Source organism: Lemur catta, chromosome 23, assembly GCF_020740605.2.
Source record: "Lemur catta isolate mLemCat1 chromosome 23, mLemCat1.pri, whole genome shotgun sequence".
NCBI classification, from domain to species: domain Eukaryota; kingdom Metazoa; phylum Chordata; class Mammalia; order Primates; family Lemuridae; genus Lemur; species Lemur catta.
The window spans coordinates 18460121-18603774 of NC_059150.1; the positions used below are offsets into that span (position 1 = coordinate 18460121).

General features: G+C 44.9%; 4 protein-coding genes across 7 annotated transcripts; 2 read left to right on the forward strand and 2 right to left on the reverse strand.

The window, feature by feature from the left end:
• Positions 1-12732: 12732 nt before the first annotated feature.
• Positions 12733-14416, forward strand: LOC123626911 (transmembrane epididymal protein 1-like). Its single transcript, XM_045536153.1, has one exon. The coding sequence runs from the start codon at positions 12783-12785 to the stop codon at positions 13563-13565; it is 783 nt and encodes a 260-aa protein (XP_045392109.1). The 5' UTR covers positions 12733-12782; the 3' UTR covers positions 13566-14416.
• Positions 14417-18766: 4350 nt separating this feature from the next.
• Positions 18767-71015, forward strand: RGSL1 (regulator of G protein signaling like 1). The gene is made up of 23 exons (XM_045536154.1): positions 18767-18779; positions 21055-21137; positions 23437-23511; positions 24909-25038; positions 29160-29264; positions 30277-30438; positions 31504-32471; positions 36797-36859; positions 37256-37478; positions 40295-40402; positions 44987-45092; positions 49163-49356; positions 50736-50853; positions 51246-51360; positions 52451-52577; positions 55728-55905; positions 59265-59403; positions 59647-59771; positions 61914-62023; positions 64272-64364; positions 65411-65477; positions 66406-66508; positions 70885-71015. Exons 1-22 carry the CDS (start codon positions 18767-18769, stop codon positions 66437-66439), a joined length of 3336 nt encoding a protein of 1111 aa, XP_045392110.1. The 3' UTR covers positions 66440-66508; positions 70885-71015.
• Positions 71016-80226: 9211 nt separating this feature from the next.
• RNASEL (ribonuclease L) lies at positions 80227-92844 on the reverse strand. Of its 3 annotated transcripts, XM_045536156.1 has the most exons (8): positions 92711-92844; positions 91219-91353; positions 88055-89692; positions 86218-86303; positions 84757-84962; positions 84295-84427; positions 81665-81798; positions 80227-80984 (listed from the first exon to the last, which is right to left on the reverse strand). In XM_045536156.1, the coding sequence occupies exons 3-8, from the start codon at positions 89532-89534 to the stop codon at positions 80795-80797; spliced, it is 2229 nt and encodes a 742-aa protein (XP_045392112.1). In that variant the 5' UTR covers positions 89535-89692; positions 91219-91353; positions 92711-92844; the 3' UTR covers positions 80227-80794. The 3 variants fall into 3 exon arrangements, with proteins under 3 accessions (XP_045392112.1, XP_045392113.1, XP_045392111.1); XM_045536157.1 differs by lacking the exon at positions 91219-91353 and having other exon boundaries at positions 88055-89671; XM_045536155.1 differs by lacking the exon at positions 91219-91353.
• A 7821-nt stretch (positions 92845-100665) lies between these two features.
• RGS16 (regulator of G protein signaling 16) lies at positions 100666-106516 on the reverse strand. 2 transcript variants are annotated; one of them, XM_045536158.1, is made up of 5 exons: positions 106320-106516; positions 105379-105489; positions 104393-104457; positions 103943-104109; positions 100666-102219 (listed from the first exon to the last, which is right to left on the reverse strand). In XM_045536158.1, exons 1-5 carry the CDS (start codon positions 106361-106363, stop codon positions 101998-102000), a joined length of 609 nt encoding a protein of 202 aa, XP_045392114.1. In that variant the 5' UTR covers positions 106364-106516; the 3' UTR covers positions 100666-101997. The 2 variants fall into 2 exon arrangements, with proteins under 2 accessions (XP_045392114.1, XP_045392115.1); XM_045536159.1 differs by having other exon boundaries at positions 104393-104454; positions 106320-106497.
• Between the last annotated feature and the right edge of the window lie 37138 nt (positions 106517-143654).

Below are 143654 nucleotides of genomic sequence, written 5' to 3' on the forward strand. Positions count from 1 at the left end.
CACGACTTTGGGCTAATTACATAGCCTTTGTGAGCTTTGGTTTCCGCATTCTCAAAATGAGGATAATAATTAGCATTATTACGAGCATAAGGTAGGATTTTTGTGAGATTAAAGGAAAAAATATATAAAGCCCAATTCCATGTCTGCCACAGAGTAACTTCCAACAAATGTTAGCCATTTAGTATTAAAAGCTTCTTTGAGGAAGAATAAAATAGATGCAACATGGACAAATACTGATAACATTTTTAGAAGATGCTTTTACAAGCATTATCATTTTCAATTTTCACAACACCCTAGTGACTAAGAAGAATTATCACTCTTTTTAAATAGATGATGATTTTGAGGTTCAGCTATGTGACATTCCAAGTTGATACAGTAAGAAAAATTAGGAATTCAACAGGGTGGTCTAACTTTGAAAGCCGATTTTCTTTCAGTACACTATGCGGACAGCAGGAATGCTTAGAGAGGAGCTAGGCAGGGCAATATTAGACCAGAGACGAGGACACACAGAGAAAACATGAAAGTTCACCCAAATTCACACTTCTGTGCATGGAATTAGGTGTTACACAGAGGAATCTTTGAGAATACATACACAGTTGTGCTCCAAAATCCTTTGAAAGATCATATATAGAAAACTTGAAGTATTCAGAATATACAGAAGGTTCAGGAAAAAACAAAAGATCAACTTTAGCTAAAGTCAATGTTTTACAGTTTTAAGCAGAGACCCACCTCATTCAGAGCCAATTTACTTTTTTTAGACGCAACATTAACCAGTTTGTACAGCTGATTCATTTCCTACGTAATGGGAGATTAGAAGAAACATGAATTGAAGACTTCCATTGAAAACAGGAAGAATTAGATGGTAGTCTGACAAGAGCATAAACTCCGACAAGCAGAACAAAAACTAAAAGATCTTAACAGTTTGAGACTAAGTGCAGATAATCAGAGTAGTGACCCTACATCCTTTGCCACCACTCGTGGTATTCCTGTACGATACCAAACAGGACAAGTTAGTGAGCTGTAAAAAATAAAAAATTAAATTAAATTCAAAATACTTTACTAAAAATGGCAGAAATGTTTCAAGATATTTTAATGCTATTCACATCTAAAGTGGTTTAAAAAAATGAAAAAAAAAACCTATTTTAATTGCAGTTTCCTAAAACAATTTAATGGCAGATAAACTGAGGTTTTAATGTCACTAAAGAGCAATTCGTGTGTGTAAATATTATTAGGCTCACAGGACTAACAGAAAGGTATCTCAAAGTCATCTTACCTAATTTTCGGTATGATAGAGTGAGTCACCCAAAACTTAACTTATGTTTTGCTTTTTAGTGTATCAAGAAGACCCTGGAACTTTTAACTTTTGTGTGTCCCTCTTGTAGTAAAAGTCTCCCTTTCTCTAATATTTAGAAAAGAGATTACAACTAGATAGGAGGAATGAGTTCTGGCATTCTGCAGTGCTGTACGGTGAATATGGTTAACTAATAATATAATTTATTATATATTCTCAAAAAACTAGAAGAGAGAATTTTGAATGTTCTTAAAACAAAGAAATGATAAATGTTTGAGGTTATGGATATGCCAATTACTCTAATTTGATTATTATACATTGTATACATATATTGAAACAATACTCTGTATCCCATAAATACGTACACCTGTTACATGTGAAATAAAATTAAAAGGAAAAGTAAATGAATAAGGTATTTCAATAAATAAATAAAAATTGGGCAGAAATGGCTATTATACCATCAAATAACACTAAATGGCAAGGTATTATATATGATAGTTGAAAAAAATTAATAAAAAATCAATATAAAACTAAAAAAAAATGAAGGAAGGAAGGATGAAAGGTATTGTCCTGGCTACACTTCAAGGGTGGCAAATAGATAGGCCTTTGTGCTCTTGAAGTCTGGATCCTTCTGGTCTCCCAGGAAGGTGGGCAGCTCTGTTTTTATTCCTAAAATGCTAACCCTTTCTGGCAGTATGGTACTCAAATTATTGAAGGATAAGGGGTCAGGATGAACATTTTGGGCTTTAAGAGCTTAAAAAGTAAGCATCAGTCCAGCCCTGGAAGACATCCCGGGGGTTGGGAATGGCAGGAGGAGACCGAGGGTTTTGGTGGAAATAGATGAAATCACTCCTTCTGAGCAGGACCTCAGAGGGGACAGCAGGAGCTGATAGGATGGAGTGGGAGGGACAAGGCCCTGGGGCCCATGCAAGGAGCACTGTGTCTGAGGTCACTCAGAGAGCTGTCCTCCTTCCAGAGCCCCTGCTGGCTTGAGCAGGGACTAGGCTGTGGCAGCCTCTATCTCACTGGGCCGCAGCACCAGGGAAATACAGAGTCTGTCCCCCTGGAGGATGAGGGCGAGGGGTGGAGGGGAATGGGGCGGGGCTGGGGAGCTTTTGTTACCACAGCAACAGCATGAGCACTATTCCAGCCTCTCCCCTTTCTGAGAATGGCTGTTCAACAGATTTTATGATACCTCATTTGCCCTGCAGTTCTTGGAGGAGGGGGAGATGAGTCACAGTGGGTGACAAAGGGTCCATTTCCTGACAGTCTTAGGGGTTGAAGCCAGTTCTATTTTCATTTCAGAAGTGAGTGACATTACTGCTGTCCAGAGAGTGTGAAACTGTTTATGTTTAATTTTTACATCTGCATAGGCAGGAAACCAGGAAAAAGGGTTATGTCCTCTCTTGCTGATAGCCAAGCTCTTCACATAGCCAAGCTGTTGATTCTTATGGCTGCTTAAATGACGTAAGTTATTTTGATACCCCTGGGTCAGCTTTCAAAATGACCCTAATAACTGTGAGTTATTTTGATGCCCCTGGGTCAGCTTTCAAACTGACCCTAATAACTACAAGTTGTTGCTCTGAGTAATGTGGAAGCTCTCACTTTTCTTGATGGAAAAGTCAAGTTTCCTCTCTCAGAGGGACATTCAGTAACACAGGCTATTCTGGAGCATCTTGGACAGGCTAACCGGTTGGCTGAAACATCACAGTACTGAATCTTGTTGATGCGGGTGGGATTATTGCTGAGACCGATTAGGGGGAACTGCAGGATCTCAGAGGGCTGTAAAGTAGCAGACCCTCCACTGCTTCCTTCATCTGATAAACTGGGCTGCCTCTTAACGGATGTGGGTACCTTTAACTCATGATGGAAATAATGCTAAAGAGAGTGGGCAGGACCTCTTAATTGTGATCATTAATACGGATTATGGATTTAGTGGGATATTTCTGATGCTCTGACCCTGACTTAAGTAGTTCGGATTTTCCGTACTTGGCTCCTTTCTGTCTGTCCTCCCAAGGAGAAGAGCAATGGAAATTCTTTTCAGTTCCCAGCGCAGCAGTGTTCTCTGATTTTTCCTGAGTGTTGAAGGTCCCTGACAGGAAGGGATGAGGGAGGGAAGAGGGTCACACTAAGGACCTTCCTGTGGAGGAACTGCAGTCCCCGGAAGTAGCTCTTTCCGGAAGGTGGAGCACGCCTCCCCATTCACATGTGTGCCCTGTGGGTTGGCTGGACCATGCTCTGAGAAGGAAGAAAGCAGGGCACTCACCCAGATGTGGACAGCCCCAGCACAAATGCCTTTCCTTGTTCTAGAAAATGGGCTTCTTTGTAACACCAACTCCATTTTCAGCAACATGGCGGACGGATCTAATCCCCACCTTCCACCCCCGCAGGGAAAGACACTGAATAACATAAAAGACCTAAAAAAAATTTTTTTAAAGCCAAAATCTAAAGAAGAAAACCCAAATCCCCAGGTGATAAAATATAAAATGTGACTCATAGCTAGAAGATGCGCTCATGGCAGGCAGGGTGAACTGGGCTTATATCCATCTGTTCTAATAGCTGAGGTTTTCTTGCCAGTAGAGGGGCAGGAGATACAGTCCTAGGGAACTAAAAGACAGATTCCTGTGTGAAGGCTGAGTGTGGAAGTTTGGAAGTGTGGCCCCTCCAGTGGAAGGAAGACTGAACAAACCCCTCCTGCCAGATTAAGAGAGAGCAAGGAAACTGCTCTCTGCTAGAAGTTCAGGGTAGAAAATAAAACAAGGCTCCTGTGGGAATCTGAAACCTCTCCAAATTCACACTACTCTAGGTTAGGGATGTGCAAGGCTGGTGGTGGGCACCCCCGCCTCCAATGAAAAAAAGAAGAAGCCCTCCAGACCTGCCGAAAACTGCCTGCAGGGCCCAGCTAAGTTAAAGAATAGCCACACCTGGGTGGTTACCCTGATAAGGGTCTCGGTTCCTGAAATCCACACATACCACCAGCCCCTCCTAGTTCTCAATATCCACCCTGAAAGAAAAACGGAACTGAAAAGCCCCACCCCTCACCTCTAAAACATATATAAGCCCACACAAAACCTCTGGGTGGCGAGACTTCTCGGGTCCCTCTCTCGGGACCCGTGAACCTTGCCTGGGCCCCTCTCTTCGGACCTGTTACCCTCGCCCAGGAGCGCTCAAATAAAGCCTTGTTGCTTACCGCTTTCCACTCTGCTCGTCTTTCTTTCTCTGGCACCGGCCATCCAAAAACCTTACAGGGTGCAGGAATTCCAAACGAAGATATTAACCGTAAAATCTGGTACTGGATTAACAAAATCCAGCGGTACCCAGCAGAAGCAAACAAGGCTGCCAAAGGAAAAAGCAGCTGCAGCTGAAGTGGTTCCTAATTAGATTTAGAGACCCCCTGGCTGAGGAACCCGTGTAAGTGTCCCGGGGCTGCCAGTAATGGAGTACCACAGACTGAGCTTAGTCAACAGAAATGCGTTGTCTCGCCATTCTGGAGGCCAGGCGTCTAGGTCAAGGAGTCAGCAGGATGATTCCTGTCTGAAGGCTTGAGGGGGAATCAATTCCACGCCTCTCCCCTGGCTTCTGGTGGTTTCCTGGCAATCTTTGACATTCCTTGGCTTATAGAAACACCACCCAGACCTCTGCCTTCACTTTTACATGGCGTTCTACCTGTGCTGTGTCTGCATCCAAATTCTCTCTTTAGATAAGGATACCCGCCATATTGGATTAGGGGCCCACCCTGCTCCAGTATGACCTCATCTCAACTTAGATAATTATATCTGCAATGGCCCTCTTTCCAAATAAGCTTATATTCTGAGGTTCTGGAGGCTTCAACATATGAATACTGGGGGACACAATTTAAACCATAATAGTCCATACCAGGGAGGGTCAGCTGACATGCACGTGTGATGGGAGAGTAGCACCCCAAGAATGTAATAGAACAGTCTGAAAGAGACAAGGCTCCTAAACTCTCTCTGACTCAGTTTCCTCAGCTGTCACAGGGAGGGAGCATGCTTCATCTAACATGGTCATTATGGGGCTCAGACTAGATAATGTATGTGTAAGCACCTTACAAACTGTGACATACTGTGCTAACATTTGTTTTCATTTTTATTATTTTAGTTAATTGGAAATACTGTTAACAATGCCCATTTATTCAGGGCTATGCTAAACTCATTATCTCATTCAATTCTTACCACAAGCCTGTGTGGCAAATATCTTCATTTTGTAGATAAGGAGATTACAGCTTAGATAAAAGAAAAGTCATTTGCCTGAAGCCACACGGCTAGTAAGTGGCAGAGCTAGAATTAAAACTTTGGCCTGTCAAGGTCCAAAGTCTGAGGGGAGCCTTTACTGATTCTGAGTATTTCCCAGGTGTTAGGGCTAAGTTCTAGGCAGAGGTGAGGCTGAGGAGGCGGCAAAAGAAAGGTGTACTCTGTCCTGAGGAGGAAAAGCCAGGCCAGTGGGAAGGGTAGATAGAGACTCACTTCAAAAGCGAATAAGCATGGTGTTGGGGGCAGGGAGGAGGAGAGAAGAAGAATGATGAATGAGACCCAGTCCCTGCCATGCAGGAGGCAGGGAGAGCAAAAAACTGATGTGCATTTCAGTGTTTGTGGGCACAGAGGAGCCTTGTGGTCCCAGAGGGAGGACGGCCCGGACACGGGGTCAGGAAGGCAGGGAAGGCTGCAGGGGGAGGCGGTGTCGGACCTGGTCTGGAATGTGCCAGAGTGTGGGCTCTGTCTGGAATCCCAGCTCTACTGCTTACAAGTTGTGTGACTTTGAGCAAGTTACTTAAATTCTTGAAACCTCGGCTTCTTAAAGCATAAAATGGAAATAATTATTTGTTTGTCTTCATAGCTATGTGCCTCTTCTTTCTCCCTATAGAATTGAGGGGTTGATACCCACCCTCCTTCCTGTCCTGTGTCCTGCAGGGACTGAGGCACGTGGAGCCCAGCCAAGCATGGTGACTCCTTTCTGTGACAGGTTGAGGCGCAGGCAGGGAGATGTGAGGGGCAACCTGCTGAAGGGTCTCTGGGGGGGTCCTCCGAGAGTTGGCCACCTCGGGTGCTGCGCTACCTTTAGCGTTCTCGTAAGTGAGAGAATAGATTTTTTACTGCTTAAACCAGTGAAGTCAGGGTTTTTCTATTATTTATAGCCAAAAACATTCAAAATGATTTCTTACCTCATGGATTTATAAGGAAAAAATGAAGTCATTTTAAAAAAGTATTTAGCACTGTGAAATGAGAACAATTATCATTAATACAACATTTTTTTATGGAATTATATACTGCTTTCTTCTCTACTAATGTATGTCACATTTATCCAAATATATATGAGAACATTTTTGGCCAGAACTCAAGCTTCTACTTCTTTGGTCCTCCGCTCAGCTAACAAACAAAATGCATAGTGGATATTTAAAATCTATTTCATCATTAATCACATTTCTCCCCCTAACTGTAACCCTGATGACAATCCAACCCAGATACTGCCCTTGTGATTTGAGTGGAGATTGTGTCCCCAAGAAGAATGTTTTATTTCGCCACTGGGAAGTAAATTCCAAGAGGATCAAAGTAGTTTGAGAAAGGGGAAAACGGCAACATTTCTAAAATTGTCTGGAAGGTGCCAGAATCAAAGGCAATCTAGGCTAGAAAGGACTTGGGAATCATCTGGTCCATCCTCCTCGTTTTATAACTGAGGCCCAAAGACTCCCTTATGGTCACGCAGCTAGGTCCCTGCCCCAATCCCTTCCCGTTATTTTTCATCACTTCTCTGCTTTCTCTGGAGTCAACGTCCCTCACAAGCTGAAGGGGGGAAGCCCTCTGCCCGGAGGCCGTTTGGGCTGCCGGGAATCCATGTGAATCTGTGCATCTACTTCCTACCAAGGTCGCTCTGCAGAGTTGCTGCCAGGGGCCAGGTGTCCTGGCACGAGATCTGAGACTAGGCATCCTTTGCTGACTGCAAACATCAGCCCCTCGTCCCTGAAGGGTCACCGAGGGGCAGGGGCTGGGAAGAGCCCTCTCCCTGTCCATGCACCAATCTGCTCCATGTGCGGAGGTCTGGTGACAAGGGTCATGAGAGACTCCCTGTCCTCACCCAGGTCAGTGGCAAGGAGAGTGCAGCACCTACAGGCTGGGTGGGGCCATCTACCCCAGGATGAGATTGCCGAGTTCTGGAAAGACCTTTGTTCTGGGTTGTCATAGTCCAGACTCTCTAGGAAGCCTACCTCCCGCCCCCACCAGAAGCCCCTACGCTCACCTGCTCCCCGCCCCCAAATTGTCAGCCTGTTCCACTTAAATTTCAACGCAAATGTCTACTGCTCTGCAAGGATTTTCCTGCCCTCCTCCCCATCAGCATTACATCCTCCTCTATGTTTCTGCCTTACTTTGTTTATACCACCATCATAAAATGTAATCCAAGATGGCTTTAGTTGAATCTTTTCTACTAGACCAATACTTTTAAACTTTATATGCATACAAATCAACTGTGGATCTTGGTAAAATGCAGATTCGGATTCTATAGGTCTAGGATGGGGCCTGGGAGTCTACATTTCTACTAAACTCCCAGGGGATGCTGAGACATGTGGCCTGTGGACCATGCTCTGAGTGGCAAGGTACTACTTTTGAGTTCCTTAAGGGCAGGTGACATGTTTTAGTTATCTTTGTAAAACCAGCTTTTAGCACAGTCTGGCTGATTATAAGTGGTCAATACATGCTTGTTGAATTGCAATGGAGTGGGTAAAGGTTTCTGGGGTGTTCCTTTTATATGCAAATATGTGATTTTTTTCTTTCAAATCATTTTATCTTTAATAACCTGGAAGTAATTTAAAATATGAAAAGAAAGAGTCAAACTTGTTCCCTTTCTGGGGGCAACTACCATGATTGCCTTACACAAGTATGATCAAAGGTCACAGGAGACTGGATTCCACAGGGCAGAGCTGGTAAGAAGGCTTCCTGGCTCCCAGATTGGACAGTTTGGTTATAAAGTCTCTGAGAGATAGCAGGTGGCAGAAGAGACATGAAATTTAAGGGACCCTCAGTGGTTGTAGGGCGTAGTTGCTGGGTCATGAGCACCTTGAAGCCGTTTCTTAATGGTGACTTTGTACCATGAATATTTGTCATCCAGGGAGAACCAAGCAGGATGTGCTGAGCAGATCTGCTGTCCCATAGGGTCCGATTTCTTCAGCATGTAGACCTGACCTCCCTGCTCATTGAGGTGAGACTGGAGAAACACAACCACACTTAATCCAGAGGTTCCACTTCCGTCTGCAGCTCTGTCTGCTGGGCTGCCTAGCATGTTTTGCAAATACGTGCTTTGAGCAGTATGGGAATACTGTCACAGCTGAGATGGCTGGAAGTGGGGTGGGGGGCAAGGGGCTCACAGGGGGCAGGATAAGTTCTGAGCAGGAGCAAGACCACAGCTTTACAAATCCAGAAACTCAACTGTATCATTCCATTAAGGCGCTGAAGGACCGACTGACGCTAATATATAAACCAGAAGGCCAATTTATCCATTAACATCAAAGGATATGTCTTTCCAGTGCCTGAAATCTTCACTCCTGCTTAGGAGAACCCACCCACACCTACCCGTCCACACTTTCCTCTCCCTCGTGCCCTAGGTCAGGGTCACCAGTGACAACGTCATTGGTACCTCCTGGCAAACGCTGAGTGCACTCGTGGGGAAAATACAGAAGGTAAAGCAAGAGCCAAAGTGTCCCTTCTCCAAAACATTTCACTTCTGTAATAATTATTTTCTCCCAAATAAAGTCTTTCCCTTGGGCAGCACTGGGTAAAGTCAGATAAATTCTTGCTTCTAATATCTGTGTTTCCAGACTCAGTATCGACCAGCCTCTCCCCTTCTGGCTTCAAAATAACTGATTTGCTTATAGATTTGCTTATAACTGAGTTGTGTCCTAGGCTTCAGGGTACCCGCCCCCCTCCCAGTGGGCATTTTAATGGTTAGGCGTGTGCGGCATGGGCAACTCTTAGCGTGAGACCCTTCTGCAGAGATCATTGTTCTCCTCTGATGCTGACTCTCTTGTCCCACAGTTCTGATCTCTGTTCCTGACAAGACCCCTGAGGGGTTGGGCAGTGTGGGACAGAAGATCGAGATCCAACCTTTTGAACCTGTTTCATTAAAAAAAAAAAAGAAAGAAAGAAAACAAAAAATTTTAAAAAAGGAAAGATCCAGCCTGAGGGCCCACTTGAGTGCTTGCACCCCCTGGGAGCTTGGGGCTCCACAGGCTACAGGGACAACTTTGGCCCTTTGCCTGGTGCTGAGCTGGAACATCCTTGTACTTCCTGTTGACAGTTGGCTTATGACTGAGCATCTCAGCATATACTCTGTTACCAACTAACCTACTAACCATGTGACATCCTGGGTCATTTTTCTCTGGGCTTCAGTTTCTTCATCTGTAAGAAAAATAATGAGAGATTTGGAAGAAATGAGGTCCCTAGTCTATCTCATCCAGCCCTAAGATTAACAGCTGATTTATTTATTTAACATATTTATTTTAGATATATTTATCATATATGTTTATTTAATACTTATTAACTATATTTAGTATATAATTTATTTAATGATATAATTTAATATAAGAGTATTTCCATTTAAAACCTGGTTTAGAATACAATATTTCATGGAATCCCTACAATTCCACATTTATAGATGAAGAGATTGAGTCTTGAAGAAGATAAATAACTTCTTTTAAAACACCCACCTGCTTGGTTCTCCCTGGACGACAAATATTCATGATACAAAGTCACCATCAAGAAATGCTTCAAGGTGCTCATGACCCAGCAACTACGCCCTATCCTCTGAGGGTCCCTTAAGTGTCATGTCTCTTCTGCCACCTGCTACCTCTCAGAGACTTTATAACCAAACTCCAATCTGGGAGCCGGGAAGCCTTCTTACCAGCCATCAAATTGTCATTTCCTTAATCACTAACTCATAATGTCCTCTGGGGCCTCGACCAGGAGGACTTCTAACCTAATCCCCACCCTTGAGAGAGAAAGTATAGCCTTTGGCTCCCTCTCCTCCCCCTTCCGCCCTTCCTCCTCTCAGAGTCTGAGCTGTTTCCATCCTCTTTGTGTTCTTTCTGAGTTCTCCGTGTTCTCTCTCAGCCTTCTCTGTCTCTCTTTTTCTTCCTCCCCTATTGGTCCCTCTCTCAGCCTCCTCCCTCCCCTGCCCTTCCTCTCCAGATGACTGTCAGCCTCTCTTGGTAAATGTTGCTGGACTCTTAAAAATATCTGTCCCATGCTCCTGGGTGAATCTACGCATCAGTGAGGGCTGGAAGGTGGTGTCCAGGTGTGGCCTAATGACCAGGGTGGTGGTTTCTAGTCTAGTGCAGTGGTTTCCAAGCACAGGTGAAGGACGGCCTGTATTGGAATCACCATGGTGGAAGAGGGTTATGATTCAAAATGCAGATTACTGGGCTCCAACTCAGAAACTTCATTCATTAGGGTCAGGGTGGAACTTGGGCATGGATTTTATCTGCAAGGCAACGGGATGCCACTGGAAAATTTAGATTAGTCAATGTCATGATTAGCTCTCTATTCTCAAAACTCACCTGTCTTCAATGTGGCTAGAAATGGATGAGGATTAGAACCTAGTTGAGAGATGTTTCAGTAATGCAGAGTTTATGATACCTGAACAAGGGCAGTGGGTAGGGATAAAGTGGAAGGAACTGACCAGAAAGTTTACTTAGTGTCTTACTTAGTCTGTTTTCTGCTGCTATAAATAGAATATCACAGACGGGGTAATTTATAAAGAACAGATGCTTATTTGGCTCACTGTTCTAGTGGCTGGGAAGTCCAAGAGCATGTCACTACCATCTGGTGAGGTTCACCCCACAGTGGAAGTCATTACATGGTCAGCGAGCACATGGGACAGAGAGAAAGTTGGGCTGAACTCATCTTTTTTATGAGGAACTCATTCCCACAATAAGTAACTACCCCCATAATATGATTACATAAAATAATTTGGAAAATAGTAAGAACAGTATGACAATCCAACAAGATGATAATATGAAGGTCAACACAAAATTTTAGTTTCTTATATCAATAATAATTATAAAATAAAATGGTAGATCCATTCATAAGCAGCAACAAAAGACAATTTACTAACAAATACTACAAAATGGAAATCTGTAGAATCTATATGAAGAAATTAGAGACATTTCCTGTACTCAGTTGGCTGGCATGACCATAACCTTCTAATGCTTATTTTCTGAGCGAAAATATTAGGTGGCAAATTCACACTAAGTTACTAGCTTAATGGGCTCTCTTTCTCACCAGTACTTACATTTTACTCAGTGCTTCCAAAAATTTAGGTGCTCCTGGTGGTGTCTTACATGCAGGACACATTACCTGCCTAAGAATTACCTGGAAGTGTTAATTGAAATGTTTATTGCAAGCCACTATTTCAAGAGATTTTGAATTGGTATTTCTGGGTAAAACCTATTCACCTTCATTTTAACTTGGAAGAACACTGCTGTAACCCACCGGAAGCAGTCTCAGAAGATGGCATCTCGGTTATCTCTGGAGATCAGCAGAAGAGAGGTCCTTAGGAGTGAAAATTTTTCTGGCAATCCTCAAATTATGTCAGAATAATTGAGCACTTGGTTTGTTTACTTGTGCTTCTTAAGACTATTTATACCTAGGGGAATACATTTGTACCTAGTGTTTGTACAAGATCCTGTATGAGGAATCTTAAAGGATAAACCCTACATTGTATGTTCTCCATGCTTTCTTTGGGTTCTTCCTTATGTTCTGTGAATTTGGGAGGTGCTATGATCAGAATGTTTATGTCTCCCAAAAATCATGTTGAAATCTTCACCCCCAAGATTATGGGATTAGGAGAAGGGACCTTTTGAGAGGTGATTAGGTCATGAGGGGAGTGTCCCCCTAAATGGGATTAGTGCCCTTATAAAAGAGGCCCCAGAGGGCTGCCTTGCCCCTTCCACCACATGAGGACACAGCAGAAGGCACCATTTCTGAGAAAATGAACCCTCACCAGACACTGATTCTGCTGAAATCCTGATCTCGGACTTCTCAGCCTCCAGAACTATGAGAAATACATTTATATTATTTGTAAGCCACAAGTTTATGGTATTTTGTTGTAGCATCCGACAGACTAAGACAGGAGGGAAGAAAGGAAGGTAGCAATAGGGTCAAGGACAGTGACAGTAGAGGCAGGAGGGCCTCTAGCACAGTCTCTGAATGGCAGATGCCCAGGCATTGTGCTGGAGAATATGCTTATTTCATCATTTGTCAAAGGTTAGCTGGTTATCAATGAACCAGAGCAGAAGACCAGAACGGAAACCATGACACCCACCCTACCATAAGTTTGGGCTTCCTCCAAAACCATTTCCCTTCTGTATGCGGATCAGTGGGCTGAACAGAGAATATAAGTAGGCTCCATTTCCACGCTCTAGAGCCTGAAGTGGCTCTAAGTTAGCTTTTTGCTTCTGCCTTTGGTCAGACCTACCTTCACTTCCATGGGAGGTTTAGAGGGCCATCTGTACCCAGGGCTGTCTCTCTTCTTCTATGGACTTTACCAAGCACGACTGGTCTCCAGGGCCTTGATATGCAATGCCCCTGTCCAGTACCCACCACGCCATCCCTGGAACAAAGGAAGATGGACATGGCTACGGCAAATATACTATATGGGGTTCCTGAAGATACTGAGCGCCTGCATTTTAGTAGCCCAAGAGTTGCGTAGCATTCCTACACAGTTTGTGCTTATCAGCAAGATATATCATCAGAGAAACTTTGTGTACCGCAAACAGTGGCAGCATCTCACTTTCTACATGACCATCTTCCTGAGTGGATGTGTAGACGTGCTGAGCCAGAACCTGCTGCCCCAGAGGTGTGCTGCCCTGGAGCAAAGTGTCCAAGTCCTGGGCGTGTTTATCTTTCTGCCACTGATGGTGTCTCACATGCAGGACACAGAAGGAGTGGAGCTGCGGTCTCACATGCTGCTCACCCAGGCTATGTTCCTGCTGATGCTGGTGGTGATCGCAGAGCTGTGGGCTCCCAACATCCCATTGGTCTGGATGATGAAGGCCTTTTTGTATCTGACCACAGGCTCTTGGCTGATACAGACGGGCTTTATGCTGTACAAACCCATCTCTGGCTATAAATGGATGGATGATGATGAAAATGACATTGCGTTTGTCACCACCTTCTTCTGCTGGCATGTGGTCTTCAATGCTATTTTGATGGTCTGGATCTACGGCTTCTCCTTGTTGTGGTATTGTTACATTTTTGTTAATGCCTGAACGAGGATGTGCCCCCAAATGGTTCCCTATTGCCTGCACACTCCGGGACATCTGGATGAGAAGTTGTGGGAAGTGGAGCTGTCAGAGAAGATGACAGGGTGTCTTTCCTTCAGAGGTGTCTCCCCAAGAGGCACCAGGCTCTGCTGGGATGGGCACACCCCTATCCCTTTCTGGCTTCTCTCAGTCTCACCTGCTGAGCAGTGTGCATAGGAAAGGCGAGTGAAACAAGAGAGGAATGTACCTATGACCTTCAGTTGCAGCTCCCCACCTATTGCCCTCCCTCTCCCCACCTCAACTCCAACAACTGAGATCTGCTCGCCCTGGACCTCTCTGCCCCCCTCCCTCCCCTCCCATGAGAACGTTAAAATAAATTCAGTATATCCTGCCTTTGGGCTGTTTATAAATATCCCTCACCCACCACATACAGTGAGGACCACCAGCCATATTTAGTACATAAGAATTTACCCATCATAATAACCAGCTCCTTATCCTTTCTTGTTCTGGATCTCATCAATGCTCATACTGAATCCAGACTGTCATTTTGAATGTGCAGAACTCATAGAACTGTTCTTGATTTTTTTTCCTTTGATTGCTTTGTGATTTATTAAACAGAAAGTCAGATCTTTAAAGGCAACTTCCTCTGCAGGGTTTATGGAACACGGCGACGCCCTGCACGTAGTGAGGGTTCAGAGGGCTTGTCTGCTTCCAGAGTTTCTTTGGCCATGTCTCCCTGAATGTAGCGGCTGTCAGATGCTGCTTCTGACACATCTGAATTGATTTCCAAGTAGCAGACTCACCCGGACCCACTCCTTTCTGGTTTTCACGTGTAATAAAATCCAATGGCTTATTTATTCCGTGTACTTTTCTTTTTGAATCCTCACAACTCTTCTATCAGTGAGGTTCTAAAACTCAAAAGGGTTCAGAAAGTAGCTTAAGGTAGCCAGACATTCAGCATTGTCACATAATGTTATAGCAGGGTGTGACAAGGGGCTTAGGGACTTGCAGCGAGTGTGGCGTCCCTTTTGCTTCTTCCCCACCTTCCCCAGGATGCGAAGAATCTGGCAAGCTTGCCTCACTCCTGATTGAGACTAAAACATCAAGTTAGGACAGAGTGGGGTGGGGGCAGGGATTCTAGAGGGTCATCGTCCTTCTGTTTTCCATTTTTCTTCTAGTTCCTAGGAGAACTAAAGGTAGCCTTTGGTTTTGGCTCTACTCTCTCTTGTTAATTTTCTTATGCAAAAGTTAAAGTACAGCAGCAGTGGGTTGTCGTCTGGTTACCAAAGACCATCACCCTCAGCTTTTAGGGGCTGGTGAGCATTCTGAGTTATCCTGTGGGGCGGGAGGGTGGTGCTTCCCAGTGTCGTTTAGCAGGGGCTCAGCCACGTCTCAGAGTGGGGGATGGCGTGGAGTGCGGGATGTTCAGCGTGTGAGCAGAAGGCAGATTCCATGGAAGGCTTCCACCCTGCGTCAGTGGGATGGTCGGGCAACACTGCTTTCTACTGGAGATGAACGGGTGTCCCCAGTGTGAAAATAAAATATGCCTCAGGCAGAGTTCAGCTTCCATGCTTCTCCTTGGTCCTGGGGACGAGTGGAGCCGTGCAGTGTCCTGTTTGCCACCTCTGGGTTCCATCCCCTTGTTTCTCACCCACAACCTTGGATATCTTTTCAGCCCTTGGCCCAGCCTTGCAGCTCCTCCAGCTCGGGGGAACCCCCGTAGGGCCCTGGAGGGTTGGAGTGGGAGGCAATCTGCTCTTCTGCTACACCCTTTCCTGTTGATATGGTAACACTCTGTTTTCTATTTCACTGAGACCTCCTCTTTTTGATAGTAAGAGCATATTTTGGATTTTTAACCCAAAAATTGACTTTTTGTTTTGCTATTATAATCTGACCTCATCTTGATGCAATACCTTTGACAAAATAGAGGAAAAGTCCTCTGTGAGGGTTGAAAAGCAAAACCCAGATATTAGTATTTCAAGATATTATCTCTACAAAGATGAAGGTTGAAGAGATAATAAAACTACTTGTTAGCCCTTAGACCCGTCCTGTTTTGATGTTTTGAGTACTTTTGAAACCCTGTTAAATCCTGTTAAACTCATCTCTTATAGCAAATTAATGCCTCCAAATATTACATCTCACAACACCTGTCTTCTAGGTAAAAGAATACATGTCAGCAGGGGCCTACAACACCACAAAGAATTGCAGCCAAGCCTGGCACAATGGTGGAAAGGCATGCCTACTGCGTGGATGATGAGGGCCTTTCTGTACTCCTCCCGTCACAGTAGGCATGGGCACTCTGACAGTAATCCTAATCTCTTTGGAAAGTAAAGCTAACTGAAGATAGGTTTGGGGGAAAAACAAAATGTCCAAATGACAGAATAGAGTTTTGGGGAGAAAAGTGTAATCTTCACCAACATCCACCAGAGGGCACCATCTCACAGGAGCCTGGAAAGGGTTCTTACTCCCAGTTTGGTATTGAAGGACCAATCTAGGAGGGATGGAGAGGACAGCAGGAAAGATACACAAGCAAGTATTGTCCAGGCATCCAGTAAACATCATGTAGATCTCTTTCCTGTTAAACTTAGATGCGTGGACATGAATAAGCACAGAATTCAATCGATATAGAAATATGTGTGTATGGATTGCTTTTGTTACTGTTTGAGTCAAAGTTATAATATTCTGAAATAATAATAAAAAAGTAAATATTTGCTCTTTAAAAAAAATGTGTATCTCCAAAAACTCTTGGTCACTCTGTCTCTGACCACTCTTCCTAAGTGGCGTGAAAAATCATTGTGTGAGTCCCGAAGGGACTGTTTCCCACTATGGACACCAGAGGGGGCCAGACAGTCCCTCTCCTGGCCCTGGCAGGAAAGATATTGGACACCTGTCCTAGACTCAGCAATCAGAACTTTCATCTTGGAGAAGTGACTCGAAAGCTCAGGAGCAACGGAGATTATGCACGGTGGTTCTCGTGACAACAAATAAGAGTGGTGGTGCTAGCAGTCGTGGCACCGTGGAGACAACCACAATTGCTGAGAAAATATGTCGTAGTTGAAAAGTGGCTTTGATCTCAATGGGAAATGGTGCTAACCAATAAAAACAAAGTAGGAGTGGTTATCATAATAGGCACCTATGCCAGTGTGGATATCAGAGTGATTCAACCCACAGATTCTTTGTGATGGTCACTGACTGTGGGATCTCTTGGAAAAAAATATTTTGGGCAATCTGATAAGACTCTACTGGAGAAGGTAAGCTCCGTGATGGCAGGGATTTTTGACCATTTTATTCAGTGATGCATCCCAAACATCTAGAACAGTTTGTGTCACATAGAAGTGCTCAATAAATATTTATTGAGTAAATGACTTAATAGGAGCCTAAAATGAGCCATCATTGTAAAGAATAAGGCCCCTCCTCCAATTTCCAGCCCTGAGTCAGACCTACAATCTCTTAAATAAAAAAGAAAGCATTTAGCCTTTTAGGAAGAATCTTGCAATATTTTTGCAAGTATTTACAGTGAATGTTCTTCCTAATCTTTGCCAAAGACGTGCCATCATTTCCAGGGTAACTCTGCACTGGGGTAAAGGAGATGCCCAGGGCTTTGGCAAATCAATTGCATGCTGGATCCTATCTAACATGAACCCAGTAAATATCAGGGCTGAGATGCGAGGTCAGGTCTAATTTAAAAACTGATATTTTCTATATTTGCCTGATGATAATAATTATCTGAGGCCCTTGTAAAATATAGAGACATCTGAGCTTCAACACAGCCTTTCTAAATTAGATTTGCCAGGGGAAGGTACTGGTAATCTATTTTTTAACAAAAAGTCCAGGTGATTCTTATTATCACACAAGTTTGGGAGACATCTGGTAGCTTTTCTTTTTGGAAACTAGAAGGTCATGAAAGGGTTAGGGAACCAACCATTATGCACTTCCACCCTCTAGCCAGTGACACTGGCTTTTCATCCTTACCATTCTTAGAGTGACTCCCTTTTGGCTGTTAATGGCTCCAAAAGGCAGCCCTTTCAAGCTGTGGGGAAGATAGCAGGGAAATAATTAGGACTAGAGAGTAGCTGCACATAGCTTGATTGAAGCCAGTCTGAAAGCAGACTGTCTTAAGGAAGGTGGGTATATGTCACTACCGTATATGCCATTATTTTAAGAAGAAACCACAACTCTTATTTCTTTTGCTGAGGTTGTGATAGCCCTTTTCCAAAGAGAGGTGATAATCCAAGGAATAATATGACATTCTTGAACCACCCAGAGCTTCCCCTTGAACTCTGTTAAGATGTGTATGTTACACTAACTAGTGAATGTGATATTTGATAATAGATTGAAGAAACAGGGTAAGCTACACATTCATCTTGGGGTCCATAAAACGTCAAGAAGTAAAGGATTCCCCCTCACTAAAATCACTCTAAAATACAGTATTTAGTTTTTACATATTCTAGAAAAACCATAACACTTTTTCAAATGTGATCTTTTATTGGCAGTTCCAAGTTTCTTTTTCTTTCCGTGGGACAACAAGGTTTTTTTATACATTATATAAGCTTCCCAACAATCCCAGGACTTTCAAATTCTTTAAACCCTCTCTTGGGTGTGACACTAAAGAACTGTTTTCTTAGTAATTCTTGGCTAAATTATTAAGGTTTAGAGGGCGGTTGGTCTTTCATCTTAATATTCACTTCCTACCAGAAGAGGACAAAAGAAACGAAGAATTGTTTAATGAGAAAACTAAGTGCCTGATAATCCTTCAGAGAAAGGGAATCCAGGCCTTTTGGAGGTTGATGTTTTATGTGGACAGAATATCCAGGAGATATTGCTTATTAAAATTATATCAAATGTAATAGTTTGCAAGACCTTCGGGACTTGAGTTTAGAAATGCAAAAGTTACCCTAGGGTGGGAGAGGATGGAGCCATGAAGAGATCCTGGGCACAGTTATAAAGAGCCAGTCAATGCACATGAAATATTATGGACTAAAGGCTTAGTTATAGGAAGAATCTAGTACATTCAAGGGGATCCAGTAGATCAGATAAATACTTAGCTTCAGATTAAGATTTACACTAAAGATAAGTAGGCCATTGCCCAAAAGAATCTAGAACCCCTTAGAGGCAGTGTCATTATGTGTCCACAGGGGGCAGGGTTCTGTTGACTGGGGGCTAACTCTGTTCCTAATCAATCCGTGTGTCAGGAAGAGCATGGCAACATGAGCAACGCTGGTGAGTCTCTGGGAGCAATGTCTTCAAGGCTTTGAGTCCCTCAAATAAGGCAAACCACTCACCTTCCCAATCGGGAATAGGTCTGAGTCATTCAGAGACACCATATGGGACTTCCCTATTATTTGTGCCCTTTGTTTTCCATTGTCTCTCCTTCTTCCCCTTCCTCCTACCTTCTGCTATCAGATCTTTAAGGATAGGACAGGACTTTATTCATAAGACAATTAAGGCAAGAGGAAGGAAGTACAATGTAGGTCGGGCAATCATGTGCCTTACCTCTTCCAGGGAAAAGGCTGGTGTGGGATTTGGGATTATCCAGTGACTTCTCTTGTTGCCAAGTCAATGTTATTGTGGTGTGAAGTGAATGCTGAAAGTCTTCCCGAATTATTAGGAAGTTTGACAGTAGAACAGGTAAGAGTGGAAAAATAGAAACAGAGAAGTAGGGTGGGGAAGGGGAGGATGTGTAGAGCCTTGTTCCTACACCTCCTTATGACTGTCTTGTCAATCAATGGCAAGCCCTATCACCCTCAAGCCCCTTGTCACCAGCGGTGTGTGCAGCTATAGAAAACACTCACTTGGGAAATTCCTCCCAAATCCCACTTTTTTGTACTCAGATGGTCTCAGTGATGTACTTATTCAACAAATCCATGTTAGACTCTATGAATGACAACCAAGCAAACAAAAGCCCAAAAGATTGAAGATCATCTCTTGAAAGAATAATTCATTCAACATTTATAGAACTTAGATATTGTGCAAACACTTTTAGAACCTAGGGGAAGAAAGATGAAAAAACAAAGTCCCTCCTCTCACAAATCTCAGTCTGGTGAGGAAGACAGGTATATCAATGGATGAAAGCAGTCTGACTTTTTTTATTTCAAAGTATTATTGGTTATAAATAACTTTGGTTACATGAATATCTTTTATAATGCCTGAGTCATGGTTATAAGAGTGCCTGTCACTCAGATATTGTTCATTGTACCTGTTAGGTAGGTTTTTATCCATCCTCTCCTCCCCCACCCCACTGGTGGATTTACACCAAGTTTGACTTCCCTCTATGCATGTGTGCTCACCGGTTAGTTCCAATTTAGTAGGGAGTACATGTGGTGTTTGTTTTTCCATTCTTTAGATACTTCACTTAGGATACTGGTCTCCAGTTCCACCCAAATTGCCACAAAAGGCATTAATTTTTATGGCTGAGTAGTAGTCCATGGTATACATGTACCACATTTTATTAATCCACTCATGTATTGATGAGCACTTGGGTTGATTCCACATCTTTGTAATTGTGAATTGTGCTGCTATAAACATTCATGTGCAGGTGTCTTTTTTTTTCAGCAATTTGACTTGTTAATTGTAATAATGGAAGAGGTACCTGATAGTGCAGGGGGACAGTGATAAACTCTACCATTGTGGTAGATTCTACCATTACAGCCTGACAAGAACTTTCTCTTGCTATCCAGTGTCACAGAGGGCAGGCACTGACACCAGCTCTGTTACTCACAATAGTGTTTATTGTCTGTGTTTCTATTTCTATTTCTAGTATATGAAGCCAATAATCACCCGGTGTCATGAGGAAAAGTGATGGAGGCAATTGCTTAGTTTTTTTTATGTTATCATAACTGTACTTTAGTGACAGTGAGTGGCATTTACTGTCAATATCAGATGCTTAACTAGACAGAGAGGCCTAGTGTACAGTATTTAGACCAATTTTACAGTCTTTCAATATGAACTTCGGATATGATGGAGAAATGTTGGGCCATTGATAAAACAATTCACTTATTATTCACCAGTTGAATATTGTGCTCTAAAGAGCACAATAAATTAGAGTCAACTTAAAGGAGTGCCCTAGTTCACCTGGGGTCTCTATGCTTGCCTTTATGACATTCAATATCTATTTCCTTGGATTAACTCAGGCAGCACAATGATCAAACCTGAGAGAAGAAATAAATACATTGCATGACTACATCAACATTTAAGAAAGCTCTTGTCAGGGTGTAATGTTGGGCACAAACTAACAAGTTGAAGTTTAACTGGAATAAATGTAAATTCCTGCCTTTGCTTTCTGAAAAAACACATCCCGAAATCATCCTTCCATTCCCCAGTCTGAAGAAAAATTGTCTCCCATGAAAATGATCCCTGGTGACAAAAGGTTGGGGACCGGTGTCCTGAAGGGTGTCATAATGCTGAGCTTAGGCAACGTGAAATGATCTGTTCAATGGCTTCGTTTTCTCAACCCGAATGCAATCCTGGTTCATGTTTCTTTCTTCTCTCCACATAGAGATAATTGGTTCTACTAATCTTATAATTCTGCTAGAGGATGAAATCTTTGCCGATTTTTTCAACACATTTCTTTCTCTTCCGGTAAGCATTCTCAAACTTAAATCCAAATATTTTATTAACAGCTGAAAAGAGACTGTCACTGAGCTAAGTGCCTTTTTTTTCTTTTTTGTTATTTTGTTTTTTACTAAATTTCTACTCAAGTCAAAAACGTTCAATTTGAGCAAATAAATGTGAACCAGGACCACCTATAAATCTCCAGGAGCTTCCTGTTGTTGATGTAATCAAGCCCTAAATCCCAGCCTCCTTAGTTGTCTCTGCCCATCCTAAGTTATTTCCCATCACACCTTCTGCTGACGCCCAGTGCTCTAGTGACAGTAGCTCTATCCTCGCTGAGTACACCTGGTGCTCCCCCACCTCTGAACCTCTCCTTGGGCTATTTTTTTTTTTCTGCCTGGAATGCCTATCGTTCCACCTACCAAAGTCTTAACCATTCTTCAAATCTCTGCTTAAATTCTATTCTCCATAAGGAATTCTTAGGTCCTCACAACTGGAACCTCCTGATTGGATTTCTCCCTGCCTCTGTGCCCCTTGGCACTTTGCAACTGTCTTGTGTTATGTGCGTGTGTGCGTGTGTGTGTGTGTGTGTGTGTGTGTGTGTGTGTGTGTGTGTCTCCTCCAGTGGATTTTGAGATTATAAATTCCTGCAGGACAAGGACTGAGGATTATTTATTCTAGTCTACTCCCTTTACCAGGTAGTTTAGCACTTAGTAATCGTTGAGTTGTTGACTGGAACAAAAACTATGTATTCCCTCAATCTATGCAACTAAAAAAACTCTCAAACATCAAAATATTGACTAGATATTTGTCTAGTCTTAGACAAATATATAAACCTAGACTTGCATCATTTTTTGTTTAAATCCTTGGTAACATTTTAGTGCTAGAGCCTTATAAATTGTGGCTCATCTCAATGCACACTCCCATGGGATATCACCTATTAAAAGGTGAAATTTCAGATAAGTGGGAAAAAGGCACTCTACATTATCCCACAAATAGTTATTGGGTGGTTATTATGTGCCAGCCTCTGGGCTTACTACTGGAGACACACATTGTAATGATACCATCTTTGTCCTCAAGGAATTCCCAGCTTAATGTGAGAGAATGATGTTTAAGGTATGAGTGACATGATAGAACTTTCTAGGAGGCAGCGAAGATAGAGTACACAGGAGGGAGAGGCCACCCCTACCTGGAAGAGCCAGGAAAGGCTTACACAAGCCAAGTCTTGAAAGGGAAGTAGGTATTTGACAATTAGCTGGGGGAAGAAGGTGAGGAGAAAAGGGTGAATAAAGAAGTAGGAGGAAAAGACTAGGGAGTGAGTAGCAAGAGACACAAAAGCCTGACAGACAGACAGGACAAAGAAAGAAAATGCACCAAGGAATACAATCCTATGACACTTTGGGAGAATCTGTAGGTAACCAGTAAAGCTGAAGAAAAAGTTGTAAGAATAAGACCAAGTAAGAGATAAGCTGCACAGGTGAGCTGAGCCAAGGCCCAGAGATCAGGAAGGCCATGCTCAGGAGTTTAGATGTCACCCTGAAGGTGACAGAGAGCCATTAAAGGATTCGGAGTAAAGGAGGGGGGACACAGAATGACTGAAGTTTGGGGCTGTTAGTCTTGAGGTTCCGAGAGGTTCAGCCTGACATGATGTGCTGAGAGCTCAGCTAGGAATTGGAGCTTCAGACCCTCTAGTTTTCCACCAACATTTCTGGGACACTTTGAAGACATTTTGGTGCCTAGGGTGAGACTGCTTAAGCTTAGACACCTATAAACAGAGAAGACCTTTCCCATCAGCTTCAAAGCTGGTTGCCTTGCTGACAGTCCTTCTTCATGACAAAGAGTACAGTAGCCTAGAGTTACCTATTAATTTTAGACTCTTTTAATGCCTCCGTATGTAATTTGTACCCCTAATCCTCCCATCTTCAGTCCTATTTTCTCCAGTTCAAGAGGTCAGATACATCCAATGCTATTTCTCATTAGGAAAAGGTTTTATACCTTTGCTTCCACTCTCTAAGTCCACAGAGAAAGTGAATCATGGAATACACAAAGTGTGTTCCATTGTCATGGTCCTTGGACTTTGCACACAAGTGAGATAGCTCCCAGATCAGGGCAGGCAGGAGCCAAAAGATAAACAAATTTTGCAATTCAGTCTGTTTAGAGTGTTTTTGTGCAGGGAAAGTTGATACAGTAGAATAAATTTAGGAATTAATGTCCCTTGAAATAGGAAAGCAGTGGAACCTCACTTTTCCTGTGGCTGCAATGGACTGTGCCATATACATGAAGAGAAGCTCTACCCCCTTGGCTGTTTCCTAGCTTTCTTTTGCAGGTTTTTGGTCAAACACCATTTTACACTGTTGAAAATTCACAATGGAGCTTGTGGCCAGAAATACCTTATGACTTGGTGAGTAAAATTCTTGAGTGGTAAGGGTTTGGGGTGGAGGAAGAGGAGCTGTATTTGAAACGTGAATTGGGAGGAGAAGGAGAGGAAGTCCAGAGAGTGACTATGGAAGAAACTCTAAAGCAGATGAATAGAACAACGGGCATCAAGCCAATTAGCCATTTCTTTCCTTCTTTCTCTCTCTCTCTTTCTTTCTTTCTTTCTTTCTTTCTTTCTTTCTTTCTTTCTTTCTTTCTTTCTTTCTTTCTTTCTTTCTTTCTTTCTTCTTTCTTTCTTCTTCTTCTTCTTCTTTTTTTTTTTTTGTATGCTTTTGCCTCTTGGGCAAGCAATTGTTGGGGAATTCTTTCCTTTACATTCTGGTCCATCTAGTTAGCAAATGGGATTCATCTCTCACGTCCGCCATGATTGTTGGCTAGTAGCTGCTTGGAGTGCTGTCCTGAGAAGAACCTTGAGGGTACATCTAAGCAAGAAAGAGTCTGGGAATTGATTGGCAATGTCTGCCATGGGCGTGGGATAGGAAGTGGTAGCCCAGGGGCCACATAGTTATTATCATATATGCATTATCAGGTATGGATCCAGGTAAGATTCCCTCCTGCAGTTTCTAATGACTGCTACACCGTTCTCCTCCAGAGGCATGTTTTTCTCCCAATATTTTTTTTTCCTTTATGCCTTTTTCCCCTTTTTCTTATCTATTGTCATTATCCTCTCCTTTCCCCCCTTCCTGTTCTCCTTTTCCACTGTGTAGACCTTAGATCTACCAATGGCTGCCCCATGTCCTACTAGTGTCATATGGGATTGGAAAGGTCACTCTATGTCCACCACAGCAAGGTTTGTGTTCTGGAGAGCTGAGAAGACACACCTTACTCTGACTCTTGTATTTGGTCTCCCTAGGATAACCCTGAAACTTAAAAATTTTTAATTTTTTCTCCCTTCTCTGGTGGCTTGATCCCTCAGGGATCCCTCTAGTATTCTAAATCACATGAATCTTTGTGTGTTTTTGTACATGTCATGCAATTGATATGGGGTAGGGGCTTGTCGGAAATTATGAGAGGGTGTACAAAGAAGCAACTTGAAGAATGTTATGACCTGACACCACAGACCCTAATCTCTTCTGCTTCTCTTCTCTCATACAAGACTGACATTTTTTCTTTAACAACTTCACCCAGGAATAAAGAAGAATTTTTTGACAGAAGATCAAGCTTTCTGTTTCCTAATAATCAATTCATTTCTTTGGGAGCCTCAGACAGAGTCTCTGCTCCTCTTAGATATTTTTACCCCACACACCTCTCCTTCTGGCCAGATACTGCAATGTGAAATGATTTATTGCCTCTTACTAAGCTGTATTTCTTAGCAGTTCAGTTCCATTTATCTTTTCTGTTTTTATTTTGTTTTGACTATAGGTTGCCAAGTACAAAGGATTATTGACGTGGTTGGAAAAATACAGGTTACCTTTCTTCTGTAAAACAAACTTGTGTTTCCATTATATTCTCTGTCAGGAGCTTATCAGTTTCATTAAGTCCCCAGAAGGAGGTAAGCACTGGGTGGTGCACATGTGTGCGTGTGTGTGCATGTGTGTGTGTCAGTCCTATAGTAAGGCGAAAATTCTGGCTACATTTGTAGATATGCGGGTGGCCTAACCTGTGTTGTGGCAATAGGTGAAATGAGAAAGGAATTTAAATGTTTTACTACAAAAAAATTAACTAAGCACAAAAGAAGACAGTAATGCTGGTAATGAAGAACTAAAAACCTATAAGGTGTATAGAAAAAAATAGCAAAATGACATAAATCTCTTCTTATTAGTAATTACTTTTAATGTAAATGGATTAAACTGTTTAATCAAAAGACAGAATTTGGCAGAATCAATTTAAAAACAAGATCCAATTATATCTTGTCAACCAGAGGCTCACTTTAGATCCAAACACACAAATTAATTGAAAGTGGGTGGATGGAAAAAGATAGTCCATGCAATAATAACCAAAAGAGAACAGGGATGCTTATAATAATACCAGACAAAATAGACTTTAAATTTTAAAGTTTATAAGAGACAAAAAGAAACATTATATATTAGTGCAAGATTCGACACAGCAAGAAGATATAACAATTATAAACATTTGCACAACTGATGACAGGCCATCAAAATATATGAAGCGAAAACCTACAGAACTGAGGGAAAAAATAGACAATTCTACAATAATACTTGGAGGCTTCAATACTCCACTCTTAATAATGAATAGAATGATAAGAAAGAAGATAAGTAAGGAAATAGAGGGCTTAATACAATAAACCAACTGTATCTAAAAGATACATACAGAACACTCTACCTACCAACAGCAGCATACACATTCTTCTCAAGTACACATGGGACATTTTCCAGCATACACTATGTTAGGCCATAAATGAAATCTCAATAGATTTTAAGATATATCATACAGAGTATCTTTTCTGAGCATAATAGGATGAAATTATAAATAACAGAAGGAAAACAGAAAATTTCAAAAAATTGTGGAAACTAAAGAACACAATCTTTTGCAACAAATAGATCAAAGAAGAAATCAAAAGGGAAATTAAAAAATATTTAGAGATGAATGAAAATGAAAACACAGCATACCAAAACTTTTGGGATACAGTGAAAGTAGTTCTAAAGGGAAAATTTATAGCCATAAATGCTTACATTAAAAAAAGAAATATCTCAAATAAACAACATAACTGTATAACATTAGGAATTAGAAAAAAGAGAACAAACAAAACTCAAAGCTAGCAGCAGGAAAGAAATGAAAACAAATATCAATGAAATAAAGAATAGGGAAGCAATAGAGAAAAATCAATGAAACCAAAAGTTGATTCTTTGAAAAGATCAACATAAGAAACAAAACTTTAGCTAGATGGACTAAGAAAAAAAGAGAGAAAACAATATTACTAAAAAGACTACAAATTATTAAAATAAAAATGAAAGGGGGGACTGGGTGCAGTGGCTCATGCCTGTAATCCTAGCACTCTGGGAGGCTGAGGCAGGAGGATCACTTGAAGTCAGGAGTTTGAGACCAGCCTGAGCAAGAGTGAGACACTGTCTCTACTGAAAATAAAAAAAATTGGGCATGGTGGTGCATGCCTGTAGTTACAGCTACTCGGGACTGAGGCAGGAGGATCGCCTGAGCCCAGGAGTTTGAGGTTGCTGTGAGCTGTGATGATGCCACTGCACTCTAGCTGGGGTGACAGTGAGACTCTGTCTCAAAAAAAAAAAAAAAAAAATCACATCCACATGCAAAAGAATGAAATTGTACCTTTAGATAGCACCATATACAAAAATTTACTCAAAATAGATCAAAGACCTAAGTATAAGACCTAAAACTATAAAACACATAAGATAACATAGGGCAAAATCTTCACTACATTGGATTTGGCAGTGATATCTTGGCTATGACACCAAAGGCAGAGGTAACAAAAAAAATGGACTTCATAAAAATTTTTAAAATTTGTGCATCAAAAGATAGTATCAACAGTAAGAAGACAACCCACAGAATGGAAGAAATATTTTAAAATCATATATATGATAAAAGATTGACATTCAGAATATATGGAGAACTCCTAAAATTCACCACATAAAACAAACAACATGATTCAAAAACTGGGGAAAGGGCTTGAATAGATATTTCTCCAAAGAAGATATACAAATGGCCAGTAGCATATGAAGAGATGCTCAACATTGCTAATCATTAGGGAAATGCAAATCAAAACAAAAATGAGATATCAACACACACCCATTAAGATGTGTACTATAAAAAAATAAAATAACAAGCGTTGGTGAGGATGTTGAGCACTTGGAACCCTTTTTCACTCTTGGTGGAACTGTGAATAGTACAGCCACTGTGGAAAACACCATAGCATTTTCTTAAAAATTAAAAATAGAATTACCATATGATCTGGCAATTCAACTTTTGGGTATATACTCAAAAGAGTCGAAAGCAGAGTCTTGAAGAGGTATCTGAGCACCCATGATTATAGCAGCAATATTTACAATAGCTAAAATGTGGACGCAGCCCAGGTATCCATCAACATATGAATGGATAAGCAAAATGTGGTGCAGACATAGAATGGAACATTATTCAGCCTTAAAAAGGAAATTATGACAAATGCTACAACATGAATTAAACTTGAGGACATTAGCTAAGTGAAATAAGCCAGTCACAAAAAGACAAGCGCTGGGTGGTTCCACTTATATGAAGTACTTAGAATCGTGGTAGAGAAAGGAAGTGGAATGTTGGTTGCCTGAGGCTGGGAAGAGAGGAGAGTGGGGAGTTATTGTTTAATGGGTATAGAGTTTCAGTTTTGCCAGATGAAAAGAATTTTGGACATGGATGGTCATGATGGTTGTACAACACTATTAATGTACTTAATGCCACTGAACTGTACACATAAAAATAACTAAGATGGTAAATTTTATGTTATGTGCATTTTACCACAACTAAAAATATTGGAAAAAAATGTAATTCGGGTCATGCCACTCCTCTGCTCACTGTCTGCCCCGCTCCTCCTCACCCCTGCACCGCCAGTGGCTCCCATCTCAGTGAGAAATCCAGCACTCTTACAGTGACCTTCAAGTTCCTAGAGACCTGGGCTCATTTCCCTGACCTCATCTCTGCCACCCCACCCCACTCACTCTGTTTCAGCCACACTGGCCTCCCTGCAATTCCCCAAACATGCTGGACAGATTTCCACTTCAAGGCTTTGGATGGCTTTTTCCTCTACCTGGAATGCCCTTCCTCTACACGTGCATGTGGCTCCCTCTCTCACATCCCCAAATCTTTGTACAAATCTCACCTCGTCCATGAAGGCTGCTCTGATGACCCTATTTAATACTATATCCTACCCACTCATCCAATCCTTGCCCCCAGCATTCCCAATTTCCTTCACCCAGCTCTACTTTGTCTTTTTGCTGTAGTGCTTATAACCTTCAACCTTACTAGACAGTGTAACTATTTATTATGCTTATTGTTTATTGTCTGTCTCCTTCACAAGAACATAAGCTCCTTGAGGGCAAGGATTTTTTGTTGTTTGCTGATGTATCCCAAGCACCTAGAATGGTACATGGAACTTAGTAGGCATGTACTTAATATTTATTGAAAGAATGAATGAACAAAAAAATTCCATCTAGGCTTGAATTAGTAATTTTAGCTCACTAGCCAAAGGAAATTAACATGTCCCACCTCAAACAAAGTTAAAATTCAGGAGCGTTTGTGGAATAAAATGTTGTAACAAATCACCTGCTATACTCAACTACCCTCCTTTAAAATATGTGTGTATATATGTGTATATATACACGTGTGTATACATATGTATGTAAAGTTGGATTAAAATGCACACTAAAGACAAAATCACTGTCATGTGGGGACGATAGAATAGATGGGGCTTTGGCTGGACGGAGTTTTGAGCTGCTGATTGTGTGCGTGCCCCTCTCATGTCACAGGACACGTCAGGAGACGGTCTGGTGTCTAGCTTCGAAAGCGCCACATGATGGGGACCTTCCTCAGGGAGGTGGCCACCATTTATCCCCACCCACACTGAGTGCATGGGGGTCTGGCTGCACGCGAGGCTGCGAGAGTGGTCGGGGGAAGAGATCGTTCTCTCTGTCTTACTGTGCACTTTCCCTGCAGCCAAGATGATGCGATGGAAAAAGGCAGACCAGTGGCTACTCCAGAAGTGCGTTGGCGGGGTCAGGGGGATGTGGCGCTTCTGCTCCTACCTCAAGGGCAGTGCAGGTGGGTCGTTGGGGTTGTTCCTGGGGCCTTTGCAAGTTCTTAACAGTTTCCAGGTGGCCCTGGAGCCCCAGTTGGCAGTTATGTGTGTCTGTGGTGAATATTTTAAAGTTTAATTATGTTTGGATAAAAATCTTTGAAAACTGAGGTCCATAGCATAGGTTAAGGTAAAAGCAATCAGAGCCCCTTTCATTCATTCATTCGTCTAACAATGACTGTTGAGCACCACTAGGTGGCAGCCACTGTGCGGGTAGGTTGGGATGCAAAGGTGAACAGCAGCCATAAAAGTCCCCGCTTCCTATAGCTGTGACTATGGTGGGGAGATGGATGAGGAACAAGTAAATAAATCCCTGTAGCAGAAGTGTTGGGAACCTGGGCAACCACTGCTTCCTGTTCTATTGGGTCCAGTAGTTGCTGGGTGCCGGGAGGCTAGCAACTGGCACTGGCTGACACTCCAGCCCAGCAATGTTAAGTTTCGTCTAGGGACAAGCCCTAGTTTTAAGGGTGAAATCCTGGGTCTCCAGGAAGCAGGGAGGGGAGAACCGGACAAACTGTATCTTTCACTTTGCCACTCAAGAGTTTGGCCCTGGCAAAATTGTAAAACAGGGAATTGTAGTCTTTGGCATCTTTTGTCTCAAGTGTCCTTCTGCAGGCTGCTCTGGGTCTATGATCTAGGAAGTGTTCTTTTTCCTCAGATACTTTTCTGGACAAAATTCAAATGTCTCATGATCCATCCTCAGTTTTGCAGTTTTCCCGAAAGTGAAAGTTTATATAACAACAGTAACAAAAAGTCACAAAGGATCCCTATGCATTACATTCCTTCTCCCCGTGCCTCCCAGCCTCCCCCACATTAGAACTTTTCTGGAGATGATGCCTTAACCCAAAGAAGCGACTAACGGTGATATCTGACATAGTAAAACAGCTTGGTGGAGAATATAGGCTAATTCACCCAGCTGCAACCACTAAAGGGGCAAGATTAGGGTGCTGCTCTGTGCCTACCCTGTCTGATCTGTAGGTGAAGAGTTGGTGGATTTCTGGATCCTTGCCGAGAAGATCCTGAGCATAGACGAGATGAACCTGGAAGTGAGAGACTACTACCTGTCCCTCCTTCTCGTGCTGAAGGCCACCCATCTGCAGGAGGGTTCCAGGGTGGTCACTCTCTGCAACATGAACATCAGTAAGAATTATAAAGCATATTTGAAGTGAAATCCTTGGGGATAAAACAAAAAAATCAATCCAGCATCTAATAACCCGCAGTCTCTTGCTTTGCAGACTGCCACTCTCTCCATCTTCTGTGTATCAGGGATGCCAGTGGGAACCTCAGCCCTTAGCCAGGGGAGGGTTGAAAGAGATCAGTTGTTGTTAGGTTGTTACTTGCCTCTTCCTGAGATATTACCTGCCAGTGAAGTTTGGCCGGAAGGAGGGAAAAGGAAATGAGACGGAGTGATTGAAAAGCAACTGTACCTTCTGAACCTGCATAGCTCTGTCATTTATTTTTTTAAATGGGATTCTCTAGAATAAACTGTAGCCCACAGGCCAAATGCAGTACATGTGGCCTTTGAGCTAAGAATGTTTTTACGTTTTTAAATGGCTAAAAAAAATAGAGGAAGAAGATTATACAACAGAAATTGGATATGATTTACAAAGCCAAAATATTTACCATTTGGCCAGTTACATAAAAAGTTTGCTAACTCCTTCTCTAGAGAATAAGACTGATGCATATCTGTTTGTTCATTAAATGAGGAGGTGCTCCTAATCTGCTGTTTGGGACTAGTCACACTCTTCTCTACTCATGTAGGTACTTGAGAATTGATGACATTAAAATCAGAGGTAGCAAGGACTCCTTCAAATTATCCAGTCCAAATCCCTTCCTCCAGTCATATTTGACCCTGGGGAATCCTATTCGGATTGATGTCTCTTGTTCTTAAATCATTTTGTTTGTGCTTGTTGCTCTTCTTTACAATAACATTCAATAGTCTAAGAAGTAATTCAAAGAATAACATAAAATGGCTTATTTCTATGGGGAAGGAAGAAGGTAATCAGGGAAGGGGGTCACTGTGTACTGGGAAAACCCTTACAATGTGTCCACCATATATTTCACCTGGCCACACTCCAGGATTGTGTGAGGAACTAATGAAATGCTATACACAAAGACATTTGGAACAGTTTACAAACCTCTCCAACATCATGATCATTGTCATCATCATGTCATTTTCACCCTTCATCTCTCTATTTTTTCCAGAGTCCCTCCTGAACCTCTCTATCTGGCATCCTAACCAGTCAACCACCAGGAGGGAGACCCTGAGCCACATGCAGAAAGTAGCTCTGTTCAAACTCCAGAGCTATTGGCTTCCCAACTTTTACACCCACGCCAAGATGGCCATGGCCAAGGAGGAAGCGTGCCAAGGTCTGATGCAGGAATATGAGACTCGCCTGTGCAGTATTTGCTACACCCACGCAGGGGGGCTCCCTCTGAACATGACCATCGATAAGCACCACCACTTTCAGAAGAAGTACTCGAGCAAGAAAGCCAAGAGAAAGATGTGGCAACTCTCAGATTCTGTCTCTTGGTCTCTGGACATGGACTTTGAGCCAGATACCCACACTATGGCCCCGCAGAAGATGTGTCCTCAAGAGAAGGTGGTTGTACAAGTGCCTTCCCTGAAAGTGGCTTCTTCAAAGGAGAGAACAATCAGTCCCCTGGGAAAGGATAGTCATCGTGCCAGGAAGTCCAGCATGAAGAAGAAGGCCAAGAGTCACCTCCACATGGAGGGCCTCTTTGAGAGGAAGTTCGCTACCCACCTGAGGACTGCCACCCCCATCATCAATTACTCCTCCCATCTAAGTATGAAGAAGATCATCAGGCAAAACCTCTCCATTGGGTATACCCACTGGGCCTTGTGTGCTGATGCCTATGCAGGAAATCCTTTCCGGAACCACCTGAAGCAGCTGGATTTGAAAGTGGAGATCCAACTTCTGGACCTCTGGCAGGACCTGCACCATTACCTCAGGGTCCTGATGAATAACCGGAAGAATGGGGATGCCATATTTCGTCACATGCTGGGTAACAGAATCTGTGAGCTCTACCTGAATGAGCAGGTTGGTCCATGCTTACCACTCAAATCCGAAATCATTCAGGGCCTGAAGGAACTGCTGCCTTCTGGGAATGTGAACCCCTGGATTCCCAAAGCCCAGAAGGAGATCTGCCAGGTAGGCCATGTCTCACAGAAGTGGGTTAGTATCTGGAAGATTAGGTCAAGACTGACCAAAAATGCTATCTGATCATCTATACTGGCTAAGTTAAAGACATAATTACCCACATAAACCTTCACATATTGAAGAGTTGGTTGATATTTTAAGGCACAAAATTTGCAACTTCCCCTAAACTAGCCAAAACTCTGAAGTAAAGTAGGTGAGGACTTATCAATATCTATTCCTTATTCACGTCCTCCTTACACATAGTCTCCCAAAATCATGAACTTCAGGTGTTCTAAGAGGGAACTTTTAAGATTTCTGTTATAAATACTAGATATTGAAAAGCAGGGTCTCCCTTTGCTAGACTAGCCATCAAAGAAATGGCCAATTGGGAGGGGTTTATTCTTTCCCAAAACATTAGATAAAAGCAAGAGAATGTCCTGAAGATTCACAGGAAGTGAAGCCTCATAGCATGACTATTGTACCAACAAGTGCTTGGCAGGAAACAAATGGCAGAGTCAAGCGGGGCAACAGACGAGAGCCAAATAAGGACTACTCACAAAGGATTGGGTGAGGCAATAGGAAAACCACAGGGACAGTGCAATACCACAAGACCAGTAAGGGTAGGGCACATTTATCACTCCTAGGCATGAAGAATTGAGGAGAGGGAACAGTTACTAGAACCAGGAGAGAAAGAGCTGTATTGAGTGGGACACTTGGCACAAGCCGTCATCATTAGTTGAGGGATGTAACCAGTTCACAGTGATCTAGCTTGGATGGATTGGGGGAATAGATAGCCCCAGCTCACTCTCCTGCTTTCCATCTCCTGCCAGAACACCTCGTCTGATTAACCCAATCAGAGGACAAGGAAGCCTGTTGATGTGGTTTATACAGGTCAATCTTCCAAGGTACAAGCAGGGTGAAACAGAGTACAGAGTAGATCTGAAGGAGCAAATGGATTATTTAGTGCATTATAATGTGTTTGCACATTAACATACATTTTCTCCTCTATATTTCATAACACTTCCAAGAGGCAGACAGAGTAGTATTGTTCCCTCTGTTGGACAGATGAGAAAAAATGAGTCAGAGATCTGAGTAAGTGAATTAGTCTAAAGGCAGGCAGCTGGCTAGTGGATGATCCAGGATCAGATCCTAGCAGTTCTTAGCTCTAAGTTCAGCATGATTTCCAATATATCATAATTATCCAAGTTTGTACATCCCTGTAGTGTCAGACCTTATCAGTCCAGTTGATCCACAGCCAAAGCTCTCCTTTGCTCAATTCTTGATTAATGAATACCCAGACGCATCCCTGCCTGCTGTGGAGGCATTTGGGGCTAGAGGCTCAGACTGGGATTGTGCTTTCCGGGTCATCAAATTTTCACAGCAAATCTCCCTGACTGGACCTTGGTCTTCTGTAAAGATACTGAAGATATTTGTATATAGATAAGGCTGGTGTATCACAGTTTCTCAGAGTAAAAATCTTGATATCATTCTTAACTGACCTCTTTGTCTTATGCCCATGTCGAGTCTATTGGTGACTCCTGTTGGCTCAACCTTAAAAATCTATCCAAAAGTGAGCACTCCTCCCCTCCCTTGTTACAAGCACTCGCACTTAAGCCCCTTCCTCCTTCAAGGGTGCTACTGTAAGGGCCTCCCACCTCCTAACTGATGCCTCTGTGTCTGCCTTTGCCCCTCAGCAGGCTCATTTACATACCAACCCCAGTGATTCTGCCCAAACAGCAAGAGTGTAATTTGACTGAAACAAGTAAAAGGAAGTGAAGACCTTGAAAACAGATGACTTTCTGTCTTAGTAGAGTCATTTTACTTTCAGTAAAATCCAAAGTCCCTGATAAAACTGACAAAGCCCCACATGACCTTCACTCCACCTCCCCTCTCTGGATTCACCTACTGTTTCTCCCACCACGCTCAGCACCAGCTATGCCAGGCACACCACCAGCGTGGCTGTGCGATGCTGTGTGATGTAGGATGCCTGCGTGGCTTGGTCTCCCCCTCTCTCAGGTCTCTACCCAAGAGTTGTCTTCTCATTGAGAACTTCCTTGGCCAATTTATTACATGAGAAATTTCAACCATACCCCAATTTTTCCTTTCTCCGTAGCAGTCATCACTATCTCAACACATACATACTCAGAGTGTCACCAGCAATATGGTAGACTAGGAGGTCCCCAGCCCTTGTTCAGACACATTAAGTTCTATACATTAAATTTCTTCACCTTTGTGTCAGTCATACCTCAATAAAGGGGTTGAAATAATTTAAAAATAAATATATACTTATTAATACACATACTGTGTGCATATATATAATGCATGTATAATCCTCATAAAGTACATGTATGCATATTTGCATATTATATACACATAAAATATACTTGTATTACCTTTCAAATAGAGACATAATATGTATATATGATATATATAGGTATACATTTAACTTATTTCCTTATCCTTTCTTTCTCCCTGTGAGGGCAGTTGTCACTACTGCATCCCCAGCCTCTAGAACACTACCTGTCAGTGTGGTGTTCGGTGTTCAGCAGTGCTGGTAAACATTCATGCTCAATAGATGTTTGTTGCATCGATCACTTTCAATTGGCAATGACTCCTCTTTCGGCCTTTCCTAGGACTATCTTTGTTTGTTTGAAACAAGTGACTCTGTAAGAACTCTGATTTTCATCTATCTGTGTTCAATCATTTCTCCAATTAGACAGTCAACCTCTGAGTGCTTATAGCATGCCAGCTAATATGTCTATTTCCTGGCTTTGGACTCATGGATGAGAGAACAGAGCCCCCATGGAGTAGAGGAAAAACTAATGGTTTAAGTCCTGGCTCTGACATCCTTTGGCTATATGGTCTTGGACAAACTCAAAGTTTTCAGATACTGTTTTATTATTTTTATTTTTGATTACTATCATTTTGATAAAAATATGATTATTTCTTTTAATAGAAAATGTTCAATGAAACATTGTTTCTTAAGAAATCAATTTGATTTTTTATTCACTGATTATTAGAGTCATAAATCTCTTAAACCGAAAAAGGTGTTAATAGGGTACTGATTTCACAGATGCTTTCATTATTCATGTTTAATATATGTATTTAGAGCTTATCCCTTAGTGAATAACATTATATTACGTTACACATTGCTAGGATTCAATCGTTGAAGTGAATTCTCTCAGGAATATATTTCACTCCAGTTTCCCAGGAGCCCAGGAGATTTGATAAAGCTGCTAACATTCATACCATTAAACTCACTTTCTGGCAGCTCGACTGGGGCAGTTTGTGTAGATAATCTTACATTCCTTAAAGATTACTATTGGCAGCTCATTGCTTGCAAAATAATGCCCAGATTACTTAACAAGGCATTCACGCGCTCCATGTAGAGTCTCAGCCAACCTTCCCTGCCTCATCTCTGGCCACTCCCCCCATTCTCACAATCTTCACATGAATGCTACATTTCATTCACACTGCAGTACTCATCGTTCTCAAACACGTGCTATCCCATCTCTGTGCCTTTGCTTAAACTTTTCTCACTGCATGGAATGCCCTTTACTCAGCTTCCTTATGGTGAGCTCCTATTTATGCAAGATGCATACTCTAGATTAAATCTCCTTGCCTTTATAAATTTTCCTGGATTTACATCACTCTATCAGAAATAATTGTTTCCTTCTCTCTGCTCCCAGAGAACCTTGTTAATACCTCTATCACAGCATGTGTCATATGCTATTCATCATGCTGGAAGCTGAGCTCCTTGGAATGATGCTTGTGGCATACTGATCTCTGTATTGCCAGCAGTTCACCTGGTGCCTAGCATGTAGGAGGCACTCAGAAATATTTGTCAAATAAATAAATAAATGACAGTGAGAGTCTGGATAAATAAATCTAGCTAAGAACTAACTCACAGGTTTTGTTGTTGATTTTTAGTTTCAGTGTAATGTAATGAAATGTTCTTCACAAATGCATAAGGTCTTCGAGGGGAGATATAAGATGTACCAAAAAGAGATTCATGGTTTTCAGGGCCATTTTGTGGACCAAATGAGACACTCTGTGGAAAGGAATAAAGTAATATGCAGATGTCAACTACTTGTCCTGTAAATTACTTGTTATCTCTCTTCTTAAATAAATATTTATTCCTATTCCCTGAAACTTGGAGAGAGGCTGTGTGAGCTGCTATATTGGTTGGTCATAGCTAGTGTTTGCTCTTCCATTGGATCTCCAGGCTAAAGAATCCAGAATCTGCAGCCCACTCTGCTCCCAGGTGAACACAAGCAGAGAAGATGCAGCAACCTGAGCATCCAACTAATGATGCTTGTGCTGTGTTTGTATTTCAGATGCTCAGCCCCTGGTATGATGAATTCCTGAATGAAGAGGACTACTTGTTTCTCATTTTTACAGTAGGAGGGACTTTGGGTTGGGAGGAAATCATGAGGTTGAGGACAGAAGAGAGAGTAATTGCTATTTTAGAAGCCTTATTCATTAAAGCAAATGAAATTTTTATTTTCCTGGAGGCAACTGGAGATTGACATGGTCCCTGATGTTCAAAAAAGAAAAGGACTCAGTGCACAAGATGACTTTGAAGAAGTCACAATCATATAAAATTTCTCCCTTATAGAAAATAGGTTTGATTAGAAGAGGAAGGGGATGTAAAGGAGCAATGGTTCTTAACAATTAAAACAATCAGCATGAGTCCATGTGACAGGGAGGCATGAAGGGCTGAATTATCACAAAACTCTTGCTTCTGGTCTAGTTCCTGAAACAAATTCTGTCTTTCCCCAAATCCCTTCTCTTAGACTCAGCACAGGCTCATCACTGCCAAGTGGCATAAAAAAGACTCTATAAGCAACGAAGAGAATACCCTTCTTTATAAGAGGGTTCAGAAATCTCTGGAATTAAGCCAGGCTTTGGCTAGCATGGAGGAAATGGATTCTATGCAGTGGCAAAAGATAGCTACCGAAGACCTGAGACAAGGAGGGTCTCTCCAGGTAGAGCTGTCGCCCCCAGTGTTTCTAGTAGGTAAGAGCAGTCACTGGAATTTTTTTGACCCTTATATATATAAGCAACTGGGAAATATTAATATTTACTGATTATTTACTGTGCATCATCATAGTGCCATGCAAGGATTACTTTATTTGATCTTCAAAATAATCTATGAGGTAAGTACTAAGTAACTGAGGCACAGAGAGGACGTGACCTTCTGGAGGTCACACAGGATGTAGCAGAGTCGGACTGGAATGCAGACAGACTAACTGCAGAGCCCCCTGCTGGATCTGAGGGAGCCAGAAGACTTGAGTTTGGCCAGACTCTTGCCCACCAAAGCATCACCATGGTTAATGCTGAATACTTCATTTCGTGCGTCTGATAAGCATGGTCGACCACACCTCCCCCAGAATCCGGTCCAAGGGCATTTCTGTGAATACATTTTTAACAGCCATCCTCTTCCCTAACGTAACACACCAGCCCACCCAGGCAGTGAAGAGAAGTAATTAGCACAAAGCACAAGGCTCTGCTGTCCCAGAAGTCTGGGGTTATGTCCTTGCTCTACTATTGACTGGGTATACTTGAGAAATGCATTTAACCTCTCTTTAAACCCCAGTTTTCTCATCTGTGAAATAGTAATAATAACAGGCTTGTTCTGAAGGTGAACTGAGATCATTTACGAAAGCTATTAGCACAATGTTTGGCAATAGTAAATGTTCGGTAGTATAAATGTCAGCCATTATTATTCAAATAGATCATACTGCTTTAATTATGTTGAGGCATTTGGAGCACTGCATATTTCTCAAACTTCAATCCACAATAAATACAATTGGCCTTATGATTCTTTAAACATATGCCTGTGTATATGTGTGCACATACCTATGGAAAAAAATTTCACGAAGCAATACTTGCCCTTGTTACATAAGGTGATATACTCTAACACTCTGTTCTATCCTATTTCATGTTATAAAAGCTAACAATGACTCAGTTTATTTTCTGGAATCCTAATGAGTCATGACCTACACTTTGAAAAACACTAAGAGAAGAAGTAAGCAAATGCTTTGAAAACTCAGTTGTACCACTCACTTGCTCTGTGAGCTTGGGCAAGTTATTCCATCTCTCTGAACCTCATTGCTTCATCTATAGAATGGGGATAATTGCCCCTGCTTTGCAATAATGTTGAGAGGATTAGAGGAAACATATTTACACAATAAGCACATGCTCAATAAATGGTACTTGTTAGATTACCATAAAATGTAACACTCAGCTAAAGAAAACTTTAACATGTACCCTAATATGCAAAACAAGATGCCCTGGGTGCTTACCCCTCAGGGCTGTGCTTGGGCATGAGTTATTTAAATATTGCATGAACAGGCCCCCTTTTTCACCTTAGAGGTTTCACCTTCTCTCTAAAACCTGAGCATTCTAGAACCTTTCCAAGCAAATCAAGGCAAAAGTAGAAGACAGGATGGCTGTTAAATTTCACCACACACATACTGGGTGACAGGCATGACTTTGGTGGTCATGTAGTGGCAGGGGGAGCCAGGAAGAATGTGAATCATGCTTCATGGAGATTCCCTGTCCCTCCCCTCGACACACAGGATTACTTTCTCTGTCACGGCTTTTTTGGAGCACAGGTCTGGCCTGATAAAGGGCCTTTTTCGCATTTGTCCAAGCCAGGGCCCTGACTCCCAGGTGGGTTGGTGCTTCCACTCAGGCCTGAGTGTTGAGGGGAGGGACAGGGAATCTCCATGGTGGATGGTCCTGGATCCATTGCAGAAACAATCCAGTGCTCTCATCACTGATGGCCAGAGTCCCCTGCGTGACACACGATGATGGTGATGACGATCATGATGATGATGGTGATGATGACAGTGATGCCAATGGCATTGATGACAATGATGCTTACATAAGGATAACTGACATTCCCGGGTTCACATCCTAGTATTTCCCCTTGACTCCAACAGTACACCTTCAGAAGGTGCTGCACTGCCTGGAGAGTTCCCGGAGAACTCTGTGCAATTGGTTATGCTCTAACCCCCAGAACTCACAACACAAATGAATATTTTCACCATGGTAGGAGGCAAGGTGCTGCTACTCTGTTTCTATTGCCCAGAACATAGTTAAAATTTCTCTTACTATCTCAGCCTTATTGGTCCCACCACATTTTGGATACAAAAAGGTATTCCCTCTCAATTCATCACACATAACTAAAAATGACAGATGGCTGTTTCTAGAAAAAAATAATTCATCCCCAAATGCCAATGATTTCCAAGTATTGATGATATTCAGATATATAAGCAGTTGATTCTGAAATTAATCCCCAAAGCAGAGCTAAGAAAGAGAAAACAACATAGCATATTACTTGCGATGTATTATTCTTAGGTACGTCAACATTTTTGAAGCAATAGCAGAATCTTTGAAATACATTTACAACTCTCCCCATAACAGATGGTTGCTTTGAAGGGGTCAGCATTCATTTGTGTGAGTTACTTCTTATATATGAATTAACTATTAGGAGCTCTTTCAAGTCATATCTCTGTTACCCTAACATTCCTCATGCAGAAAAACTCCATGGGTCAGTTTTTCCTAAGAAGGGCATAGTCCTGCCATTCTGGAGAGGAGAGGAGGCCATATTGCCTTGCTTATAATTTGGCTTAGGGAACTTGTATTCTTTATGGAAATATTCTATTAAAACACTACTGTCCTACTTAAGTAACTTTTAAAGGCAATACCTTCAACAAAAGTATATTAATCTTTGAACCCAGAGTAGACAACTAGACTTGAGCAGCTGGGATTACAGGTGTGAGCCCAATAACTAGACTCTCTCTCTGTTGCTCCTTACTTCACAGATCTGAGCAAAATGCCCTTTGAGGAGCTCTGCTATAAGAATCCAAAGATGGCCATAGAGAAAATAAGTGATGACTACAAAACGTATTGTGAGAAAGCACCCAAAATGGGCAAGTATTTAAACACAGGGATAGATCTGAGGCAACTAGGTTTTTCCAAATCTAAGAGAGAATCTCTAAACTCAAGAAGCATAAGTCAAAAGAGGAATTTTGCTTTGTGTGAAATGGAGAGATGGTTAAAGGGTAATGATTATGTCTTTTGGGGTTTTTTTTTTTTTTTTTGGTCTTTTTGTAAATAACCATTTTTACAGGGACTTTGTCTTTTTTTCTCCTACAAAGCCACAGAAAGGCATCATGAAAATAAAATGCAATCATCAGTGAATTAAGATGATGATGGTTAAAGATTATTCATTTCTACTTTCTTATCTAATTATCACTATTGGGTTTCTTTCATTTCAAAATATTAAGGAGGTACAAATGTTTTTGTTTCATGGATGCATTGTATAGTGCTGGGTTTTAAGTAACTTGGATTCATCTTCTGCCAAGTTTCCTGGAGACCGAGACTTGGGAAAGGAGGTTTGTTAGGGAGTGTTCTTGGGAATGACATCTATAAGGTAGTGAGGGAGGAAGGATTGGGCAGGCGTGGATGCTCAACTGTGAGGCTGTCACAACAGGCCTCAGCAGACACCATGGGAAACTCTGGAGCTAGGATGGCCCTTCCAAATTGTCTCTTAGTGAGCCAAGGGATGACCCTGGGGCAGATATAATCTTGGGTCTGGCAGTTTCCTTTGGCTGAGGCAACTCCCAGAGAGGGCCTCAGCTTTGAGCTACCAGCAGCTGACACTCCTAGAAAAATGAGTGCTTTGGTCCTGAAGGAAGGATCTGAGTAGCACCCAGTAGCACCCATTCCTGTCTGTAGAAGTTTTACCCCGCCTTGGAGCAGCTCCTCCAGGAATCTGGTTGGTTTCTTTTCCTGGGGAACTTATTTGAGAAAGGCTGACCCACATTACTACACCTTATCTGGAGACCCTAATATTCCACTTCTCCCTCCTCTGCTCCCCATCCTAGATTCCCCTTATGCTCAGCTAGTACCTCTGCTGGTCTTGGGGGCTTACCAGGCAGGATGACCTATGCTCTCATCCCTGAGATATCTGAGACCCTGGTCATCATGATTTTCAGGGTGTGGCTGCTTCACATGTCAATTCATCATCAAAATTGGGCCAAGGATTTTGGCAAGTGAGTGGCAAGTAAATTTTCCACTACCCCTGCTACGTAACTCATGATCTGATGATTAAGGTCAATTACCCCACCGGTATAGTGACTCCTTTGCTAAGACCATCGGATATGTTGTATGGTATGGCTAAAATGGCTGGCTATTTACACTAGAGCCTAGAACTGCTGTAAGAATGTTTTCCTACTCTGGGTCCTCCTAAAAGCTAGCTGCCTTATATGGTTCAGAGAAGTATTTTAAAATGTGGAATGTGCTGTCTCTAGAACACAGAGTTCTACCAGGTGTTTTGCTTCCTTCTTAATCATGGGAGATGCAAGATGCAATCATTTGTCTTTTATTTTGGACCGGATGTCCACGTATGCACCAGATTACTACATTCTAAAATCTATACTGATTTGGTAGATTCCTCAATCTTGGTAGAATTTATTTACCTTTGGAGCACACGTATCTTACCAAGGCCTCCAAAATACTTAGCATTCCTGTTCTTCTTGTACAATTTATATGATATTGTTGATAGTGTGGGACAATGTATTAATAATATTCGGGGAGAATATCTAGATGGTTCAGGTGCCATTGGATTACATTATGACAGAGGGCAGGAGAGAAAATGTAGTAACGGGCAACACAGTAACTATATATGTTGTCCATCCTACATCAGTGTGAACTGCTTCTGGTCCTAACTTATGATAGCAATGGAAAATAGAGTATATATATCCTGAAAATAACAACTAACTTATAGAGAACATTGAGAAATCTCCATACTGTTTTTTAAAAAACTTCAGAATATTACAGAGGTACAAACGCTTTGGTTATATAAATTGCCTTTGCACTACCCAAGTCAGAGCTACAGGCATGCCCATCCCCCAGACAGAGAACACTGCACCCATTAGGTGTGAGTTCACCCATTCCCTCCTCCCCCCTCCCACCTGCCCAACACCCGATGAATGTTACTTCCACACGTGCACGTTAGTAACAACTTGATGGTGAGTATATATGGTGTTTGTTTTTCCATTCTTGTGATACTTCACTTAGAAGCATGGGCTCCAGCTCCATCCAGGATAATACAAGAGGTAGTTCACCATTTTTTATGGCTGAGTAGTACCCCATGGTATACATATATCACATTTTATTAATCCACTCATGCATTGATGGGCACCTGGGTTGTTTCCACATCTTTGCAATTGTGAATTGTGCCCCTATAAACATTCGAGTGCAGATGTCTTTATTATAGAATGTCTTTTTTTCCTTCGGGTAGATGTCTAGTACTGGGATTTCTGCATCAAACGGTATTTCTATTTTTAGCTCCTTGAGATACTCCCAATTACTTTCCACAGGGGCTTTACTAATTTTCAGTCCCACCAGCAGTGTAAGAGTGTTCCAATCTCTCCACACCCATGGCAGCATTTGTTGTTTTGGGGCTTTTTGATAAAGGCCATTCTCACTGGAGTTAGGTGATATCTCATAGTGTTTTTTATTTGCATCTCCCTAATGATTAGAGATGTTGAGCACTTTTTTATATGTTTGCTGGCCATTGGTCTGTCTTCTTTTGAAAAGTTTCTGTTCATGTCCTTTGCCCATTTATTGATGGGGTTGTTTGATTTTTTTCTTGTTAATTTTCTTAAGTTCCATATAGATTCTTGTCATCAGCCCTTTATTGGATATGTAGAATGCAAATATTTTCTCCCATTGTGTAGGTTGTCTATTCACTCTAATGATAGTTTCCTTGGCTGTGCAGAAGCTTTTTAATTTGATCAGGTCCCATTTATTTATTTTTGTTGCTCCTGGGATTGCTTTGGGGGCCTTCCTCATAAATTCTTTCCCTAGGCGGATGTCTATAAGAGTTTTCCCAACATTTTCTTCTAGAATTCTTACAGTTTCACGCCTTAGGTTTAAGTCTATTATCCATCATGAGTTGATTTTTGTGAGAGGTGAGAGGTGGGAATCCAGTTTCAATCTTCTGCATGTGGATATCCAGTTTTCCTAGCACCATTTATTGAATAGAGATTCTTTTCCCTAATGCATCATTTTTTTTTTTTTTTTTTGAGACAAAGTCTCACTCTGTTGCCTGGGCTAGAGTGCCATGGAATCAGCCTAGCTCACAGCAACCTCAAACTCCTGGGCTCAAGCGATCCTCCTGCCTCAGCCTTCCAAGTAGCTGGGACTACAGGCATGTACCACCATGCCTGGCTAATTTTTTCTATATATATTTTTAGTTGTCCAGATAATTTCTTTCTAGTTTTAGTAGAGATGGGGTCTTGCTCTTGCTCAGGCTGGTCTTGAACTCCTGATCTTGAGCAATCCTCCTGCCTCAGCCTCCCAGAGTGCTAGGATTACAGGTGTGAGCCACTGTGCCTGGCCTCCCCAATGTATCTTTTTGTCTCCTTTATTGAAGATTAGATGACAATATGAGGATGGTTTTATATCTGGATTCTCAGTCCTGTTCCAAAGGCCTATATTTCTGTTCTTATGCCAGTACCATGCTGTTTTGATTACTATACCCTTGTAGTAAAGCTTGAAGTCTGGTAGACTGATGCCTCCCAATTTGTTCTTTTTGCTTAAGATTGCTTTGGCTATATGAGATCTTCTCTGGTTTCATACGAAGCATAGAATTATTTTTTCTAGATCTTTAACGAATGATGATAGTATTTTGATAGGGATTGCATTAATTCTGTAGATCACTTTAGGTAGTATGGACATTTTAACAATATTGATTCTGCCAATCCATGAGCATGGTAGGGTTTTCCATCTGTTTACATCATCTGCAATTTCTTTTCTCAGTGTTTTGTAGTTCTCCCCATATAGGTCTCTCACCTCCTTTGTTAAATATATTCCTAAATATCTAATTTTCTTTGATGTTATTGTGAAAGGTGTTGCATGTTTGATTTGATTTTTGGCTTGACTGTTACTGGCATATATGAATGCCACTGGTTTGTCTGCATTAATTTTGTATCCTGAGACTTTACTGAATTCATTTATCACTTCCAGGGGTCTCTTGGTTGAATCCTTGAGATTTTCTAGATATAATATCATATTGTCAGCAAATAGTGAGAGTTTGACCTTTTCTGTCCCCATTTGGACACCCTTAATTCCCCTCTCTTATCTGATTGCTCTGCAAGGAGTTCCAGCATTATGTTGAATAAAGGTGGAAATAGTGGGCAACCTTGTCTGGTTCCAGTTCTAAATGGGAATGCTTTCAATTTTTCCCCATTCAGTATGATATTGGCTGTGAGTTTATCGTATATGACCTTAATAATTTTAAGATATGTCCCATCTATGCCAATTTTGTTAAGAGTTTTTATCATAAATTTGTGTTGGATTTTGTCAAATGCTTTTTCTGCACCTATGGAGAGGGACAGTAGTTTCTCCACATGAACTTAATCTCTGATAAATGTCCTTGCCACTTTGTACCTTTATATTCCTTCTAACATGGTGTTTCCCCATATTTATGATTTTTTTTTTTTTAGATTTTACAGTAAAATTTATCAAGGAACCAAAGATACATGTACCACCAACACAAAGGAAATTGTGCTTCAAAAGAACTGGTTTAACAAAGCCCTCAATTAGACCCAGGTAAGATACAAAATCTGGCTACAGCAACATCTCCAGGCATAAGCTTTTCTAAAATCTCAACATGTCCAATTCTGAACTTACCTTTCTGTGTGTAGGTTTTCAGACCATTTTCTGTCATACATATATTCACAGGACACTTGGTATTTTAAATCATTATTTACTTTCTAAAATTGGCACCATGCAATCTATATTATATAATAACTTTTCTAACTTAAACTATCATGGACATTTTTTCATGTCAGTATGTATGGATCTACCACCTTCTATATTATGGATGTAGCATAACTGATTTAACCATACCCTTTTTACAGACATTCAATTGTCTTTAGTTTTTTATTGCTATAAATAGTACCACAATAAATATCTTTGTACACGTATCCTTGCCTGTTTATGTTTTCTGCATTATGCACTAATGTGGTACTCTCCTAACTGGTTCCTTACTTCATGTCCTTCTCCCCTTATAACGAATCTGAGCATCAGTCTCCCATAGCTAGGCAAAGACCATGCAGCCTTTCTTCCAGGGTTGCCCACCCACCTTTCTTTCTACGTACTTCACAGCATAAGTGCCACCTATATATAACAAGTTCTCCAAATGTTATGTTTGCTCTGACTTCCTTCTCCTCTAAAACCCTAAATATCTAAAGTACAATACCAAGCACTTACTATGTACTACTTTTTACTGCTCTTTACTTTTTAGGTATGTTTTCTGCCTTTTTGACTTGACTGTAATGTTCTTATAAGCCATGCCATTCATTCAATCATTTATTCATTTCTATTCAGTTATTATCTGTTAATAGCTAGCTATATGAAAAGTCCTCTTTTAAATGATAAGAATGTAGTAGTACATACAAATTTGGTAGTCAAAGTCTCTGGCAGAATATTTTTCATAGAAAAAAACTCTCACAAAAATGTTTTCAGTTACTGATAACATTCATTGAGGGTGACAAGTCTTCTGTCTCTTCTAAACACTCTAGATAGATCTTCCTCCACTTCAAGTAACTGAAATTATTCCCTGAGGTTCAATCATTTATTCCTTTTGCTGTTCCCATTGGTACTACTCACTGTTCTCCACCATGTCTATAGAAATACCTAGTTTCCAATTTAGTCGAGCATGAATATCATAGAAGTCTTTTCTAAATCACATATTCATAAGATCATTAAATTCCAGAGGAAATATGCAGGGTTATAGAGTCCAGTTTCATGACTTCAGTTAAGACCACAACAGAATGGCCTAGGGATACTACAGTTGCAATTTTCTTAAACCTTGTCTATAGCTTTCATTCAATGTAATAAACAGTTATTGATTATATACTGTGTCCCAGACATTCTGTGAGTGCTAATGATAGAAAAATAAGACATAGTCCTTGCCCTTAATCTAATACATACCTAAATAAAACACAAGGCTAACCTTAAAATGTTATGATAAAATATTGGCTAATTATTATACTATGAGAGTATTGTAGAAGGAGAAAGAAATTTTAAGTGAGGATTATGAAAAGTTAAAATATCAGAAAGGGCCCTGAACTACATGTAGGAATTCAATTGCAAAAAAATGGGAACATTTTGTGGATAGGGCTAAATTCTACCCACAAGTTGAAGAAATGACACAAAGATAATAACTCATTAATATAAAGGCAGCATTCAAATACTTGGAAATATACTACCCAAAGCAATCTACAGATTCAATGCAATCCCATCAAAATACCAATGACATTCTTCACAGAAATACAATAAAAAATAATCCTAAACTCTGTATGGAACCACAAAAGACCCCAAATAGCCAAAGAAATCCTCAACAAAAAGAACAAAGCCAGAGGTATTATACTACCAGACTTCAGAATATACTATAAGCTATAGAAACAAAAACAGCATGGTAGTGGCATAAAAACAGACACATAGACTGATGAAACAGAATAGAGAGCCCAGAAATTAATACATTTATCAATAGCCAACTGTTTTTTTTGACAAAGGTGCCAAGAACACTCACTGGGGAAAGGATAGTCTTTTCAGTAAATAGTGCTGGGAAAACTCGTTATCCATAGGCAGAAGACTGAAACTAGAACTCCACATCTCAACTATACAAAACTCAACTCAAAATAGATCAAAGATTTGAAACTAGAACCCCACGCAGTGGCTCATGCCTGTAATCCTAGCACTCTGGGAGGCCGAGGCAGGAGGATTGCTTGAGCTCGGGAGTTCGAGACCAGCCTGAGCAAGAGCGAGACTCCATCTCTACTAAAAATAGAAAGAAATTAGCCAAACAACTAAAAATAGAAAAAAATTAGCCAGGGAATGGTGGTGTGTGCCTGTAGTCCCAGCTACCCGGGAGGCTGAGGCAAAAGGATCACTTGAGCCCAGGAGTTTGAGGTTGCTGTGAGCTGGGCTGATGCCATGGCACTTTAGCCTCGGCAACAGAGTGAGACTCTGTCTCAAAAAAAAAACAAAACTAGAACCCCATGTCTCAACCTATACAATAATCAACTTAAAATGGATCAAAGACCTAAATGTAAGACCACAAACAATAAAACTACTGGGAGAAAACATGGGGGAATGCTTCAGGATGTTGGTCTGAGAAAAGATTTTATGAATAAGACCTCAAAAGCATAGGCAGCAAAAGTAAAAAATAAACAAATGGGATTATATAAAATTAAAGAGTTTCTGCACAGCAAAGGATACAATCAGAGTAAAAAGACAACCTACAGAGTAGGAAAAAATATTTACAAACTCCCCACCTGACAGGTGATTAATATCCAGAGTATACAAGGAACTGAAACATCTCAACAGCAGAAAAATAAAAGTTAGTGAGTAAATTATTAAGGAATTTGCATTGATTAAATGGCATTGAGGATTATTTGGGATTTGTTGGAGCAATGCATGACAGAAATAGTTGTGTGAATTTTAAAACTACAACGAATTATCATCTCACTCTGGTTAGGATGGCTATTATCAAAAAGACAAAAAATAACAAATGCTGAAAAGGATATGGATAAAAGGGAACTCATATATACTGTCCATAGGACTGCAAACTAGTACAGCCACTATGGAGAACAGTAGGGAGGTCTCCAAAAAACTAAAAATAGAACAACCATATGATCCAGCAGTCCCACTACTGGGAATTTTTCCCAAGGAAAGAAAATCATTAAACCAGAGAGACATCTGTGTCACCATGTTTATTGCAACACTATACACAATAGTCAAGATAATGGAATCAACCTGTGTGTCCACCAGCAGAATGGATAAAGAAAATATGTGACATATATATCATGGAATACTATTCAGCCTTTTACAATATCCATCACACATTTTTGATAAAAACTCTCAATAAAATTAGAATAGAAGGGAACTGTCTCATCCTGATAAAGGACATCTATTAAAAACCTATATCTAACACAGTTAATGAAATACGTATATAAAGGAAGAACAAGTTGGTCAAGTGGGTATGTGCAGAAAAGTTTAAATAATAACTATGACATAAAGATGAGGTTCAGTGGTCAGTTGGAATTTAGAGGTAAAGCTCATCAGAACTGGAGATATAGTTTTACCATATCAATGACATTTGAAACCACTTTCTTGTATCAATGAAAATTAAAAACATAGAGGAGGCATGGATTACCCATAAAAAATCCTAAGGCAAAAGGACAGAGGATTGAGGAGGAAATCTTAGGGGCACTAATATTCAAGGAGCAGTGAAAGAAGAAATCAGCAAAGGAAATTTAGAAATATTAGTCAATAACTGCTGACTGGTCATGCTCTACCTCAAAGAAATAACTGCCAATTAGGAGTTGTTTTGAATCCATAATGTAAAAGAGAGTTCCTTTGAAAAACATTATCCGCTTTAAAATACAATATCCCCTCCTCCATTGGGGTTATCAAGTGATTGGACCAAGCTTAAGGAGGACACATAAAAATTCAAGTTCATCTCCAAAGATATACACCGATTTAACCAATTTATCTCACACATGGGTAAAGGCCCTATAGCCTGGGAGATGCCCTCCCCTATTCCCTAACTGGAACAGAAGCCAGAGTCATTATCCCTGTCTCTCTACCAAAGACACTTTCTTGTTTTCCAGAAACTTGACAGAAGTCCTCCTAAATACACAGCACTTGGAGTACTTCAAGGAGTTCCTCAAAGAACGGAAGGCTGAAAGCCCATTGCAATTCCTGATAGCCGCACACAAGATCAGCATGGAAACCAATGAGAAGACTTATAAGTCTCTTATGGAAAATGTAATGAAGACTTTCTTCCACAGCAAACTCTCTCCTGGTATGCATCCCTTCTCCTGGTCCTGTTTCCTTCTCCCTTTAGTGTCTTGGGAGAATAGTCTGGGAAATAGCTTGACTCACGTGAGACCCGGGAGAGAGCAGGACAGAGCAGTGGTGACATGAGGCGGTATTGAGACAAAGATTAAGAGGGATGGTGAAAGCAGAGAACAACAATAATAAATCCAAAATCTTAATACTAATAAAAGAAGCCAAGTGCAAGATACTTTCACATACAACCTCTCATTAATTTTATTTAATTATCAAAACAGACTTTTATTTAATCTCTGTAATATATGGATAAAAGCTCCATTTTACCAATAAAGAAATTGAAACACAGAGAAGTTAACTTATTCAGTTGGTGGAACTTGAATCCCACTCAAGCCATTTGACCATCAAATTAACTAGGCTGGAGTAAGATACAAAAGCGAGGGTTAGCTGTATGCAAAGGTGGAGTGTCCACCTCCCATGGATTATGAAGAGAGTTGTAGGAGGAAGGAGACCGTAGGCTTGAAAATCTTTGTTTCATAAGTTGTGTCTTATTTTCTTGCCTAAGGCAGGAGGGTAAATATGGCCCACGTAAATGCATCTTGGCCAAAAGCAGCAGTTGCAAGTAAAGTGCTAACCTTTAATTCTAGATGAAAACAAAAGGGGGTGAGCATGAATGCATCCTGGGGGTAAACAAATCTACAGCAAAGCAATGAATATAGAGCCTGCTCTTTTGTCACAGGTGAACAGATGGAGTTATTGCATGTTTGGTTTTTGCTTATATTAGACCAAGATAAGGGTATAAATTTTATGAATAAAGAAAGAGGTAAAATAAGCAAATCTTTATTGGTAGAAATATTTATTTGTTGAATTTCAGCATGTGTACTTCTGTACATCATTTTGAGCGACCTATAGGAGAAAGAGGAGTACCCCATCCTAGCCTTTGTTAGTTTTCAAGTGTCGTTAATGAACACAACAGTCTCTGAACACCCTGGAGAACTATATTGCCTGTAGGATACTTATTTGTAATCTTGGATTCCTCATCTGCTCCAGCAATTTAACTTGAATCCTTCATTCTTCTGCTCTTTCCCTAAATCAAAAATTTCAAACCAACTTTAGAAATGAGCCCTTTAAAACGTTCTTTCCCTTTAAGAACTCATCTTTTAAATTTGGATGGAACTAAACCAGGAAAGTGTTTGATCTACAAATACACTTGCACATTAACATTCCAAATATGCTTTGGAGATTTTCAGACAAATTGTGGAGGGCTCAGAGTCTAGCCAGAAAGAGAATAGGGGGCTGTGAGACTCTAGGATGAAAAAAACATCCCATCAGCTACCTCAAAAATGGTAGATGAGGATGGTGGGTTTTTTCTCTCCCTCCCGCATTTTCTAGAAGAAATACTGCAGTGTGATGCCCCTATGGTCAAAGAAACCGCTCGCATGCGTCATATCACCACGACCATGTTGTTAATGCTCCAGGGCTATGTCATGAGGTCGGTGGAAGAAAAGTGGTGAGTATGCTCAGCGAAGGCAAGGATTCTTTCTGGAGTTGCTCACTGGCTTCTGAAAATCGAACTAATCAAGGGTCTCATAATCTATTTCCATAGCTCATTGCCAGAGCCTCTGTGAAAAAGACAAACTTATCCTGAACCTAACTATGCACATACACACACACATTTCTATTCATTGGCCTTAACAAGGAACAATACAGTATTGATCAGGAGGATAGGCTGACATTAACAAAGGATTGATACAGCAAGAAGAGTATTTTTTTTTAATTATTTTACCATTCCCTGATTTCCACTGAAACTTCCTCCAAAAGCCGAGGTAGGTTTACCTTGACTGTTATCTTTTATGTGCCAGGTTTTTCCCTTCTTTGATATTATCAGTCTCCCTCTGGCAGGTTTAAAGATTACCAAGAACTGTTTCCACCTTGCTCTCAGGAGTTGGAACCTCAAATACCAACTTCACCTAGGAAGCCCTCCAAGACAGTAGCAGTTCACCTACATGACTCCCAGGTCAGTGAGGAAGAAAGTGAAAACAAGGTATCAGAGACAAGAAAACCACTGTCTAGGCATTGTCTACCATACAAAAGATTTTCACTGTTAGCCTGTTTAATCACCAAAACAGCTACTCTTCGAGGGTAGATTTTTCAATCCTTATTTTGCAAAGGAGGCATCTGAGGCTCAGAGAAATTGTTACCCTGGGAATTTGAGGAAGTCCCTTTCTTCTCTGCCTGTCATTAGAAGCAATGGAGTAATAGGTTGGATACGTGGAGAGCAAAATGTCAGTGTTTTTTTACTGCTGAAAGCTAATTTGGAGGACATGGATTGGCAGTGAAACTAAGGGGTTTGCTGGTCCTTTCTGCATCCAAATTAGACTAACACGTATAACCACTGGCGTGCAGAACAACTCAGGCCTCCACTTGCCAGGCGAGTGAGTCCCTGCTATATGCAAAGGGGCAGATCTGAAAGAAGCGACCCACAGACAAGCAAATCCCAAAGAGTGAATGCAAAGGGCTGAGAACAGAGTGTGTCCACTTCCACCTTTCAAACTTACCAATTGTCCAGCTCATTCTTTCTCCCATGTGAGGAGAGAAAGAGGGAAGAAAGAGGAGTCAGGAATGTTACTCAGGAAAGTCTCCTCATATGGTTTGAGAAAAAAAAAATACATGTGTCCTTAAATAAGCACTTGCTCAGTGTGTTTTAGAGTTGGTTAGTATCAGAACAATTTGAGCCCAGCTCTATCTGACTCCAAAGATGATACTAAGATACGTCCGAAAATAAAGCCTAAGCCCATTGATCCGATACTCCAGGGATGAAAGTGTGTTGCTGTCTCCTTTCTCCTCTGTATTTTCTTCATATATGAATCAACTCCATGTCAGGGCACCATGAATTATCATACAGAATATTAGAAAGAATACTGTACCCAGAGCCAGGACACTTGGTTTTAATTTCAGGCCTTCCTGTTGCTCTTAGATAAGATTGTTCCTTTAGAGAGGTGTTGCGAAGATTAAATGTAATGAATGCCAGGTTTTGGCACATGGTACACTCTCAGTGAACAGCAGCTATATTAATGAATGTGTCACATTCCTCTTTCTTTCCCCAGAAGAGGGGCTGGCTGAAAATAGTCAGCTTTATCAAGAGCTTTTGCAAGTACCGCAGATTTATGTTGAATCCTAGTAAACGCCAGGAATTTGAAAACTATCTTCACCTGGAAATGCACAATAAAGAAAGTAAGTCATTTCCCTGTTTACTCCCATTCCCTGTTGATATTTTAGCCACCAGGGTTAGCCTAGATTAGAAGCTGCAAAGCTTATTGATTTATGTCATGCCAGTGGCAGCCTAGAGTCTAGCAAAAATCCCAGGTCCTGCATGCAAAGCCAAGCGCAGTAGCCTTTGCTCAGGGAACAACAATAATAAATCCAAAACCCTTTGCAAGGGTAGAGCATGTTTAATCTAATAAGGCACCGCAAGATCTCACATTTTACAAAACTGTCTCCTTATGTTGTCCGATTTTGTCTTTAAAAATTTTTCTGCTTATAAAATTAACACACTTTTAATAAAGAGGTAATAAAAATTACAGGAATATATAGTGTAGAAGTGAAAATCCCTCAAGAGAGAACATTGTTAATGCTTTGTAAACTACCTTATGATTATTTTTTTATATATATCTTAATGTTTATTTTTTCCCATAAAATTGATGCCATATGCTCTATTTGTAACTTGCTTTTTTCGCTTAATAATATATCTTGGACATCATTTTATGTCAGTATACATAAATCTGCCTTGTTGTTTTTGACTGCCATAAAGTGTCCATTGTATGGATTTATTCAACTGCATTCACCAACTGATAGGTATTTGGGTTGTTTCCACTTTGCAGCTATTATGCATAAAGCTTCTATGAATATTAAAGTACAAGTCTTTGGGTGGATGTATGTTACTTCTCTTGGGTAAATACCTAGGAATAGAATTGCTGGGTTATGTGGTAAGTGTGTGTTAACTTTATAAGAAATTGCCAGACTGTTTTCCAAAGTGACTATCCCATTTTTGCATTTTCACCATCATCGTAAAAAAGTTTCAGTTGCTCCCCATTCTCACAAACATTTGGTATTACCAGTCTTTTTTATTTTAGCCATTCTAGAGTTCATGTCACTCTACTTCATTATAGTTCAACTTTTATTTTGGCTAATGACTAATGGTGTTGAGCATCGGTTCATGTGCTCAGTTGCCATCCACGTAGTGTAATTTTTCATGAAATGTCTGTCCAAATCTCCTGCCCATTTTAAAAATTGATTTATTTGTCATCTTGTTATTGAGTTATATGAATTCTTTACATAATGTGGTTACATTCTTTGACGGATGCATGTTTTGCCAATATTTTCTCCCAGTTGGTAGCTTGCTTTTTTATTTTCTTAACTGTGTCTTTTGAAGAGGAGAAGTTTTTAGTTTTGGTGAAGTTAATTTTATCAATTTTTTCTTCTAAAGTTTGTGCATCTTTTGTCCTATTTAAGAATCTTTGCCTAACCCAATGTTAATAAGATTTTCCCCTACATTTTCTTCTAGAAGCTTTATAGTAAAAAATGAATTGGGTCTATTTATGTGCTTTATATTCTTTTTCATTGATATGTGTGTCTATCTTTATACTGATACTGTCTTGATCACTATAGCTTTATAATAAAGCTTGGAAAGAGGTAGTGTAAGTACTCTAATTTTGTTCTCTCAAATTAATGACATCCTGCAAATTCAGATACATTGTATTTTCACTTATATTCAGTTCAAAATATTTTCTAATTGTCCTTTTGATATCTTCCTTGACTCATGTGTTATCTAAAAGTATGTTATTTAGTTTTCAAATAAAAACTAAACATGGATTTCCCAGATATCTTCTTTTTATTTCTAATTTAATTCCATTGTAGTTCTGTAGAACATGCTTTCTATGAGCTCACTCCCTTAAATTTATTGACACATTTTATGGCTCAAAATATGGTCTGTCTTTGTAAATCTTCCATGTGCGTTTGGAAAACATACATATTCTGCCATTGGTGAGTGTAGTACTCTAAAGTTAGATCATGTTGACTGATAACGTTGTTTGAGTCTACTTTTGTGTCTACTTGTTCTATTAATGTTTTAGAGAAGGATAGTGAAATCTCTATAATTGTGGATTTATCTATTTCTCCTTGCAGTTATATTAGTTTTTACTTTATGTATTTTGAAGCTCTATTGTGAGGGTCATGAACATTTAGGAGTGTTATGTCTTCCTATTAATTGACCCATTTATTATTATGAAAGAACCTTCTTTATCTTTGGTAATATTCCTTTCTCTAAATTTACTTTGATATTAAAATAGTCAATATTCTGAAATAAAAATAAGATAAAATAGTCACTCCATATTTCTTTTGATTAGTTTTATCATGCATATATTTTTCCATTCCTTCATTTATGACCTATTTGTGCCTTACATTTAAAGTGCTTTTCCATAGACAGCATATAGTTGGGTCTTGCTTTAAAGAAAAAAAAAAAAAAAGCCTGACAACTTTAGCCTTTTAATGAGGATATTTAGATCATTTACATTTTATGTGATTATTGATACTGTTAGGTTTAAGTCTATCATCTTACTACTTGTTTTCTATTTATCCCATCTGTACTTACTTTCCTTTTTCTTCTTTTGCTGCCTTTGTTTGGACTGAATATTTTTTTATGATTCCATTTGATCTCCTTTGTTGTCTTCTTAGCAATTACTCTTTATTTTGTTATTTTATTGGTTGCTTTATGGTTCATAGTAAACATCTTTAACTTAGCACAGTCTACCTTCAAGTGCTATTATACCACTTTGAGTATACAGGTTGAACATCCCTAATCCAACAATCCAAAATCCAAAATGCTCCAGAATCCAAAACTTTTTGAGCACTGATATGATGCCACAAGTGGAAAATTCCACACCAGACCTCATGTGATGGGTTGCAGTCAAAACACAGGTGCACAACACACAATCTATTCCCAAGCATCGTCAGAACCACACACTCCATTTTGAAGGTCACATCTGCATATTCAGTTTTCACAGTCTCTGCAGAAACCTTAGGGACTGGCGTAACTACAGTGTGATTATCTTTCCATTAGACAAGCACCAGGAAAACATCCCCTTCATTGCTCAGTTGATTTTTTTTGTATGCGTTGTCATGCCATCTGAGCAGATGGCTTTTTCAGCAGTCCTCCAAATCTAAGTAAAAGGCTGAGCCCAGTAGTAGGGAGTAACTACTTCGATAGGCCCAAATGATGGGCCCACAGTTTCCTGTCTTCATTTTTGTTATGCCCAGGTTGAAGGCTATAGGCTTAAGAGTGACTTGATCAAACCAGATTGTAATTCCTTCCTCTTTCTTTCTCAGATTTCTCCACTTCGCCATCTAACATTTCAGGACGCCCAGCCTCAACTTCCGCAAATGTCCGGAGTGCAGAACAAGAGAATGGAGACATAACCCTTATAAAGCGCCGTATATTTGCCCACAGGGTTATCATCATTAACTTTGCAGTCAATGATATAAATTTCTTTTCTGAAATGGAGAAGTAAGTTTCCCATCTCTCTTTTGTCTCATGGCTTTTCATCCTTAGTGCTGCCTAGCAAAGACTGGCTTGTCCTGTAAGAGGCACAGTGGTGTAGCTCTGCCAAGCAGGAGTGTCCTTCTGAAAATTCTACTGAAAACTGTCACTCTGTCAATTTCCACCATTCTTTTCTTTGGGTCCTAAAAGCTCTTCAGTATTCTGGAGTTTCCAATGTTGAAATGCACTACTTATTCCCAGGAAGTGGAGCACTTTTTTCTCCATTATTTATAAATATGGAAGAAATCCTCTTATGTAGCACTATTGGACCAATAGCTCTTCAGTTAAGAATTATAATAACAAAAATTATGTGCATATGATGTTAAACAGATATTTTTAAGTCAAAACATATTAATTTATACTCATTCACTTGTCAACCTTTTGATGTAAAGCCAAAGTCAATCCACAATGGAAGGTCCATATATTTTTCTTATATAAGTTGTACCCAAAGTGCTGTCTATTAATTTTTTCTTAATTGATACGTAATAGATGTATATATTTTCATAGCACAAGTGATATTTTGATACATCCATATAATGTGTAAATATAAAATCAGGATAGTAGGATATCCATCGCCTTAAACTTTTAATTTTTCTTTGTGCTAAAAACATTCAAATTATTCTCTTCTGGCTATTTAGAAATATACAGTAGATTATTGTTAACTATAGTCACCCAATTGATCTATCAAACACTAGGTCTTATTTCTTTTATCTAACTGAATATTTTTACTCATTTATCAAACTCTCTTAATCCCCTTTTCCCTCTACCTTTCTTGGCCTCTGGTAACCACCAGTTTACTCTCTGTCTTCATAAGATCCACCTTTTTTAGCTCCCACATCTGAGTGAGAAAATGCGATATTTGTCTTTCTGTGTTTGGCTTATTTCACTTAACACAATGACCTCAAGTTCTATCCATGTTACTGCAAATGGCAGTATTTCATTCTTTTTTATGGCTGAATAATATTCCATTGTGTATATATGCCATATTTCCTTTATCCATTCATCCACTGATGGGCACTTAGGTTGATTCCATTTTGGCTATTGTGAATAGTGCTGCGGCAAACATGAGAGTGCAGATATTTCCTCCATATCCTGATTTCCTTTCCTTTGAATGTATATTCAGTATTGGGATTGCTGGATCATATAGTAGTTCTATTTTCAGTTTTTTGAGGAACCACCATACTGTTTTCCATAGTGGCTGTACTAATTTACATTCCCACCAACAGTGTACAAGGGTTCCTCTTTCTCCACATCCTCACTAGCATTCCTTATTGCCTGTCTTTTTGATAAAAGTCATTTTAACTGGGGCGAGATGATATCTCCTTGTAGTTTTGATTTGCATTTCTCTTATGATTTGTGATCTTCAGAAAGAGAGAGAGTTGAACATTTTTACACATACCTGTTGGCTATTTGTATGTCTTCACTTGAGAAATGTCTATTCAGATGTTTTGCCCATTTTTCAATTGGATTATTTGTTTTTGTGTTATTGAGCTTATTTGAGCTCCTTATATATTCTGGTTATTAATCCCTTGCCAGATGGATAGTCTGCAAATATTTTCTCCCAGTCTATGAGTTATCTACTCACTTTGTTGATTGTTTCCTTTGCTGTGCAGAAGCTTTTTAGCTTGATGTAATACCATTTGTCTATTTTTGCTTTTGTTGCCTACATTTTTTACACAAAAATTCTTTTCCCAAACCAATGTCCAGGAATATTTCCCCAATGTTTCCTTCTAATACTTTCATAGTTTCAGGTTTTAGATTTAAGTCTTTAATCCATTTTGATTTGATTTTTGTATATGATGAGAGATAGGGGTCTAGTTTCATTCTTCTGCATATGGATATCTAGTTCTCCCAGCATCATTTATTGAAGAGACTGTCCTTTCTCATTGTATGTTCTTGACACCTTTGTCAAAAATAAGTTGGCTGTAAACACATGGAATTATATCGGGTTCTCTGTTCTGTTCTATTGGTCTATGTGTCTGTTTTTATGCCAGTACTATGTTGATTTGGTTACTATAGCTTTATAGTATATTTCAAAGTGAGGTAGTGTGATGCCTCCAGATTTTTTTTTTTTTTTGCTCAGGATGGCTTTGGCTATTCTGGGTCTTTTGTGGTCCATATGCATTTTAGAATTGTCTTTCCTATTTCTGTGAAGAATGTCATTGGTATTTTGATAGGGCTTGCATTGAATTTATAAATTACTTAGGATAGTATTGACATTTTAACAATTCTTCCAATCCATGAGCATGGAATAGCTTTTTATTTTTGTGTGTGTGCTTTTCAATTTCTTTCATCAGTATTTTCCTTATGTAAATCTTTTACTTCTTTGATTAAATTAATTCCTAGGTATTTTATATTCTTTGTAGCTATTATAAATGAGATTGCTTTCTTAGTTTTTCTTTTTCATATTGTTCATTATTGGCGTACATAACACCAATGATTTTTGTATGTTGATTTTGTGTCCTGCAACTTTACAGAATTCATTTATAAGTTCTAACAGTTTTTTGGTGAAGTCTTTAGGATTTTCTGAGTATAATACCAAGTCATCCATGAACAAGGCTAATTTGACTTATTCCTTTCCAGTTTGCATTTAGACAACTGTAGGTCCTCAGGTATGGTTTCTTGGGAGACAGGTCACCTAAGCTGAATTTTGGAGAGTAAGTAGGGGTTAGTCAGATAATAAATTATGTAAAGGGGAGGCAGAGGGGAGCAGAGAGAGAGAGAGCAGTCAGAGTGAACAGCCTCACCTGCTGCTGCTCCAATTCCCACCACCTCACCTCTGCTTCCTCGCTTGCCCTCTACAAACTATTTTTTGTATAACAACCAGAGTAGCCTATTAAAAATGTAAACCAGACTATATCACTCTCCTGCCTAAAATGTTCTAGTGGCTTCCAATTACCACTGGAGTAAAGTCCAAACCTCCTCCCATTGCCTAAAGTGTTCTCCATGAGTGGTACCTACCTGTATCTCAGGGCTTACCTCAGATCCTCACAGAAGAAGAAAGAGCAAGATATCCCTTAGGCCTTGAAGTCAACAGAGGTGAAAATGCTATAGGGCCAGAATGGGTAAAGAAGGGAGGGTAGGATAAATGAGGGCATTTGTGGTGAAGAAATACACTTGAAGGCACACTTAACATGTTATCTGACATATGGTAGGTGCTCAATATTTGCCCGTGGATAAATTATAATTGAATGAATGAAGACACAACCTGGCCCAGAACTGGCCCTGCCTTTTTTAGGCCAGAAAGAAGTCTGGGCCAGGTGCCCTATCTAGTCACTGCTTTCATTTTCTCCTTGCTGACTTCCTGCTTAACACCTCTTTTTTAGGTTTAATGAGTTGGTGAGTTCAGCTCACATGCTGCAGGTCAACCGAGCATACAACAAGAATGATGTGATCCTCATGCGGTCCAAAATTAACATTATTGTAAAGCTCTACCTGCATTCTGACATCCCGCCAAAGTTGAGGGTAAGGGGGACTTCCAGTCCACTCTGTCCTTTAGCCAAAAAACATTTCCCCAACAGGGACGCTGAAAGCTAATTGTCAGATAACTCCTAAGTACTGGACCAACTAGATGTCCTTTACCTAGCAACCCCATGAAAAGCTTCTGCTTTTTGGAGAGGAGGTGGTCTTGAGGGTCCTGAGGACCAAGAGAGGTTTTCTGCCTTCCTTGGAGCCTCTGCCAGTGACAGACTCCCACTCTGTGAGTAGGTGAATATCCCTGAGTCCCAGAAGGATGCCATCCTTGCTGCCATCACAGAGGGCCATCTGGATCGGAGCATCTTCCATGGGTCTATCATGACTATCTTCCCCACCATCATGTACTTCTGGAAAAGGTAACTATCTCTTCTTATTCGATGAATGCCGCATCAGGTTAAAAACACAGTTAGCCTTTTAGAGAGTTTTCTATCTTCCTGTAACCCCTTGTTTCATAGTTTCCAGTTTTGTGGGAGAACTAAGATGGTATTTGCTTATCCTACTCACTACTCTCCATCCCTCACACAGAACACTAAATACTGAATCAGAAAATGGACAGCAGAGTAAGACTGGGAACGAGAATGCCTGGTTTCCCACCTCACCTCTTCTTGTGCTTGATTGGAACAAGGATGTGAGGTTTTCTTAGGCCTAGGTTTCTCACCTAAGGGCAAGGGTAAACCACAGCCACTTTGGAAGAAATGCTGTCAAGGTTAACACAACTGCTTGTGCTTAAGGAGCCTCATGAAGGAAGAAAGTTGAAAGTGTTTTGGCCGGGCACTGTGGCTCACGCCTGTAATCCTAGCCCTCTGGGAGGCCGAGGCGGGTGGATCGCTCGAGGTCAGGAGTTCGAGACCAGCCTGAGTGAGACCCCGTCTCTACTAAAAAAAAAAAAAAATAGAAATAAATTATCTGGACAACTAAAAATATATATAGAAAAAATTAGCCGGGCATGGTGGTGCATGCCTGTAGTCCCAGCCACTCGGGAGGCTGAGGCAGTATGATACCTTAAGCCCAGGAGTTTGAGGTTGCTGTAAGCTAGGCTGACGCCATGGCACTCACTCTAGCCCAGGCAACAAAGCGACACTCTGTCTCAAAAAAAAAAAAAAAAAAAAAAAAGTGTTTTGCTCTGTTAGGCCCAAATTCCCATAATTACCACTGAGGGGGCACAGTTGCTAGATATACCAATTTTCAAGAGGAGCTAGAAATTCAAAGTGTCATCTCTCCCAAGGTTAAAGTGCCAAATGTGGCAATTAACTCAAGACTAAAACATGGTTAGGAACCTGCAAAGGCCAAAAAACAAAAATGAAATAAGCAAAATATCTGCAGATCAAAGCAATCTGTGGTCAATGGTTCCTAAACAGTCTTGTCAAGGTTTGGGCTAAGAGACTGGCTTAAGTTCTCCCAGCTGGTTATTTATTCCTACCCTAGCTATCTACCACAGCTCCAGCTCACATCTTTCACATGGTAAATGGCAATGCATTGGATGGTAGGGGCCAGAGGGCACTGAAATTTTCTCAGACAAGGTTAATCAGGATACTTAAATTATCAAGTGATTCCAGATCTCAGGGGTTCCCCTGTCCAACAGAAAATGTTAGTTTATTAAGTTAGAAGTGTATAAAGGTTGCTTACCAATTGCCAACCTTTATTTTAAAATCTCTAAAATGATAGGTTATTTGATACAGAATTAAAATAAATACTTAAGTCTAAGTTTAAGATAAGCAGTTTAGCCTTTAGAACACTAATCGTTATCTAGCACTTAATTCTAGTCCTCCTAACCAGGACTAAATAGAAATTCATTGTGAGAATTTCTCTTTAGAGGAATCAGGGAGCTCTGAGATACATACGCTTCTCCTGGCTTGAGTCAGTGTTCAGCTGTCCCTAAATGTGTTTAGAAAGGTTATAGGTACTTTGGGAAAGTTTTGGATCCCTGATCCTCATGCAGTTATTTTTTACTTGCTTTCCTACACACTTACAGAGATATTTACGTTGTGCAAACTATGTTTACATATATTATCTCAGGTTACACGAGTCTGAGTTCACATGAGAAACCAGGGTCTATTCCAGAGAAAAACCCGTTGGGAGTAGGGTGAGGGGGTCGAGGCTGTCAGTAAAGGGCAGGATAGAAAGCAAGGATCAGGACATGAGAGGAGACCAGTTGGACGCTCTGGCTGCACTAGGTGGGGTTAGATAGGGATCTTATAGTCTGATACTTGGGCATCCCCTAGGGTTTAACCCTACCCCAGGCCTGGGGATAGCACATTCTTTACAGACCCCATTCAGTGGTTCCAGAAGGATGTCCCAACATACCAACCATGCTTGTGGGAGCCTCAAAAGAAGGGCCTCCGACAGGCAGTACTCCAATGCCAGAATGTCCTCCTCTTCTCTGTTGGACACCCCACACTCTCTGTGAGGACTGGCCCCAGCCTGGTTCCCCCTGTGTTCATTTTCTAGTCCCCTCCACCGGTAGTCTCCCCCCGTGATCAGAAGCATTCTTCTCACAGGTTTTGTTCCTGGAAGGCAACCCGCTCTTACTTACAGTACAGGGGGAAGAAGTTCAAGGAGAAAATAAGTCCTCCCAAGACGACGTACAAGTACCCTCATTCTACTGCAGGTGAGCTCCACCAGGACCCACTGCCCCATTCTCTAGCAACTGAGACTTGTGAGGGAAAAGCAAGGGCCCAAAGGGCCAACTTGGAGACTCCCCAGGGGTGCTTACTGGCACAGCAGACAGCTCATGAACTTGGCCCTCAGGGAAACAGGTGCACTCTGGGTAAAGTAGATCTCATCTGTGGCTGGCACTGAGAGGGCAGCCCACCCAAGTGCTGCTCCCAGCTGCAGATCCCAGGACATCTCTGGGCATGTCTGTCCCAGTCCACGTGGTGGGTACCTGGAGGTGGAGACTCGCTTCACTGCCTGCTTCAACTCTCTCCATAAAACTCCATTTGAAAAGCATGTATTTTATAGTGTTAAATGAAAACATAAAAAACTGGATATAAAGTACAGTTTTAATGTGATAAATATACATATTTCTGTACATACGTAATTTTTGTGAAAGCATAGAAAAACTTAGAAATAAAGATTAAAATGTTAATAGGGTTATCTCTGTGGTATAAATAGGAGGGATTTATATATATTTATTGTTTATATACCACATAATTAATATGAAAATTAAATATGTACATGTATGCGTATACACATTTATAAAAATACATATAAAAATACAGTTATGTAGCATGTAATGATATTTTGGTCAATGACAAACCACATGTATGATGGTGGTGCCATAAGATTATAATATTGTATTTTTACTCTCTTTTCTATGTTTAGATATGTTTAGATACACAAATACCATGGTGTTACAGTTGCTACAGTATTCAGTACGGTAACATGTTGTACAGGTTTGTCGTCTAGGAACAATAGGCTATACCATATAACCTAGGTGTGCAGTAGGCTATACCATCTAGGTTTATATAAGGACACTGTATGATGTTTGTGCAATGACAAAATCACCTAACAATGCATTTCTCAGAACATATACCCGTCATTAAGTGATGCATGACTGTATATGTGTTTTCTTAGCACAAAGTCATTAAGGCCAGTTCCTTTCCTGATACAAGATAGAGCTGCGATTGGTACTTGAGCAAGAGGGAATTTTAACAAGAGGGAGAAGCATGGACCAGGCTGTGCCTGGTGAGGGCAAGGCTGGGTGTCTCTCAGTGGGAAATTCTGGAAACCAAAGACAACAGGTCTGAGCATCTGGGGACAGGACCAGCATTGGAAAAAAATATGGAGATAGAACAGTATTAAAAACAACTAACTATGGCACAATGGAGCTGAACATTCTCTTGATTCACTCAAACTTGCTTGATTCTTGTGTCCATTTTCCTAGATACATACCACTGCCCCCAAGCCAGCTTTGATGAACAAGCACCCCACCCTCTAAATCCATCTGAACAGGGAACAGCTTGTCCCTGGGCGGGGGAGGGCTTATTTAGGATGGGAGTGAGGATGGAAAAAGAGGAGGAGATAAGAGAAAAAGGAGAGGAAAACAGATAGGGCAAGTAACTAATACTCATTTAGAGGAATGAGAAAATGGTCCTTAGTGGTAGCAAAAGAGTGTCCAGCTTTTGGTTTAGTTCCTATAGTCGAGTTCCAGGGAATTAAATCCCCCAATTTTTTCTGATGTCAGAATGAGGAAGACAGAAGAAGGATGCCATGAATTAAGGGGTTACGGTTCCAGGCCTGGAGAGTTAGCAACTGTGATCTGAGGGACCTCAAGCATCTTGCTCCCCTCTCTCAGCCTCAGACCCCTAATCCCATGTCTTAGTCTATTTTGTGCTGCTATGACAGAATACCTGAAACTGGGTAATTTATAAAGACAAGTTTATTTGGCTCATCATTCTACAGACTGGGAAGTCCAAAAGCATGGCAACAGCATCTGGTGAGGGCCCTCATGCTGTGTCATCCCTGCTGAAAGGTGGAAGGGCAAGAAGAGCACGAGCAAGAGAGAAAGAGAGGGCCAAACCTGCTTTCATAACAATACACTCTCACAATAACAAACCCACTCCTGTCACAATGACATTAATCAATTCATAAAAGCCGAGCCCTCATGGCCTTATCACCTCTTAATGGTCCCACCTCTTCACACCATCTCATTGGCAATTAAATTTCAAAATGAGTTTTGTAGGGGACATTCAAACCATAGTATCTCAGATACAAACGTTTGGATTTAGGTAATGTTCTGTCGCTAACATCCTATAATCTACAGCATGTTACATAAGAACTTTCTGGCTCACTTAGAAAGATTTCATTGGGAGTTGCCACAAGGGTTTTCAATGCTTTCCTTCTTCTTTCCGCAGGAGACCAGGCCATCTTAAGGTTCACCTTGGTCAGAGGTGTTGAGTGGTTGTTGCCTCAACAGCGGGAAGGAGGGACAACTCCAATCCCAAATTGTGAGTTGGAGTTGGATCCCCACTGATAGCAAAAGGCCGCTACTCTATTAGAAGGTGACTGTAAGGCCAGCTTGGCTAATCTCCTTATTGATCATGAGGAGACTGAGACTCCCAAAATGTGAAATGACTTGCTCAAGATCACACAGCTTGTGAGGGGTAGAGTGGAGGTAAAAAGTGGGTCTCCTGACCTTTTTCCAGAGCTCTGTGTGTAGCTTTCATCTGAATAATTATATCTTCTTGATGCTTTTATAGCCGTTGGAAAGCAGATGCCTTAAGCTTCTTCATATCTCTGCTGACTCCTGTGTCCATTTCCAGGCATGATGCGTGATTTTTATTAAAAGACCACCATAATGTCCCAGTTGTTACTTCCCCTTCCCACGGAGGCCACTTGCTGGCTTGAACAGTACCATCCCATACCTCCTGCCACTGATCCCATCCCTGTAACAAACCCTATGGTTCTAGACTCCCATAGTGAGGCCACTTTATATTCTTTTTCTTTGCTATTTTCAGCCTCAAGAAGTCAACCTACTCCCTAGCACTAACCCTGCCTTTGTCTCCACATGGTCTCTCCCAAGAAACCTTTCCTTTTGACCCCAATTGTCAGTTTCTATTTGGGGAAGATGTTGGGAATACTGGTTTTCTGCTTATCATAGGCATGAAACACCACCTTGACTGACCTATCCCTTTGTATATGTTTCCTTGGTACCTAATGGAGGAGGCCACTATGGAACACTGCCCGTGATCCATTAAAATCTGTGATTCTAGTGTTCATCTGGCCTAATCTCCTTATTTTACTTCCTTTGGTTTATATGGTTGGCATCATGGCCTTTGCATCCAGATGCTATGTCTCCTGGAACAAAAAGTAACTGCAGCATACAAACCAGGTCTCCCAAACATCCCTGGGGCATCACTGTTTTACCTCCCCTTTCCCAATCCCTTCCTTTGAGGTGAGCCTGGAAGCCCTCCTGGGATGGTCTTCCCCAGGCTGAAGGTCCTCTCTCTGTATCATGAGTTCTGACGCAGTTTTTCTCTGTATTTGTCTTTAGCTTCATCAAGCAACCTTACCCAGCCAAGAGGTGTGCTATCTAGTGTGCAGCTGTATCCTGTCCAGGGGTAGGCATGGGCCAGAAATCCTCATCTTCCGTTCAGAGCTGCTATGTCCAAGTGCATCATGGGAGACGGGATAAACTTCCCAGGACCTAGCTACACATCCTGACTCTCCTCGGCATGTAGAACCAAGAAATTGAGCTTTCTGCCTCTAGAAGGGCCTGTAGTTGGGGCAGTTAGGGAGGGGTTTCTCTCTGAAGGTTCCTGCTCACCTCCAACTAGGACAGGCACTTTTAGGAAGTTGGAGTCCCTGCCCCACCTTCCAGCAGAACACTATTGCTGGTAGAAGAGTGTCTCAGACTATTTTTTATTACCAGCTTCCCAAATACTCTAGCCCTTCAGAGTAAGGTGTGCAAGGTGAGAAAGAAAAGGGAGCTGCTGGTCTGCTTGGCAGGATATTGGCAATAAGAACAGAAAGAATGTGAGCCTGTTAAAATCTGATTCAGCCAAACTCACCTCTGCACAAGCATCAGAGTAAGACTGATGCTCAGTTAGGGCTCTGGGAGGATCCACAGGAGTCATGGAAAGTGCAGCTGAGGAGTGTCAAAGAGTTGTGTGAAGGCCAAGGTTACAGACAGCAGCCTCTGAGAATGGCAGGCTGGTTTCCTCATTAGTCATCATCTCGCCTTCTCAGATCTGCTTGCAGGCCTGTCCTTCCAACAGAGAGCTGGAGCCACCCAGGTATCATTTGCCAGTGCTGGTGCCTGGAAGACCATCCAGGTTCTTTGAATCTCTTTACACTGGAAAGGCAATGCATGGCTTCAGAGGCTACAAGCTGTTGGGGAAGAAAGTGAGAAGCCCTATCCTGAAGGCAAAAGGTTTCAGTCTGGGCTGTTGCCACCCCTAAAGGAAATGACAGCAACAAACCAGCAGAGAGTGCAGCTTGAGAGACCTCATTGCCATTGTGCTAACTGGCTATTCTCTCTCCTTTCAGGCAAAAAGTACCCACCAACAAAAAGGAGAAGTAATCAAGTCAGGCCCCCAACAGAGGCAAATCATCCCTCAGAAGCCTCCTAACACTGACAGAACTTTCTCTGGTAAGAAATGAAATGCCCGGCACCATCTGCCCTGGAAAGATCAGGAAGGGGGATGGGTGACAGCCCAGATAGGGCAGGAGCGGACTGTGATGGGTAAGACATGGGCAGGGCATGGAAGGAAACACTTCTGCCCTCCCTGAGCCTGGGGGTCCCGCTGGAGATGGTCTTTCCACAGGGGGTTGGGTCAGGAGACCTGGGCTCTAGGTCTCACTCTGCAGCTGTGTGGCCTTGTGCGAATCCTGGCTTGGGTTGTTGACGACTCCCATGACAAATGGGTGTAGACATCATTGAACACTATAGGGAGCCAGGTGCTGTTACCATGAGCAGTGACCGATGGGTCTTTTCCTGCTCGGATCTCCCACGTGGACAATGACTCACACCCATTGTCTTAGCGTGTCCTCTAAAGAACCCTGTGAGCAACCATTGTCAGAAGTCATTTATTTTTAAACAGATGAGGAAACTGACACACAGAGAGGGTTAATGATTTTCCAAGATTTCTAGGTAGTAAATGGAAGATTCTGGACTAGAGTACACCACTTCTTACTTTGTGCTGTTCCTGTTCTGTGGTAACCATCTATGCACCTTTTTTTTTTTTTTTTTTTGAGACAGAGTCTTGCTCTGTTGCTATCATAGTGCAGTGGTGTCATCACAGCTCACTGCAACCTCAAACTCCTGGGCTCAAGCGATCCTCCTGCCTCAGCCTCCCAAGTAGCTGGGACTGAAGGCATGCACCACCATGCCCAGCTCATTTTTTCTATTTTTAGTAGAGACGGGGTCTTGCTCTTGCTCAGGCTGGTCTGGAACTCCTGGCCTCAATCAATCCTCCCACCTCGGCCTCCCAGAGTGCTAGGATTACAGGTGTGAGCCACCACCCCCAGCCCATTTATGCATCTTTTTATGCATGAAAGGAATAGTTCTTCCCTAGAGTTCTGTTGATTTGCCAACTAGTAGACAAAGAGATTCTTTGTAAAGTTTTTGACCTAAAGGCCTAAACTGTTGCCATAATTTTAAGTGACTAGGCCCATTTTCTGTCCTTTGAAAAAAATCAGGAATAAAATGACAGTAAGAATGTCCTCAATGAGTTCTCCACTTGGGATAATTGAGGAGATGTTGGCTCGTCATCTCTCTGGACTACAGAACAAGGACGGACTAGAAGGCTTATGGGAGAATCCTTTCAAATTTCAGACTTTTCACAAGGATGGAAAAGGTTGTAATGTCAGAACAGGGCTCATGAACAGCTGGGACTGCAAGATGACCTGGTGGGGCTGTGGCTGCAGGAGACCCAGCAGGGCTGTGGGCAGACACGACTTAGAGGAGGTCTGAGGACCCGTGGACCCCAGGAGAGACCCAGAAAGGAAAGCAATCAGTGTAAGGAAGGCCCTCCCCTAACAGGGCTAGAGCTTCATAATGGGACTTCAATTAATAGATGGAAGAGTGGACATGAAACCAAATCCCAGTTCCTAAACATCAGGCACGGACCTAAAGCAAGATCCCAGGAAAGTAATGGAGAAGAGCCTGATTACTGGAATTGAGGTCCCAGGAGAGAGCTTGATGAGAAAGGAACAAGGCAAGAGCCCCACGCGTGCACCACGGAGGATGTGAGGCCGGCAGCAGAGCGATCCACGGGGAGGCAGGGAAACACTGATGGAGGGTCACATGCCAGAATACCCTACGCTGGAGGGGGCGTGGCTGAACCGGCTGCTGGCAGTAGATGGGCCCTACTTAAGAAAAAGAAAGAGTCTAACTGACTCATTTGCTACTGAGGTCTTTGCTCCATCTTCTTATTTCTCAATTATCCCTCTCTCCACATGCACCCACGGGTACATTCCTGTACTGGTGTGCAAACATGCACAAAGATGTTATTTAAAAGGCCTCATGACACTTACGAGGACCATCCTGAATTACAAAAGAAAAAAAAAATCTGATCTTTTATTGAGTCTTGTTGATTGTATTTTCTGGTTTCTCTCTCCCTTAAGAGATCCCAGATCTAACATGTTCCAATGCCAGCTTTAAGCTAGTGTCACAGAGTCAATCACCTATAGGACACAGGCAGGTTATATAAATGAGTAAAGCAGCCCATGAAAGACAACAGGGAGTGGTAGAGACTGTGGTGAATTGGAGAACATGTCTCAAAGGGTTCAGTGGCAGTCAGCTCCAGCCAGCCAACCCAGTGTTGTCAGAGAATCTACTTAGGAAAAAAAGAAGAGAAGGAGGGAAAGGAGGGAGGGAAAGAAGGAAGGAAGAAAGGAGGGAAGGAAAGAAGGAAAGAAAGAAAAAGAGTGAGAAATTTAAATTTTTTCTAACACTACAGGTCAAACAAATCTTAGCTGGGGGCAAGGTTGGCTCACAGCCCAACAAATTGCAATCTTTTCTTTAATTTTTGTATTTCCCCTGAAATTAGATTTGGGTCTCACATCTAGCTTGGACAGAAAATATGGGAGGGGAGACAGAGAGTCCCAAAAATAGATCCATAGGGGGCGCTGACATCTAAGGAAAAGGCCAAGAAAGGGCTCAAGGAAAGGAACCTGGCCAACTTTAGTCCCTGTATGTTTTCTATTGCTACCATAGCAAGTTACCAGAAACTTAGTGGCTTAAAACAACACAAAATTACCATTTCATACTTCTGTGGGTCAGAAGTGTGACCCGGATCTCACTGGGCTGGTGCCAAGGTGTCAGGAGGGCTGTGTTTCCTTCTGGAGGCTGCAGGAGAGGATCCGGTTCCTTGCTCATTCAGGTTGTTGGCAGAATTCAGTCCTTGCAGTTGTAGGACTGAGGTCTCGTCTCCCTGCTGGCTGTCAGCTGACGGCCATTCCCACCTCCTAGAGGCCACCTGCATTCCTGGGCTCAGGACCTCCCGAGCCAGCAGTGGTGGGCAAGTCCCTCTCATCCTTCGATTTTCTCCCACCTCTTCTTCTATCGTCCCCTGCCTCCCAGTGCTCCTTTTAAGGGCCCACCCAGATGATCCAGAATAATGGTTCTGTTTTAAAGTCCTTAACCTTAATTCCATATGGCAAATTTCTTTTGCCATGTAAGTAACATGGTCACAGGTTCCAGGGATTAGGGTGTGGACATCTCTGGGTGGCCACCGTGACTTCTGCCTACCCCAGTCCTGAGAGCAACTTCCTTAGGAAAGGATGTGTAAACTCGGAATCTGGGCCTCTCATGAGTTTCCTGCCTCCTAGAGCCTCGCGAATACCACTTTCTTCTTGCTCTTGTCACATTGCTGACTATCCTTTCTCAGGCTTCTTAACTCTTCCCCTGCTTTTTCCTTAAATGTCAGTGCTCCCCAGGGCCCCACTGTCGCACTCATCTCCCTGTCATACGCTGTCCCCCTGGGATGACATCCCTGGCTCCAGCCTCTCCTCTAATAGAATCCGTAGTTCCTAATGGAACACCGTGGATTTAACATACCCGCATTAACACTGGCTCCTGCATTCCCTTCCTCTGATCAACCCCGTCTTCCAAGCTAGAAAACTTAGAGTCATCCTCAGCTCACTCCCACATTTCAGCTGCAGAAGCAGGACGTGCTGCCCATCCTGCCTTGGAAGTGTCGCTTGCATCCAGACCCTCCTCTCTGTCCCCACTGGCACTGCCTTCCCCGTGCCCTCGTCCTCTGTCACCAGATCTGTGAAGCCACCTCCTCTTCCTGGTCTCCTCACTCCCCTCTCCACACACACCCGACGCACACTGCTTTATGCCACACACTAAGATCAAATGTGACCTGTTCCTTTCCTCACTGTGAAAACTTTTATTCCTTTTCTTTGCCTGAAAGAACCTCAGTTCCTCAGTGGAATACACAAGGCCGTTGGTAATTAGACCTCAGCCAGGTTCATGTCTTTCTCTGTTCCATGCATTCCATCCTTCAACAGCATGATTGTCTACAATGCCCATCCTTCTCCTCTGCACCTGGCGATATCAGACACCACCATGCCTCCTAGTCTTCTCCTTCCTCCTCTCACCCTCTCCTCTTTGTTTCTGAGACACAGTTTCTCCCCTCCTAGAGGTACTGGTTCACATATGTGCCTCACCTACTAGACTATCTACATTTGCAGGGAAGAGGCCAAGTCCTATTTTTCATCATACCTAGCGCAGCGACATGCAGATAGTAGTTGCCCTGTAAATACATACTGAATGCATGAATACATGAATTGTGCCAGGTGCTGGCGATCTAGCAGAGAAAACGGCATGTGAAGTTTATGCCTCCGCTGACCTTGTAGTCAATCCGAGTAGACAGTGCTATTACCAGAAAATCGATTCAGCAATCAGTTAAAATTGGGATTGCCTCAATAAAGAAGAAATATCAACTGCTGTTCTCTTTAGGAAATTTTTGTATAGTCCAATAATTCTTGATGCTTCAGGAACTTTTTATTTTCTAGGAACCCGCTCAGACCAGAGTGACGGAAAGAGGCGGAGGAAAGCACAAAGAGCGAGAGACTGACACCTGCCTTCGCCTTCAGAAGAGCCTGTTCAGACGTGTGTCCGGGAGTGATGCGCAGTCTCGCCTCTTTCTACAGAAGTGTGAAAAAATGTCTGTCCCTCTTTTTGAGTGCCTCCAACGGATCCAAGCGTCGCCCAGAGGAGGGGGCAGCTGGTGTGTGCAGCCCCTTGGGGTGCCCGTCCTCACCCCAACACCTCACCCAGGGCTGCAGGTCATCAGGCGGAGTAAAGGATGTCGCATTCACTACCTGTGCGCCTGCCCTCCTCCTCTTCAGGAAAGGGGGGTAGGGAAACAGTATGTGGGTCTTCAGAGGCCTCCAAGGTCACTTGCAGTTCAAGAGATTAGTGGATATGATACTTCTCACCCTGGATCAAGATCACAGGCCAGTGGCTTTGACACCGTGCCCTGCCCTGACCACCAGAGTCCAGACCGGGAGGGCCTGCTGCCCTTCCTCCAGAGCTCACGTTTGCCCACGAGGCCTGCGGGGTTTAAATCCCGTCTCCTCTCCTCAGCAGCTCTGGGATCGCCCGCACATGACTTGACCTCGCTGAGTCCCATAGCCCGTGTGTGAAATGGAGCTGATGATTTCTATCTCCGAGCGTTGTCTGGGGACTAAGTTGAGAGCACGTAGGTCAAGTGCACATGAGGCCAGGCATAGAGTTGGGGTTGGGTGACATTACTTGTTTCCCCCCTTTCCACCTTTTCCCTAAAACTTTCCAGAACGTGAAGGAAGTGGTTGACGGGGAAGAGTACAGTTGAAGAATGAATTCCTGGGGAAATTCCAAATGCCTTTTCTCCAACAAGCTACATGATCCATGGAGGCAGAGTGGTCAGGATATCACAAAATCTATTTAGTTCCTAATATCCACGTAGTCCTTTGAAGGATTTCTGTGTATCGTACGTTCACTATTCGTAGGGAGTAATACGACTTCTTCCTGTGCTCTCTAAATGCACACCTGAGCCCCTAACAGATACGGACTTTATAATTTTAGCCACCTTTTATTGCACACTTGCTGTGTGACAGCAGGGGTAGGAATTGTCAGCCTCGCTCTACGGGCGTGGTGTCAGGGGTAGAGAGAGCCCAGACTCCACATCTGGTAAGCGCTTCAAAATCTGTGATGCTTCCTGGTGTCACGCTGAAATTCTGCTCACAAAGACTCAACAATTCACTTAAATATCAGAGGAAAATCAGGGAGTCTCTGCTGGTCCTTTTTCCTGAAGAATTGTGTTTGTGCCAAAACAGGGACTTGAATAGGTGGGGGTGGGAACAGACAGAAAAAAACGCTGAAGAAATGTAGGACTGCCAGACTTAGCAAATAAAAATACAGGCGCTTAGTTAAATGCGAATTTCAGATAAGCAGCAAATATTTTTTAGCATAAGTATTGCATGGGAAATACTGATACTAAAAAATTATCGTTGTTCATCTGAAATTCAAATTTAACTGAACATCTTCCTATATTTGATCTAGCAACCCTCCCCCAACAACAACAAAAAAAATGATGGGACAGACCTGGGAATTTGAAAGCCCAATACTGGGGCTGGGACTAGGGTTGGGACAGGGGTCCCAGCAGGGATGAGGGGACGATCTGCTTTCGTCAGGGGATTACCCTTCTCCACTCCTGCCTCCTGAGGCCCCTTCCCAGGCTTTCTAAGGGTGAAGTTGACATGCATCAGTATTTCCTGTTAAATTTTCCCATCTTGTGTGCTGTGCTTCTATGTTGCTTGGGGTACACAGAAGTCTGGTCCACGTGCAGTCATACACAGACCGCAGATTAAGTGGAATACTAGTGATGCAACAGCAACACTGTTGCATGCCGGGTGTTTTGTTTTGTTTTGGTTTTTAAGACAAAGTCTTACTCTGTCACCCAGGCTACAGTGCAGTGGTTTCATCATAGCTCACTGAAACCTCCAAACCTCCAACTTCTGGGCTCAAGCGATCCTCCTGCCTCAGCCTCCTGAGTAGCTGGGACTATAGGTGCCACCACCACACCTGGCTAATGTTTCTATTTTTTTGTAGAGACAGGGTCTTGCTCTTCCTCTTGCTCAGGCTGGTCTCGAACATCTGCATTGTCTCCACCACCTCCATCACCTCCACCTGCAGCATCTCCACCTCCACCACCACCTCCATCACCTCCACTGCTCTTATGGGTTGTCTTCTATTTTTCACTGGCCTTGGAACCTCTTGGAGGGAAGTTAAGTTTTTGACGAGGTCTGGAGTCTCGCGAAAGTCATTTCCCTCCGAGAACACCCTGATACCATATTCTGCTCACTTTTAGCCAAGATTTCCACAAAAAGAATCTTTCCATTTGTGACCACAAACAGGACAAACCTTTCAAGTGAGTGAAAAATCGAGATTGTCCTCATATTATTTCCATACTCATCACTTTCTACATTAGGCAGGTCTCAAAGGCAGTTCAGGAGGCTGCCAAAAATTAGCCGATGGCTCGGAGAGAGAGAGAAACAAAGGTGAGGTATTGGCCCCAAAACATCCCTGCCGTGAGATGAGAGAGGACCCTGGAACAGCCCTAGCCAGGACCACTTACAACCCCTCAGGCACTCAAGGCCCTGTTGCTGATCACCAATTGGAATTTGCCCTGCGTGAGCCCAGCAGGCCTACCTAACTTGGAGGACAAGAGCTTACGCTTTGGACTCACACCAAGGTAGAATCCCCACTCTGCCCTTCCCTAGTTGTGTGAGTGTGGGTGCATATTTCCTCTCGTTGAACCTCAGTTTCCCCATCTGCAAAACTAGGAAGATGGCGTTTATTTCACAGTAAACCAAGCATAAAATGAAATATATTTTAAATACCTAGCAGAATGCCTGACATATAGTAATGGCTCAAAAAAGTAGCTGTTTTATCATGAATCTAGCTAAAAAGTCTAGAAAAAAAAATTCTGTGCACTTGGGGCAGGCCTTTTCCCCACTGTTAATCATAGGACAGCGAGTGTGCAACTCTCTCCACAGTAGCTTGTAGACACCACACGATGTAAATTAGGTAGGTTACAGATACCATATCCAATTCCTCAGGAAAACAGACATTTATCCTCCTCCTCCAGGCCCTCATTGTTGCTCATGGTGAGGATTTCAGCATTAAAAACATCCCTGTGAAGACAGCACACTGCCCCTAGGCTCCACGGTCAGCCCCAGGAGACCAGTGTGGTCTCTTTGGAGAAGCGCAGGGCCAGTGGCCCAATTTCCTTCCTTTGAGGAGGACTGATTTCAGCAGAAGTGTTGCCACAACCTACCAAGATGAAAAGATCTCCTCCCACCAGGCCCCTGTGTAAGGCAGCAGATCGAGCCCACAGGCCTCTGGGAGAGCCAGGCGTGATGCCACAAGGCCAGGGGCAGGGGCAGCTGCTGGTTGAGCAGTGAGATGACGACGGAGGGGAGAGCAGACAGGTGAAGGATGTGGGCTTCTAGGGAGCCCTGAGATCAGAAGAAAGGAGAGCACTGAGGAACACCAGCCTATGCTAACAGACATGAGTGTCCTGTCAGGAAACCAAGGACATTGAGTGTCCCAAACCAGGGGAAGCCTAGTTGGAGAGTGGTTTGGGAAGCAGTGAAGAAAAAATTTCAACATGGAGCCCAAAACAAAGGACTTGGGCCTTTTCAGGGATCTGGGAAATTGAGAAAGAACCCTCAGCTAGGGCCTAGGTTTGAGCTGGGCCGCTGCTTACCCAGGTGGAAACCTCACTCCTCAACCTCCCTTGCAGCTAGGGCAAGACTTGTCGCTAGGTTCCCGCCAAAGGGACGCGAGCAGAAGCTATGGAAGTAATGGCTTGCCCTCCTCTTCCTCTTTCTGCCTTTCCCTTTCTTCCTCTACTCATTCTCTTGATAATCATTTCTCATCACAAGGCTTTTGACACTATCATTAGCCCGACTCATAAATTTATCCCCAGCCAGTGTCTCCCTAAACTCCTGACATGCACATCTAACCCGATATGATGTCTCCATTTACATGTGTGCTGGGAATATGGCATTTAGCGTGCCCAGAAATGAAACTCCTGACCTTCCCTCCAAACCTGCTCCTCCAAGAGCCTTTCTGTCTTCTCTATGCATATGGCCTCATTTTTCTGGTCACTCAAGCCAAAATGCTGACAGTTGTCCTAGACGCCTCTCTTTCTCTCACACCATAGCCCCCTCTGTCAGCAAATCCTGTTGGCTCGACCTACTTGAAGTCAACTTCCCTGCCCCTGCCCAATGTAGGCTTCCAGAGTCTTTTGCATGAACCATTTAATAGGATCCTAACACATTTCCCTGTTTTTACTCTTGCCCTCTGCAGTCTATTTACAGAGAAGCCAGAGTGATTGTTTGCCACTTTAAGTCACATCAGGCCACTCCTCTGCCCACAGTCGGCCTCCCTCCAGAAAAGCCCAAACCCTTACATTTGCCATGGGGCCCTCCCTCCCTTGTTTCCTGACTCATCTCTGTCTTGCTCTCTACTTCCTTCTCTCTCTTTTTTTTTTTTTTAGATGAGGCATCTCCAACAATTGCATTTATTTCGTTGATCTGTAAGAAAATTAAATTTACTTACAATGAAAAGGAAAGGCTTACTTAACAAATGCTTAGATATATGTAATCTATTTCTTCCTAGCTTCCCTAACCCCTCAAGTCACCCAGATATTTGAAAATTACTTCCTTCTCTTTTGCTCACACTTTTGTATTCCTCAAGCAGGAATCTGCCCCAGGGCCTTTGAACTGGCTGTCCCCTCTGCTTGCTTTCCCTCAGATATCTCTGGAGCCTACTCTCTCACTTCCTTCTACTTTTTGCTTAATTGGTTCCCTCTTTATGAGGTCCACCTGACCACATTTAAATTTAATCTACCTCCCCTGACTACCCACACCTTACCCTGCCTACCTTTCTTCCTGGCTAGTATCACCTTCTGCCATACTATATCTTTTTGGATGTTTATTTCCATCCTCACCTCACCTCTGCCCCAGAACAGCCCTCATGAGGACAGGGATTTGATCTGTTTGTTCACTGAGGTGCCTCTAGTATTTTAAACACCCAGGGTGGAAAAACACTGTTCTCTCAATGACTCACGGGCATAACTTTTTACTTCCTGGACTCCTAAACTACTGAGGCCTTGAGATACAAGAAACAGAAACCTTCTACTTTGAGTCACTGTCATTTGGTCTCTGTTAAAGGAGCTAAACAAAATCCTACCTGATTATTTCAATTTTGCAAAATATATATTTAAAAAAAAACCCAATTCTCAAGGAGAAGAGAGAATTTTCAGCAGGCAGAAAGAATGAAATTCTTTTGTGTTTTCTCATTGCTTTGGGTTCACAAGAATCACTTCAAGATTCTTGTGTTCAATTTTTATAGGCCAATATTAGCAGCTAACAGTAATGTTACTATTTTTGACGCCTCAAAAATGATAAAAATAAATATCGTTAACATCTTATCCTGTGAATGGTTTTCTAGGGCCTCAAAGAATCCAATTCTGTTTTTTTCCCCACCCACTTCTCCCCTGTTGTTAGCACCACCTTCTGGCCTTAGTCTAAGCAAACAGGTCATAAAGCAATTAAAGATTACACAAGTGAAAAACACTGAGGAGGGGAGATGACAGTTTGCACCATTGTTTTTCTTTAACATTTCTGCTTCCCATGACAGGAGAAGAGAGGAGGGGCAGAAGCAGCCGCTGCAGCCTAGTATGCACCAGGTGATTGCCTTAGCCAGTCCGGGCCACTTGGTTCCTGGTGGGGGTTCTCTCGGTGGCTTGCGGAAGTCCACCTTCTCCCTGTCTGTTTGGGAGCTTCTGCTGTCTTTTACTCAAAGCATCTTGAAAGCCCACTGCGTCCTAAAGTGAAAGGGTCGGAGAACGGGAGAGCCAAAAGTCCAATTTGAAAGGTTCCGCTCAATTCCAGTGAATTCAAGAACTGTCTCTCCCATGCAGTTATAACATGCTGGGCACCATGTGCGTCCCTGGGATACGGCCTCTGCCCTCCCAGGCCAGCTGGAGGGACGGGTGTAAACGCTCCCCACGTGGGGTAGAGCTTTTGCCTCAAACAAGAGGACAATGGAACCAGACCAGAAAAATGTAATCTGAAAACTGAAACTTAGGAGAGAGTTGGGCTGGGGGGAGGAACCCCTGACTGCGAGTCCCCAGCCTGGCGACAGGACTTTTTGGGTGCTCCACAGGCCAGGGAGCAGGAAGGACCTATGAGCTGCTGCTTTTAAGGGTGAATGCCTACATAAAATGATATGAGGAATACCAGAAAGCATCCAAATATCCTTTCCTGCCACCTGCCATGATGCCTGGAAAACCACCTTTAGAATATTTTTTATGAGGTTCTTAAAGTTCTTCATTCATTGAAAGACCTGTATTAATATGCCAGAGTTCCCCAGGAAGGAGTAATCAACTAGCTCAACGTAACAGATTTCTTGAACACTTATTCTGTGACAAACACAATCAATAAGAAAAAATCGTGACCTTCAAGATGTTCACATTTTAAAGAAAGACACAAGCTTATAACTAGATAATTACAGCTCAGTGGCATGTTGCCATCACAGAAGTATTTGTTTCTCCAGTCGATAAAGATTTACTGAAATCTGCTTTGTTCCGGACACTGTGCTGGACATCAGGGGTGGGAGGCGATGGTGAATAAGAGAGAGAGCATCACTGCAATCATGGAACTTAGGTTCTCATCATGATGAGGGTCAGACTTTAAAAACACATAAACAAGTCAACTTGATAATTTCAGGTAGTCATTAGTGCTACGATGTTACAAAAATGAGAGTTATGAACAACTTTGGATAAGCAAGGCCCATCTAAAGAAGTGATGCTGGCTGGGCACGGTGGCTCACGCCTGTAATCCTAGCACACTGGGAGGCCGAGGCGGGTGGATCGCTCGAGGTCAGGAGTTCCAGACCAGCCTGAGCAAGAGTGAGACCCCGTCTCTACTAAAAATAGAAAGAAATTATCTGGACAACTAAAAATATATATCGAAAAAATTAGCTGGGCATGGTGGCGCATGCCTGTAGTCCCAACTACTCAGGAGGCTGAGGCAGTAGGATCGCTTAAGCCCAGGAGTCTGAGGTTGCTGTGAGCTAGGCTGACGCCACAGCACTCACTCTAGCCCGGGCAACAGAGTGAGACTCTGTTTCAAAAAAAAAAAAAAAAAAAGATGGAAAGGAACTAGCATGCCAAGTCTGGTAGGACAAAACTCCAGGCAGAAGGAGCTGCAAAACCAATCACTTGAAGAGGCGGTGGTCTCCGTTTGCTTGAGGAACAGAGACGAGGCCAGTGTGGATGGACGTTAAGCCTGCAAGACAGGCTAGCGAAAGGCAATGTAGTCGTGGGCTTGGCCAGTTCACGTACATGATGGTAAAGGGTTCGGGTGTCCCCCTAACTGCAGTGGGAAGCCATGGGAGGACTTTAAGCAGGGACGTGCCCTGATCTTATTTACATTTTTTTAAAACATCACTTTGTGGAGGATTAACTCTGGGGGGACAAGTCTGGAAGTAGGCATGTCAGTGACGACGAGGCTCATGTTTCTGTCCAAATGAGAAATGATGGTGAGTTGAGCCAGGCAGTGGAGAAAAAGGGTTGTGAAGTGATTTGGGATCTGTTTCGGTGGGAGAACCAGCTGGACTTGTTAATAGATTGGATAAGGGGGGATGAAAGTATCAAGCAAGACTGATACTGTGGAGGCAGTTAGGTGGGTGAGAGTGACATTGAGAGGTGAAAACTAAAGTTCCCAGCCTGGGTATTATCTGCCTATTTATGGTGACAGTAGTCATGGTGTTCCAGGAGATCCTCTAGGGAGAAAGGGCAAAGAGAGAACTGCGTGAGGATTAAGTGGGAGGCACTCAGCGTTTAGAGGCTGAGCAGAGAAGGAGCCGGCAAAGGACACTGTGGAGAAGCAACCAAAGGGGAGGAAAAGCAGGTGAGTGCAGAGTTGAGGATGCTAAAGACAGTTCCAAGAGCAAGGGAGTAGCTAGGTGAGTAAACTGTAGCTGTGAGGTTGATGAGGATAGAAAACTGACCCAGTGGATTTGGCACTGTGAAGGTCATTGGTAACCTTGACCTCCTAGGCTTCAACGGAGTGGAATGGATGAAAGCCCTGATACATCTGAACAGTGACCAGTCTAGCCTGCCTGAACGCACTGTCTTTGGCATTCCGGAAAGACCACACCCTAAGGTGTGACTCACTCACCTGGGTTCACGTCCTGGCTCTTCCACTCACTACCTGTGTGAACTTGGGCAACTTACCAATCCTTTCTGAGCATCAGTAGTCTCTTCCACAAAATGAGAATAAACACATCTTATAGCATCATCATGGATCTTGCTGGGTGCCATATGTAAAAGCACCAGGCACTAGAAAACAGTAGGTGCTCAATAAGTAGTAGCTTTATTACTTTTACCATCATCATCTCACTTATGTTGCTTGCCCGGTATATTCTGGGTGGGCAAGCTCCTCTCTTCTCTGTGTAACTGCCACCTCTGCATGGCAAGCCCCAGCACAGAATCACCGTGCCTAGCACAGGACCTAAGACGAGCTTCCTGCTCAATACAATGTTTGTGGTGATGACAACTGAACAAGAAATATTTATGGAGCATCAACAGAAACTCTCGGAGAATTCAAGCAGAGGGGAAAATAATCAGTACCTTTCTTCTCTCTCTACAAAGACACCCGGAGCCCACATTGTTACAGAGCCATTAGAGGGTCAAAGACAGCTCCTTTTTCCACTTTCAGAGAGAAGGATGTCCTTTCTTAAAACTTACCCGGGAATTACTTATTGAGTATTTTCCATTGTATATACCACTGCTCTCTAAAGTAGAAAATGTCACTCAAAGAAAATCAGACTTAATACGATGATTCAAAGCTTTATTGAGTATGCTTCACAGATTTTGAGTTGAGAACTACTGCCTTAAGGTCATGGAAAACCAGTGCAAGTGGTTCTAGAAGGAATGGAATTCATGCAACTAGTGCCTAGACTTATACTAGGTGCTCAATAAATATTGAATGAATGAATAAGTCTCCTGGGGCCCCTTTGGCATATTCCTTTTGGGTATCATCCAGAAGAGCTCTGGGGCCTGGCGTGGTGGCTCACACCTGTAATCCTAGCACTCTGGGAGGCCGAGGTGGGTGGATCATTTGAGCTCAGGAGTTCAAGACCAGCCTGAGCAAGAGTGAGACCCCATCTGTACTAAAAATACAAAAATTAGCCAGGCATCGTGGCACATGCCTGCAGTCCCAGCTACTCAGGAGGCTGAGGCAAGAGGATCCCTTGAGCCTAGGAGTTGGAGGTTGCAGTGAGCTATGATGACACCACTGCACTCTACCCATGGTGACAAAGAGAGACTCTGTCTCAAGAAAAAAAGAAGAAAAGAAAGAATTTAAACAGAAGAGCTCTGAGCTGCTAATTGAGTTTTAAGGTGCCCAAGTGAGAGGTAACAATATCCATTCATACAGAGCTCTGTACAAGTTGTATGATCTTGGGCCAGTAGCTCAAAGTCTGAGTGTCAGGTTCCTCAGTTCTTAAATGAGGTAATAAACCCTGTTTTGCAAGGTCATTGGGAGGATTAAATGAGATCGTTGTAAAGCACTCGGCATTAGGGGCCTAGGCACTCACTCCTTTGGTGCAATTGACAAGAGGAATCTTGGCAGCATGCCCTCCCGGTTCCGCATGTAAGCTTCACCCGACAGAGTGGACTAGTGTTGTACGGGCATATACTGCTTTTGTTAGAGACATGTGGAATGCACTCTGCCAGGGAGTGACACATCAGCCACCCAACTCATCCCTCACAAGCAACTGCATCAGTTAAGAGGCCCACAGAATTGCAACTTGCCAAGCAAAGACCCCTCAGCTATTAAGTGGTTCCCTGAACTCACACGACTAAGTCAGCACCTGGGGCTGGCCAACCTCTGGCCTCGCCATCTCTGTCACCTGGGGCTTGTTTGGACTGTGGGCTTCAGGGAAATGCTTCCTGTATTCTGTGTTCTCTAGTTTTGTATAGACATAGATCATCAGATCTGGAAATGTCTTCTGAAAATACCGGGAAGGGTCTCCAATGATCGCCTTTATCCTGAAACAAAACACAGTTTGGCATGCTAGTCTCAAATTTTTCTTCCCCCTTTTACAGCGCATAGCTCCAAAGATCTCTTTGCTCTCTTGATTTCTACAGCAGAATGAATAAGGACTTTGGAATCTGACATAGCAAGACTTATCTCTTGACTCAGTTCTTAAACAAATATAAACTAATTGTACAACCTTTGGCCATTTTATCTTTCTGAACTTCAGTTTTTTTCATTCATCACATGGAAATAGTACAATGCCATAATTCCCTATGTACAATTCCAAAATCCAGAAGAGCCCCTAATTGTAAGTTATTTTGTGAGTTTGCATTTTTGGCAGCAAAAGCTGATTTAACTAACGTGAGGCTATTTTTAGACTTTCATAACTCATCATTCACTTTACCCAGCCATCGGGTCTTCTGTGTTACTTTACCCAGGAACTCACAGCTTCAGTGCAATTTGTTTTACCTTTTTTCTAGCAAAAGCTAAAAAGGAAGATGAGAGTCTGTTGGACGTGTCCATCATTAATTTTCAGGCCATAGTGATAACTCTTTTCCAAACGGAGGAGAGGAAGTAATTTTCTTTCATCAAAATAAATTTTCTTCTTTCCATAGCAGATATGATTTTAGAATTAGATTTTTTAATCATTCTCATTTCACATATGATTTATGGGAACGAAAACAATACTTACCCTTTATTCTTGTCTTCATCAATGTGTTCTCCTATATTCCTAATGAACTTTAGCAGATCACTCACAGTGTTCCGGTAGAAATATATTCTTTTTTTATAGAACTCATTCATTTCTTTCATAACACATTTATTAATCTGCAAAACAAAACATGACATAAAAATGTGGTGGCAACACAAAATAAATTCTGATGGAACACAAATACCAAAAGGCAAAGTATAAATTTGAATATATGTTGCAATTGCCACTAATTACTAAAGTAAATTAATAGAGAGCAAAGAATGAAATAAATGTTGTACACCAAAATGCTGACTATAATTGTGTCTGGGTGTGGAAGTATAAGTAACTGTAAATTTTTGTCTCTATTTTCCAACTAAATTGTCTTCATAAAAAATTAAATATTTTAAAACATGGTTTAAAAACATCTTTGACTGCTCTACTAGAAAATTTGCTCATTGTGCCATACAGTATTTTTATTCTTGTGATCACTTTTCTAAATTCATACTCGATTACATTTCCTCCTTAAAGAGGGTCGTTCGGACTGAAACCAGGCCTGGCTGCCATTGCCAAAGTGAGCGTGCTTGTTTTTCATTTGTTTGGTTTTGTTTTTATGAAGTCTATTTCTAAGAGGTTGCTTGTTTCTCCTTGCCTCTAGCTGTCCCAGGGAACTTCTTTCACGCTAATGCCTTCCTCTTTCTCTGTGCTTGTCACCCTCGTAGATGACTCTCATATTTAGAAAGAGTTTGGGCTAGGAGAACAAGATGCAACAAGTATGAAGTCAGAGGGTCACTCAGGAAGAGTAACCCGTGACAGACCAACACTAGTGATGCTGCTGCGGCCACTGCCTGGTGCAGTGTGTGCGGGGCACACGCGAGGGACGCCAGGCACATATGTGCTCAGCATGGGGCTAGCCTAGAACAAATGCGGGTGTATACCCTGGGAAACTTGGACTCTAGACATGTGCTGACAAAACTGTGTGAACTGAAAATGAGCAAGTCACTAAAATCAACAGAAAAACAAAGTCTAAAATGGGAATTAAATGGTAAAACTTGAAGTCAATCAAAATTCAATATAAGTCAATAAAATTTAGGGGTAAGAACCAATGAATTGGGAAACCAAAAAAACCAGGTTTTCCTTCCCAGCTCTGCCAATCTCTGGCTGTCCAGCCATGGGTAATTCGGGTACCATCTCTGAGTCTCAGTTGCCTCAGCGATTAAATGAGCTGGTGGACTGGACGCCATCATATTAATAGCCTTGTGCAGTGGAGCGGCTTAAGCACACGGCATCCGCAGCCATTCTTGCCAGCTTCAAATCTTGTTGCACCATTTACTGGCTCTCTGTGGTTGGAAGAATTGTCAGTGCTTCAGTTTGCTCATCTGCAAAACGTAGATCATGGTCTCAGAGGATGTTATAAGGATTGAATGTGGGAACTCATGTAAAGTCCTAAGGACTGCAGCCGCCATAGAGTCAAGCACTATGTCACAGTTAGCTATCGCTGTCATCTGTTCCGGTTTCAAATCCATTTCTACAAGTTTCAGTTTTAGCTGCAGTTTTATAGACATTGATTTAGCAAAGGGTCATGGTCACCTACTCTGTGTCTGGGACACAATAACGGGCAGAATGATGGGCAGTCTCTGTCCCCATGGAACTTACAAGCTAGCGAGGAAAATGGACCGTAAGCCAGCAATTACAAGTGTGCTGTGTAGTCTAGAGACAAATGAGGGAAGGAAAGCAAAACGAGAACTGGAAACGAAGAGGTATGGGAGAAGCGGAGGCCCAGGTCAGGCCTAGGATAGAGAAGCTGTTGGTTTCAGTCAAAGACCCCAAGACTGTGGATTCTCCCATAGTCCTTTGCACGTGTCCCTGGGGGCCCAGCACGCATCACACAGCATCGTTTCTGTGGGTTTCCCTGCCCGCAGGGACTATGCTGTATTCTGCTTTGCATGCTCGGGGCCTCACATGGGCCGAGCATCACATTGGTATTTGATAGATGTTTGTTAATTAACAACAGTGAAAGTTCTGATAATACTGACCAGATTGAGATGGTGATTAATTTTGTAGAGTTTCACTATACATAGTTCAGGTTAGGTGGAACTTTTCTTGAAGAGGGGGAATTTGAAAGACCATCTTTTCTTTGCAGAATGTAGAATGTAGGTCCGTACCTGGGTCCTCAGAGCTGGGCTGTGTATGGGCAGTGGAGGCAGCCAGCCTCTCCCAGGACTGACACGCCCCGTGGTGGGGCACCTTGCTGGGGTGAAGCTCTAGGTAGTCAGCTGCTCTTGTCATAATGCTAATAGGATTATCAGCCAGGCGTGGGGGAAAGGCTCACAGGCTGGGACAAAGCCATCTTAAGGGAGAGCCTGAATCACAGTCTGTCAGGGTCTACTCTGCAGTACACAGAGCAAATGGGAGTTTACTCGGGTCTCAGGGACAGAGGGAGGACCTGGCCCCGAAAGGGGTGGTAGAGACCTGTAAGAGCCAAGAGAGCCTGGCTTGGGGAGCGGGAGGACGAAAATCACCTTTATTAGCCCCTGGTCAGCCAAGGGTATAAAATAAGTCAGAAAAACTAACACAAAGCATTACACAGATTCTCATTCCTGGAATAACCCCTGGACCGTAGGAACTATTCATACCTTTTTAGTCCACTTGGCAAAGCTTTTGGAATGTTCAGATGGTCCAAGTTGCAGGAGTTTGAAGATCTCACTTTCAGAATCTCGCTTTTTGATGTCGGATTCATTTCCCACATTCCGAAGTGTCCTATAGCGGCTGAGGGTGACAGAATTATCATGATCATTCCATCCTTCCCGCTCTTCCCAGAAACAGAAAACTATTAGATTTTGGTTTTTAATACAAGAGTCAAACCATATCTTCAAAACTTCTTCATGATGGGAGAAGGAGGCATCTCTTCCCGCTCCCAACAGTCTTCAGAAGAGGAAACCAGAATCCAGAGAGGTTAGGTCATCTCTCCAAGGACACATAGCCAGTAAACGTCAAGCAGACAGGAAAGCCTGGGTCTGCCGATTCCCAGCCCCACCTCCTGCCCACACCAGCTCACCCTGTCCACCTCCTGCGGCACCCACTCAAGTTTTACTTACCTCTCCCAACTCCAAAAGAAGGGGTGACCCAGTAGGTCACTCAGACAGTCCCTCATATTTTCCCCGGGGTGGAACAGACGATGAATGAGGTCCTTAGTTTCCTCATCCGGAGAAAGTAGAACGACCTCTTCATTGCTTTGAGCCTTCAGCTTCTCAAAAGAGATGTCTTCCTTCTTTACCACGTATAGGACCAGCCGTCCAAGGGCCTACGCAAGAGCCACAAATCAAGCCAAAGGCGCTTGTGAATTATTTCTCTATTTGGGTAACCCTGGAAGGTGTGGTGCAGGATGTAAGCAAATGGAAGACAGGAGAGATCTTAGGGAGTGAGTCTGCAGGCCTATTAGGAAGCAAAGACACAAATCAGCACAGAGAACTCTTCAAGGTCCACACAATTTAGGTTTACAAAGAGCAAGAGCTAATTCTGGGACAGAGTCGTCAGGGCACACTGCTTGGAGGAAAAGGGATTTGAGCTGGGCCTCAAATGTATGTATAGGCTATAGATAAATTGGGGAAAGGGAGAATGTTTTAAGCAAGGGGGGTACCAGGAGCCTGTCTGGGAACCGGGTCTTTGGGTCTGGGGCTACATCAGGCAGCAGATAAAGGAGCCAGTCCAGGACAGGAGGGTCACAGTGACAGCCCCAGGGACTGGGACAAGGCAGGAAGGAAAGGCGGAGAAGGAGGTCCTCCTAGGAACTCTCTGCACTAGTCAGAACACCAGTCAGGGAAGAGCCGAAACCGAGAGGCCAGACACATGGATGGAGAGCTCTTGCCCATTGGGCTCAAAGTTCAGCAGACTGCGGAACTCTGCGAGACAGAACTGTCCCGGCAGGGTCAGAGTCAGCCTGGGAGTCTGGTCTGCAGAGGCCAGTGTCCATGTCTGCTCAGGACAACAGCTGTTCCAGGGTCTGATTTGACCACGATTAGGCTCTTTCCAGACGGGGACTGGCCTTATCCCTCCCAGGTGTTCTCAGAGGCCCTTAGTAACTGGCCTTCTTCAGAGCTTAGCCCACCAGTTGAATGGGGTGGAAAAAAAAAATCTCACTTCTGCCCAGAGGCAGAAAAATAACTCCTGGGTGTATTTTGGAGATATTTTGAAAATCCCTCCTGGACGTATTTGGAGAAGAGGTGTGGCGTGCTCAGTTTATTTACTTACGTAGCTGGCAGAGGAAGAGAGAGATCCAAAGAGATACAGAAAGGTGCCACAGAGACAGCCAACTTGACACTGACCCAGGCTGTCACAACTTCTCCTCTTCACCTTCAAAGCTCTGCTGTGGGAGAGGCCCAAGGAAATGCTGTGGTCTACAGGGAAGTGAGGACAGGGAACAAGACAGGGGGAAAGCCTCGAAAGTTCCTTTCTTCCTGGTTAAAATAGGAACGTCCTCTCATTGGCCATAGGAAATAAGGCAATGAACGAACAAAGAAGCAGAAGGAAGAGAAAGTAGGCTGGGTTGCAGAAATTACCTCTAGATCTCTCTTGATTTCCTGTGGATCTCCAGCCCACTTGATGCTCTTATCAAAATCCGCCAGGCGAGCCGCATTCTTAGAATCTAAGGGACAGTTTGCAGAGGTGTATTGAAAATATTCATTCTCCATGATGTGAGAGTCAATTGATTTAAATAAACATGGAGCATCCTGTACAATCCATCACCTCTGAGGAAGGTAATAACCTTATATCTGTATTGCTATTTATTCCTCAAAACACTTTGTCATGTGCACTGTTTTGTTCCATCTATTAGGTCTCTGCCAAGAGCAGGACTTTTTATTTCATTTGTGCCAGGCCAAGGAGTAGGAAGGGATGAGGCTTAATATAACCAGCTCCTCATTCACGCAGTTCCTTGGGAAATCAGCATAGATTTGTAAAGGAGCTGCTGGTGGGAGTTAAGGTTACATCCTACGGCTAAAAACAACTAACCAACAAGGCTCGAAATCCAAGACTGTCCACTAAATCGAGCTAACCAGTCACAGCCACTATGACATTTGAAACAGTTATCATATATCAACTGTGTGCTTGCAATGAATCACTGCTTCCTTGTCCCCTCCAGAATCTTCTGCCCTTGAATGAAGCCACTGAGTCCTCCAAAGGGGGGATGAATAGATGAGAGTTTGGGAACGGGGTGAAAGGAGGCACATCAGTGATTTGTCTGCGGGGAGGCGGTCCCCTGCCTCTGGCTTGAAGGAGCCTGAGAAGGAAGGCTGGGTAACCCCAGATAGGACAGTGACCGGTACAGGTCCTACCCTGCAACTCTGCTATAATCACGTATTAGTTTCTTGAGTGGTTTTAATTAAAACAATCATATTTTTAATTCCTAAATTCTCTGTTTGGTTCTTTTCACAATGCCATCTTTGCTTCTTAGATGTAATAACCTATCTTTGTTCTCTGGCTTTATCAATGATACTTACTTTAAATTTGTATTGTGGTTGCTCAATATGATAGGCTAAATAAATATTCACTTTCTAATTCCTGGAATGTGTGAATGTTACTTGATATCATTAAAAAAAGGACTTTTCAAATGTGATTTAGTTAGGAATCTTGAGATGGGGAGATTATTCTGGATTATTAGGGTGAATCCTAAACCCAATGACAAGTATCCTTACATGACAAAGGCAGAAGGAGTTCTGATGACAGAAGAGAAGAAGGCAATGTGACCATGGAGGCAGAAACTGGAGTGATGTGGCCATAAGCTGGTTACCAGAAGCTGGAAGAGGCAAGGAACAGATTCTCTCCTGAAGCCTCCACCTCCTACACCTGATTTGGGGCCTGTGGAACAGATTTTGTAATTCTGCCTCCTGTGAGAGAATAAATTTCTGTTGCTTTAAGCTACCAAGACTGTGGCAATTTGTTTCAGTAGCCATAGGAAACTAGCACATTCAGTTAGTTCACATGTTGTCCTGACATCCTCAATTTTGACCTCAGTTTTGCCATTAACTTTTGTAGTTACTGCCACCTTGTCGGAAGGAACTGACCTGTAGGATTCTCTGGCTTGCAGAGTTCTTTAGGACTTCAAATTTCTGGAGCTGATTTCATCCAAGACATACCTGCATATTTTTATTTTGCTAAGGACATATAAGGTTAGCCTGGCATTCTGCGGGCATGCACCAACATCCATGTGGGGTAAGGGAACTCAGTTATAATTCTCAGCGGGAGAGACTGCACGGTAATTATGAATTTAGTGTAACAATCCTCAAATTGAATAATCCTCGTTTACTCTAGACCTTTCCTTTATGCAATGGAGAACTTTTCCTTTTGTAAACAAAGACCCCACAATTTCTAAGGGAGAATTGCGGGTCGGGAACTCACCTATTAAGATGTTCTGTGGCTGCAGATCCTGGTGAGTGTATCCACACGACAAGTGTAGTTCTCGAACAGCCTTAAATATAGATAGGAGGACATTTCGGGCAAACTCATCTTCCTCATTTTCCACAGTTTCCCCTCTGTGCACAAGCAAGCGCGCTTCCAGAGTCTCTTCACAGAGGGTGACACACACGTACAGGCAGCCCCTGTGGCTCTCACTCCCATAGAATGTCACCAAGTCACTGTTCTCTCGGCTGCTTTGCAGACAGGAGACTTCCTGTTGCGCACGCGCGCTGCCTTCGCAGAATGTCTTCACCGCCACCTCTCGCTCCTCGTAGATCCCCAGGTAGACGCCCCCTTCAGAAGTGTCAGCAATTTTATATGTTTCTTCAATAAAGATCTTGAGTTTGCCTATCATAGGGCGGAACGTTCTGCGGAGATTTTTCAGGGCCGCCCCCCACCGTGAACTCTGAGGCTTCCAGTCCTCAGCAGGAGGGAGAAAATGTTCTCTAGCTCCATGGAGGAGAAGAAACGTCACAAGGGAGCTGTCGTAGTTCCGCTTGGCTATCATGACCAGGTCCCCACAGTCTGTGCTGGCCCCGCGGATGCACAGCAACCGGGCGATTTCGCCCAGTTTGAGCTCGACAGCAATCAGCAGCGCCGCTTTGCCCTCGCAGTCTGTGTCGTCGATCTCCACGTGCTCTTGCTCCAGAAGCATCTGCACCAAACCCAGGTGCTTCTTCTCCACCGCCAGGATCAGGGGCGTCTTCCCCCTGTCTCCCCTCGCGTTGACGTCAGCCCCGCGGTCCAGCAGAAGGCGGGTAATGGCCTCCACGTCCCCATCACGGGAGCTCAGAAGAGCATGGATCAAGGCGTTTCTGCCCATATTGTCGCGGGCGTTGACATCCGCCCCCATCTCATCCAGGAGAATCCCCACGACTTCCAGGTGGCCTTCCCCAGCGGCGTCCATGAGCGCCGTGGCCCCTCCTTTCCTGAGCCGCTCTTGGTCCTGCTTTGTCCTCCTGCTCAGGTTCACCTCTGCGCCACTCGCGTGAAGGAATCTCAGGGCAGCGACCCTACCGTACGCGGCGGCTTCCATGAAAGCCGTGAAGCCGTGAAAATCGCACTCATTGACGTCTGCTCCTTTAGAGAGGAAAAGTTTGAGCAGCCGCACGTTTCCCACGATGGCTGCGACGATGAAGGGCGTGGCCCCATTCCTCTTCCTCAGGCAAGGGTCCGCACCGTGATGGAGCAGAAGCTCCACGATGTCCTCCCTGCTAGCTTGCACCGCGTTATGCAGAGCTGTCCAGCCCCCTGACTCTTCCTGGAAATTGACATCAGCTCCTCTTTCCAGCAATTGCTGGACCATCTGGACATCTTTTTTCGCAACAGCTTGGATCAGCGAGCGGTTGTCCTCCATGGTAGCCGGCCTAGCGCTGGAGGACGCGGGTCCCTCCTGGGCATTGTCATGACCCTTGGTCTCCATGAGGGTAAATGCCACTGGCTGCAACTTTTTGCCTTTTCTTTGAGAAAATGAAAACTATCTCCTTGGGATCTAATCAGTTATCTGACTGTGGATCCACAGCATGAGGAGGAACCATGTTCTGTCTTCTGGCATTCCACCTGGACACAGAGAGAGGTACTCTGTAATAGGGAGAAAAACATCTGAATCAGAGAAATTAATTTTACTGGCAACTTTTTCTGAATATGTCTACTTATTATTATAGACCTTTAAAATTACAGAATAGTGTGAATATACGTAAATTCAAAATAAGGAAATTATTACGCGATAGTCCCACTGCCTAGAAACAGCCACTGTTAATATTTTAGCATATTTCTATCGTTTTTTTAAACAGTTGGGCTCATACTGTACAACTTTGTATCCTGCTTTTTTCATTTAATGTCATACTATAAATAATCTCCTATGCTATTACAAAGATTTTTAAAATTTTAATGGTTGTGCAATATGCCATGATACAGTTGTTTCATTTCTCTATTACTATTACATTTAAAAATAAGCCTTAAACAAGATTTTTTTAATTACAAATTTTTTAACAATTCTAAATGATGTTGCAGCTTATTTTATTTATTTATTTATAATTTTTTATTTTTTTATTTCAGCATATTACAGGGGTACAAATGTTTAGGTTACATATATTGCCTTTGCCCCACCCAAGTCAGAGCTCCAAGCGTGTCCATCCCCCAGACAGTGCACACCGTACCCATTAGGTGTGAATATACCCATCCCCTCCTCCCCCTCCCACCTGTCTGACACCCAGTGAATGTTACTACTATATGTGCACTTAAGTGTCGGTCACTTAAGTCAGTTAATACCAGTTTGATGATGAGTACATGTGATACTTGTTTTTCCATTCTTGTGGTACTTCACTTAGTAGAATGGGCTCCAGCTCTATCCAGGATAATATAAGAGGTGCTAGATCACCATTGTTTTTTGTGGCTGAGTAGAACTCCGTGGTATACATACATCACATTTTATGAATCCACTCACATATTGATGGGCACTTGGGTTGTTTCACATCTTTGCAATTGTTGCAACTTATTTTAGCTTGTTTTCCTATGATAGATGTTATGATAGATTTTGTATGATAGACCTCAAAGAACTGAATGACTGGTCAAGAATATGATTGTATTTAGGATTTTCAATCTATGTTAACAAATTTCTTTCAACGTCATGTAAACATACCAGAAATAGGTGGCCTCGGGGGTGGGGGGAGCCCTCATTTAATAGGAAAAATGTATTTCATGGATTTTGTCCATTTGCATTTCTTATATTACCAGGACAGTTGATCACTGTGTTCACTGACTCTGCATGTTCTCTTTGTACAACTGTGTGTCCCTATTCAAATACAGATGATCTCCAACTTACCATGGTTCCACTTACATTTTTTTGACTTTACGATGATGTGAAAGCAATACACATTCAGTAGAAACCATACTTTAAATAACTATGCAACCATTCTGTTTTTCACTTTCAGTACAGTATTCAGTAAATTACATAGGATATTCAACACTTTATTATAAAATAGGCTTTGTGTTAGATGATTTTGCCCAACTCTCGGCTAATGTAAGTGTTCTGAGCACATTTAAGTTAAGCTAGGCTAAGCTATGATGTTCAGTAGGTTAGTATATTAAATGCATTTTCAACTTACTATATTTTCGTATGGGTTTATCAGGATGTAATTCCATCATAAGTCAAGGAGCATACAAGTAGTGGAAAGAACTTGGATTGTGACTTCAGCAAGATATAAGCCCCTGGCTGTTGTCAACGGAAAAGAAGCCACACCCTGTAAAATAATTTAAAGAGGTTTATTCTGAGCCAAATTTGAGGACTATGACCCGCAGCTACACCCAAGAAGGCTTGAGCAAGGGGACTTGCTGTAGTTGGGTACAGTTTGGTTTTATACATTTTAGGGAGACAGGAATTACAGGTAAAGTCATAAATCAATACATGGAAAGCATACATTGGTTTGGCCCGAAAAGGTGGGACATCTCAAAGTGGGGGCTTACAAGTCATAGGTGAGTTTAAGGATTCTTTAGTTGACAATTGGCTGAAAGAGTTAAGCTTTGTCTAAAAGACCAGGAGTCAGCAGAAAGGAGTTAAGATAAGGATCATCTATCTTTCGTGCAATGCTAGAATCAGGTTGGGAAGTAAACCACATTATATTGGGTAAACAAAACCTGTGTAGTGAGATTTTATCATCTGCAGGCATGACTCACCAGGCCCCATTAGAAGGGAATTTGGGGGCAACAGAAAAGATCAATGTTCAGTCCTCACTGTGTAACTTTATATTGTTGCTTCCTGATGTGTAATTTTAGATTGTTGAGTCTCAATTTTCTGCTTCCTCGAATGTGGACCGCAATAAATATGGTCATGCGTGTAAAGTGCATTAAAGCACAATGTGCTGTGAATATTAGGCACTCAATGAATGATAGGGCTAATTATGTCCCATTATGAAAAATATTTTTAACAAATCTTATTCTTCCCACCCACGTGCGTATAGTTACTACACAAATAGGGAACCTGAAGGTATAAATTTAGTCCAACTGTCCTCAGTCAGATCTGAGAATTATAGATCCAATCCAGTCATCAGACAGCCCCAAACTGTTACCTGAATATGTAAATGCATCTACTACACAATTCACAAAGCAACCCTTTTACAGCAATCTCACCACTCTGACATTTTCAAAGCCTCAGAGGTTTATTGATTAGACCCTCCGAGGTCTAATCAACTGTGCGACACGAACACGACCACCAGGCATTGAAATCCTGGAACCAAACTCCCACGGACAGTCCCAGTTACAAGCGGATGTGAGGTCAGCGGGTACAAAGCAGAGACGGAAAGAAAGTCAAGGAAACTAAGCAAAACGTCAGAGGAGAGAATCAAGACACCCCAGCGAAAGCGCCGTATCAGACAAGCCCTGCTTTCAATTTCATTTTCTCCTGTGACCAGAGTTGCCTTGGAAACAGAGGGACTGTGACAGACCCTGGGAGGACAGGGCTCCGGCGGCGGAAGGGCCCGCGGGGCAGCTCTGCTTCCACTCTGCAAGTCCTCTGGCCCCCAGCATGTCCAGGGCCCGAAGCCCAGGAATTCTTGAGAACGACTTCCCAGCTGTTTCCAGTTCTCCTTCTGCCCATCTTACCTTCTCAGCGCAGACCGAGCCTGTGTTCTTCCTTTGTCGGCTCCCGGGAAGGCTGTCCCCAGCCGGGGCCGATTCCTCCTTCTGCTTCCGCGGGGCGGGGAGGGGCGGGGAGGGGCGAGCGGAGGGCAGGTGGCCACACACCCACAGCCTGGCGTCACCGGCCCGGGGCAGACGCTGGCACAGCCCCGGGGGAGAGCGACAGCTCCTGCCTCAACGCCGGTGGCGAATCTGATGACAGGGATCCTTTCAGCCTTTCAGCCATCGCTCTTGTATGCTTTCCGTGTTATGCCAAATCCTGTCTTCTTAGGAGAAAGGAATGGAAGGTAAACACTTACCGAGCGAGCACCTGCTGTGTGCCGGGCCCTGTGCTTCACAGGCGGCATCGTCCCAGTTAACAATTATGGGACAATTATGAGAATTAGCTCACAGAAGCTAAGTGCGCTCAAAGCCCTGCCAGCCATCCGAGCTGGCTGGACTCGCTGTCCCCAGGCAATGTGGCCTCCGCGGAAGGGGAGGGACTGGCAGTCTGGAGGCCGGTCCTACAGCCAGCACTGTGGCTGTCTCGCTGAGTGGCCTCAGGCAGGTGGTTTGACAGTATTGGGCCTCATTCTCTCCTGGCTTTGAAGGTTCCATTCTGCTCCAGAAGCTCCGTTCCTGACCATTTTCCTAGCGCTGAACTGTGCACTGTGTACAGCACTGCTGGGTACCGTGTACAGCACTGCTGGGTACCGTGTACAGCATGCTGCAGGGGAAGGTATCCCATCCCCAAAGAGTACCCAGTCTTGCCAGGGAGACAAAGCCCCGAGAGAGCTGTGAACAGCACGCAGTGCATGGGCACATGACAGTCACCTGTGCCACATCATCCAGCCCCTGGGCCTCTACCACCCCTTACATTCCACTGACCCCCCAGGCCTCTCGCTCTAACTCCAGCCTCTCTGTTGAGTTTCAGACCCACACAATTTGAACATGTCCCAAACAGAAACCCTCATCTCTCACTAAATCTGCCCCTCCTCCCATTTTCTCCACCTCCATGAATGAATGGCAGTGCCACCTGGAGGCCACCACTCATCCTCATCCCCACACCAAGTCCCCTGCTCTCGTCTGCAAAGGAAGGACTGCTCTCAGACCTTGCACTGTGTATTGCAAACTGATGATTTGCTTCCTAGCCCCCATCTATTGTTCCACCCGGCATCATTGATTCCCCATAGTTTTCAGGACAAAGTTCAAAATCCTTAACCAATTATTCATTCAATTAATATTTATTGAGCACCCACTATATTGGCAGTGGGACTGTTCTAAAAGCTTGGGACACAGTGATTTACCACACAAGGTCTTCGTGGAGTTCGTGGAGCTTGCATCTCAGTCGGCAGAAATAGATCGTAAACAATGGAAAACCCAACATATTTCTTCAGGTGATGGTACAGTCCCTGAATGTTCCTTCCCCCAATGGACATCGCCACTCCCACCCTCCAGTTCCTCGTCACGTCACATTGCTTCCCACGTCTATGTCTTGGCCTGTGCTACTTTGCCACCTGAACTAATGATAATGGTAGGAAGAATGATGATGCTATCAATGCTGTTAAAAATAGCAAACATTTATGTAGCTCTTTCCCATGCTCCAGGAACTGTTCTGAACACTTTAGATATGTTAAATCATATAATCTCGTCCTCGTGAGGTAGGCACTATTTTTTTCCCCTATTTTACAGATGAGGAAGCTGAGGCATAAAATGGTTACGTAACTTGCTCTGTTCCAGGGATTTGGGCTACACCACCGAACAACACAGAGAAAGATGCCTGCCTTCATTCTCATGGAAACCAGACGATGAGCACAGTTAATAAATCATATAGTATGTTTGATGGTGAAAACTCTACAGAGAATAATAAAGTAGAATAAGGCAGGTTGCAAGTGCTAGAATGAGGATTGTCGGGGAGGGCTTCATTCAGAAGGTGACATTTGAGCAACGATTTGAGGAAGATGCAGAAGGAAGCTTTGCAAATGTCTGCATCAAAAACACAGTCATCAGAGGGAAGAGCAAGTGCAAAGGCCCTGAGGCAGGAGCATGCCTGGTGTGATCCAGGAGCAGCAAGGAGGCCAGTGAGGCTGGAGCAGAGTGAGTGAGGGGAGATGGCAAGAGGAGGTTCCGGTCATGTAGGGTCTTAGGACCCACGGTAAGGACTTTGGCTTCTACACTGAACAAGATGGCAGCCATTGGAGAGTGGGAGCAGGGGAGTAATGTGATCTGAATTATTTTGGGGGGATCATTATCAGTGCTGCACTAAGAAGAACCTAGAGGTTGAGAGCAAAGGCAGAAGCTGGACAGGCGGTTAGGGAGCTATTGGGTAACCCCGCTCAGAGCAGACGGTGGTCCAGAGCACGGCAGTCATGCAGAAGTAGCAGTGGGTGTTAGTGTGTCCTGAACAGATGATTTGGTAAAGACTACTGAGCAGGAGCACGTGTGTAGTGAAACAAAGTTAGGTGCACTAATGTACCACAGCGAGGGAGAACTCACCGCAGGAACTATGGAGTATCTTACAAGGGGAAGTCAGGGGGCTTGTTATACTTGATAGAACAAGGTAAATCCTATTATACCAAGTCAGGGTTTGGAGTTCGTTTTAGGTGATTTGGGGGAGGGTGCAAGGAAATACAAGTCTGCTCCCAACTGGGTGCTGTTGAGAAGCAGAGCAATTTGATGATCTAGGAATCAGGAGGAGGGAAGTGGAGCTAGAGCTGTCATTGGTAAAGAAACAGCCGTCCCTCATGCCGGCCAAGAGAGGGAGGTGTTGGGTCACTTTTGTGGTGGCACAGTATTGTGTCTGCCTCATGCTCAGGCCTCATTAAGAAGTGGCCTTATTTTTGTCTCGTTCCACCATGGTCGCAGGATGGCCTCGTCTAATGATTGTTGACATTCTGTGGAGTTGTTTGTGCTCAGTGGGAGCGTGACACACTAGCCGCCAGAGCTATTTTTCTAAATTTTTATTTGTTTGTTTTCTCTCCATTACATATCTAGGGTTAAGACAGAGTTCCAAAGCAGATAATGGTTTTATACATGGGAACAATCTCCATTTGGAAAAAATCCAACTGGTCTGAATGAATCATTTTAGAATATTAAATATCACTCCCCTCACTCAGCCTGACAATCCGTTCCTCCAGGAGAGTTTTAAATGACCCCAGGTTGGGTTCCCGTGGCAGATATTTCTGACTGATTCTTCAGAGGTAGGCTGGCACTCTGGTTCATTACATTTTTATGACTCTCAAAACCCACTTCCAAAAAGGATTTGAGGCCACTTATAATAAAAATCCCAGATTTAATAAGACTCCAAATGATCAACACAAGAATCAGAGATGCAACAAATGGCAGAGGAGGATGACTATCACGTTATTAAATAGGAAACTTAACTCTGGGTCAAGGCCACGGCAAAGAGGGTAAAAACTAACCCCCCGCAAAGGAAGCACAGCAATTTATCAGTTCAAAACCTGGTTTGCAGTGGCCAGTTACAGTTGTTATATCACACAAGCAAGCACAAGAGGAGTGGCACCTGGCACCAGCTACCCCTCCTAGGGACATGTACACGTGGAAGGGGTCAGTTTGGTGAACAAGCACAACACAGGAACCATGATTACCCCAGACCATCTTGAATCCGGAGAATCAGGAGGGGTTGACCCAAGAGACAGGTGGAGTGTGACTGCTGTCCAGGCAGGAGGAGGGATCAATCTGTCCACAAAGACACCCCAGTCACCAGCTGGGTCCAGAGGTCCACACTCTGAAGAAGGAGTCACCAAGCGCAGAAGAGAGCCCTCCCAGGAGTAGGCGGAAATCCTAGGCTGGGAACATGGAGAGAGAAAGGCCAAGGCCAAGGCAAAATGTAAGGACAGCTCCTTCCTTCGCTCTGGCTCCGTCCTCACACCCAAGATGTTAGAATTGAGCAATGTCCTCAATCTTTCCTCCCTTTGACCAGAAAGACCCTAAGACTCCAGGGATTTGCTCTAAGCTCAGGATTAAATTGCAATTTTACTTACAAAAGCCCTTCTTGGATCTTGGTGAGACATCAACGGGGTTACACTGAATCAAACATAGTACTGCTGTTCTCACATCAGTAATGTGAGAGTGGTCTGGGATGTTTTGCTATGCAGCTGGGCAATTTACCTAAACTTTCTGGGCCTTGATTTCTACATCTGTGAAATAGAGAGGATAATAATAGTAGCTACCTCCTGGGAATGTTATGAGGAGTGCAGAAATTAATATATGTGAAGTACTCAGAACAGTGCCTGCCGCATACAAGTAGCTACCATGTTTTGAACACTTACTGTCAAGCACTATGATAAATATTTTTCATAAATGTTCTCATTGTCATCACAAAAGTCCTATGAAGCCAATATTATTGTTATTCACATTTTACAAAAAGAAGTGAGGCTCTCAGAAATCAACTAATATGCTGACAATAACTCAGCTAACAACTAGCAGATATGGGACTAAATTCAGTTACCTAACTTCTGACCCTGCCGACTGCACCGTTACACCCTGCTCTCTGTGAAGCTGCCCCTTGGAACTGCAAGACGGAATTAGCTTAGGCAATTCTACTCTCCAGCACAGAACTGTCCCTTAAGTGGGAACCCATTACAAATATGAGATTAATCCACACATTATTGCTTTTCTCAAAGTTTAAATTAAATCGTTCTCCAGTTTACTGATCAAAGCTTGAAAATCACCAACACTGTAAGTCAAGAGATATCTTTTCTAAATGAAGGGGCCTCAAACTCCATTATCCAGCACCTAAGTGCCTTACAACTCTTACCCTTGGGATCATACCTCAGTTATTTAAATTTCAAATCTCTCTTCCTTAAAGCAATTCGAATAACTGAACCAATTTAAAGGATTCCATGACAGTAAATTACCTTGAGGTCAGCAGAGTAACAGGCCCTGACACCTTTTTCTCTTTACCTATGAGTTTCAATTTTTAAAGGTAATTTCATGCCCGTAAGCTAAAGAAATCTTGGATTAACTCCTATGCCCACTGGGCTGTTTTAGCAGCTATGTTAATTTTCATTTATATTAAGATTTCATGTTTATTGAAGTGCATTAAGAAACAAAACTACAATAAAACAAATATAGCTATTGGATAGAATACCAAAGGTAGAAGCCAAACTTTTTAAATATGATCGGAAGTCAAGCAATGCCAAGGAAAAAGCTTGCATTGCCTGTAATGGCCACAGGGAGGCAGTAGAGGGTGAGAGATGAGGGGCTGCCACAGCGTTATGGAGGCACCCGCACCTGCTAGAAAACAGCGCGGGTTGATTTGGGTTTGTGTGAATCCTGTCACCCCTGCACTACACTGGCTTGCTTAATGCCCCCAACCTTCCATTTCTTGATCTGAAATTCTGGAATGCTCTGGGCATCAGACAAAATATGGTATTGAAACAACTGTACCACACTTAAAAGAAAATAGATTTGGAATCCTGAGTTAATTTCGTTCTGCCATTTTACTCAGTCAAAAAGTCTAAGACTAGTTTTTGACTGATGCTTGCTGCATACAAGGCACTGTGGTAAGTACTGGGAATCAGATAATAATAACAATAGCTAATATTCTGGGACATCAACGTCATGCGTAGCGCTTTTATTTCGTTCAGCGTTCCCTGTGAGGACTGCGCTCTTGTCATCCTCGTGTTACAGATGCGAAGACTGAAACTGAGGCTTAAATAACTTCCCAAGGCAAATTCCCAGATTCCAACCCCGACGTTCCGACTGCACAGCCAGGGCTGGGGAGCTGCTTTGCTGTGCTGTGTTCCTCCCCATCTCACGCTCATGAATAATGTGGCCCTGGCCTTGAAAAGCTCAGCGTATTGGGAGAGAAAGAGCCATGAAGGGATGCGTCAAGGCGCCATGTGACACTTGCTGTGATCCGCACGTGCTGTCATCAGAGTCAGAACAGTGTGTCTTAGAATCAGGCCGGTTGGAAGCAATGAACTCTGTACAGGGATGTCTGGGAAGGCCTCACTGAGGAGATGATATTTTTGCTGCATTTTGAAAGTTGACATTCTCCTTGTCACCCTACAACCCCCAATTTAAAAAAAAAAAAGAGCAAAAAAGGGCATTCCAGGCAGAGAGCACAGCGTGCGGCAGCACAGACGGCGGGAGGGAGCAATACTGGGCGTGGAAGCTTCGAGCGGGTGATGAGCCCGGAGGGGCACTCGGGCCTGTCAGGGAGCCCTGTGTGTCTTGACAGGAGCTGGACTCTAGCCTAGGGTCAAAAGCGAACCACCGGAGGGTTTTAATGTGGTTCGGATCGGGTGCTTTATGGATGAAAACTTGGCACAGCGTGGAAAATGAGCAGCTGCAGGGTGAGGCCGAGGTAGCAAGGCCAGGCGGGGGACAGTTACGATGCTCAGATTGGAGAGGAGGAGAAACTCCTTTGAGGAAGTCTCAGGGATGCCGGGGACGAGAAGCTGGACTCCACCCATTTGGATCTGATTTGTATTAAATGCGCTCAATAAATGCATATTAAAAGGCATAAGAATGGAAGAAAAGTAGTAAGAAGGGGAGGGTGTTAATACCCTCCTGAATCCCTGGGTTCTCCCTTCTTCCCACATCAGTCACATTCCTCCACCCGCCTCTTGCAGACTGGACACCCCCATGGTACAACCGAGTTCAGATCTTCTCTGCCGCTCACTCTTGAACCAGCTGCCCTCGGCAGGTCCCTCCTTGTCATCTATTCCAGGATGATCGAACTTACCTCGCAGAGCTGTTTCAAGGACTAAATGAGGTCAGGGCCTGCCACAGTGCTTGTCCCCGTCTTCCTTCCTAGGCCCTTAAACTCAGGATCCCTCCTGGCATAACTCACAGCAGTCACCCCTTAGATCTGGGTTTAGGGTGGGATTCTGTGGGGTTTTCTACCCAATGTTCCTCAAGTCTGATCACTTTACAGTAGGGGAGAGATAAAGATCAGTATATAAGGAGTCTCTGGCGGCTCCAGATCTCCATATAAATACCTAACTCTGCAGAGGAGAGAGAATTGTTTTAAGTAGTGGTTATTAGGGGGGGAAATGAGAGGGACTGGTAGGATGAGAAAGGAGAACAAACAGGCAATTGGCAGGGGAAGAACAGATTTTGATCCCTGCAAACCTATCCCCAGTTCTTGCGATCACAGCTCAACGCTCTCCTTCTCTCGGCCCGTGGAATGGAGCCACCTCGTGTACACAGTGGCTCCGTGCACTTCGTCTCAGAGCCTTCTCCAAAATCATAAAAGGATAATTTCTCAGATTTAAATGAAATGATAAAAGAATACTAATGCAAATTGAAAATAGACAAAAGTGAAAATGCCACAAAAGTCACCCCCTAACCGATAATGTCCGGCTACTTGACCAAGAGGCACTAAGCTGTGTCCTGTTACAGACAGACCTGGGGTGGCACATGCCGAGTCCCTGCCAGGCGGACAAAGGATCCGGGCGCTGAAGTGACAGTGGGCTGAGCCCAGGCCAAGCCACAGCTGGGCTGCCATCAGGTAAGGGAAGTCACCAGCAGGGCAGCCACAGTGAGAACCTGCTCCCTTCCTTTCCCTCCGCCCTGAAGCTGCCCCCCTTGTCCTGTGGAATTCCCGGCGCCCAGCCCATCCCTAGCCCCCCCGCCCACTTCCCTTTCCCCTCCTCCCCTGACCACACAGCCCCTGGAGACAGGATGTCCTATTTGAGGTTTCTTTATTTTATTTTACAAGAATATAACATGCTGAAACAGGGAAAGGGTGACTGGATACATCATCCATATCTAGGAAACCAGCTCCATGTGTCAACAATAAATAAATATTTGAACAGTGAGGAGTCCCTGCCAGGCTCTGAGAGGTCCCCAGCACGTTCAGAGGTAGAGTCTGGTGGAGAGAGGGAGACAGCCAGGCTGCAGCCTGCTGCGATTCTCCATGGAGGCAAACCGAAATCACAATAATAAATAACAGCAACAGCACCACCAACAATAACAAAAATAATATGACAATCGGCACAAAACAATACAATATACTTAAATAACTTCCTCCTGGAGGAGCACACAGTGCAGAGAACAGTGTTGATTACGTGGGCCCTAAGGGGCTGCCCCAGTCCATTCACCTCCCCAGCGCAGGGGGTCCCACCTGGGATGTGTTTGGTGGTGCCCTGCGGTGACAGGCAAGTTCTGACTCTCCCAGTCCCGTCCTTCCCAGCAGCCTCTCCCCCAGCTTCACTCCCGGCTTCTCCATCGGTCCAAGGGCCACTGTGGTCCCTGCCCCACCTCTGCCAGCAGCCCAGTGGTGCCCCTCACGTCCACAGGAAAGGAACTTGAGGCTCCCCTTCCATCCTGGGGCATCTTTTTCCCTGTTCTCGTATCCACAAAAAAATATTGCTTTCAGTAGGACTTTCAGGAACTGCCGAGAGATCAGTTTCCTAGGATTCTTTTCTCCCTGGTTCCACACTGCCAGGCACGAGGGCTGGACAGCTGCTCCCGGGGCCTCCGCGCCCCCCACCAACGTGTCCTCACAGGCCCCACCTTCAAGGGCAGCACAGAGCCCAGAGAGGGCACATCCCAGCAAGAGGCCCTTGGGCAGGCCTGCTCGCAGGTGGACCCTGCTGCAAACGCGGGGCCAGGGCCACCTGCAGGAGGACAACGATCTCACACGAGCAAGATGGCCTCTCTTAAGGGCTCTCCATGCGCCGGCCAGTGTCTGAGCTGTAACAATCTCATTTGGGGCAAGAGTCCCATCAGCTTGCTGGCCTTGCTGGCTGGACACACAAGAGCGTTAAGAAGTGCAGGCTAAGGGATCCTGGGGCAGCCCAGAAGCAGGGGAGGAGGGCAGAAGGGGAAGGCTCCACACCCTCCTCCCCTTCCGTGCCCAGACTGTCTGGGAATTAGGAAAACAGGACGTGACAACCGATCAACAGGCAAAACAGCTGATCTGGGTGGGTCTGTGCCCCTCTCCAAGGTTCCCTTCATCCGCACGTTTCCTAGGCCACCTTGGACTGTTTCCTTCCCCAGAGACGAAAAGCGCTAACGCCTGCACCCCCGTTCTTTTCCCCGGCGAGCCCCACACCCCTTGTCGTCAGCCCTTATCCACAGAGCCTGGGAGTGGGGGACCTCCCCGGCACGTGGAATCGGGTCCCACAGTATCTGAGGAGAGGCTGGTGCTTTCCAAACAGGCTGCCGGGACGGCATTGTCCTGCACTGTCCTCTCGCACGTGCTTTGCAGAACCTGCCTCCCACACGGGGGGCAGCCGCCTCAGGGATGGGTGACTCGACCTCTCTTCTCGCTGGCCTCCTCACCGCACGGAGGCTCAGGTGTGTGAGGGCTCAGCCAGGCTGCTGCCAGACAGCGACGCCGAGGCAGCCGAGGCTTGGGCAGCCAGGTCCCGGTAAGCAGGTGACTTCAGGAAGCGCGGGTAGGAGTCCTTCTCCATCAGGGTGCGTGTCTTTCCCTGAGCCACGTCAAAGCATGCGGCTGTGGCAGCCTGCAAGTTGGTCCTTGTCAGCTCTCGGGTCTCATGGTCTATGTTCACCTGTGGGAAGGAGGGCAAGCACAGGGTGAGGGGGAGGCAGGTGGGTTGGGGGGTCCGGCGGATAAGGGAGGACAGGCTGCCAGGTGGGACATCAAGAACCTGGGGTGTCCTGAGCCCATCAGTAACTAGCTTTTCCACGCTGGACCTGTCCCCAATCTGATCCGATGTCTGTCCTCCACTCTCTCAGAATTAGCATGAGAATATATTAACAATGTACTCAAATCTGACTTTTCACCCCTTCCGTAGCAACACTGGTTCAAGGCATCATCATCTCTCCCCTGAATTTGTGCCAGAGCCTCCTAACTGGTCTCTCTGCTACTTTTATGACCCATCGTCTGTTCACCCAGCAGCTAGAGTGCACCTTTTAAAACCCAGGTCAGGGCCAGGCACGGTGGCTCACGCCTGTAATCCTAGCACTCTGGGAGGCCGAGGTAGGAGGATCACTTGAGCTCAGGAGTTCGAGACCAGCCTGAACAAGAGTGAGACCCCCGTCTCTACAAAAAAAAAATTAGCCAAGCATCCTGGTTTGTTCTTATAGTCCCAGCTCCTCAGGAGGCTGAGGCAGGAGAATCACTCGAGCCCAGGAGTTTGAGGTTGCTGTGAGCTATGATGTTATGATGACACCACTGCACGTTAGCTGGGGCAACAGAGTGAGACTCTGTCCCCTCCACAAAAAAGAAAAAACAAAACAGGTAGCACCTCTATTGTCTTCTCAGAGGAAAAGCCGAGTGACTGCTAGGCCCACACCTGGCCTTCTGTCATCTGTCTGACCTCACCTCCTGCTCTCACTGTTCCACAGGGGCCACTTGCTGTCCTTTGACTATGACAGCCACGCTCTGGCCTTTGCACTTGCTATTTCCTGTGGTAGAATGTTCTTCCCTCCTAATTCTTTCATATCTCTGCTCCACATAAATATATCAAACAGCCCACTCCTGACTTCCCTTTATGAAATGAGAAGACCTCACCTCCTCCCAGGCCATGCCTCTGGTACTCCTTATCTCTCAGTTCCTGCTTTATCTTGATCAGAGCACCACCTGGCATGTGTTTATTTAATGGGCCATGGGCATCTTCTCCCGTTAGAATATAAGTTCCATTAGGGTAGGGACTTTGTTTTGTTCACTGCTATGTCCCCAGGGACTGTAAATGTGCCTTGAATGTAACTGGTGCTCAGTATATCCTTACGGAATAACATGGAATGAATAACAGTGGTCAGGAAACAAAATACAGAAGTACAAAAGCAAGTTGTTACTTTGCTCTCTCCACCAGGTGGCCCCGTGTTTACTGAATGCAGCTGCGGCACAGAGGCAGCCGGGAGGAAAGGCTGACTTGCAACAGGGTTCCCAGACCACAGACCTGCAGGCCTGCGGCAGGTCAGCCAGGGGACCGAGCTGGGTTACATAAGGTCCCTACAATGACCTTGTCTCCCCAGCTGGCAAGTGGGTTGAGCTTCTAAAAAGGTTTACAAAGGTGGGTATGGGCAGAAGCCCAAAAACTTGCCAACCTGTCTTGTCCCATGGTGAGTCTGAGGGTAACAGAACTCAGGAGTAGCACAGAGCCTGGCTTTCCTAGTCTCTGGCCACAGAAGCCCACTGGCCCCTGTGCCAAATAATGCCACTCTACTTCTAACCCAGTCCTTCCCTGGTGACTCCCCACTAGCCCTGACTCTCAGCGGGGAAGGAGCAGGCAGGGTCTGGGGGACTCGTGGAACATGTTGGGCTCTGACCTCTTTAGGGGCTTCGCTGCTGATGAACTCCTCAAAGATACGCTGAGCCCTGGAGGCCAGCTTGGTGGCCGATCGGATCTTCTTGAACTCCTCGCAGGCCAGCCAGAACTCCAGGTTCTCCTCGCTGAACTCTGTCTTCAGGAAAGCGTGGAAGGCAGCCACCCCATCTGCAGTCGCGGAGAGAGGGGAGGAAACAGGTCAGACCGGGGGGCAGCAGGGAAGAAAGGAAGAAAGGACAGCAATTGCAGTTAATGGCTCTATTTTTAGAACATCATTTTCTTGCACGAGGACCTGGCTTTGTATTCTGAATAGAGACTGGCACACCAGGGGATCATTATTATTATCACTACTACTATTATTTTGCTCACGCTTTCAGCATCCCTGGCTGGCTGCAAAGCACACGAGTACACACGTGCCACCCACAGACAGACACAACAGGATCCTACTCACTTTTACTGCTCAGCAGCAGGTCGAACGACTCTCTCCACCCCAGCACATCTTCTGAGAAATTTCTACTAAAAAAAGAAGAAAGAAAAAAAGTGAGCCAAGATTTTAAAATTTAAAAAAAAAAAAAAAAACCAACAAACCAAAGCATAGCACCAATCCTAGCCAGAATTCTGAAGCTGCATATTTCACACAAAGGCTTGCTTGGTGATTGTTGAAGCTGACTCCTCAAACTTCGTTGGAGTTAGAGTCAGCAGTGTTTTTTTCTAGAACAGCGGTCCCCAACCTTTTTGGCATCAGGGAGCAGTTTCATGGAAGACAATTTTTCCATGGACTGGGGGGTTGGGGGGGTTGCAGAGCACAGGTGGTGCTATGCGGCCCTGGCCCAGGGGTTGGGGACCGTAGTTCTAGAAGACAGTTCAGCAACCAGAAACTGAAGCCTAGGACCCCTTAGTCCTCAGTCAGTATTTCTAAAGCTGTCTCTTCTGTGTCCAAAAATTGCTTCTATTGCCTTGACTCTCAGAGCTTTGTTTTGTACACCTCCCCAAGGAAATAAGAGCCTCATAAATAGAAATTATATCTACCCATAACCCCAGAGCCTGGCACCCTTGATGCTCAATATGAAAGGGCTTCTAGGCAGGGGACCTTCCTAGAACCTTCTAGGTTGGACCCTAGGTCCAACCTTCTAGGCTTGGACCCTGTCCTAGCCCTGGATGCATGTGCCAATGACATCTCCAGATGGGACTCTGGTAACTCGACATTCACGTCCTGTGTGCCATCATCTGTTGGTGAACTTAGAGCCCTGGAGCCACCTACCCACTCGCCCCTGAGCCAAGCAGACCAGAGACACGTCCCACTACAATCTCCAGGAAGGGCTTGCCACGGTCCACCTAGCATGCTTTATTTTCTCCTCGTCTTTTCCTTCTCATGACTCCTTTCCTAAATCTGGCTCACTCTCCTTTAGAAGCCCTGGGCAGGTCAGCAGAACTTACCTGTCTTTGCTGTGTTTACTGCCCCACTCAAACTTGCCAGCACTCCCAGTATCAGAGCCCAGCTCCGATTTGTGGAGAAAGATGCCCAGACGTGTCTTGAACTCTTTGGCTCTGAAAGACAAAGCATGAGCATGAAGAATCGATTCTCTGTTTACTCAGCAGTACCAGTGTGTAGGAGTTTATGGGGTCCCAGAAGAGCTCTAGCTGGTACCACCCAAACTTCCCAAGGCCCAAACCCTGCTTCTCTCGTTAGTATCATCAACCCCCAAGCAACAGAAGCAATTTTGGAGCTGTGCCTTGGTAGATCTTACACTTCCTGAACTTTCAGCACTACATAGATAGGCTTTTTCCTACTTAAGTCACACGGATGTGTCTTTGTGCCTGTTGAATTAGCAGAAGGCAGATCAGCATCCTCTAGGCTTGTCAGGAGTATTTCTGGAACTGTGTGGAAACTGACTCCTGCCTTCATTTTTACCTTCTCATTCCAGCCACCAGCTCCGGTAAGGACTGGAAGCTGTCCCCCCCTGTGAAGTGGGTACACCCTCACCAGCAGGGACCCCAAAAAACACCTCCCTGCCTTCCCAGGGGCAGAGGAGGCCACGCTCCTAGCTCTGGGCTGTGGAATGAAAACCCAGTGCCTAAGAAACGGGCACACTCAGTTCTGCCTGGAGATGCCAACGTGGTCTTCCTGCCGCCGGGTCTTCAGCAGGGCACTGAGAAAGACTGCGGTTTGTCAGAGGGTGGGGACAGCAGCAAGATGCCGGCCCTCTGCTTCCCTTCTCTTTGCTCCTGGTGCACGTGGCACCACGTTGGCCTCTACTTCTCCACTCAAGTCTCTAGCGCCCCATCTCCCTGCCCGCTCTCGTTCCCAAACCGCCAGCGCCACTGTCTAAGAGTTGGTGGGACTTGGACTTTCTAGGGGCAGCTGGACAGGCTCTTACCTCTCCAGGCAGGTGGTGGGGAAGGCGGCCAGGGTGCGGCACATGGCTGCGGGCGCCGGGCAGCACGTCGTGGGGAGGATGGTGGCGGGCTGCTGTGGGCTCCGCGAGCGCGAGGAAGCAAAGAGCGGCAGCAGCAGGGGGGCCCGTCAGCGGCGACAGGGCTTGCCAGTCTGCACGCGACCAGCCGGCGCCGCCGCGGCTTTTATCCCCTCGGAGGGGGCGGGCCGGGCCGGGCGCCGCTGACCAATCGGAGGGCGGGGCGGGGCGCCGCCGAGGCGGAGGCGGGGCCCGGAGCCCGACGGGGCGGGGCGAGACTTTCCCGGCAGGGGCCAGAGCCCCGCGGGACTGTCCCCTCCTCCGCCGGGCCGCCGGCTTGGGGACGCAGAAGCGACAGAGAAGTGGCTGGCAGACGGGACGTGCCAGTTTAGTAGGAAAAAAACCCCGCCGACTTTGAGCAAAAGCAGGAAACCGACACAGCCGTGTCAGGAGGGTTTGCGTGGGGGGGGGGGGTCTGGGAGGCGCACAGGGTGTCAGTCACAGGAAACTCTGAGCCTGGTGGGTTCTGAAGGACCGGAGCACGGGGTGCGACTCGGGCAAAACAGCGTCATGATTATGCTGATAACTACCACTTACAGTGCCCCTACCCCAGCGCACACAGGGCTGAGTAAGCTCTCCAGCATCCTCATCATCTTTTTATAATTGAGGCAAACTGAGAATCAGAAAGCTAAAGAGACTTGCACAAGATCAGAGTTGGAAATAGCAGACATGTGGGGGGAGGGGTGACGATTTCATTGAACACCTACTGTGTGCCGGGCGCATAACCTAAGCCTCAGGTAAATAAATTGCTTAAATATATCCAGCCAGTAAGCGTTGGTGCCAGAATTCAAATGTCAATATACCATGCTTTTTTCCCACCGCCGGAAAAAAAAAAAAGTTAGAATCCCTCCATCTCTAACTGGCGAATGATCCTGGGTTTAAGCAGCTGCTAGCTCAGTGTTTCCGTCTCTGAGATGAAGATTATAAATACCCTGCCTCCCTCCTCATCTTACCACAAGGGCTCCCCCAACACCCCTTGGGATTGCTATTAAGAGGCTGCATGTGAGGTTAATGGTACCAGGTCTAGAGCTAGATTTTCAGGTTTCAAGTCATGGCTCTGCCAGTTACTGATGGGAGACGGTGGCAAACTTCTTACCCTTTCCATGCCTTAATTCCTTGTCTCTAAGAAGAGAACACTGATTCACTTTTCTCATAAGGTTGTTGTGAGGATTGAGTAAGTTAATTCTTCGTTTAAGTTCCCCGGGAAACAGACTCTGAGGCAGAGACTTGCACGCGGCAGGTTTACTGGGGAGAGTTCTTGGAACTCTGAGGGAGTGAAGGAATCGGGGTTGGGCAGAGGGAGGAGCTGAAGGCTATGCCATTTCAACAGAGACCCAGCTGGCCCCAGAGGCTGCTCTGGGGCACAGCTGGCCTTTCAGAACTGTCTACCTTTGAAGCATGGGGACTGGCTTTAGCAGCGAAGCAGCTGCCCCAAAAGATGGCCTAACCTTAAGCCACCCATCTCCCTTTGTCGAGAGCAACTCCAGGAGAGAGCCTATAGCAGACAACATGCTGGGAGATGACAGCCACAGTCCCAAAGAGGGGATCTGCATGGCATGCCACAGCATCCCCAGTGACACGTAAAGTGAGAACAGTGCTCAACACATGATCAGCAGCCAATAAATGTTAGCTTTTAGTTTTACTTAATAGGGGTACTGGCATTACTAGACAATAAAGAAAACTAGGCCGGGCGCGGTGGCTCACACCTGTAATCCTAGCCCTCTGGGAGGCCGAGGTGGGAGGATCACTTGAGGTCAGGAGTTCGAGACCAGCCTGAGCAAGAGCGAGACCCCATCTCTACTAAAAATAGAAAAAAAAAATTAGCCAGTCAACTAAAAATAGAGACAAAATATTAGCCGGGCATGATGGCTCGCACCTGTAGTCCCAGCTACTTGGGAGGCTGAGGCAGGAGGATCACTTGAGCCCAGGAGTTTGAGGTTACTATGAGCTAAGCTGACGCCACAGCACTCTAGCCTGGGCAAGAGAGTGAGACTCTGTCTCAGAAAAAAAAGAAAAGAAAAATAATGAGATTTTTCTGCCTCATTTGGAATATAGTGTAGGTTTTTATTTCCTAAGGGGCGTTTCTAAGAGTCACTACTCCTCAGCGCGTCCTGCTCTATGTTTCTGGAAGTCAAAGGTCTGAAAAGAAAGAAACGAGGGGAGGAGAGGAGGTTCCCCACCTGACAGCTCAGTGAGAAGGCTGAGAAAAGGCGACAGGGAAGGAAAGGAAAGAAACCGCAATGGGGGAAGTGGGAGAGGGAGGCCTGTGAGATAGTGGGTGAGGCTGCTGGAGCAACAGAGAACCAAATCAGAACACTGTGTGGGACCGTTTGTCAAAGCAGAGTCCCTTGTTAAGCCAGGGCCTGCAGGAGCTGACCTAGTTAGTCAAAACACAAGCACTCTGAAGAGCCAGAGCTGGTCCCCTTGCCGAACCTCCTGGCTGGTCCGTGGACAGCAGGCCGGTGCGGCAGCTGTTCCTCCTGTTGCAGGGCCGTCTCTCATGCCAGCATCCCACCCTTGCCCTGTCTCACCCGCCTAGGTTCCTCTTCTTCCTGTCTCACAAGCACAGGGCTGCGATGTTGTGGGGCAGGGATTGGGGACAGGCAAAGGTTGGGAGTGGGGCAGTGGTGTGCCGCCAGGCAATGGGAGGATGTGTTTTTGCACACGAGTTTCTCAGCACAGTCCCTGTCCACATGACAAAGCAGCCCGCCCCAGCCTGTCAGCAGGACGTTCTGCTGGAGGCGTTGGTCAGGCGAGGTGAGGGTTGTTGTTTCACCTGGTGCTGCTCGTGCAAGGCACGCTTTTACTATGCAGCTGCCAGGTGGGGATGTGGGTGTTGCTTTTCCGCATGCGGCAGTCTCATCCTCACCGCATTAACACTGTGTGTTTGAATCGGTCTGGATGCCGGTCACATGAAAACAATAATAGTAATTATTCAGAGAATCTCCTCAAACCTTCCCATTCCTGCATCCCTGTGAATAAGCCAGAGGAGGTTTTACATTTCCATTTTGCATACATACAACAAAATATCAATGCCTGAGGCTCCCTTCGTGAAGTGCAGCTGGAATTGAAAACAGCTGGAAACTGAGCCCTCGCTCCTGATTCCCGAGCTGGTGCTTTCTCATGTCCGACAAAGAAAGCCAAAGAGACAAAGGGACGGATGCACAGTTCGGTGTGCAGAAGGGCAAATCGGAGAGCACAAAGCTCCCTGCTCAAGATGAAGCGCCCTTTCTGAGTTCAACCTGCCTCTCGGTCGCCATGGTTACCTCTTCGGTTTCCAGGCAGAAACTTTTTGAAGTTCATGATTTATCCCAAATTCTCTTCCCAGCAGGTTGGTTCATCTCTGCAATTTCAGTAATGCGGGATGACGCGACAGTTGCTGTAAACCCAGCAGGTTGAGCTCACTTGTGAATTGCGCTGGCTTGGACAAAAGCTGACCTCATTTTCCCCAGCACTCCCAGTGCAGCTGGGATCTCTTTAATGGACGGCGGGTAGGGACACGGCTCTGCGCCCTGGGTCATCTGGGGTCAACAATATGGGCAAAGCTGGGGTCACAATGAAATGTCCCACGTGCCCAGCCACGTTGCCTCTCGTCGCCCTCAGTCCGCCGACCCCCAGCACCACCCCTTCCAAGGAGGCAGAAGTCCAGACCCAGATGGGATCTTTGTCTACTGAAAACGGTTAGGGGAGGTGAAAACACTGCTTTGGTGGGTGATTCAGCTCAAGATCATTCCCAGAGTAGTCCGGCTCCTTCAGATTCTAACGTCAATCTACCAGAATTGATATTTCTTAAGAATTTACTATATTCCCAAGTTGATCGGGAAACAGCAACGTTTAAGGCTCTTCCCTGACTTCAAGGACCTTACAATCTAGCTGAGGGAACAGAACAATGTACGTGGTGGGGAGGGGAAAAGTGAAAGGAAACGGTTGTTTGTCCCTGGAACAGATGTCGAGGGCAGAGGCTGATCAGAGAGGGTTGGCAGCTTTGAAAAAGCAGTGGGAGGGTTTTAGCAGCCATGGGAGCCGGTGGGGGTTGGATGCAGGACAGGTAGGAAGGAGCATGCTTGGAGAGAGAGAAACAGCTAGGGGAAGCTGTTGTAGTTTTGAGGTACAGCAAAGGTACAGAAAGATTTTCGAATTCCTTAAATGCTGGCAGAAGCACTTAGGCTTGTGGAGCGCGATTGGATGCCACTTTTAGGTTTAGGAGCATAAACTTAGCAGGGGCAACATGTATCCTGAGGCAATTGGCTAAGTAAGAAGACAATGGTCACCCAGCAGAATCAAAATAGACAGTCCCTGGGGACATTTCCCCGCAGGGTCATGGCAAAATCTTCAGGCACCCTCTCCTCCTGGGCAGGAGAAGTTGACCCAGTCCAGCTTGGGTGTAGGAAATGACTGTTTCTCCCTGATTGTCCTTTAGGGCTCTGTGCAGGTCACTTTGCTGCCGTATTCGTCCTCTCTGGTTTCTTCTCTTCTTCCCTCCCTCCCTGTCAGGCTTGGAGGATGCCACTCTAACATCAGGTCTCACATCCTTTAATCCCAGCCAGATTCAGCAGCTGGCAGGTGACCTTGGGCACCATGCAGCCCAGCAAACCCTGAGCATGAGATTCTCTTGGCCTGAAGGTCCCTCTCCTCTTTGTACTACTCATTTAAAAAATATTTTCCAATAAAATAATTTTATTTATATATATTGAGATGTAATTTACAAATAACAAAATGTACAGATCTTAAATGTATAGTTCGAGAGTTTTGACAAGTGTGTACACCCATGTAACCAATACCCAGTCATGCTACAGAACACTTCCATCACTCCCTTATGCCCCGTCCTGCCAGTAACACCCCAAAACAGAGACAACCAATAGTCTGAGTCCCAGAACTGTAGATTGGTGTTGACTCTTATCCCTATTTTTGAGACTGTGAACTAAAATAAAAATCTTAAGGCTCCCTCCTGCCCCACCCTGCCCACTGGCTGACTGAATGGACCCCCTCTTAGCCAAGGAGATACCCTAAAACTAAATTGCCTGCCAGGAGGAGGGGAGTCAGATATGCCTCATCATGCCCCCCTCCCTTCTTGGAGACACCCTTTGTAACCCATTAACAGGCCTAAAGGTATGCAAGACAAACCAGGTCTTCAATTTATACACCAAATATACGTCCTGTGGCTTGTCTCTGATTAACAGCTCCTTATCTTAAAACGTTCCAAGGCTTTAGACAAAGCTTCATGTCTTCAACCAATTACAAGTCAAAGAATCTTTAAACCCACCTATAACCTATAAGCCTCTCCCCTCTTCGAGATGGCCCACGTTTGGGGGCCAAACCAATGTATGGCTTCCACATATTGATTTATGACTTTACCTGTAACCCCTGTCTCCCTGAAATGTATAAAACCAAACTGTAACCCAATCACAGCCAGTCCACTTGCTCAAGGCCTCTTGGGTGTGGCTCCGGGTCATGGTCCTCAAATTTGGCTCAGAATAAATCTCTTTAAAATTATTTTACAGAGTTTGGCTTCTTTTCTGTTGACAGAGACCTAGCCCAAGTATCTTTTCTTCGCTTATACCTTCCCTAATCCCCCCCACCCCAACCCATCTCCAGAGTTGACCAGGCCCTTCTTTGAGCCATTCCTTGTGCCTTGTTCATTCCTCTGTTGTCTTGAAGTCACCCTTAGAACTGATTTGCAGTCTGTTTCCTCTGTGAACTCCTGGAGGGTAAGGACCATTGCCTCGGGCATCTTTTTGTCTTCAGCCCGTAGCACCATGCTCAGTTCAGCATATGATAAATGTTGGCTGGGTAGACGGCTTATGTTTCAACACAAATAATAAAAGCTAACATTTATTGAACACTTACTATGTGCCAGGCTCTGTTCTGTGGGATTTGACCTGAAGTATCTCTTTCAGTTCTCACCATTACACTCATAAGATGGGTCACATATTGTCCTCATTTAACATTTGAGTAAACTGTGGCAGGGGTTGGTTAGGTAGCTTGCCTATGGCCACAAAGTTATAATAAAGTGTTGGAGCTGGGTTTTGATCTCAGATAGTCCAACTCCAGAGCCTGTGTTCCTAAGCATACACCATGTCAGCTTGCTTACATTTTCTAGAACTCAGATTGGTTCACTATGAGAAAATGAAGCACATCCTTGGGGAATAATGACAGGCCACAACAACTCATCCTTCTGTCTTGTCTGTCTCCTGTATCCTCTCCCTACCCTCTTCTTTACTCACTCCATTCCTCTCTCCCCATTCACATTTTCCACTTTCTGTCTTTGCCCTTAGCTGTGATGTCGTCACCGGCTCTGGATTTTCCTGCTGCTTCACTTCCCTGTCCCTTGCGTATGCAGTTCCCCAGGGTGGCTGTGGAGAGCCCCTTTCTCTGCTAAGGTCCCTTGGTTGACATCTGGCTTTTATTTCTCTTTGGAGGAAAACTTAGCGTTCAGCTCTGCGTTCCCCTGCTACCCTTTCCAGCCCATGCCTTCCCATCCCCCCTTGCTCATGGAAGATCAAGGCCCCCACCTGGCAGGGAGCCCGGGGGCAGCTAAGGGAGCCAGCCTTGCAGCTCCCAAAGTCTCTGGGATGTGTTGGGCCTTGAAGACCTTTGTTCCTCCCCATCCTCCTGGGACCCTGATTGCTGGTGGGTGGAGCCTGGCCCTCTGGTGTTTACGCTTTCTTGGTCCCCACATGCTGGCTTGGCCCAGAGCTTGGCATTTTGTGGCCAGATACATGTGGGTTTGTCTGCCTGGCTGCAATGGCTGCTTCACCCCACCCTGCCCCAACCGTCCACCTGCCTCCAGGCCCTTGAACTCTCCCTGACTGCTAGTGCCCAGGTTCCTCAGCCTCTCCCTGTGCTTGCCTGCCCCGTGCCACCTCTACCCTCACCTGTAGACACACCTGCTCACCCCCCGCCATCACATTGGTGCATTCCCTAAAGCACCAACTAAATCACTGGCAGTACACCGGCCCGTCTCATCTTAGCACTGCCTTTTCCAAAGTGAGAGAATTACTTAAGAACCCTGTATTCCTAGATGCTTCCTCTTTCTCACTGTACCTCCCCACCCCCTACTTCACCTTTGTCACGCATGTCATTTTTCTGAGAGCGTGTCACTTTCATTCACTAAGACTTAGAAACAAGGTTTATCAAATTCTGGGTCCTCCTTATTTAATAATTTTCCAGGGCCCTGAGAAGCCAGGCAGAATGAAAGAGGGGGGAAAGAGTGAGGCCTGGGATTTGCAAGTAACTCAGAGGAAATGTTTATATTGCCAATGCCCTATTCCTTTGCAGGCTGGGGAACGAGCACTTTTTGATTTCAGAACTGGAAAGTCAGGCAGGTGCCGCACCCTGGGTTGTGGCACTGGGGGAAATCCCACAGATGCCGCCGGTCTAGGAGCACAGGAGGGATTCTGACCACATTCTCCAGCCAGGGCGACAGCTGGTGCTGACATGTGATGCTGTGGGCAGGGAGAAAGCACCCTGCTCTCCGGGAAGACTCTGCAAACAACCTACCCTCAAGAGGAAAACCTCTGTGAGTAGCTGTGTAAGTCCCAGCCCACCCACCCACATTTCTTGGGAAACAGCAAATTAGACCATCCTCGGTTCCAAAGGCACTCAGTATGCTCTCCCAGCCGGAAAGCTGCCTTTAGGACGTGAGAGCTTACTTGGGTCCAAAATACCTCCAGGGAGGCCTGGAACCCCAAATCATGGTGCCTAAAACATTGTCTGACACCGTATAGGTGCTCATTAAATAAGGAATGAATGAATGCCTCTCTAGATGTGTTGAGTATCCCTGGAGATTCACCATCAACCCTGCCTCCCCAGAACCCTTGGACTGTAGGTATTCTCAGTCAAGCTTCAACCATGAACTTCCCGGAAGTGGGTTCCAGATGGGCTGGATTATGCAGGGAAATTATTACTATGTACGCCCCTGACACGTCCCTCCTCCTGTGGCTTGCAGCCTCTCCAGTACAGAGCAAACTGGAGCGAAGTCAGGGAAGGGTCAAGCAGACATCAGCGGTCCAGAGACCAGCTAGAGATGGAAACAAGGCATCAATCACACATGGTACCTGTGCCAGCGCTCCCGGCCCCTCTGAAGGCCTTTAGTGCAAAAAGCCCCCGGCACATCCTGCCACCTTCCTCCCCTCTCCCGGGTATTCCGGAGGCATGTGCTAGGGAGACGCTGTGGCCAACCCAGCTCTGTGTTTGGGAGTAAGACTTCAGCTGGCTTGGGCCACTATCGCCTGGCCCTGTTCCAGGTTCTGTCTTAGAAAAAGGAGAGCTCCCATTTTTAGGGCCCTCCATGATCCCACATGTGGCTGAGTGCCTTATGGGCATTACCTCTGCAGACGGGAAACCGGACATGGCGGGGGGGGGGGCGGGGGGCGGGTAAGTAATCTCCCCAGGGACACACCTAGTAAGCAGGGGTGCCAGGATCAAAACCCAGTTCTGTCCAAAAGGCCCAAACCCAGGGCTCCTCCAGGCCATGTCCCCTGGCCTCTGAGCAGCTCTCCCACTGGACCCCAGCTGCCACTTCAGACCCCTTCTCCATACCGTCCTAGTCAGGGATTTCTAGGTGCTTCCCTAGGCCACACAGGAGACTAAAAACCCCAGGAATAGTGAGCCCAACATGTGAGCATCACACACACACACACACACACACACACACACACAGGTGCAGAGACATTAGGTCACAGCCACGGGAGGGACTGTGCCATCTCCGGAGACTTAGGGACTTGCGCTCTATGCAGCCCCTTCCCCTCCTTTGGGTCACATGCCGCGAGCCCCCGTGTCGCTAGGTAGACTGGGCGGTGGGGCTGGGGAGGGCCCGAGTCCAGGGGCACAGAAGAAAAGCGGTTTTACAGGAAAACAAGAGGCTCACCAAGGCACCAGCACCAGCTGTGATGCGGCTGACAAGTTGTGAGGGAACGAGCCTCTCACAGTGCGCCCACCACGCTTGAGCAGAGGGAGAAACGTGGTTAGACGTGTGAGCGGCCGGGAGGCTGGGCTGGCAGAGCTGGGGTAGGGAGAGGAAGGCGAGAGAGAGCCGTGGGGACAGGTGGCCCTTTCACCAGCTCCTGGGCTGTCAGCCCCTGACACAGCAGCTGTCCTAGAAACAGGCCCAGGTGGACGAGGGAAGAGCACAGCAGGGGGTGCGTGATGTTTTGCAGAGAAAGAATGAGCTCTCCCTGATGGGCCCCACATCTGAGCGGGGGGAGACACGCGGGGAGCTGTGTGACTGAGCCGGGTGAGCCGCTCCTCCCCCGCCAGCCGTCTCTGCCTGTGCCGCTCCAAGCGCAGCCACAGAGGAACCTTCTGGATCCAAAGCCTCAGGCTTCCCAACCCCTATGTCTGCAGTAAGAGCAACAGCAGTTGCTAACAATTAGGGAGCACTTCCTCAGTGCTCTGCATTTGTGGTTATCATAGTCCTCCTCTCATTTCATCCTCACACTAACCTCTGAAGAAGGTACCGTGACTGTCATTTTACAGACGGGGAAACTGAGGCATAGAGAGGTAAATTTTGAAAGGGACAGAAGGCCAGTGCTGGGATTTGATAATGGGGCATCTGACTGCACTGTCCATGCAGTTAGTTACTCATTCTGCAGACGGCCCCCAGCCCCAGCTCCCAGATTGGCAGAAAGTTCTTCACCTGCCCTGAGTTCTGAAATGCTCACATCCCCAGCTCCAAGAGCACTCGTGAAATGAATGTTTACCTTCCCTTATAGTTCAGTCTAGTCTTCAATTCTTGAAAGGGGTCAGAGGGAGCAGAGGAAAAGGACTTTCAGCTTCCTAGCTATAGTTTCAAGACAGTCTAGGTACTGTCACTCTTGGCAGTTTAAATTGGCAATTTGGGGGACCATTCTCTTGACCTAAAACATCCCTCCTCTCTAACAGTGGTACTTCCACTTATTCAGCAGGTACCAAGGCCTGGCCTAGAGTGTGGAACTTCACACACATGAGCTAATTTAATGCTCGGTGGATGCTGCCAGGTAGGCATGGCCACACTGGCTCTTCGCCCTCTTGTCTCCTGTCTGTCCCGGCAACGTAAGTGCTGCCCGGAGTCGTGCCTGAACCCTCTCTCTTCCCATGCCACAGTCAGTCACTCCTCTCTATGCATGTGGCCCCCCAACCTAGCTCTCCGGTCCCTACTAGAGTTCCAGACCATATCTCTGCCTGCATATTCGATGTCTTCATACTTAATTTGTCCAAAATTAGTTCAGTGTCTTGTACACATCACCACACTTGACTAATTAGTGGCACTGATTAATGGCATTAATACATCTATTCAGTTGCTTCAGAAAGAAATCCATATCATCATCAATGATCCCTCACTTTCTTCCCTCCTGTTTCCAATCAGTCTCCAAGTCCCATCTAATCTGACCTCTGGAATCCTCTCCCTCATCCACACAACCCCTGTTCTCAGCCTCTCACATCCTAACCCACCTCTGCGTCTTACCCATCCTACCTGCTCTGCTGTCAGTAAAGGTAAATCAGAGCACGCCATCCCTCTTTCAACGCCCCCCGCGTCTCTCACCTCCCCAAAGGTCACATTGAAACTCCTTGTCAGGACTGTCCAGCTCCCGCACAGTCCGGTTCCAATTGGCTGCTCCCACCTCCTCTTGCAGCTGCTCCCAAGCCCTTGTCTTATCACACTCCACAGCCTTTCCCCTGCGTATTCCGTGTTGTTCACCCATTTGCTTCTGAACACAGTGTTGCCACCACCTGGAATGACCTTCACCTTTTGTCCAATAAACTCCTATTCATCAGAGTTTATTGATGACAAGAACCAACTCAAAATTCACCTCTTTGAATGTCCTTGTTCTTAGAAAATGCATACTGAAATATTTAGGACTGACCACCCCTCACCTTCTTCCAAATGCTTCTGCTGTATGTCTACATATATTGCATGTATCTGTATGTCTATGTCTACTTATTTATATATCTGGAGAGATAAAGCCAATATGACATATGCTAGCAATGGTTCAATTTAGGTAATAGGCATTGTAACCATTCTTTCAGCTATTCTGGATGTCTGAAAATCTATATAATAAAAAGTTGGGGGGGAAGCTTTAAAGGGTTCCTCATAGCCCCCTGACAATGTGAATTACCTCTCTCTCTCCCTGATATTGTGTATTTGCCAACAACCTTATCATGTTTTATTGTAATTATGAATTATGTGCTTAAAAGCACAGTGGCCGCACACAGTAGGCGCTCGATAACTGTTTGCATGAATGAATGTCCTCTCCTAAGGGGCTGTATTTGAGGAGCCATCAGCCACAGGAGTAGGAGGTCAGTCACCGGAGTTCCCACACAGTCCCCCTGCGTGCTTCATTCTCCATAACACGGGTGCTCGTGAGCGCAGAAAAGGCACTATGGGTGGAGGAAAGAAAATACACGGCTATTTACTGAATGATAATGTAGCTTCAAACTCAGGAGATCCAGCCTCTGTGACTGGTTCTATGATTCACTAGCTGTGTGACCACGTGCAATCGCTAACCTCTCTGTGCCTCAGTGTTCTCACTAGCAAACAGGGAGTAATAATGTCTGTCTTAACCAACAAAAGGAGGAAAGGGTTTGAAAGTGCTCTGAGAAGTGTAAGATGTTATGCAAACAGTGCGGCACTATCCTTATTTTTGTTATTAAAATAAGCAAGACTTTGCCCTGACTGTGAAGAACTCTGAGTCACTCGGTGTTGGGTGGCAGGAGGGGTCATGCTGCCTTAAAGGATGGAATTTCCACCCAGCCTGTGGCTGGGGCCTCGTTCTCTCCCACCCCCGCTTTCCCTTTCCTCTGACCGAGTGACAACTGCTGGGAAACAGACAGGACTGGGAATCTTAAAATAGAGCAGCAAATATCTGCAGCTGGCTCGCGGCCCCAGGGTGGGTTGCGCCATCAGTCAGCTTGCGCAGTGCACACACGCGACCCCCAGGCCTCTGCTCTGGAAAAGCCGAGGCCATGGAAAAAGAAACACGTGCCTAGCAGAGAAGAGCAGTCATCCGGGAATGCGGTGTTTGGGTTGGCTGCCCGTCCCCAGCGCCGTCCGGTGGGATGCTCCGCTCTGATGATCCTGCATGCTCTGCAGCCCGGGCTCCCAGCAGCAGCAGCCCTTCCTGGAAGCAGTGGCGGTCCCGCTGGTCCTGGCAGGCTGGGGGAAGACGGGGAGAGGCTGCTGGGGGGGTCTCCACGACCCACTGGTTTCAGAGAAGCTCCACTTCCCCGGCTCTGAGCCCCAGGTGTGGGATGCTTCTATCACAAAACAGGAATGGCATAAAGCGCTCTGAAGGAGAGCATCACATCGAAGACTGGCCCCTTCGTTCTGTGACCCAACAGACCCCAAATTACAATCTGGCAAACTTTCAGCCCGACCCTAGGGAGAGGGTCACTCCCAGAGTGTGGGAGGCTGAGGTGATGGGACAAAGATCTTAAAATCCTGACAAACAGCTGTTATTCTCATCTGAATTTCTCCTAGGTGCATTCATTCACGAACACTATGGGCCAGGTGCTCCTCACACATATTAACTCATTTAATTCTCACAGCTGAACATAGGAACTGTTAAATTCACCGTGGTAGAGCCATGATTTAAAGCCAGGCAGCCTGGCTCCAGCATCTGGGGGCTTGCTTACCTGCTACCCTCGGCCAAGCAGCTCGTAGGAGCCCGGCGGGTGAGGATGGCAGAGAGGGCAGAGAGGGCCCTCGGTTAGCCTACATTCTGGAAGGGAAGACAGATAATGATCAAGTTCAAATTGGTAAAATAATTGCCAATGGTGATTAACACCGTACAGGAAGAGAGTGAAAGGAGAACTACTTTAAATAACATAGTTTGGGAAGGGGATTAAACCAGTTTCTGTTGATAAGAACAGAAATAAAGAGGAAAAAAAATTATGTAAGGAGTCTAGGGTAGCCCCAGACTTTCTGGGGAGTCCCAACACAGACAAGAACACAGGAAGGCTCAGTAACCGAAAATCCCTCTGCAAAACCACTTTGATGAGGACCCGACAGGTGTTAGGGCTGAGGGCTAGACAGCTGGCAGCTCCAGGCCAGTGCAGAAACTCCCCAGACACCCCGCTGGGAACCGGATGCAAGACAGCCACCGCTGACCCGACCCCGTTTCTTTGCATCACCACCTCCTGGGTGTGCCTAGCTGATGACTCGATGCTTCTGATGCAAAGTTCCCAGGCTGAGGCAGACTGCACAGCACAGCAGCTGGTAGGCTGGTACTCTTCCCCCAAGGGCTGAGGATGCGGGCCTGGGCACAGGGCAGGGTGTGGGGGAGTGGGAACCCACAACCCATCCGCCTTTTACTGAAGTTCCCCCGAATACACACACAACCCAGTTTGGCTGATGCAGCCTTTTCTCTTTCCCCCAGAGGATTTCAGCCTCTCTTCCAGTGAAAAATAATAGCTACTAATTCTGAGTGCCTATTGTATGCAAATCTTTTACAAAACTAAGCCTTCCTTTCTAAGCCTGACTACCCCCTTACGAGGTAATTAATTACTCTCTCCATTTTCATATGCAGAACCTAAGGTTTAGAGAGGTTAGGAGTCTTGTCCAGGCTCTCTGAACTAAGAAAGAGCAGAGCCTAAATTTGAACTCAGGTTTGTTTTTGTTATGCCCTCAAGAGCGCACACTCCCTCCCAAGAGGGCATGTCAGGAAAGGCAGGCAAATTATAAGCACAGAAGTGACTCCTGCTCCTGAATCCCAGCCACGACAGGTTGGGGAAGGAGACAGTCCAGTCCATCCGGAATTACAACACAGGCTCCACAGCCCCTCACCCTACCCATCACCGACAGCCCTCCTGACACCCTGACCACTGCAGCTGTCGCCCCCAGGGAAAATGAGTTCTAGAAGGCTATTTGACTCCTTCTGTGCCAAGGCAGACCCCTTAGCCCAGGGGGACTCCATAAAGGCCCTAAGGGGTTCTACACCTCTGGGTTTACACGGCTGCAGGCAGGGCTCACTCTACACAAGCGCAAATGGCCCCTGAAGTTGCATGTGAGTTGTGTGTTTGTGAATCCATTCTATACTCCTTGGCTCACACCATCACTTCAGAAACTGTCTCAATCTCCAACTGCTCTTCAGCTCTCACTGACAGACGCTTCACCTAAAGTTTCATTGCCCTCTCGCTTCCTTAGTTTTCTCAGTAAGTGAAGATCTATAAGACGATATTTAAATGTACTGGGTACGGTGAGCTATGATCATGCCACTGCCTTCATGCCTGGGCAATAAAAAAAGACCCTGGCTCAAAAATGAAATGAAATGAAATTAATTTAATTTAATTTAATTTAATTTTAAAAAATGTACCAGGAAAGCTCAACAGTAATGGATGACTCCCACGGGGAATCATTTTATAAAGTGAAAAAAATTCTATTTGATGAGAAAGGTCATCCCCTAAGACATTTGTATAACCATCATTCTGCTCTATGTCTCCATGAGACCAGTTGTTTTAATATTTAGCTCCCACATATGAGTGAGAACATGTGAGATTTGCCTTTCTGTGCTTGGCTTATTTCAGTTAACATAATGTTCTCTAGTTCCATTCATGTTATTGCAAATGGCAGGATTTCATTCTTTTTATGGCTATATAATATTCCATTGTGTATATATGCCACAATTTCTTTATCCATTCATCTGTTGATGGACACTTAGGTTGAGTCCAAATCTTGGCTATTGTGAATAGTGCTATAGTAAGCATGGGAGTGCAGATATCTTTTTGATATACTGATTTCCTTTCTTTTGGAGATATACCCAGCAGTGGGCTTGCTGGGTCTTATGGTAGTTCTATTTTTAGTTGTTTGAGAAACCTCCATACTGTTCTCCGTGGTGGTTATGCAATTACATTTCCACTGATGGTATATGAGGGTTCCCCTTTCTCCACATCCTCTCCAGCATTTGTTATTGCCTGTCTTTTTGATAAAAGCCATTTTAACTGGGGTGAGATGATATCTCATTGTAGTTTTAATTCTCATTTCTCTGATGACTAATGATGTTGAGCATTTTTTCATATATCTGTTGGCCATTTGTACGTCTTCTTTTGAGAAATGTCTATTCAGATTTTTGCCCATTTCAAATCAGATTATTTGACTTTTTCCTATTGAATTGTTGGAGCTCCTTATATATTCTAGTTATTATTCTCTTGTTAGATGGGTAGTTTGCAAATATTTTCTCCCATTCTGTGGGTTGTTTCCCTTTGTTGATTGTTGTCTTTGCTGTGTAGAAGTGTTTTAGCTTGATATGATCCCATTTGTCCAATTTTGCTTTGGTTGCCTGTGCTCTGGGGGAATCATTCTTCTTGAGTGATACCTTTGTCCAGACCAATGTCCTGAACCCCTTCCTAAATGTTTTCTTTTTGCAGTTTCATAGGTTCAGGTCTTAGATTTAAGTCGTTAATCCACTTTGATTTTATTTAGTATATGGCAAGAGGTAATGGTATAGTTTCATTCTTGTGCATATGGATATCCAGTTTTCCCAGCAACATTTAATGGAGAGACTGTCTTTTCCCTAATGTATGTTCTTAGCAACTTTGTCTAAGATAAGTTCACTATGGATGTATGTATTTATTTTTGGGTTCTCTATTCTGTTCCATTGGTCTATGAGTCTGTTTTTATTTCAGTATCATGATGTTTGGTTTACTACAACTCTGTAGTATAATTTGAAGTCAGGTAATATGTTTGGGTTACTACAACTCTGTAGTATAATTTGAAGTTAGTTTTGTTCTTTTTGCTTAGGATGGCTTTTGTGGTTCCATATAAATTTTGGAATTCTTTTTTCTATTTCTATGAAGAATGTCATTGGTATTTTGACGGGGATTGCATTTAATCTGTAGATTACTTTGGGTAATATGGACATTTTAACAATATTGATTCTTCCAATCCATGAGCATGGAATATCTTTCCTTTTCTTTGGTATCCTCTTCAATTTCTTTCATCAATGTTTTATAGTTCTCATTGTAGAGAACTTTCACTTCTTTGGTTAAGTTTTTTCCTAGGTATTTTATTTTATTTGTAGCTATTGTAAATGGGATTACTTTCTTGGTATGTTTTTCAGACTGTTTGCTGTTAGCATATAGAAATGCTACTGATTTTTTTGTGTTGATTTTGTATCCTGAAACTTTCCTGAATTTGTTTATTAGTTTTAAGTGTTCTTTTGTGGAGTCTTTAGGTTTCTTTAGATATGAGATCATATTGTCTGCAAATAAGGATAATTTGACTTCTTCCTTTCCAATTTGGATGCCTTTTATTTCTTTCTCTTGTCTGATTGCTCTAGCTAGAACTTCCAGTACAATGTTGAATAACAGTGGTGAAAGTGGGCATCCTTGTCTTGTTTCAGATCTTAGAGGAAAGGCTTTCCATTAAATGGGTAATTTGGTGAAAGAGAATGGAGAAAGGAGAAGAAAGGCAGAGGCAGTCAGAATAAATATGGATTTCTGGGCCTTTCAGTTACTGGTTAACTGTGAGCTACTGAGCCAACCTTTCAGGACTCAGTTTCTCTCTTTGAAATATGGAGCATAAAATCTTTTGTATATTTCATGAGGCTGCCATGAGATTTTAATGAGGCTCTCTATTTAAGGCCCTTTGAGATAAGCACAAAGTATTATTGGACTGCAGTCTGCATGCATCTATGAAGAAAGAAGCATCTCACCTCTGGGTATGATGGAGAGGTGGCTGCCCCCACTTGCTAAGTGCCTTCCCCTGGGCCAGGTTTCTATTTTCCCCAAAGTGCCAGTGCCTGAGTCATTCCTAGCAAGGAGGATTGGTATTGCATCATTCACAGTTTCCCCCAAGCCCCAAACAACAAGACAAGCAAAATGGCTATAAGGTTGAAGATTCTGTCTCTGGCTGCTGCTGAAAATCTACACAGAATTGTTTCCCCTGGCAGCAGGCGGCTGCTGTGTTAGGTGTGAATCAAACATGTAAACCTCTGGAGACTTGTCTTTTGCTTCTCTGAGACACAGCTTAGCAGAATTGCAGAAAATATGGTGACACGCTGCCTCAGCACTGGGGCTCACAGGGAGATGGAGGAGGGGAGGGAGGGCTGCTTCTCACCAGTGCTCAGGAGAGAGTCCGGTCCTTTTCAGCATCATCCCGAGTGCCTCCCTGCCCTGACTCCATCTCTTTTTTCCACCCTGCCTTTCTAGAACTATCAGACACCTGTTTGGGACTGTGATTACATCTCCATGGCACTAGGGCCCTGCATAGAGACCCCTGGGCAGGGATTGGGCAGAAAGTGAGCTCGGCTCCCCGATCTCTGCCGTGATTACCTGAGTTAGGAACACAGTTCATGTGTGTATGCATGTGCACGTGTGCACACACGTGTGATTCTTAAACTGAAGGACTGAAATTCTCTCTAGAAATGTCCACAGTTTCAACTGCATATATTTCACTTTCCTGTTGGAGGGCTGGTGAGTCCCTGATGATGTATGACTGTGATGATGCAGGGTAGAAACATTATTTAGCCTCCTCTGATGTTGGATTCGGGCTAGACTCAGAATATAGAGGCTGAGGGCAGCCAGGAAGCCTAAAAAGTCTATTCAGAACTCCTGCATTCAGAGCCTAGGAATTTGTCTTATGCCATTATTATTTGGACCACTTGGCATTAGTTTATAAGCAAATGAGCACATTCCAGTTATGAGCCCCAGTCCACAAACTACTATTTTCTTTATTTCCTGTACCATAACCTGCTTTCTCAATCAGAGCATTCTGCAGACTGGAAGAGAGTAAAAAAAAAACCCAAACAAAAAAAACCCCAAGAAATCAGACCTTTCCAAGGTACCTCCCCATGGGTGGTACCAGGGTTATGAGGCTTTACACATTGCCAAGGCACCGAGGAGAAGACCATCTTTGGTCTTCTGTCCACTCAGGTTTGTGCTGAGACAGCCAGTCCCTGACTATAACACGTGTCCCTTAGGTCCAGCAGCTCTCTGCTGCATTGCTACTTCTCTTGGTCAGCAGGAACCTTCTGCAGTACTGTTTACACACCCCTTGCTCCCCACCAACCATTCCTCTCTAGTATCTGGCTGACTCCACAGAGACACCTCTGAAAAACAGAAAAACAGGCCAAGGCCCCCTCTGTTTTGATAATTTAGAAACTATTTATTCCTTCCTGTCCCAGCCACAATGCAATCTTTTCCCAATGCAGAGACCAAGCCACTCCTGAGAAAAGACTATGGATGTTGACATTTGGAGTTCCCATATAAAAAAACAATGAGTTGCTCTAAAAGTCTTGCTTTTAAACAAAGAGCTCCCAGTCACATTCTAAGTGCCTTACTTTTAAATATGAGTGAACAACCAAGGATCATCAGACCTTAGAGCAAAACCTCAAACTTGAAAGAAAAAGACTACAATGAATAATAAAAGAGAGCCTAAGAGAAACAGAAACAGTGCAGGGAACAGAATAAAAGGAAAACAAATCAAAACAACAAAACCCATCACTAATATCCTCAGGGAAATAGAAGAAAATATTGCATCATAAAACTAGAATAGAATTTTGTTTTCTAAGGAATGATTAGAGAAAAATTAAAACTTCTCACCAATTAAAAATATGATACAAAAAAAATCAATGAAAGTGTTCAAAGACAATGTTGAGGAAATCTTCCAGAAAGACAGAAGGAAAAAAATAAAGCAAAGGACGATAGGAAAGAACAAATAAGAAAATTAGTGGATAAAGCCAAGAAGTTTCATTTCTAACTAATAGGAATGCCAGAAAGAAATCAGTGGGGAGGAAATTATTGAAGAAATACTATAAGCAAGCCATCCCCAAAGTGCCAGTCTCCAAACTGGCAAGGGCTACCAAGTGCTCATAATGAATGTAAAAAACCCTACATCATTATAAATTCAGAGGCCTGGGATACAAAGGGGATCCTAAACGTTTAGAGACCAGGGAATGGGAAAGTGGAAAACAGTCCATAAACAATAAGCAGGAATCAGAATGGCATCAGTCTGCTCAACAGCAACATTGAAAACAGAAGAACACATAGTAACTCCCTCAAAGTTCTAAGTGAAAATTATTTTCAACCTGGAATTCTATACTACCCAAATCAAATGTGAGCAGAGAATGAAGATTTTTAGTCAGATCTCAAAAAACTATCTCCCATGCACCCGTTCTTAGAAAGCTACACTGGAGAATGTGTTCTGTTGAAATAAGCCTATAAAACAAGAAAGAGGGTGGGGTGGAAGACAGAAATCAGGAGACAAGAAAGAGGGGAAAGGAATTCTCAGGAAGTTAGAAAAGGAAAGGGCTGACCTAGAGAGCAACCAATCCTGAATAAGGGGTCAACGAGTTCCAGAAGGGATAGCTCAGAGAGGAAAAATGATCTGACAGGTTTGACAGTGTAAAAATGTTACCGAGCTGTGTTTCACAGTTATGGGAACATGTAGGAGGACTTAGGTGCTGATAGAACACTAAACAAATGAAAATTAGAGGCAATTATTAACTCCAGGGAAAAAAATTATGCAAGAATGGATATGTAATTAAAATATATTAGTTGACTTAACAGTAAATAATATTTATACAACTATGATAACAGAAGCTTCGTTAACCAAAAATTGGGGGAGTAGGGAGCTAGAAGAAGAAAATGTACATGAGCTTAAAATCCTCATTACCATAACAGGAAATCTATAACTAATATCTACAGCTGATGAATCAAGAAAGCGCTGCATACTCTGTGAGTTAGAAATATAGGGGAAGTACCAGAGGAATAACTTACAGTAATAGTTTTCTCTGGGGAAAGGAAGATGGAGCAGAGGGGAGGGAGATAAGAGATAGCTAATTTTTGTTATGTTTTTATTATGCCGTGGCATCAGCCTAGCTCACAGCAACCTCAAATAAAGGGCAATCCAACCTCAAACTCCTGGGCTTAAGTGATCCTTCTGCCCCAGCCTCCCAAGTAGCTGGGACTTCAGGCATGCGCCACCATGCCCAACTAATTTTTTCTATATATTTGTAGTTGTCCAGCTAATTTCTTTCTATTTTTAGTAGAGACAGGGTCTCACTCTTGCTCAGGCTGGTCTCGAACTCCTGAGCTCAAATGATCCACCCGCCTCAGCCTCCCAGAGTGCTAGGATTACAGGCGTGAGCCACTGCGCCGGGCCCCATCCATCCACTGATGGAAACTTAGGTTGATGCCAAATCTTGGCTACTGTGAATGACGTGTATCCACCATTACAGTAGCATATGGGATAGTTTCACTGCCCCTAGAGTCCTCTGTGCTCTACCTCTTCACCCTCCCCAGCCCCGCCCGAGACCCTAGCAACCACTGATCTTTTTACTGTCTCCAGTTTTACCTTTCCAGAATGTCACTAACATTTTGTATTGAGATATAATTTACATACAGCAAAATGCTCAGATCTTAACAGTTTTAGTCCAAGGAGTTCTGACAAATGCATTCATCCGTGGAACCCACGCCATTATCGATATATGGATCATTCCCATCACCCCAGATACTTCCCTTGTACCCCTTCCCAATTTCCCATTGCCATCTTACCCATCCCACCCCCAGCCAGGCATCTATTTTTCTGATTTTTTTCTAACTATAGGTTAGTTTGCCTGTTCTAGAATTTCACATAAATAGAATCATACAGAATGTAGTCTTCTATGTCTGCCATCTGTCACTCAGCATGTTTTTGAGATTTATCTATGTTGGTATATAAATATATCAGCAGTGCATCTCTTTTAATTACTGAGTAGTATTCCCTGGTAAGAATATACCACAATTTGCTTATCCATCTTCCTGCTCACTTGGATGCTTTCAAGTTTTTGCCCATTGTGAATAAAGCTGCTATGAACATTTGCACACATGTCTTTTTGTGGGCATATGTTGTCAGACCTGTGGGTGGAGTAGCTGGGCCATAGGACAGCTATATATTTAGCTTTGTAAGAAACCATCAAGCTGCTTTCTAAAGTGCTTTGTACCATTTTACATTGACACCAGCGCTGCACAAGAACGTCAGTCATGCCACATCCTGGCCAACCCTTGTTGTGACCTGGGTTTTCACTTTGCACCTTCTAGTGGGTTTATAGTGCAACTTCACTGTGGGTTTTGGCATTATTTTCCCATATGTTCCCAAGTCCCTGCAAGAGCCTCTTAGAGCTCTGAACAGAGGTTTCTTAGCACTCATTCTGGTTGTCATTTATACTTCACAAGTACAGGTGTTACGGGCAGGAGGGAACCATTATGGTGCTGTACTAAGAGTAAAATGGGTTTGCATGTTTACAAAGGGTAGGAGCTGCAGCTCACTGGGAGACTGGTCCCTGGCAAAGAGAAATATTAATATGTCATTTGTGAACTTAAGAGACTAAGCCTCCAGGGCCGTAAGTGAAGCATTACATAACCACTGACTTCTATGGAAATCTGGCTGTATCCTCATGCTTTAGTGTTGTAGATAAAAATAATTTGGAGGCAGAGAAGGGATATGAGAAAACAGTTTATAACTAAAATAAGGAAGTGCACTTGGGGACCCATGGAACTGGTAAGGGCACAGGCTGTTTCACATGCTGGCACCATTATTTACAAAGCAAACTGTTGCCAAACTATTTGGTTTGCATGTCTCCCATGATTGAGGGTGTTCACCAGTTTTGTGTTTAGTTTATTGGCCATGGATGTACATTGTTTTGTGAAGTATCTGCTCAAGTCCTTTGATCAGTTTTTAAAATTGCATTTTGTTTTGTGTTGACTTGTAGGAGTTCTTTATAATACGTATTCCCGATACAAGTCTATCATCAGCTATGTGTATTGCAGTATCTTCTCCCAGTCTGGCCTTCCTATTTATTTTAACAGTGCCACTGGATGAGCAAAAGTTTTCAATTTTGATATAAGTCTAATGTATCAATTTTTCCCTTTTATTCTTAGTCTTTTGTGTCCTAAGAGATCTTTGCCTATCCCCAAACCATGACAGTATTCTCCTGTTTTCTTCTAGAAGCCTTATGGAAATTATTGCTTTGTGAACTGGCCTCTGAGAAACCCTAGCAGGGCCTGGAGGGAAACTGATGAAGTCCAGCCCACAGCCCCCTTCCCCTTCCCCTCCTTCCCGACCTCCCTGCCTCTCCCTCCCTCTACCTCCACCTCAGTCACAGCGGCCCTCTTTTCACTTTATGTATTGAGGTTTTAACTAAAATTTTATTTAACAAAAAGATTCCCATTTTTTTTTTTCCGCCACTGCACTGAACTGTAAAACGCTTGAAGACAGGATCTACACATACATTATTCTCTTTTGTATGTTCCGCTCTGCACAGCGCCTGGGCACATAGTGAACATTTAACAACAATTTTTAACTGAAATAAATCAAACCAAATCTGGACTGAAAAAAGGGGCTCTATTCGGTTGAGCTTAATCTTACATAACTCGTGTCCCTGAGCGTCCAGGCTGGGTCAGGCTCGGGCGAGTGGAGCAAGGCTCCTACTGGGAGTGAGATCAGAGGCCTCCTCCGGCAGCAGGCTCTATAGGAAGCAGTAAAAAAAATCCACTTATGTAACCTTTTGCTATTTATAAAACACTTTCATATACCTTATCTAAAAAAAAAAAGAAAGAAAGAAAGAAAAAAGAAAGCTCCAAAATGTCCTCTCTACTCACAAAGACAAACAAATAGCCCAGAGTTTTCCATGTAACACGGAAGGCAGGCCCCAATTTCAGCAGGGACAGAGTTCTGCCCCTCTGCAGGGGTAAGAAGGGCACCCAAAGGGCCCTTTATAAGTCCTTCCTCCCCCCACCCCATTCCGACAATGCTCAAAAATCCCACCAAGCTTTCTCCCTTCAGGCTAAGGCTTTCATTTCAGTTAAATGCAAATGGAGCTGGAGCGATGGGCATACATTAGTCACCCTCCATTTACCACAAACGGGGGCAGGATTGGCTGTGTGGGAAGGTCAAAAAGGACTGGGATATTTCTAACCAGGAAGCTGGGGACCCCCAGGGCCACCCTCCCAAGTCTCCTAACTGCACTCTGGTCAAAACCCACAGCCGCCAGCCACCCCTGCCTCTGAGTTAGACAGCGGAGGTGACCTAAGATCCAGGATGCCCACACTTCCTGTCGGTGACAGCGGGCAACACCCACCTCCACCAGTCACCTCCACCCCTGCGCCTGGCTTCTGCACCCACATTTTCACCATTTCTCTCTGGGTAACCCCATATCACCGAAGAAACTGGAAAGTCCATTTCCTCCCTAGAAAATGACAATTTGGAGACAGTCAGTGGTTAGATACCATGAAGGTTTTTCTTTAAGTATAGATAGCACCACACCTGGCACATACAGGGTGTTCAGCGCGTCTCTGCTTTGCAAACGAGTGGCAGAGGTCACCCTGGGCTTCCTGTCTGTCTCACAGACCTTGACTGAATCTTGCTGCTGAACTGGGCTAAGTCACTTCTTGAGGAAAAAGGAAATAGCTTTCTCAGGCCAAGCCTAACAATTTTTAAAATCCCTATGGGTTAGAAAATCACCACTCCCCCCAGAGCTTTCCCCCAACTTCCCTCACCATTAGGCTTCTCCAGAGCTGCTTTCCAGTGATTTCTTTTCCCTTCCAGGCCTGCTCTGGTTGTCTCCTTCCCCTGGTTCCACCGGACACAACAGTCAGAAAAGAGGCAGCAGCGGGTGTGCATTGTCATGTCTTTCCCAGGCATCCTGCTCCAGTGGATATGGGGCTCAGGAAGCAAGGATGGAATCAAAGAGCTCATTGCTTAAACATTGTGAGTTAACACCCATTCTTTGTAATCGGGTTCAGGGGTGCATTTTGCACTACCTGGAGTTACGGTTTTTAATCAGTCAATAAATAAAATGTCCGTGAACTTCACACACACAAAAAAAAACCCGTGACAAATGTCAACTACCTGGCTCACCCATTGGAACTCAAAATGATGCTTTCCTGCCAAATCTGGAGGAAGCCATTTTCCCTCTAGCTGGAGTGAATGTTCTAATCCTCCAGAGGGAAACTCGTGCTCTGGATATAGGGTTCAGATTCAGCAAACATTTTAGGAATGTCCTCTCCTTGTCAAGCGCTGTATTGTGTGTGTGTGTGTGTGTGTGTGTGTGTGTGCGCGCGCGTGCGTGTGTCTTTAGTTTACATTCCAAGTTGCAATCTACAGCTGAGAAAAGCAGGGCTTAGTGAGGCTAAGCAATGTGCCCACCTATAGTCAATAAGTGGGAAGGTGAGGATTCTAACCTAGGTTTTACAGATCCAAGTCCAATGTTCTTTCAATCACCCCCCACAGATGCCATTTCAAGGTGGCATCTCAGGCCACTTCCTCCAGCATCCTAGAATATTCTCTAGAATATTACAGATCACATCAGTCTCTCTCCCCTCTGAACACCAGACAGCATGGTCATGAGTCCATTCCACCTGTGGGGGGGCCTCACAAGGACTGGAAGCTCCTCGGGCTCAAGAGTTGTGTCTTGTTCTTTTCATCCCCTGAAGGAATACAGGGTACATAGGAAAACCACAATTTACCAGGGGCATTTGAAAGCCCCTCAAAGCCTTCTCATATATACTGTCCCCATAACTCTGTGACATAGGATAGACAAACTTTATTTGTGCTGGGAGGTGGAGGTACGGGGAGAGGAGAGTAGAGGACAGAAGGGAAGAAATGAGAAGTTAGTGGGTGATTTAGGATTCAGCCCTAAAGGATCAAAGCACTAAGAATCCTGAGTTATGGGGACCAAGATAAGATCCCTGCTCAGCTGGGAGAAGAGAGCAAGAGAGATTAACTTGATTTCTTGAACACCTACTGGATGACAATGCATCAGTAAGTTGTAATGTATGTTATCTCATTTAATGCAATCCCTGCAATCATATTTGTTAATGGACCTCAGTGCACAAAGTTGAATTCATCTTTATAATCCTTGATTCATTTCATACTATCCTTATTGGTCCATGCTTGGGTCTTAGATATTTATCTGTTCTTCCTTTCAAGCATTTATTTTAACAGTACGATGAACAGCCTTGAACCCACACCCAACCCAAGAATTAGAACACAGATGGTAACCTACATCTGCTCATATGCTCTGCCCCTACCTGCCCCTACCTTCCCCAAGCCACGCCATCATCTATCACTTCCTTGCTCCGAGTCTTATGCATATATATTGTTGTCCAAAAGACCACCATGACAGCTAAATTGTAGAAAGAAGAACTTATTGGCGGTATGAGCTTGCAAACCGGGAAGAGATAGTCTCCGGTGTGGACCGAAGGTGCTCTCTCTTCAAAGAGGGAAAGAGAAGTTGGGTTTTATGCCTCACAGGGTCTGCGTTGCACAATAGAGTCATAGATATTCAGCAGATTTGGGGGGAAGCTATACATATTTGTGAGGGAAGCCGAGTGCATGCACAATGGGTAAATATATGTGTAATATATGTCCCATGTTCACTTTGGGGAGTGCTTTTAGTATTAAAATGAGGTGGAATTTGGCTGTATGTCAAAAGGTGAACTGTAAGAAACAAAGGCAGTTTGTGCACAGTTTCTGGAAGTTTGTTGAAATTGGCTTACGGTCTGCAGTTGTTTATCAGAAAAGAATGTCTGTAAGGCCTGGTCCCCTGCCCAGTCAGAATTGCAGTGGTCTGGATTGTAAATCAGAGTTAGGAGCTCTGACTCCTATTGCTAGGGAGTTTAGCAAGAGTGTGGTTTTTCTCAGGAATTTAGGAAGTTGCCGTGCCGGCTGAGCCCTGAACCCTTGACTTGTGAGTAACTTTGGTTTCCTTAACCTTAAGAAAGTTTCCTCTTGGTTGACAGAGGGGCATCTATTTTGGTCTCTCAGACCACAATATGGAAAATTTAAAATATATCGTTTATTTTGGTTTTATTTAAATTTTAATAAAGGAATTTGGTTTTTTCACACATTTTTTTGTCAAGATTCATCCACATGGTCACTATAGTGTCTCTGTGCCCATTTATTTTCACAGCAATATAATATTCCATTGTGCAAATGTACCACAATTTATCTATTCTTCTTATGAATATTTATCCATTCTTATGTTGTGTGGTATCCAGGCTTTTGCTATTGCTAACGGTGCTGCTAAGAATTCTCTTGTATATATTTTCTGGTGTTCGTGTATAAGAATGTTTCTGAGATTTATATGGATGGCTAGGAGTGGAATCGCTGGGTCCATTTTACAGATGAGGAAACGAGGCCCAGAGAGGTTAATGAAACTATTCCAGATCACACAGCTAGTCAATAAATAGAATCAGGATTTGAATCCAAGAGTGCTATAAAGAACGGAAGGGAAGGAAAAAGTGGGGGACAGGGAATGTATCGGGCAATCTAAGTAATGAGGAAACTTTTTATAATCTTACCTTGAGACAAGAACTTCTATTTACTGAAGGTGTTGGGCATTTTATGTACCTGTTTTCACCTGCCTTGGCCTATGCTGGGCCTGGGACATTCCAGAGGTTGGGGAAACCTCTAGCCCTGGATCTGGACCAAGAGTCATTTGGCCCTTTATTCCCCAGGGCTGACCGCGTTGTTAGAGAAGGGGCAGGTCTCGCTGGGCTTCAGGAACAGCCTGTTCCCAGGGCACCTCCTCCCCTCCATGAAATGAGGTGCTCCTAGACTCTGCCCCTGCCGGGCCCCACCCTCCCCCACAGTACAGACACAGGGCCAGAGCCTCCCCTGTCCCCTGTCGGGTACCTCCCCCCAGCCCACTCTGGCCTGGGCTGCCCTCACCCCCCCATGCATACACTAGCTGGGGTGAGGCCACCCACAGAGCCATTTAATCATCCCTGAGTGCAAGGCCATGCTGCAGGCGTATGCAACAGGAAAGAAAAATAAGACCTGCAGCTGCACCGTGATGTCAGATGGGGCAGATGGACATTCAAATAAAAATTAGAATTACCAGGCAAACATGCCCCCGGCACACCAGCTGTTCCCTGCCCTCGGGCTCACAGGATCCACAGATCTGTGTATATTTAAGTCACGGCAGGGCCTATAGCACCCCTCCTCGGAGGCCCCTTAGCCTCAGGGACAGGAGCCTCACTCTTTGCCAAGGCTGCAGACCTTCCCTCAGCCAGGCCTTCATCAGTGGAATTTGCTGACGGTTTTAAGGGAGATTAGGGGAGAGTGTGAGTCCCAGCTGGAAAAACTACCTCCCATTGAAGGCCTACAAATAAGGTCAGAATATCACGTTTGCACAGGAAGGACAGCCCAGTGCCGCCTGGGTCATTCAGGTGTGCCCTGGGGCAGCAGGGGCCGCTAGCCAAAAAGTAACAGACTCGACTCTTGCTTCTGAGAGCTTATAGCTGGGGTAAAAAGGGAGAGAGAATGAACAATGGATGAAAAGTTGAATAAATGGCTTAGCTCTCTCATAGGAGGGGTGGTCTAGAGAGGCCCATGGGGCTTCTTTTCGGGAAGGCAAAGTGCAGGTGCAGGAGGTGGAGGGAGGCTGGGATGAGAGCTCCCTGCCAGGGTCCCTCCCTGCCAGGGTCGCCACCTGCAGGCTGCAAGCCCCTCCCACCACTCACCTGGAGAATGGGGTAAGGCACCCTCAGGGCCCCATTTACATTTTCTGTAACACGGGAATGACAGTATCTGCTTCATGGGCCGCGGTGAAGCTTAAAGATGACACAGCTTGGAAAACAGGGCGTGTAGTGAGTGCTTTGTAAACAGCAGTGACCTCTGCATCAAGAACCGACTCTTCCCCAACCCCACTGAGTTCTCTGTTCGAACTCGATGACCACAGGGTGGGTTCCTTCTTGGCCTCTGTTCTGTTTCTTCCCGTCCTTTCTTCACTCCTGCCGAAAGCATCCCCAGCGGCATCTTCTTCCGCAGCCTTAGAGAGCGTCTGCCTGCTCTTCTACCCCTCCTCTCTCTCTCTCTCTCACACACACACACACACACACACACACACACACATGTGCCCCAAGGGCTGTCCCGTCTGCTCAGAGCCCGTGGGGCAGGCTGCACGTGTCCTCATGGAGGGTAAGGGCAGAAGGCTGAAGCCTTGAACCCCTCCAGAGTGGCCTGGCCTCACCGGCCTCTGCCCAGACTGCTGCTAGCTGGTCTGGCTCTGGGACGGGTGCTACCTTGGGTGCAGGGACATGGGAGACAAGCTAAGTTGGCAGGCAGGACAGCTGTCAGCGTCCCGATGGGGCAGGGCAGGGCGTGGGATGGGCACCTGGGCCATTTTGAGAAGCCAATGTCTCAGGCAGGAGGCACAGAACACACTGTGCCCTCTGCTGTCCCTCCCATCTTTATTCAAGGGGCCAGGTTCCTGAACTCCCGCTCAAATACTGGCTTAGCCTGGGCTGAGGAGCAGGTGGCCAACAGCTGCTCCCTCAGCAGAGCACGCTTGTCTCCGTGGCTGCAGAGCAGCCCAAGATGCCAGCCCTCTGCGTGAGAATGTTTCCTCCTGGCAGAGACAAGTCCCTCTGCAGAGTCGCCTGCAAAGGGCCGTTTGCCAGTGGGAGGGGCAGGGGTCCCACAGCTCCCCTGGCTACTCACAGGCACTATCTCCCCTCTTCTTTTGCAGGTGGCTCTATCATAGCAACAGCCGCCCAGAGTTGGGAATGCAAGCCTGTTTGCCCTCCAGCCCTGGTCCAGCCCTCACGGGGGCTGCCCCGCTGCAACCAGACCATGGCCAAACAGTGAGGGCCGGGATTACTTCTGAATAACTGCCCTATATCACCCCCCAGGAGCCAACTCTCCAGGAAGACTAAGAGGAAGTTTGCCCTGACCCAGCATGCCCTTGTCTCCAGGGTCACTGTGATTTCAGTGTGATTATGACACACGACATCCCAGAAGCCACCCTTGAGAATCTCCCTCCTGGCTCTTCAGCTCTTCCTTGCCATTTCCGGGGAGATGCTGCTGACGTAGACCCTGAGGAGTTGCGGCTTTAAATCATCCTTGCTTATTGGGTTAAAACTGACCCTATATAGCACTTACCAGAAAACCCCGACAATTTCATTTTTAGAACATATGGTTAAAATCATTTCCCTTAATATCCCAGCAAACCTACACACAGCTATTCCGTTGTCAAGGAAGGCTCCATTTTAATCTATTACAGAGCCGCTTACGAACTCTACACCTTGAATGGAGACCATCCTCATCAGTTACATTTCCTGTGTTTCTCCAAAGTCTATGGGTCAAAAGTACAATCCTGGTCATCCCGGGATAAATTAGATAAGAGCATGCCCAAAGTGCCTGACCAGTTGATTTGGCTCAGGTATTGTTTTTTACTAATCTGCCAACTCAAATATCCAGTTAATCTGCTTGCATTTTGGGTGCCACGTTGAAAAGCCTGTGTGGCCAGTGCATGATCCCTGTTATATTTAGCTCCTAGGGCCCCTAAGGGGTGATGCAAACACCCTGGCCAGGGCAGAGCACCCTTCTGAACGAAAGGCACCTTGTTTTGTTTCTCGCTGACTGAGGTCCTATTTTTCTGCAAGTCCAGCTTCCGTTCGACCTAGCTCCACACACTTCCTGCCGCCAGTCCCTCCATGACAGGCTCTGACCCCCAGACAAGGTGTAGAGATGTCTACAAAGCAGGGTCTAGGTCTCCAGTACTCACAGCTACTGTTTTTTGAGCATCTGGGCAGAAGCAATACTAGGTCCTTCCCCAGGAGCTCTGCACATTCATCTCTCATCCTTCAAGCTACCCTACCTGGAAATGTGGGTGCTATTATCCCTCTTGTGCCAATAAGAAAACTGAGGCCATGAGCAGCTAAGTACCTTCCCCAAGGTAACATGCACAGGAACCAACATTGTCAGGATTCCATCTCAGGCCTGACCGCATCCGAATCCCATGTTTTTTCCCACATAGAGCCCCGGCCCTTTTGGTGCCTGCAAGCTGGTGCTAGCGGATGGGGAGATGAGGGCTGCTTCTCTCTCCTTGAGAAGGGCGCGCTGGAGCCTGCACCCACAGACGTGTTCTCCCTGTAGTAGACGCGGGAGATGGAGCCAACACTTGTCTCCTCGACTCAGCCTCCCCAGGAGGAATGAGCTGCTCCGAGGACGTGGGCCGCACCGTGCTGTGGGAGACGGCAGCAGACTGACCATCCTAACAGAGTGCCAAGGGCAGGGCAGAAACAAAGCAAACCACGTCGCTCTGCCTGCACTCGCTGCTGCTCCAGCAGATAATTGGCTAATCCAATTTCCAGCGGGCTTTGCAGCCACCACCATTTCCCATCAGGCCTCCGGCTTCTCCAGGGGCCCAGACTTCTGAGTGAGCAAAAGATGGAGAACTGACTCATCCTTCCCAACCCATGAGCAGTGTGGCTCCACCTTCTCCGCCCCCGCCCCTTCCTGCCACCCATCCCTCCCTGCATTCCCTCTGGTCCGCAGCACAGGACAGGCTAAGAGGACTGGCTCTGGATTTATAGCACCAGGATTCTAAATCCATTCTGCCACCTCCACGTTGAATGAACTTGGGTGTACCATTAACCCCTCTGCGCCTCAGTCTGCCCATCTGTAAATGGGGATGATAACGGTATCTACCTGCCATGAGCTGAACTGTGTTTCCCTCAAATTCGTATGTTGACACCTAACCCCTAGTATCTCAGAATGTGACAGTATTTGGGGATAGGGTTTTTAAAGAGGTGATTAAGTTAAGATGAGGCCATTAAGTTGGGGCTTTAATTCAACATGACCGGTGTCCTTATGACAGGAAGAGACGCCAAGGGTTGGAAAGACCATGTGAGGATACAGAGGAAAGACCATGTGAGGATACAGCAAGAAGGCCAAGGGGAGAGGTCTCTGCAGAAACCAACCCTGGCAACACCTTGATGTTGGACTTCCAGCCTCCAGAAGCGTGAGACAATACATGTCTGTTGTTTCAGCTCCCCAGTCCGTGGGGCTTTGTCTGGGCAGCCCTAGCAAACTAACACATCACCTCGCACAATTGTTGAGGGGACCCAACTAGATGAAGCATCTAAATGGCTCAGCACAGTGTTTCCTACAAGTATCGCTGCGTCTGAACACACAGCTATTTTCTTTCTCTACCACTCATTGGGTAAGTGCCAATGTTCTAAAGCATTAAGTCCTCTTAAGAATTAAGTAAATTCTTGCCTCCATCCCCATCTACCCAAGTTCCTAACGTATAAGAGGTGCTCAAAAACATTTGTAAATATGATATTGTTTCAATAAATATGTAGAGACTAGGCAGTGAGTGCAAGGCAAACCCAGTCTCTGTCCTTAGTGGGGTTACAGTTTAGCAGCGAAGGGATGAGCTGCTGATCCTGTAATATTTGAGTGGTTTTCTTTCGCGTTCACCCGAAAAGCAGGTGAGCTTTAAAGGGAGGTGCTGGCGTGGCTCCCTGGTGACTCCAGCAGGAGAGAGGATGCCACATAGCACCACCGTGTGCCTACCATGCACCACACTTTCCCCATGCTGACCTACTTGATGTTCATAACAGCCCCAAGCAGTCGGCTCTGTTATTATGTTAGTTTTATAGATGAGGAAACTGAGGCACAGGGAAGCAACTTCCCTGTGATCACACAACTTGCAAGAGTTAAAAGCGGGATTCAAACCCAGACAGCCTGGCGTCAGAGCCCTAATTACCAGGAAGAGTGTGCTGATGTGACCCTGGTCAAAGGCAGTTCTCTCAGGCTGGTGGCTTTTCTGCTTCCATGGCTGGGTGTCCAGCCACTGTGACCTGGGGGGTGGGCTGGGACCCCCTCTGTGCTGGGAAATGAAACATGAACAGGGGAGGCAACACCCATGGCATGTCCCCACCCTTTCCCTTCAGCCTCCAGGGCTTTGTCCTGCATCTCCTGGACACAGAACCAGAACAGACCCTAAAATGGACTGAATGTTTGTGCCCCACCCCCAGAATTTATATATTGAAACCCTAACCCCAATGTGATGGTATTTGAAGGTGGGGCCTGTGGGAGGTGACTAGGTCATGAAGGTGGAGCTCTCGTGATTGGGATTAGTGTTTTCATAAGAAGAGGTCAGAGATCCAGCCTGCTCTCCTGCTGGCATGTGAGGACACAAGAAGGCAACAGTCTGCAACCCGGAAGAGAGCCCTCCCCAGAGCCTGACCATGTTGGCGCCCTGATCTTGGACTTCCAGCCTCCAGAACTGCAAGAAATAAATGTCTGATAAGCCACCAGTCCATGGTGCTTTGTTATAACAGCCCAGGCAGACTAAGACAGACCCCAACTAAGAAATGTGTTCACAGGTAGGAGTAATCTTCCGTCTCGCCATGGCTCTCACTTTGCCCAGATCACATGCCCAGAAGGGACTCTGCTGTGTTTTTCCATGTGCACTGCATGTTAGTGAGATGCCAGGCATCATGCCAAGTGTCTTACACATGTAAGAGCCTTTTGTCAAGGCCTAGAAGGAAGATCTCAGATAGCAAAGCAGATTCCAGACCAAGCAAACACTCCGGGGAGGGAGCGGAAAACCAGTGAGAGGCATTGAAAGCCTGTCCCACAGAGAAAAAGATCAGGGGCTGGAGAGAACTTGCGAAGGGTTGTGGAAAGAGCTGTTCATGTGCTATGAGCCTCAGCCCCCCTAGAAGAAGGAGGAGGGTGGGGTGCCTGCCTCTCAACTCACTCCCAGGGAAAGTGGGGTCTGTGGGTCCCTTGGAGTGTCTGACATGTACCTTTGATGCTTGAGGACCCAGGAGACTGGTGTCTATTCCAGCCTGGAAAATCAAACACGCGAGCGGCGAGCTGGCTGGGGCTCTGGCTGCAGAGCAAGGAGAGCAGCTGCTGCCTCATATTCTGGGGGAAATAAGGCCTAAATGCCTCCAATAAGCCAGGTGTGGGGCTCCGGAGACAAAGACTGCGTAAGTTCATCCTAGGACTTGTCCACGTGGGTGGACTGGAGGGGCCAGCACCGCAGCAGAGGGAAGCTGGGGCGCCATCAGGAAGAACCAGGCACCAGCCAGCGGGAATCACTCCTCCTTGGGAGAGCTGCACGGGGGGATTCCCAAGATACAGGGTCTCCAGTGGACCAGGAAGGACCCCCAGAGTCCTCCCAGGCTGGAGAGCCCATGGCCTATCCCGGATGGCATCTACGACAGGTGTGGCCCTTCTCCCAGCTGCCTTACTTCTACTCCATGGCCCCCATTCTCTCCTGGAGAGGTCAGAAGCCCTAGGTGGCAAGAGGGGTAGGAGGAGAAGAGCTAGAGGGAGAGACACGCCACCCCCTACTCCCGCAGTGGCGGGCCTCCTGTCGGCTGCAGCCACTGGGCGAGCCACCACTCCTTGCCCAGTCTACAAAACTAGAACTTGAGGTGATCATCTGCATTACAAAAGGCTTTTTCACTTAACCCAACGGATTCACCTTGGAAGAAATCTCAGCTTTCCTTTAAAGACAGACCTCTGGAGCATCTTCATTTGGATTGTTAAGGTTTTGCATAGCTCCATCTTATCACCCTACCCGAGGAATGAACCTCTGTGAGCAGACACTGTGCCGTATTCTCCTTCGGTCCCCTCCATGGGAGCTGATCACCAAGAGACACTTAAAGATTGGTGACTAACACACACTTTTCAGGGACACACTGATTGTATAGAGTGAGGTACAGCCACCAGCGAGATCAACGCGCTGCATTTTCAGATTGCTCCAGCTGAATAAATACACAAACCATCCTCAGCCTTTTTCCTCCCTGCAGTTCCAAGCAGTGGGTGGCACTAATAAAAATACCACCTCGGGTTTGCATAGCACTTTACAGTTTCGCAGCCACTCTCTTAAGCCAACGTGGCTCTCCACTCCCACGCTCGTCCCATTTCCACCCACGGCCCTGCCTCTCCTGCCGACCAGCCCCGTGCTGGCTCCGCCAGGGCCAGGCCGCATGCTCCCCCGGGGGAGTCCACGTGCTGCGTGGAGACTTTCCTCATAAAGAATCAGCCGGCCAGAAATGTGGGCAGAGAGCAAAGGGCAGCTTGTTCAGGTTCTGTTTATTATGTGCTCACAGCCTTGTTTATAGTAAAGGTGAATGACATTGTTCCACTTTACACGGTAATGAAACAACTCAATGAGGACTCCATCAGCCAAGCGGTGGATACGGCAGATGAGCTGCTACGGATCTGTTGTCGCCGCGTGACTCAGCTAATGCTACCGTGGTTGGAGCGCACACTGAGCCCAGCCACCTTTTCCGCACCTGGCAGAGGGAAGGGAGCAGGAGGAGCAAAAGGGAGTAAGAATCAAGAAAAGAACAGTTTATTGAGAGGACCAGACCCCAACTAGGAAGGCCCGTGGCCCATCCCGAAGTCTCCCATCTTGGTCCGCAGCATCGTGTAGAGTCCTAAGGGGCCACTGGGACAGGAAGACATCTCTGCTCTTGGCTTCTTCCTCCACAATCTTGTGCCAAGTGGCACGGTGGCACAGGCTCTCAGTGCCAGGAGCAGTCTTGTCACCTCCGGTGTTTCTCACCTGGAGAGAGGCAGATTGGAGGAGGGCTGGCACTTGGCAGACTGAAGGACGGCTGAGGGTGGGAAACCGTAATTCCTCTGCCTGGCTTGGAAACGGGCGCAGACAGGGTTGGGAGAACTCGGGCACTCTTGCTGAGGGGAGACCTCCTGCCTCCGCGTGGGCCACTCCTCCCCTTCCCTCTGGGCCTCGGAGAAGCAGATACCACCTTACAGCTGGTCCCTCCTGCCCTCTCCAGCCTCCCCCCCCCCCCAGCTCTCAGCATCACAGGTCCACACCTTCCCTCGCGGCAGAGCCAGCTTCTCCAGCTGCACAGGCAGATAGGCCGCCCTGCCCGGATGCGCCCAGGGCCTGCAGCCTGCACAGAACACCTTTCACAGCTTTGGTTTGTTCAGAGCAGTGAGTTCTGGGGAGAGCACCGGAGAGTAAAATCCACTAGGAACTTCCCAGCAGCCCACCCAGCCTGGGACCAAAGAGGGAATAGTAAGGGCTTGGAGCAGGGGCCAAAACCCCACAGTGGCCTTGGAAAGGCCACACAGATTTTGATGTCCCCAGGATGTGACACCCTCCACTGAGAAATTGGAAGTTGTAATGTGACTACTGTCATCGCTACCACGACACTCTTCACTCACGACCTGAGTTCCGACTACCTGGTTGCATGGCCTTGGGTACAGAGGCGCACACAGCCTAACGCAAATGGCCAAACACAAGAGCGCATGAAAACAAACAGGGAACAGCCTAGGAGGCGAGCTCGGAGCAAGCAAGACTCAGTGCGGCAAAGCGTCTCTTGGTCGAGGGCCCCTTCAACTCCTACCTTTGGATACCTGCTGCCAAGCAATGCACTGTAGCTCGGGCCAAAACACTTGTCTCAAGGGAGCAAGTCAGACTGAGAGCGCAGAGGCAGCATCCTGGGGGCCCGACTCCAGGGCCGTGGGCGCCTAGGCATTGTGCTTGTTCATGCTGGACGAGCCCTCGCCCCTGGGCCCTCACAGCGGTGTTCTGCCCGCGGCTATGTCCCCACTCCTCAGGCCTGCGCCTCCTGAGCCCCTCTGCACGTTGGAATCACCTGTGGAGCTTTAAGAACTACCGACACCTGGTCCCTACCAAACAGCTTCTGATGTGGCTGTTTCGGGTGAGACCTGGACATTTAGGTTTTTAAAACTCCCCAGCCGGTTCTAATGAGCAGTCAAGGTTGAGAGTCACCATCTTGGACCATCTTTTTTGGAAGTTCACAGGCCACTGCCCACTTAGCAGCTTATTCAAAATGCAGATTTCTGGTCCCCTTCCCGGGCCTATCGGATGAACATCTCTGGGTGTGGAACCTGGGAACCAGCACTTGCAACAGACTCTCCGGGTCATTCCTGCGGTGCTCAAGTTTGGTAAGAAATACTGCCTGCGAGGATCCTTCCTCCCCCGGAGCTGCCCGAGGCTGTGAATGGCGGATACTGACCGTGTTCTGTTTTGTTCGCCAAGAGTGACAATGAATCTCGCATCAGCCCCAACAGGGCAGTCGTCCACTGGGGCCAAAGGCCACCCAGGGACGCAGAGCAGTTCTATGTCGCAGCCCTTCCCGACCGGCTGCCCTGGCCTGTCGTGAGCGCGCACGGGCCCCGGGACCAGCGCGCGTCACAGGCGCACGGGGCGGTCCCCAGCCCGGGCCCGGCACGAGGGACGGAGGAAGACAGCGAATGGCAGTGGCACAGGTGGCTGCCAGCCGAGCGAGGTGGCGGAGGGCTTGCGGAAGAGGCAACGGGAGACGGGGCAGGACCGGGAGACACGGAAGGTCGGGGATGAGGTATACTCGGATATTGCTCTAGATGTTGTAAACATTTCTCTTTGTTTTATCACAGACCAAAATCTGGGTTGGCGTGACCAAAGTGCCTAAAAGTAGGCGTCAGAGCGGCGAGCTCTGTGCCTCTGGCGGGAAGCAGGGCGTAAGCGGGGCGGGAAGGCAGGAAGATCACGTCTGCGGTGCACTGGGCTAAGGCTCACGACTGTCACCGCGTGCACACGCACAGGGACGCGCCACAGGAGAACCATAAATTTAGCCGTCACGATCATCTACACACAGACACGCGCCCACGCACCCTTGCTGAGCTGCAGGATTCAGGACACCCAAGCTTGGTCCTTCACAGCCCCCATCGTGGGAGTAAGTCGCCAGGGCACCGTGTCGCCGCCATGTGCAGCCTTTGTTTCACCAGTAGAGGCCCACCGCACAACTCGCTTGTTGGGACTTTTCTCCTTGGGAGAGTGGAAGTGGTGAAAAGGCCCCTCTTAGGATGTCACCCGTTTCCATGACTCTGTGCGGTTCCCATTTATACGCACATGTTCGACAGTAGAGTTGGCAGCAGATGCACATTTCGTATGTAAACAATGTTTAAAATACCCTGTTAGAGAATTTAATCATTAAACTAATTCTGGCAGCTTTAGCTAAAAATGGTTTGTTGTGTGTGTGTGTGTGTGTGTGTGTGTGTGTGTGTGTTTTACCAGGGTCAGGGGAATACTACCTGCTCTAACTATGAACACCCATTTGAGGCTTCGGAGTTTTTTGACGGGTGAAATTCCACAGGTCTCTTCAGCGTGAGGGCCAGAAGGCATGTGTTCTTCTCTCTCCTTGAGGTTCACACAGTCACGCCAAGCCCCACTCCCAGGTAACTGCGCTGGCACAGGGCACTGGGCCTAACACCAGTGGGGCTCAAGGGCCTTCTCGGCCTTTTCTAGCTGTTGCCAAGGAAGAAAGAGATTCTTAAAGTTACTGGGGGAATGCAAGCACTGCAACACCAGTATAATCTTGAAAGGTCCATCACCCCACTAAAGGAGAGGGCTTCAGCCCAGTTCTCAATCACCCACACTCCAGAGCTCATGCCCCATCATGTGCTGTTTCAAATATTCAAGCTGAAATTTTTGTAGATCTGCAATGACTCCAAATCCATCGGTGGTGAATTATCGCAATAGTACCTCCATC

Excerpts from the sequence above, each read along its gene's own strand:
- LOC123626911 (XM_045536153.1), top strand. The coding sequence starts at position 12,783 with ATGGGAGGTTTAGAGGGCCATCTGTACCCAGGGCTGTCTCTCTTCTTC.
- RGSL1 (XM_045536154.1), top strand. Across the intron at positions 23,512-24,908 it reads CAGAAATACCTTATGACTTG|GTTGCCAAGTACAAAGGATT; the intron begins GTGAGTAAAATT and ends TTTTGACTATAG. Across the intron at positions 50,854-51,245 it reads AGGTCGGTGGAAGAAAAGTG|GTTTAAAGATTACCAAGAAC; the intron begins GTGAGTATGCTC and ends TCCCTCTGGCAG.
- RNASEL (XM_045536157.1), bottom strand. The coding sequence starts at position 89,534 with ATGGAGACCAAGGGTCATGACAATGCCCAGGAGGGACCCGCGTCCTCC. Across the intron at positions 84,428-84,756 it reads TTCTTTTGGAGTTGGGAGAG|CCGCTATAGGACACTTCGGA; the intron begins GTAAGTAAAACT and ends TGTCACCCTCAG. Across the intron at positions 81,799-84,294 it reads TTGCCAAGTGGACTAAAAAG|ATTAATAAATGTGTTATGAA; the intron begins GTATGAATAGTT and ends TTTGTTTTGCAG.
- RGS16 (XM_045536158.1), bottom strand. The coding sequence starts at position 106,363 with ATGTGCCGCACCCTGGCCGCCTTCCCCACCACCTGCCTGGAGAG. Across the intron at positions 105,490-106,319 it reads CCCACCACCTGCCTGGAGAG|AGCCAAAGAGTTCAAGACAC; the intron begins GTAAGAGCCTGT and ends TTTGTCTTTCAG. Across the intron at positions 104,458-105,378 it reads AGTAAACACAGCAAAGACAG|TAGAAATTTCTCAGAAGATG; the intron begins GTAAGTTCTGCT and ends TTCTTTTTTTAG.